We start from the raw sequence: 118,852 nt of genomic DNA, 5'->3' as shown, positions 1-118,852 counted from the left end.
TTGTTCTCTTTTTATAGATTTAAGATTAAAGATAAAGTCATATTTGATAAGCATTTTACCCTTAATACAATAGAAAAAAAATCAATATGTTCATATTGCAAAGTAAAAATGTCTGGTAATCACTTGTCAAATTTAGAAAGACACCTGGAAAGAAATCACAACAATGAATATTTAAATTATTTAAATGAAAAAACCAAATATCAGGAATTGTTATTGGCAAAAAAACCTAAAATTAATATAGAAACCTTTTTTCCAAAAAAGCTTATAAGTATAAATATATCATCTAATGATTTGATGAGTTATATACTAGAACTTGTTACTGTAAATGGCCGGCCTTTATCAATTATTGAAGATTCGGGATTTCAAAGAATTATAAATCCACTCCTATCTGGGCTCAATTTAGTTATAAACAAAGAAAATTTATCCAGAACTATTAATAAAACAGCCCAATCAATTAGAGACAAAATATCGAGAGAGGTAGAAGGAAAATTAATTAAAAGTTGATGCAGTTCAACGACTAGATAGGTCAATTCTTGGTGTAAATATTCAATTTATATCAAAATCCATTATAAATTTGAGGACTCTTGGAATTGTAGAGCTGAAAGAGAGATGTAAAGGAGAATATATAAAAGAGAATATATTAAAAACTTTACTAAAATTTAAAATTAATATTCAACAAATATACACAATTACTACTGATAATGGTTGTAATTTTTTAAGAGCTATAAAGCTCCTGCAACCTGAAACTGATTATGATATAAGGAGTGAATCAGCAGATGAGGAAAATATGGATGTAAATGTATATAAATATGATATTGATGATATACAAAATACTTTTTTATCAACTATTATATCCTATCCGATTTATAGTGTACGGTGTGCAGCTCACACACTTCAGCTGGCACTTCAAGATGCTATAAAATTATCACCTATTGTGGAAACCATTGCAGGAGCCTAAATTTAAAATTAAGACATCCCACTTACCAAAAGTTATTAAAAAATATGAAACTCCCTAAGCCTGTGTTAGATTGCCACAGATGGCATTCAACCCATGATATGTTAGAAAGGCTGATTTTACTAAAACCCAATATCGAAGATTTTTTACAGAGCAATCTGATTATTTATTGACTGAAGATTGGAAAGAGATAATAACGATTGTTGAAATTTTAAAACCGCTAAAAATCGCAACCAAACAATTCCAATCTGAACAGTTAACACTGACAGATTTTTATGCAGCATGGTTAAGATGCTGCATCGAACTGGAAAAAAATCTAAACCATTTTGCTCAATTACTATATTCTTGTCTTAAGAACAGAGAAGAAAGGTTAAAGAACGAAATTCTCTTAGCTGCCATATACCTGGACCCAAGATACAAAGTTAATTAAAAGCTTAGTAAATTAATTATTTTAGATTTATATTAAAATTGTTATTTTATGAAATATTTAAATATAAACAATATAAATCCTTAAATATTACAGGTATTACTTAGTGATGATGATAAGATTTGTGCGAAAAAACATCTTGTCAATTTATGGAGACGAATTAAAAGCTTAACAACGCCGATTTTATCTGATGATATTAGTTCCGATGAAGTTATTGAACAAGAAGATGATTTAGAGAAATTGATACAACTTAAAGAAAGGCAGGAGAAAATACTTAAACAACGATTGCTGAGAAAAGTATTGGAACAATAATTACTGGATTTTAGCGATTATAAAAGATTAGATAAGAAGGAAAATATTTTGCATTTTTGGGAGTCTGCTAAGCTGGAACACCCTGAATTATATATTTTATCTAAAATCTTATTTGCTGTTCCTGCAACCCAAGTTAATTTTTCATATTTTCACATATAAATACATTTAACATAGGTTAGCGTTGAAAGATCTTTTTCACATTTGAAATTCATTCTTTCACCACATAGATCGAGGATGAGTGAACAACTCTTGGAAGATATTATGCTAATACGTCTAAATAAAATTTTTAAAATTGATACATGACTATATGCTTTGTATTTTTAACTATATTTGCCTATAAATAAAATAAAAAATTTATTTTTTATATCAAATTTATGTCTAGTTTTTTATTATGATTTAAATATAGAATTTTTTTTATCATCTCAAAAATTCTTGAACCCGAACCGAACCCGAACCAAACCCGGGTTCAAAAATATTATCCTGAACCGAACCCGAACCCACCTTTTTTTTATACCCCGAACCGAACCCGGGCAAAAATTTTGTCGGGTTCGCATCCCTGGGTAGAACAGTATTAGGCGTGTTTTTCTGCAATTTATTAAAGGGAATGTTAAAAAGTTTAGTTTTTACGAGTCATATATATCAATCCGCAGTAGTTTTGATGAGTCGTCTTCAGAGTCAGCTTGATGAATCGTTTCAGAGTCGGCTCGATGTTACGGCTTTGAGTTGACATCAGAGCCAACTATATGATTCGGCTAGATTAGTTGACTTCAGAGTCGTCTCGATGAGGCGAATTGATGAAATCATAATAGAAACAAAAATTGCCCTCCCCCTTAAAGTCGTAAAATTTTAACGGCCAGGGGCGGGTGCCCCGCTCATTCATCCCGACGGCAAGGGCCTTGAACGAGGCCAAATTATCAACACATTCTTCACGTAGTTGATTTTAGAAAATAACTCGTATATTAGTATTTTAAATACTAAAAAGTGAATAGTGAAAAGTATTTAAAATTTATTAATTTCAGAATTTAAGATTAATACAAACATTTATTTTATTTTTTATATTTAATTGAATTTTAATAATAAATTTATAAATTATTTATATAAATATTAAATTTATGACGTGAGATAGCGTAACAAGAAAAACATTACCTTGTTAACCCCACTTTATTTTTATAAATGAGTATTTACAATAGTGAAATCGAAGATATAAATTTTTGAAGAATATAAGGATATAAATTAGAAGAAGATGTAGATTTCAGTTCAACTATGGTTTTTAATTTAAAATATTTTTTTAATTATATATTTTTGCAGAGAATATGTAATACCAACAATGTCAACATCTCTTACATGCAGGGTCGCCATGTCTCCCCCCATCAGTGGGAGACTCCCGCAATTTTTTAGTTACATTTCTCTCCCGCAAACTACCGCAATTAGAAATCTCCCGCAAAAATCAATTTCTCCCGCAATTTTTTTTAGTATTATGACATTTTTAATATATAAATAATAATTTTGAGAGACATTAATTGATTATTTTTATATTTTTAAAATAATTTTAAATATTTATTCGAAAACATGTCTAGTTTGTAAATTTCTTTTTATCCTGTTTTATTTTTATCCAATAATAAATCAACATTATTTCATTCATATAAGTCAGTACAGGGGAGTATATCAACATCGATTGCAATACAAAAATATTCTCAAATAATAAATAATACAGATGCAACTACATTTGCGGAAATCGTAAACATCTATCATTTAGTTCAACATTCACAGAGCTATATCATCATAATGTGGGTCGAATCTTTTTCTCATGATATTTAACGACTCCAATATAAGTGCACACCATACTTGTGGCAGAACAAAAATGAGCAAGACTATCACAAGTGCATAATACCTAAATCCTAGAGGTCAATTCTAGACGATTTGAAAGATGGGCATCTATATGCAATTCTAACAGAATCAACTAATAAGGGAAATATTAAAACATTTCCCTCGATCCGTCGCTATTTCAACAAGAATAAGAACATTTCAATAAAACTGTTAAATATTTTTCCTCGGATAGTGAAAAATTCAACGATGTAGCTATCCACATATTGCTAAATATAACTGATTCAGGGTTATCAATGATTTGCATGTCAGCTATCTGCGCTGATAATGCCTCTGTAAATTTTGGCAAAAACCAAAGTTACCGAATTGAGGTAGCACAATAATGAATTAATACCAATTGGCTGTATATGCTATATACTATATAATTCTTGCAAGAAGGCAATAAATGTACTATCTGTGGATGTCGAAATAATTGTGATAAAATGTTTTAACGAATTTAGTCATCAACAAAAAAGATTTAATGAATTAAAAGAGTTGGTGAAGTGGTCTGACTTGGAATGGTGTGAGTTGTTGCGATTGCGATATATACCTATTATGTGGTTGTCATTAATACCTGCCATCGATAGAATTTTAAATTTTTACAAATCCTTAAAAAAATACTTCTTAAATAAAGATTTTAAAAGCTGTACTAAAATTTTGAAAAATTTTTTAGAGTATGAAATGGCAGAAGCATATTTGGGATTCGTTTCACATGTAGGAAATCTACTTCATGCAGTTAATATTCAGTTGCAATCAGAATATTCTTTAAAAAAATATTCAGAAAATCATGCTACAGCTCTGTTCATCTCTATAGTTAAAAATTGATAATAAATTTTATGGCGCCATTGTTAAATATATCATATTAAAATGTTCAAATAATACGCTAATTAATACATTTTAAATGAAGCAGATATTTTTATTAAGACAATTTTAGAATATTTACATTCAAAATTTGATTTTAATAACTCTATTTACAAATATATAAATATTATGACCTTGGAACAGAAACCATCAATTGATGGTTTTTACTATTTAATAAATATATTAAAGATACCGAAAGACATTGATTTTTTGTTTGAGGAGATTGTATTTCTCTCTATTTTTTATGATTCGCCAAAATATTTAAAGTTAGATGGTCTAAAAGCAGAGAAGAAATGGGTAGAATTTTTTCGTTATAACGATAAATCCTCATGCTTGGAAAAAATATGCGAGTATGTCTTCTCCTTACCTCATTCTAATGCCTCATCCGAGCGCATGTTTAGCCTGATGAGGACTGCCGGGAAAAAGGAGAGTAATCGGATTGCTTTAACAACATTAGAGGCCGAGGTAATGGTTACACAAATATATAATATGTCATTCCAGGAATTTTATAAATATCTCAATAACGACGGTAAACATTTAGTTCTATTATTTAAATCTCAAATAAAATATAATTAAGTTTTAGAAATGGCGCCATAAAATTTATTGTCAATTTTTAACTGTAAAGATGAACACATCTGTATATAATTTTGTGAATCTTTGTTAAGATTCTTCTGATTGCAACTACACATTAACAGCATGTAGTAGATTTCCTACATGTGAAATCATTCTTAAATATACCTCTGCCATTCATTATTGAAAAAAATTTTCAAAATATTAGGACAGCTTTTATAATCTTTATTTATGATATTTTTTTAAAGGTTTATAAAATTTTAAAATTCTATCGATGGCGGGTATTAGGAACATATCGCAACCAACATTGTGCTGACTCAAATCTGTAAATACACTCTGTTTTTACCAAATTCACTGAGGCATTTTGAGATCAGAAAGCTGACATGCTATTTATTGATAATCTCGAATCTGCTATATTTACTATTATATGGTTAGCTATGTCTTTGGATTTTTCACTCTTTGAGGAGAAAAAATTTAATAGTTTTATTGAAACGACCTTAATTTTGATGAAATAGCTGAGCTTATTAGATGCATCTGTTAGAATTGCATATGTATGCTCATTTTTCAAATCGTCAAGTATTGACCTCCCGATTTAAGATCTAAAACATTGATGATAGCCTTGCTCATTTTTGTTCTACAAGTATAGTTTTCTATTATATTAGAGTCGTTAAATATTATGGGGAAAAGGTTCTACCAACATTGTGATGATAAGTATCTCTGTGAATGTTGTACTACAAAATAAGTGATTATAAATGCCGCAACTGTAGTTTCATCCGTATTATTTCTTATTTTTGGAGTACCTTATTATGTATTTAAACGTGATACGTGATAATTAAGCTCCTATATCTTTAATGTTATACACACACACGGTAGATTTCCAATTGCGGTCGTTTTGCTGGACATTCGCATAAAATATATTTTTAATTGTTAAATTAAAATCGTTTTTTTTTATAAAATTTTATCTTGTTTACATTCTTTTATATTTAAAAAAGATCGTTAAATTAATATATTTTAATAAATCAAGATGTTATTTTATTTTAAAAAATAGTTACCGACTTTGTATTTATATAAAAAAATAACAGGCGGATAATTAAGTCAATTCAAAATCCCAAAATTTTTTTTAATAATTTTTATATTTCTACCGCAATTTTTATATTTCTCCCGCATAATACCAAATTTCTCCCGCAATTTGAAAATTTTGACCTGACAACCCTGCCCCTGAAGCAAAAAAAATTTTTTTTTATTGCTCCTTAATATCCTCTTGAACTAAAAATAATTTTAATTGCCCACTGAACGATTTCTTTTATAATTCTATTTAGTAATATATAGATTTAATTTTATTATTTAAAAATTAATAATACTATCTAAATTTTTATTAAATGAATACTATTTTATTTATTAGATAGGATTAAAACATATAAATTATATTTTCATTGTCAGCTTGCAATCAAATTTTGTGTTAAAAATAGTATATCAATATCACTCAATAAATATTAATTTAGCATTAATAGTTGAAGCTTTATTGACTTTTATTATTTAAATTATCTAATTAAATAAATATTTATTAAAAATTAACAAATTTAATATTAAAATTACGAGTTCAAAATCATTAATCAACTATATTATTGATTTTTAAGTTTAATTACCATGCCTCTTCCTAAATTATTTTCAAGATCTAAATCCAAATAGGGATAAGAGATTTGTTTATAAAAAGTAAGTAGACATATAGTTTATAATCATCTATTATATATAATTGGCTATAAAATATTAGGTAAAATGCCACTTTTACAGACGTATTTGACAGTTATATAATATATTACAGTTAGTAATTTAATAAATTTTACTAATTAATGCTTTTGATAATAAATATAAGTAATAATATGCATTTAAATATTTAACGCCATCTATTTATTGAAATATTATTAATATTTAACATCTTATTATTTATCCCACAATAGATGTAATAAATTTTATAACTTTTCTTCTCTTTTTTACATAAGAAAGAAAGAAAGAAAGAAAGAAAGAAAGAAAGAAAGAAAGAAAGAAAGAAAGAAAGAAAGAAAGAAAGAAAGAAAGAAAGAAAGAAAGAAAGAAAGAAAGAAAGAAAGATTTGAAATTTTAGGTAGAAATTGATCGAAATCGGTTTAAAAAAATCTTAGGAAAGCTATTTTTTGCTTATTTGAAAAACATTGGGTTTAATTTTTAATACGAGTATATTTTAGATATTTTTACAAACTACTCTTATTTTAAGATATAATATACCAACTAGAGGTGGTGCGACAATAATATATAAAATCTTAATTGCTTCATATGCCTCTGGTTCTTATTTTATAGTTACAAAATGTTTTATTTCTAATATGGCATCCCTGCCATGTAAATAACTTAAGGCTTCAGGGCCATTCCATGTCAAATCAATCACGATGGCCGACCCCTTTTAAAATTTTTAAATATTTTTGGAATTATTTAGATATGTAAAAGAGTGAGAAATCCGTTTATTTTCGCTTAGCATACCTGGTTCTCGAGATATAGAGGCTCAAAGGTACAAAAAAGAGCCACTTTGGAATCTGTAAAATTTTTAAAATGCTTATATCTCAAATACTATTTATAGTAAAAAAAATTATAATATATCATTTTGTAGGTAAAGAAATTCTCTAATGGGCTAACAAAGAATAATAAATATTGGGGCCATTATAGGCTTTTAACATCCGGTTTACCTAAATTGCTTTACCTCTATTTTTAAACAAAATAGTGAGTTTGTTTTCGAATTTTTTTAACGACGCTATCGACTCCAAAAATTGATAAAAAATAGATGGCGCTTTATGAAATTACGGATTATGGTTAAAATTTTGCTGCTAACTTATCAATAACCAGATATTTTCACTTTTTATACTAAAAAATTTTGATTTTCTATTAAATATACTAATTAACTGAGGAGCAGAGTGGTCATATGCCCATTAGAAACTTAATAATGTAGCAAATTTCCAATAATAAATATCTTTCATCTACAATTTCATCGAATTTTTCATCATTTGATGAAGATAATGGTATAATTTTAGTCGTTAAAACTTTTTTTTACTCTAGATATTTTTTTCTTCGAATATCTCTTTTCACATAAGTGTTTTCTATTAATGAGAGATTCCCCATTTGATTGTAGGGATATATTAATGTTATCAATAGCCTCTTGATTAATTATATGAAGAGGAGAATCAATATCTACATTGTCATTTGAAGTATAAGGAATGTTTGCAAATTTTTGTCTCCATGAAGAGCATGTTAACATGTCTAAATTGAATGGTAAATTTTTTTGGGTCATCCAGGGTAGAATCTTTCTTATATTCTCGCGATAATAAGCATGTCTCTGTAAATTAAATGGGTTGCAACATTTTAATATTTGGTACGTCCATCTGTGATATAGAATAAAATTTTAATTGATCTACACCTAGAATACATGTTTTTGCTCTCCAAATCCAGATCGTTATTAGTAGACAGACGATAAAATTAATCTGAACGGACAGGTAAAAATTATTTCGCAGAAAGAGAGATCGTTTTAAACAATTTATTTTGTAAAATATAATCGAATATATGTCTAATAAAGTATTTGTTTTTACTGCAGCTGTTATATATTATCAAGCTAATAAGCCATTCGCTCGCTATGGTAGCAAAGTAGAGATCTAAAAAATGTAAAACATTTTAAGGATAGTGGGAGAGGGGGGAAGGCATAACTGGAAAATTTTATCACAATTCTTATAAACGTATCAATATTTTCATTTTCTTTAAAAATAATATTTTTCAACCATTAGCGCCATCTACTTTTTTCTTCAATTTTTGGTAAAAATGTATATTTCGGAAATGTTGATAGCGTCGCCAAGGTTTTGACATCGTATATATATTTATAAAAGGTGTTTAAATAAAAAGCAAAAAAAAAATTCGAAAACACACTCACTACTTTGCTTAAAAATACAGGTAAAGCAATTTAGGTAAACCGGATGTTAAAAGCCTATAATGGCGCCAATATTTAATATTCTTTGTTAGCCCATTAGAGAATTTCTTTACCTACAAAATGATATATTATAATTTTGTTTACTATAAATAGTTTTTGAGATATAAGCATTTTATAAATTTTACAGATTCCAAAGTGGCTCTTTTATGTACTTTTGAGCCCCTATATCTCGAGAACCAGGTGTGCTAGCGATCTAAGATAAACGGCTTTCTCACTATTTTACCTATCTAAATAATACCAGAAATTTTTAAACAATTTTAAAAGGGGTCGGCCGAAAAAGTGTTTTTTTTGATCGATTTGACATGGAATGGCCCTTCAATATATTTGCATAATATCTTCTAAAGATTTTTAGTGTTTTTATTTTATCAATTTATCTAGCATAATAAATTCTGATATGAGTTAACATCGTTGGTGTAATGGCTATGACTGCAAATTAACCAGCATCTATCATTTATGTGGCCATGTAATTTAAGATTATTACTACAGCTGCTGAGAGCATATGATTGCATATTTTATAAGCAATAATGGTCAATTGTGTAGTCGTTTATATATCATTAAAAATGGAAGATAATCTATTATAAATTTAATATCTCCCAATAATTTTCTCGATTACTAATCTAGTTCCATCATGTCATCTAAGAGGAAGCTCTTACCACCATATAGTTTTATGATTTGGATTGACCGTTTATATTCTCTTCTTCAAGAATTGTTGATTTGGTTAGACCTATAAATTTTTCTTTATTAGTCCATTCTATAAAACATTGTTTAGAATGTTAACAGAGAGTTATATTAGTTTGACGACCTTCAATGTAAGTTAATAAGAATTAATATTATGTGGTTTATAAAAACCAATATCAATTGAGGATTATGTATAAATTAATTAACCTTTTTTATCACATGTAATTTCTTAGACGCAAAATTTTTTTATATCAGCAATCGAAAATATTTTGTATTGTATTTTTTTAGAAATGTCTTGTATTGTTTTAATTATTTATATGCTTGTTTATTTTGTATCCATAATATAATAAATGACAAAATATGAAATTCAGAAAAATTGTTCAGAGTTAGCAAATTTAAAAAAGGTATTATATATAAATATATAAAACCCGGCCGGAGACCAGGCAAAAGATGGCCGAAGCCCCGCAAATTTAGGGATATGGGGGGCGTTTTCAAGCCCCATGAGATTGCAAAGGCTAGCATAGCCCCTGATTGTTTCTAAGAATCTAGAGTTAGGAGTAAAGATAAAGATATCTATATGCTAATAATAACAATTATAAAATATAATTCTATTTAACCAGTTTTTGCTCCGGTTATTGTTAATAAACAGCCCTATACGGTTCAATTTAAAAAAAAAGCCCTAAAAATGATTTAATGATATTATGTAAGAATTAGAGATTTGCTCATATATGTCAAAAAGATTTTGAACTCTATTTCTCAAATCTCGAAGCTTACATAATATTATTTTAATTAAAATCCTAATCGGGCTTTTTATAAAATTGACCCGAATCAGGGCTTAACAACATTAACTCCGGTATAGAGAGTTCAGCTTAGTAAATAAAATTAATCAGCTAAATATATATAGATTAAATGATATTTGTTGAAGAAACTTATTATTACGTTGTCCGCTTATTTATATTAATTTAAACACTATAAATTTAACTAGATACTACAAATTTAACTTTATTGATATTTCCAAAAATATTATTTTAAAAAAATATTATAATTTTTAAAGCGAAAAAAAAAATCAACTGTAAAAATTACAATTTAGCTTCCCTTTTATAGGGAAGCAATAATCATCACAAAATAATTAAATACACTAAAAATATCTTCTTTAAATATAAGATAAAAATACATTTTTTAGCAATTATAAATTATCGCATCATAATGACTTTACGATAATCAACTTTTATAAATCTAAAAATAAGATGTTAACGCGATTAAAATAAAATAAAATAAAATCATCAATCATGACTTACTAAAATCAATTTTACAAAAATCTAAAAATATATAATCAAAGCTTTTAAAATAATATTAAATAAAAATCATCAATACTTAACTAAAAACAAACTTTTAAAAATCTAAAAATATAATTCAATATTTTTATTCAATTGCGACACTTATTATATGAAATGTTAGATATACCAACGGTTCATCTTTATTTAAAATATTAATATTTCATTTTGGATTCATTCTTTAAAACATAGCTTATTATTTAAATATATATTATCTACTAGAAAACAAATTCTAACTTTGCAAGATAAACATTTTACATTTATTTTCTTTAACTTAAATACCTTCTATTTTGTTAAAACCTTTTAACAAAAAATTGATTATTAAGTTTTACATATTTTGCCAAATAATTTGATATTTTGTTTTTTTTATTCAAATTGAATATTTTAAAATTTGTTAGGTAAAACTTATAATTACACTGTATTAATTTATCTTCTAATTCATTATTCATATTTATTATTATTTAACAAGCATATATTTTTATGAACCTTATTTATTTTAATAAACTTATATTTTAAATAATTTTGCTTTTGATGCTATAAAAAAATACCAAAAATTATTACCTGCAAGTTACATTTTTAAATAAAAGATAAATATAACAAAATAATAACTACCTTCAGGGGCATCGCTAGCCTTTACTATCTCGTGGGGCTCGCCCCCATACTCCCTAATTTGTGGGCCTACAACCCGCTTTTGCCTGGCCTTCAGTCGGTTTTATATTAATATAAATATTCTTTTTTAAGATTTGATAACTCTGAACAATTATTCTGAATTTCATTTTTCCATTTTTTATATTATGCATACAAAATAAACTAGCATATAGATAATTAAAACAATACAAGACATTTCTAAAAATAATAGTTTTTAATACAAAATCTATTTATTACAGTAAAAAATATTTTCGATTGCTGATATAAAAGAATTTTGCTTCTAAAGAATTACATGTGATAAAAAAGGTTAATTAATTCATACATATACTTTAATTGATAATGGTTTTTAAAAGCCACGTAATATAATATAATTCCTAGCAATTCATTCAACAAAAGGTTATGAAACTAATATAACTCTCTGTTACCATTTTAGAAAATGTTTTATAGAATGGACTAATAAGGAAAAATTTATAGGCCTAACCAAATCAACAATTCTTGATGAAAACGACCAATTCAAATCATAAAACTATATGGTAGTTAGAGCTTCCTCTTAGATGATATGATGGAAACTAGATTAGTAATTGAGAAAATTATTGGGAGATACTAAATTTCTAAAAGATTAACTTCCATTTTCAATAATATATAAACGACTACACAGTTGACCATTATTGTTTATCTAAAATATGCAATCATATGCTCTCAGCAACTGTAGTAATAATCTTATCTTAAATTGTCACACAAATAATTGATGCTGGTTAATTTGCAGTCATAACCATGACACTCACGATGTTAACTCATATGAGATTTTATTATGTTAGATAAATTGATAAGAACGCTAAAAATCTTTAGAAGAAATTATGTAAATAAATTGAAGCCTTAAGTTATTTTCACTGCCACATTTAGAAATGAAACATTTTAACCAGAGTGATATGATCAAACAATTAAGATTTTATATATTATTGTCGCACCACCTCGAGATGGTATATTATATCTTAAAATAATAGTAGTTTGTAATAATATCAAAAATACACTAGTATTAAAAATTTAACTAGTGTTGTTAAACGACTCAGCCGAGTCGGCTTAACTAAGACTCAAGTTGAGTTTTTAGTCAAAAAAATCGACTCAAAACTCAAGTCGAGTTTTGAGTCGATTAGTCGACTCATTTTTACAACTCGAGTTATGAACTTGAGTCGTTAACTTGAGCCAACTCAAGTCGCGACTCGAGTTATGAACTTGAGTCGTGAACTCAATAAATAGTTTATTAAATTTTATGAAACTCAATTGATTATTATTGGTTAATTGTGTAAAACCCAGATCCGTGGCTTAAGTCTAAAAATCGACTATACTAGCAATGAGCACAAACCACAAGCACAACCAATATATTTTAAGTTGTTTTTTTTGACCTTATTAAGGATATAAAATATGATTATTAGAGGCATCAATCGATAGCTAATTAGAACTATTGAATAATTAGCAAACCAAGCGCCACCTCTCTATGGCAATTAGGATTATTATTGGCACAAAATATTGATATGATAGATTGGTATCAAATAAGTCTAGTTCTACCTAAATATGGTGTATATAAGTTTGACTTGGGAGGGAGGTAAAAAATAAATATGGTTACTCGTATAAAATTTTTGACCATCTTATTTCTCTAAATGGGCATGTTTAGATCTTAACATTTTATTTTTAACTTTTTTACAATATTAAGTAGGGTTTAATTCGGGTTCAGGAATTTTAAACTCTATTTAACAGAAATTTTGTTAACATGAACTTAATCGAAATTCCAAAAATTAATATCCTTCGTTTGGAAATAAAGGATTCCTAACATTACCCAGAAACCGTTTGAAAAAAAAGTTATGTATGGAATTTAACTTATTTATTATTGCCTGAACTCTTTACTGATTTAAATATGGAAAATATAATCTTCAAGAATAGTGGTTAGACATAATCGATTATAATGTATATTATTTTAAAAAATAATATTTATGAAGACCAGACTATTTCTCTCCTTAAAAAGTGTCCTGACTTTTTTTAAGAATTTTAGTAATTTATTGATTTCTTCAAAACAAAGTACAGGAGCTAGTTCGAACCTGTCCTTATCTATTTATTAAAAAAAATAGCTCAAATTTTGTAGTGTTCAGAACTCCGCTCTGAAATTTTTCACTTTATTTATTAAAATCTTTATAAATCATGTTCAAGATTTAAAATTTTACAATTATAATACAAAAATATAATAAATAAATATATTATAATATAAAAAAATAATAAATAAATATATTATAATATAAAAAAATATCTTCTTCCCATCCGGAAAGCTATAAAATATAAAATAAAGATATATTAGTATTAAGAAATCATTATTAAATTTTACTAATGATTTTATGGGGGTGGAAGGGGGGGGGGGAAATTATTGTTTAAAGTTTAAAAAAAATATATTATTAGGACTAATTATATGTATGGTCTAAACACAATACAAATTATATATTAATATTTACATTTATTCCAATAGATCTACATCCCAATAACTCAGACTGAGGCATTATAGGGTTTCCAACATCCTATTTCTTTTTTTTGTCATGCAATTAACAGCTTTACTGAAAGTTCTCTCACTTGCAACACTTGTCGTTTGTTGCGCTAAATAATCTATAGCCAATAACGACAAAGTGGGATATATCGAGGCGTTCTTTTCACCAATCTAAAATATTTGTCCAAGTTGGCGCTACGGGTTCCTTAAGATATTCCAAGATCTAATCTCTCATGGGATCTGGGTTATCTATAGCATCTCTGAAAATAAATATAAAAATACAAGGTTAATTATATTCCTAAGTATTTATATTTACTTTCGCATTTTATTATGCATAATAATTGAGTAAGGTTGAGAATCATCATCATTAAATTGATAAGCCGTTGCTTGGTGTATTGGCAAGGCAAGGGCTAAGTGTACTAGTTTTAATTCTTTATAATATTTATCATTTAATATTGCTTTTGGCATATATTTTAATTTGGTCTTATAAATTGTTAGGGTATTAAATAAGCCTTCCTAGTTTTTAAATTTATTTAGCATTAATTTGGCAGCTTTTCTTATATCATCATTAACATGTGTATTAAAATTTTCATCTAAAAAATTCCACCGAAGCTACGAATAAAACCGCCGTCCCAATAATTGTATTTTCCGATGAAACTTCACACGTAATCTTGAAAAGGTTTAAGGAAGGTTTCAATTTACTTTAAATATTTTGCCTCATTAATATAAAATTCATCTTTGGGAAGACATTCTTCCCCTAATCGTTTAATGGCGTCTAAATTCTTTAAAATAAAATATATTATGAAAATAACATTTAAGATTATGGTTAATTTACTTTATTTATTGTAGAAATCATAAGATACTTTGAATTCCACCTAGTGATCACATCAAGCGGTAACCTTGTACTGCCAGAGATGGCCATATATTTTTGCATGAACTTTGGCGACAGGTGAAGTTTTTTCACCAATTTATGTATTTTTTCTAATTTTTTATCAAAAATATTTAGCCCTTCTTTAACTATTATATTGATAACATGCGCTAGGCACCTATGACTATAAAAGGACATATTGTATATTTCTCTATAATGATTGGCCATTATTTCTCCTACACTTATCATATTTATTGCATTATCATGTGTAATTGCTATAACATTTTTTTTAATCTCAAATGTTTCAAGAGATTTTAATAAATAATTAAATATATCCTGTCCATTATGCGGGTGAGGTAGTTCTATTAAATCAAGCAGTTAATATTTTAGTTTCCAATTTTTTGTTATATAATGGACAGTAATCGAACAATATGATAAAGAGTTGATTCCTGTCCAAACATCATCCGTGGAGAGGGAGATTTTGCTTTGTACATTTATTAATGTTTCTATGATATTACATTTAGATGTTTCATAAATCGAATGCAAATATATTTTGGCAGTTTGCCTTGTCCATATATTTTCCCTTTTAAATATAAACGCGAATATATCCCTGAATTAGAGTCAAATAGGTTAAACGGTAAATTATTTTTAACAATATATCTGAGTATTAGTTTATTTAAATGTTTATTTTCTTCAGGTTGTAGTTTTCTTATACCCGATAAATTTTTGGGCAATATTTCTTTAGTTTGGAAAGTAATATCCGGGTGGGGTATTTTAATATGATTTTTAAGGTTGGCTAAAATATATTTAAAATAGATTTTACAAATATATTATACAATGCACACATTTGCGCCTTGATTTATTAGGTGTATTTTTAAACATATTTTTTATATTGAAATTGTTATTATATATTGAAGAAGTAGATGATGTATTGGCTATTGAGGAGGTAAAAGAGCTTTGACTTAAATTATGGTCTTGATCCATAAGATCCGCCTACAATTTATAATTATGTTAGCAATAAATATAAATATTTATAATATTACTTCGTAATCTAACGTTTCATTTTCATCCATCATATAAAAACTTTTATTAAAAAAAAGGATTTATAATTTAAAATTTTATTAAAAAATATGGATTTAAAATTTTAATATATATTTTTTTAATTTCATTCAAATAAAAATAATAATTATTTTATACTAAATCTCTGAAATAATAAATTCTTATTTCTTATAATTTGTTAACGCCTAGCTGGCACCTAATTAAGGGAGTGGGGGGAATAATTTTATTTTTTTGTTATATAAAATTAAAAGTTTTTTCTTATTTAATTATTTTTTTTAAATAACGAACTCTACTATTTAACAACACTAAATTTAAAGTTTTTCAAATAAGAAAAAAGTAGCTTTCCTTATTTTTATATAAATAGATGGCGTTAGAGAATTGAATGCAAATTGTTACTTATATTTATTATCAAAAGCATTTATTAATAGAATTAATAAAATATAAACTATATTGAACAAGAATAAATACTATAGAATAAATTGTGTGTGATTGTATTGCATAATTAAGGATGAATATTGAACAAGAATAAATACTATAGAATAAAATGTGTGTGATTCATACGCGTACGCAGGAATTTGGTCTGGGAGAGGGATAATAAAATTTTTTAAGAAATATTATTGTTTTTTAAAAATATTAAGCATAAATTTATTAGGACTAATAACTATTTCTAATACACAATTTTAAATTAATGTGAATTATAAAAAAAATTATATGTAAAGAATCACTTAAATGACCCAAAATAGAAATTTGAATTTTTTGATCTTTAAAATTTATATGTAAAGTATAAAAAATTTAAATGTTAGAAATATAAATTAATACACAAAAAGCTTAGGGAATAATTGTATTTTGTATGTTATATATTTACAATGTAAAATCCAATCTTCGTTGGGATTGAGCTAATTTTTCAATTATCTCATCCTTGCTTGTTGTCAAATGCCTATGAATATTCAAAAGATCCAAACCTTTCAATCTACTTTCAAAAGTTGTACTGCTTGGTATGTTTTTCAGAGAACTGCAGGCCCGGCCCCCGGGCCGGACCGTATGGCCGGGCCCGAAATTTTCAAAAAAAAGGGCTGAGCCTGAATTTTAAAAAAAACATCTAGACCGGGCCTGAAAATTTTTTTTAAAAAAATATCCGGGCCGAACAGTATATCTTAAAACAGCCTATAATTGAAATCGTTATTATTATCTATAAAAATCAAAAATATATATAATTTATTTTAAAAAAATCCGGGTCGGGTCTGAAAATTTTATTTAAAAAAAGGCCGGGCCGGGCCTGAAAATTGAGCTTAGCCGTAAAAATCTTTAAAAAAATCCTGATCGAGCCCTGCAAATGGTACCTCTGCAGGGCTCTGTTATTCTTCTTAAAAAAGAAAATGTTCAGTCATTAGTTTACAATTGGGAAGAGTTGCTAATATATATAAACCATTTTAATACATTGGGAATATAATCTAAAATGTGTTTGAAATAATGCAGAGCATCCATAGCATTTTTTGGGACTGTATTCATTATAGTTAATCTTATAAACATAGTTATTCAGCTAATAAGGCATCATAAGATACTTTAACATCTTCATGATAAAAATCCAACAAATATTATTTTTCTATCACCATCTGAAAAAGGTTGGGAAGGCTTTTATGGAAATAATATTTGCAGATTGGTAAGTGCTGCATAATGAATTAAAAACCATTCATTTATTTGGTTTATAAATGTATTTGTATCTAAGTTATACTCTTCTACTGATTCTATATTAATGTTTTAACTATGAGCTTGCCTTGTTGCAAGTCGAGTGAGACAAATATTAAACACGTATAGCTCTGCTTTTGACTTATTCTCATTTTCTTAATCAAGTTATCATGTTTTTGAAAAGTAATACATAAAATAGTTGACATTCTAATGAGGAAAAAAATTTGGAATAAGAATTGAATCCAATAATTTTCTTGCTTCTAAGGGAAAATTTCTTTCAGGCTATTGTGATATGTCAGTAATAGCAAATAATCGGCTCTTCTAACTCCATAAAAGCTGTTACTGCTTGATGGCTGAGACTCTATCTCGTAAGACAAGGTTGCAATTTCTTTCTTCCTGTTGGACAATTTCAGAATAATTATTATTTGACTAGAAATTTAAAAATGGTAGATAAATATTACGCCAATAAAAATTTGAAAATAATAAGATAATATTACGCCGGAAAACTTGAAATCGAAAGTAATTGATAAACTTAGTTATGAATGTGATAATAAATGTAATTAAATATATATTTAATATTAAAAAATATAAATTAATATGTACTGTGTAAATTTAATTCAAAACATTTCCATATTTATTAATTTATTTGAAAATAAAATCATTTGACTTGTAAAAAGTTGTTAAAATAACATATTTATATATTCTTATCAATTTTTACAAGTTAAAATTTTTATTTACAAACGAATTAAAAAATATAGAAATGTTTAAATTAAATCTGCACAACACTCTAAACAAAAATATATCCGGCATCTGCATTTTTTGGCTTTGGGGGGGATTTGTCCCTCTGCCCCCCCCATCCCTGCTGCGTATGCCAATGGTGTGATTGTATTGCATAATTAAGGAGGAATGATTTAATAGTCTTTATTGATTATATTTAATAATATGGTCATACAAAATAAAACAAGTGGTCTTTTTATTTAATCATAAGGTTATACAAAAAAACAAGTGGTCTTTTTATTTTATAATATGGTTATACAAAAGAAAACAAGTGGTGTTATAAAATGAAAATATATATCAATATATATATGCTTAATCGCCTTGAGATGTATTAATTTCATTGAATAAAAAGATAATATATGAACATATTTAAATATACAATTACAACAAATTGAATAACAACAAATTAAGCGAACATGCAGCATGCACTACCTCCAAAAAAAATATATAAAAAAATTTAAGTCTTGTAAACACAACATGGTACAAAAAATGGGGAAGGAAAAAACTCGTTTGGCATACGGGAGGTAACTCTTATAATGTTAAATGAGTAATAGGGTTAATATTTAATGTTACAATAATGGTTTCATTATTAAAATAATACCCAATACTTACATTAAGATTGACAAGGAATTATATAAAAAATAATATATATATGGGGATAGTAGGAACTACAATTGGGAAGGGGGAATTATTGTCATTATTTCCTAATATTGGAATATAATAAACAATTACAATTGGAAAGGGGAATTATTGTCATTATTTCCTTATCTTGGAATATAATAAACAATTACATTTGGGAGGGGAATTATTGTCATTATTTCCTTATTTTGGAATATAATAAACAATTACAATTGTGAAGGGGGAATTATTGTCATTATTTCCTTTTTTTGGAATATAATAAACAATTACATTTGGTAGGGGGAATTATTATCATTATTTCTTTATTTTGGAATATAATAAACAATTACAATTGGGAAGGGAAAATTATTGTCATTATTAACAATGTAACTTATTAAATTATAATAACTAGGAAAAATGGAATATGTATGATGCTTTAATATTTGTAAACAATATAAAACTAAAAAAATATAATGCAATATATTCCTATTGATAATTTCTAATGTGATCAATATGAACAAAGAGAAACTTATCATCTACCTGAATTTCCCAAATGACGTTACTAATTCTCCCAACGACAATCCCCACACGCCATCCTTGATTGGAGCCCACTTTAATAAAACACAGAGTTGCCTAATGTTAATTCTCTGAAATTTATTCTTTTTACATTGGGTCTATTATCACAGTCATCGTTTTTTAAAAAACTCCATTTCCATCTTAACTCCCTTCCGAATAATCTAAAAGCAGGTGATGACTTAGTAACCGCATGTTTCGTGTTGCGATAATTTAACAACACATCTTCCAAAATGTCATCCCAGCCTCTAATTTATATATCATATTTTTTGCTGATCGTACAGCTCTTTCAGCCATACCATTTGACGCAGGATGGTATGCAGGAGTATATATATGTAGAATTCCCTTTTCTTTTAAAAAGTTATTAAAATCAACAGACCTAAAAGCTGGTCCATTATCTGATACCAATTCTACTGGATACCCAAATCTGGGAAAAATATTATTTAATACCCTAATGGTGGTAGTCGCATTAATGTTTTTCACCTTAATAATCTCTAACCAGCGAGAGTGCCCATCAATAATTACTAATCCGTAAAAATTTTTAATAGGTCCAAAAAAATCAATATAGACTCGGTACCAGGGTTTGTTAGGTTGTACCCAATAATTTTGTTTAACTTTTGTGAGTTTAGGCGCATTGATCATGCACATATTACATCTCAAAATCTTTTCTTTAATATCTTTATTGACTCCTGGACACCAAAAATACCTTTCCATAGTATCTAACATCCTATAAAATCCAATATGTCCCTCATGTAACACACTAAGAAACTTTTTTCTTAACCTTTGAGGAATAATAACTTGTTCGCCCTTAAAAATACAATCATTCTTAATATTCAACAACTTACCGAATGCCTTGTAACCTTTAATCAGCGTATCATTTTCACCTTTTACCAACACAATTTTATTAACTTGGATTAATTCTGAATCTAAAAAGGTTTCTCCTTTAATCAATTCTAAATTGTTAATTATTCTTACATCCTTCATATCATTATTAACATTAACAAAACAAATGATATCTTCCTTAATTAACCTTGATAATCCATCAGGAATGATTTGATCCTTACCCCTCCTATAATTAATGTCAAAATCAAAACCGGCTAAACAAAAAGTCCATTTCTATAATCTGGGAGACATATTGTAAAGCTTAACAGGATCTACTCCAAACAAATTCACCAGTGGTTTATGGTCCGAAAAAATTTTAAATCTCCTACCCACTACATATTCTTTCCATTTTTTACTGCCAAAACAACAGACAATCCTTCCTTTTCAATAATTGAATATCTTTTTTCAGCTCCTGCCCATGCCTTAGACATAAACTCAATTGGCCTTTCTAAACCATCTTCTTCTACCTGAAATAAGACTGCACCCATGCCTTTATTGGACGCATCCGTTGAAATAAACAATTCCTTATTTCTATCATAATGTGCAAGAATTGGTGCATTACACAATTTTTCTCTAATTTCGTAAAAACTAGTTCTTTCATTGATTCCTCAACAAAATTTATTACCCCTTTTAAGTAAATCATATAAATTAGCTGCTAATTTAGAAAAATCTCTTATAAATCTAGAATAATAATTCATATGACCCAACCATTGGCGTACGCAGTGGGGGAGAACAGGGAGACAAACCCCCCCCCCCCCCAAGCCAAAAAATTCAGATGCCGGATATATTTTTCAAAAATAATATTGTTCATATTAATTTATATTTGTTAATATTTATTCGTATCTCATATTAAATATATATTTAATTACATATTATGACATTTATTTACTAAGTTATTTTATCAATTAATTTCGATTTCAAGTTTTCCGGCGTAATATTTACTTATTATTTTCAAATTTTTAGTGGCGTAATATTTATCTACCATTTTCAAATTTCTAGTCAAATAATTATTATTTCTGAAACTTCTTGTCCAACAGGGAAAAAGAAATTGCAACCTTGCCCAACGAGATAGAGTCTCTGCCATCAAGCAGTAACAGCTTTTAAGGAGTTAGAAGAGCCAATTATTTGCTATTACTAAAATATCACAATGGCCTGAAAGAAATATTTCCTCAGAAGCAAGAAAATTATTGGATTCAATGCTTATTCCAAATTTTATTTTTCATTAGAATGTATTATTTAATTATACAACTATTTTAAGTATTACTTTTCAAAAACATGACATTGACTTGATTAAGAAGATGAGAATAGCTGAGAGCATTTTATCAGAACTCAAGGAAATTAGGGCTAATGTTGATGAAGAATTTCATATTTTATTGTTGAGTCAAAAGGAGAGCTATACGTGTTTAATATTTGTCTCCCTCGACTTGTAGCAAGGCAAGCTCATCGTTAAAACATTAATATAGGATAAGTAGAAGAGGATATCTTAAATACAGATACATTTATAACGCAAATAAATGAATTTTTAATTCGTCATGCAGCACTTACTAATCTGCAAATATTACTTCCACAAAAGCCTTCCCAACCTTTTTCAGATGCTGATAGAAAAAAAAAATATATGTTAGATTTTTATTATGAAGATGTTAAAGTATCTTATGATGCCTTACTAGCTGAATAACTATGTTTATAAGATTAACAATGTTGATATAGTCCCAAAAAATGCTATGGATGCTCTGCATTATTTCAAACACATTTTAGATTAAATCCCAATGCATTAAAAGGGCTTATAAACTCTTCCCATTAGTAAACTAATGAGAGAACATTCTCTTTTTTAAAAAGAATAACAGAGGCCTGCAGAAGTACCATTTGCAGGGCACGGCCCGGATTTTTTTAAAGATTTTTTACGGCCCGGCCTGGGTTTTTTTTTTGAAAAATTTTCAGGCCCGGCCCGGCTTTTTTAAAAAAATTTTTAGGCCCGACTCGGCTTTTTTTAAATAAAATTTTCAGGCCCGGCTTGGGTTTTTTTTTAAAAAATTCGGGCCCGGCCCGGGTATATTTAAAAATATTAAACTACAGTCCAGCCCGGGGGCCGGGCCTGCAGGTCTCTGAAAAACATACCAAGAAGTACAACATCTTAAAGTAGATTGAAAGGTTTGGATCTTTTGAGTATTCATAGGCATTTGACGACATGCAAGGATGAGATAATTGAAAAATTAGCTCAATCACAACGAAGATTGGATTTTACATTGTAAATATATAACATATAAAATGCAATTATTCCTAAGAAACTTTTTGTGTAAAGGCTCAAAATATTCAAATTTCTATTTTGGGTCATGTAAGTGATTCTTTACATATAATTTTTTTATAATTCACATAAATTTAAAATTGTGTATTAGAAATAGTTATTTGTCCTAATAAATTTATGCTTGATATTTTTAAAAAACAATAATATTTCTTAAAAAATTTTATTACCCCCCCCCCCCCCCCAGACCAAATTCCTGCGTACGCGCCTGGACCCAACCAAGAATGTAATTCATCCTTATTCTTAGGTTCGATCATTGTACTTATAGGATCAATTTTTTCTTTGATAGGCGGTATGCCTTTGTCACTTATTAAATAACATAAATATTTTATACTCTCTTTGTAAAACTCACTTTTTTTTATATTTCCAATCAGCCCAAATTCCAACATTCTTTCAAACACTCTTTTCAATTTATAAAAATGGTCTAACTTATCCTTACCAAAAATTAACAAATCATCTAAATAATAAATGACCCCCTTAATATCAGCAAATATTTCGTCCATAGTCTTCTGGAAATAAGCAGTTGATACTGTAAGCCCAAAAGATAGTCTATTAAATTGAAAAAGACCCTTGTGGGTGGAGACGGTCAGAAATCTGGAAGTTTCTTTAGATACAGGAATCTGCAGATACACCGATGAGAAATCTATTTTTGAAAAAAACTTTCCATTACCTACTTTAGCAATTATGTCATTAATCCTTGGAAGCTGGTATTCGAACCTTTCTAATTGTGGGTTTACAGTAACTCTAAAGTCAGCACAAACTCTCAACGTATTATCTTTTTTTTTAACTAACACTAATGGAGTGGCCCATTGTGAAAATCTGACAGGTTTAATTACTCCCTGCTGGCGCCATTGCTCTATAGTGTTTTCTAATTCTTCTTCTAACTCGAAGGGCACTCTCCTGGCCTTCACAAATTTTGGCTTAAAGTCATTTTTTAATAAAATGTCTATTTCCAAATTTTTGACAATTCCAATTCTATCATTAAAAACACAATCAAATTTCTTAATTAGTTTGTTGATGTCACAACTCTCTTCAAAATACCCTTTTTTAATAAATAACGATTGAATGACATATTCTTTTTTATAAAATTTATCAGTATCTTTGAAAGGATTGTTATAAGTTAAAAAATTTACCCTATCTCCTATCTCATTCTTATTAATGATGTTTACATCAACGTTGAATTTGATTATGTCAAATTCTTTAATCCAGTCTTGACCACATAGCGGTGGTCCCTCCCCATCCAATACATAAAATTTAAATATTTAATTGTATTCAAATATTTAACCTTAATATTCAAGACCCCAACGACTGTGATAGGAGAACCCTCATAAGAGAATAATTTTTAAGAACAATTTTCCAACTCAAATTCTTCATAATTCTCCAATTTTTCAAAATCTTTAATGGGCAAGGATGTCACCGGAGAACCCGTATCTATCAAAAAAGAAAAATTTAGATTATTAAGTTGCATATTAATCATAAAATCATTAATAAAATTTATCTTGTTCCTTGGCCTCAAATTATATGGCGTTTGTATCATTTCTTGTTTTTTGAAATTGTTGTTGTTGTTATTGTTGTAGTTGTTGTTGGTGATGACCTTAATATCCTGCTTGTTCTCTTTCCAAGACGAATAGCCTTGCCAATCGGCTCTATCCTCTTTTCTCCAAGAATCTTTCTTTACATATGTTTTATTAATATTAATCTCCAACGATTGAAATTTGACAACAATGTCCTCTATAATATTAAGCTCTGTAGTATTTTCTTCTATCAACCTTGTTTTTAGCTTTTCATTACGACAATTCAACATAAATTGCACCAACAAAAATTCAGGATTGAGCCCCGAACCATACCCTTTCAGTCTATCGAGATACTCTCTGGAAGACTCAAGTCTGTCCTGTTTTGTATTGAATAATTCAAATATGCGCGTAATCTTGTTTTTTCAACCTTTTTTTATATTAAATCTTTCATCTGTTGATACGATAAGTTATCTATGTTGTCCATAATACTAACAGCCATATCTTTGTCAATTGTTTCGAACAGTTTGTATTTCTTAGTTGCCTCATCAACAATATTTTTGGCTAAAAATTTCAGATCCAATGTTTTTAATAGAACTTTGATTTTGATATGCCCCTATCCTCCACCATATTGAACAAGAATAAATTGTGTGTGATTGTATTGCATAATTAAGGAGGAATATTGAACAAGAATAAATACTATAGAATAAATTGTGTGTGATTGTATTGCATAATTAATGAGGAATGATAAGATAGTCTTTATTGATTATATTTAATAATATGGTTATACAAAAGAAAACAAGTGGTCTTTTTATTTAATCATATGGTTATACAAAAGAAAAACAAGTGGTCTTTTTATTTAATAATATGGTTATACAAAAGAAAACAAGTGGTGTTAGAAAATGAAAATATATATCAATATATATATGTTTAATTGCCTTGAGATGTATTTATATACATGTTAATTTCATTGAATAAAAAGATAATATATGAACATATTTAAATATACAATTACAACAAGTTGAATAAGCGAAATATTAAAGAAGTATTTAAATAAACAATGAATTACAACAAATTAAGCGAACATGCAACAAACTATATATTATATAACTGTTAAATACGTCTGTAAAAGTGGCATTTTACCTAATATTTTATAACCTATTATATATAATAGGGTATTATTAACTATATGTCTACTTTTTTACGCGTCACTAGCCTTTACAATCTCAGGGGGGGCTCAACTTAAAATATTATGAGAGGGGAAGAATTTGTCCCATACGCCCTAATTTGAGGACCTTCGGCCGGGTTTTATATTAATATATAATACTTTTTTAAAATTAGCTAACTCTGAATAATTATTCTGAATTTCATATTTTGTCATTTATTATATTATTCATATAAAATAAACTAGCATATAAATAATTAAAACAATAAAAGACATTTCTGAAAATATTTTTTAATACAAAATCTATTTCTTACAGCATAAAATAATTTCGTTTGCTGATATAAAAATTTTGCGCCTAAAGAATTACAAGTTATAAAAAAGATTAATTAATTCATACATATACCTCATGGTTTTTAAAAACATAATATAATATAATTCTTAGCAACTTACATTGACAAAAGGTCATGAAACTAATATAACTCTCTGTTACCATTTTAGCAAGGTTTTATAGAATGGACTAATAAGGAAAAATTTATAGGCCTAACCAAATCAACAATTCTTGATGAAGAGATTATAAACGACCAATCCAAATCATAAAACTATATTGTGGTTAGAGCTTCCTCTTAGATGATATGATGGAAACTAGTTTAGCAATCGAAAAAATTATTGGGAGATACTAAATTTCTAAAATCCATTTTTAATAATATATAAACGACTACACAGTTGACCATTATTGTTTATCTAAAATATGTAATCATATGCTCTCAACAACTGTAGCAATAATCTTATCTTAAATTGCCACACAAATAATAGTTGATGGTTAATTTGCAGTCATAGCCATGAGCATGACACTCACGATGTTAACTCATATCAGATTTTATTATGTAAGATAAATTGATAAAACAAAGACATAAAAATCTTTAGAAGAAATTATGAAAATATATTGAAGCATTAAGTTATTTGCATGGCAAGGATGGTTAGAAATGAAACATTTTAACCAGATTAATATTATGAAAGCAATTAAGATTTTATATTATATTATTGTCGCACCACCTAGAGTTTCTATATTATATCTATAAATAATAGTAGTTTGTAATAATATCAAAAATATACTCGAATTAAAAATTTAACTCGAAACTGTTTTTCAAATAAGAAATAAATAGCTTTCCTAAAAACATGTAAAAAAAAGAGAAGAAATGATATCTAATTTATTATATCCATTGTGGGAAATAAGATGTTTAATTTTTAATAATATTTATAAATAAATAGATGGCGTTAAAAAATTGAATGCAAATAGTTACTTATATTTATTATCAAAATCATTTATTAATAAAATTTATTAAAATATTAACTTTAATATATTATATAACATTCAAATACGTCTGTAAATGTGGCACTTTACCTAATATTTTATAACCAATTATATATAATAGAGGATTATAAACTATATGTTTATTTATACTCTTGTACTTATTTGGACCTTCTTTTAGGAATAGGCATGGTACTTAAATTTAAAAATGAATAATATAGTTAATTAGTGATTTTGGAAATTTGAACTCGGCTAATTTTACAATATTAAATTTGCTAATTTACAATTAATAAATGATTATATTTATTTAACTAGGGTTATAGTGCGCACAAATTGAACATTGCAACGCAGCGTTTCAAAACGCATATATAAAAACGTAAACGCAACCTTGTTTAAATTGATGCGTTAAGTTTAATTTTAATATGATAAATTTAAAACAAAAAAAATTACTTGCATTATATTTCCTTAAAAAAAATAAAGAAAGGAAAAGGAGCAAGACATCTCAAATATATGTTAAAAGAAATCTTTTTTCTGAATATATTAATAATAAAGGCGATTTAACACATTCTCATTTTATAATTATACAAGATGATTTAAAATAAATTTAATTCATTATTAATTATTTATATAATAGGTATTTATGGTGTATAATTTGCACAACTTGCTTATAGCTCAAGGATTTCAAAATCCTGTATAGTTTATATTGTGAAATCAGTGTGCACAGCAATTTGGAATGCTGCTGTACATATTCACATGCATAGGTAGGCCTAATAAAAATGATTAGGAAAGAGTAAATTATAATAAATCAATATTAATATTTACTTATCTTTATTTTTCCCAGGAATTCCTGCTTCCAGGATTCCCAAATTGTTTTGGGGCTATAGATGGAAAACATATATATATCAAGAGCCCTCTTGTGGCTCACAATTTTTTAACTGCAAGCATAGATTTTCAATTAACCTGTTAGCCCTAACAGACATTAACAGGAAATTTATTTATATAGATGTGGGAGCATATGGAAAGCAGAGTGATGGTAGAGTATAGAAATAGCTCTTTATATAGAGGTTACATTGTATTAATTTTATTATATCTTAAAAATATATTAATAGTTGGTGAACCATACACTTGATCTGCCTGCTTTATGTAATCATCCAAATTAGATACAACAATGATAAACCTCACTACAAGACCTTTCTTACCTAGCAGAGAAAATAATTCTACTTCAATTGAATCAAAAATTCTTAGAGACAAATTTATAAATTTCATAAATTATTAAATATTTATTATTGTATAAAATTTATTTTTGAAAATATTTTATTTAATTATGTTTACATATTTAATTTTTATAGACATTATGTTATTAAATGATATAAATAAATTGAATATTAAGAAAAATTTATTTGATATATTCCTTAATTTCTTGCATGTTAATTTGGACAAGATTCTAGATGTAGCCCATTGAGCTATTTTAAAGCTTGGGGAATGAACCTCAAACTTAAAATAATATTAATTGTATTCTCTTTGATACAATTAAAATTTTCATAGAATTTAAGAATAATTTAATTATTTAAAGTGTAAATATCTAAATGAGATTTATCTGTTGCTTCTATAAATAGTTTTTCAATATCAACCATAGTAATTAAATGATACTAAATTAATTGAATATTAAGTAAAATTTATTTGATATATCCCTTAATTTCTATTGCATGTTAATTTGGACACTATTCTAGATGTAGCCCATTGAGCTATTTTAAAGATTGGGGAATGAATCTCAAATTTAAAATTATATTAATTGTATTCTCTTTGATACAATTAAAATTTTCATAGAATTTAAAAATAAAATTATTTTATAGTGTAAAAACTATATCTAAATTTTATCTGTTGCTTCTATAAATAGTTTTTCAATATCAACCATAATTGAAAGTAAAATTTATTTGATATATCCCTTAATTTCTATTGCATGTTAATTTGGACACTATTCAAGATGTAGCCCATTGAGCTATTTTAAAGCTTGGGGAATGAACCTCAAACTTAAAATAATATTAATTCTTTTCTTTTACGATACAATTGAAATTTTCATAGAATTTAAGACATATAATTTAATTATTTTATGGTGTGAAAACTATACCTAAATAAGATCTATCTGTTGCTTCTATAAATAGATTCTCAATAACCATAGTAATTAAATGATATAACTAAATTAATTGAATATTAAGAAAAATTATATTGATATATCTCTTAATTTCTATTAAATGTTAATTTGAACACTAATATATTTTGAATGTCAAGAAAAATTAAATTGAAATATGAAAATAGAGACAAATATATAAAAATTTTATTAAAAGAATCTAATGTCAATATAAAAATTAATATAAAATATATAATATATTTTTATAATAAATAAATAATTTATATAATGCTATTAAATATGTCAATGCAGATTCATTTGTGTGTTGGTAAGGTACCATTTGTCTTCAGATAGTGTATAAATTTTAAAACCTCAGTTTTAAACAGCACTTGGTTGTCTAGACTCTACAAGGCTATTCATAAAAAGTCTAAATAAAATATAAAAATTAGCTTTACTGCATCCCAGATGGCTTTTCTTCCAAAATTTATTAACCTATTATCATTCAGTACTTTAGGTTTTTGTTGTTGTTGAGAGTTCCACATGAAAATTAACATTTCAAGTATTTTAAAATTAACTTTTTGAGAATAAAGAAACAAAATACTTATAATTTTTATGAATAGTAAAATATTTTGTGGGATTTATTCAAATATAGATGGTAAATAAAATCAATATAAATTTTGGATCAGTATTGTATAGGCTTTGTAGTAATATCAGAACAAAATTTGAGGGTTGGCACAGCCCTACTCCTGATTTTCCAAGTAGTTATTATAAACTTACCAATAAAATAAATAATAAGTAGGATTTCCTATTTTCTCCTTATTCAGCTTATCCTTGAAGTTTGTCAATTCCAATGCTAATCTAATTATATTATTATATTTAACATTCTTATATATTTATGCCTGGAAACAATAACTGAATAATAATTTAAATAATAAAGTCAATTAAGCTCCAACTGTTAATGCTAAATTAATATATAGTGAGTGATATTGATTTAACACAAAATTTGGGGTATGACTAAATACTGTCTTGCTAAAAAGGAATTAATCATAATCAATCATAATTTGATGATATAATATCTTTTAAAAAAATTTTTCAAAAACATTTTTTTTATTTTACATAAATCAATTTTTACTTAATTAAAAAATTGATATTAAATATCAAATAATTTAAAATTCTATTTTTACTTAATATTATTGGAAAAAAATATATTTACTAGCTTATTACAACTTAAATTTTATTTTTCAATTACAAAATTTAACAAATTTACATCCATAAGAGGGCGTTAAATACATAAATATGAAAATATATTCTTAGGAAACCAGAATAAATATTGGATAGCGTATTTTTTGTATTTGGGTGTAAATACATGTGAAAAACCTAAAAAAAATTTAAAAAATAGAGGTTTCTTTGAGATTTAATTAATGAGTAGGTTTAGAATAGAAAAATAGTAGAAAGTTTGTAAAGAACATATTGCTGGCGTTATTGATCAAAATCTCTTCATTTTTGGTTTATACGTGAATATTTAGGTGTTAAAAATATTTTGAAAATATTATGATTTGACCGAATGCCGAGCTTAAAACCGACCACTTACTAAATATTCGATCTACCAAATTTGGTAGTAATATTATTTGGAAAATGTTCATTTTTGGTTTAGATATCTATATATACGTGCAAATTATTTTCCCAAAAAATATTTTAAAAATATCGTGATTTGACAGAAACCCGATTTGAAACCGGCCCAATCTAAATACTGTCTTGCTGGCGTTATACATGGAAAATTCTTTATTTTTGGTTTATATGTGAACAATAACGTGGTAAGCATATCCTATTTAATTTTTTAAAATATTAAGATTTGACCGAATGGCGAGCTCAAAACCGAGCACTTACTAAATATTCGATCTACCAAATTTGGTAGTAATATTATTTGGAAAATGTTCATTTTTGGTTAATTTATCTATAAATACGTGCAAATCATTGTCCCAAAAAATATTTTAAAAATATCGTGATTTGACCGATAACCGATTTGAAACCGAAATACTGCCTTGCTGGCGTTATACATGGAAAATTCTTCATTTTTGGTTTATACGTGAACAATAACGTGTTAAGCATTATCCTAATTAATTTTTTGAAAATATAATGATTTAACCGAATGGCGAGCTCAAAACCGACCATTTACTAAATATTCGATCTATCAAATTTGGTGGTAATATTATTTGGTAAATGTTCATTTTTGGTTTAAATAATATACGTGTAAATCATTATCCCAAAAAAATATTTTAAAAATATCGTGATTTGACCGATAACCGATTTGAAACCGAAATACTGACTTGCTGGCGTTATACATGGAAAATTCTTCATTTTTGGTTTATACGTGAACAATAACGTGTTAAGCATTATCCTAATTAATTTTTTGAAAATATTATGATTTAACCGAATGGTGAGCTCAAAACCGACCACTTACTAAATATTCGATCTATCAAATTTGGTAGTAATATTATTTGGAAAATGTTCATTTTTGGTTAATTTATCTGTAAATACGTGCAAATCATTATCCCAAAAAATATTTAAAAAATATCGTGATTTGACCGATAACCGATTTGAAACCGAAATACTGCGTTGCTGGCGCTCTCCATGGAAAATTATTCATTTTTGGTTTAATAGTGAACAATAAGGTGTTAAGCATTATCCTAAATAAAATTTTGAAAATATTAAGATTTGACCGAATGGCGAGCTCAAAACCGAATTTGATTTTATAGGTGTAAATTCATGCGATTCTTTAATAGATTTATTATCATAATTATCATTAATTGGAGAAAATTTTATATTATTTAAATTTAATTTTAAAGGTATAAATTTAAGCGATTCGTTAATAGATATTATATCATAATTATCATTAATTGGGGAAAATTTTATATAATTTAAATTTATAGGAGTAAATTCATGCGATTCGTTAATAGATTTATTATCATAATTACCGCTGATATCATTAATTGGGGAAGAGTTTATATAATGTAAATTTGATTTTATAGGTATAAATTTAGGCGATTCGTTAAAATTTGATTTTATAGTTATAAATTTAGGCGATTCATTAATAGATTTTATCATAATTACCGCTGATATCATTAATTGGGGAAGAGTTTATATAATTTAAATTCGATTTTTTAACATTATCCGTAATAGTTATATAATCATGGAATTCATTAATAGATATAGTATCAAATGAACTATCAATATTATATTTTATCATGTGGGTTTAAATTAAGCTTTTGTAAATAAATAAAATGATTTATAGAAATATTTAAAATATCATCGGGTATACTACAAGATGTCCACATTATGTTAATTTTTATATCAGAACATCTGCTAACATCCCGACCATATATATCAAGGGTATAAGGACTTGGGTTTAATAAATTAAATGATAAAGAGGGACAAAAAGATTTAATAGGCGTATTTAAAGCACCACTTAAAACAAAAATAATAATCATGCCCGACCAATCCCCTATTTTAAGTATGTTATTTAAAGTAATTATAAGAATAAAATAAAATACGTTCTCTCATGGAAACTGGTACAATATAATTAACATTTTGTAAATCATAAAAGTCTCTATTGAGTATGACCTCGATTGGGGCTATAATACGTAAATAAATCTGGTACGTTTCTTCACCGAAAATTGCTAATGACACAGCACGATATGGCAATTTCCATCACCAATCGTTTTCCTTGGTGAAAATCTTAATAATATAGTTTGTTTTTAAAAAAATATTCATTATTTTTTAAACAATTAAAAATGATTCAAATAAAAGTTTAATATAATTCATATTATCTAATCAATATTCATATAAAAGCAGATTTTCCTTTTAAACGGCCTGGCCTAATTTTTTAAAAAAAATACCAACCCGGGTAGAATTTTTATTTAACAAAATTTTTTGGTACGGCCATTGTCTTTTTTATTTAAAAAATTAAAATATGGCCTGCTACATATACCCGGGGGGGGGGGCAAAAAGTCTCTGATTGTTTTTGTAACATATATATATTTATATTTACTTCAATAATATTGTTGGTTGAATTCTCTCTAATATATGCTTAGTAATTACATCAACATACCCGACTAGTCCATTTGAAGAATGATACATCATAGGCACAATATCTTCACTTTTTATCTCTTTAAGAAATTCGAGAGCCACCTCAGGAGATGGCTTCTCTATTAATCTAATATAAAAAAAATTTAATATTTATAATTTTATAAAACTTACTGATTCATATAGGGCAGGAAATCAGGCATTTTATCACAAAAAGAATATTTATAATTATATAATAATAAATTTTAACAGAAAATATTTAAAATTATTTATTTATTTGTTTATTATTTTTTTATGCACATTAATTTTTATTTTTTTTAGGAATATGCCAAATTATTTTTTAAAAAATTATAATTTTGTATAAATTTTTAATTTTTATGAAATAAAAAAATAACAGGAACCCGAGAATTTTTGATGGAGCTGAGAGGAGGGATGATTTTTTATAGAAATTATTTTTTTTGGAGAATACAAATTTATTATAATTAAGATTATCTGAGCTCGGTATTCGGTCATATCTTAATATTTTCAAAAAATAATTTAGGATAATGCTTAACACCTTATTGTTAACTTATAAACCAAAAATGAAGAATTCTACATGGAGAGCGCCAGCAACACAGTATTCCGGTTTCAAATTAACCAAAAATGAACATTTTCCAAATAATATTACTACCAAATTTGGTAGATCGAATATTTAGTAAGTGGTCGGTTTTGAGCTCGCCATTCGGTCAAATCATAATATTTTCTAAAAATTAATTAGGATAATGCTTAACACGTTATTTTTCACGTATAAACCAAAAATAAAGAATTTTCCATGTATAACGCCAGCAAGACAGTATTTAGTCATTGGGCCGGTTTCAAATCGGTTTTCTGTCAAATCACGATATTTTTAAAATATTTTTTGGGATAATGATTTACACGTATATATAGATATTTAAACCAATAATGAACATCTTCCAAATAATATTACTACCAAATTTGGTAGATCGAATATTTAGTAAGTGGTCGGTTTTGAACTCGCCATTCGGTCAAATCCTAATATTTTCAAAAAATTAATTAGGATAATGCTTAACACGTTATTGTTCACGTATAAACCAAAAATGAAGAATTTTCTATGTATAACGCCAGCAAGGCAAATGATTTACACGTATATATAGATATCTAAACCAAAAATGAACATTTTCCAAATAATATTACTACCAAATTTGATAGATCGAATATTTAGTAAGTGGTCGGTTTTGAGCTCACCATTCGGTTAAATCATAATATTTTCAAAAAATTAATGCTTAACACGTTATTGTTCACGTATAAACCAAAAATGAAGAATTTTCCATGTATAACGCCAGCAAGTCAGTATTTCGGTTTCAAATCGGTTATCGGTCAAATCACGATATTTTTAAAATATTTTTTTGGGATAATGATTTACACGTATATTATTTAAACCAAAAATGAACATTTACCAAATAATATTACCACCAAATTTGATAGATCGAATATTTAGTAAATGGTCGGTTTTGAGCTCGCCATTCGGTTAAATCATTATATTTTCAAAAAATTAATTAGGATAATGCTTAACACGTTATTGTTCACGTATAAACCAAAAATGAAGAATTTTCCATGTATAACGCCAGCAAGGCAGTATTTCGGTTTCAAATCGGTTATCGGTCAAATCACGATATTTTTAAAATATTTTTTGGGACAATGATTTGCACGTATTTATAGATAAATTAACCAAAAATGAACATTTTCCAAATAATATTACTACCAAATTTGGTAGATCGAATATTTAGTAAGTGCTCGGTTTTGAGCTCGCCATTCGGTCAAATCTTAATATTTTAAAAAATTAAATAGGATATGCTTACCACGTTATTGTTCACATATAAACCAAAAATAAAGAATTTTCCATGTATAACGCCAGCAAGACAGTATTTAGATTGGGCCGGTTTCAAATCGGGTTTCTGTCAAATCACGATATTTTTAAAATATTTTTTGGGAAAATAATTTGCACGTATATATAGATATCTAAACCAAAAATGAACATTTTCCAAATAATATTACTACCAAATTTGGTAGATCGAATATTTAGTAAGTGGTCGGTTTTAAGCTCGGCATTCGGTCAAATCATAATATTTTCAAAATATTTTTAACACCTAAATATTCACGTATAAACCAAAAATGAAGAGATTTTGATCAATAACGCCAGCAATATGTTCTTTACAAACTTTCTACTATTTTTCTATTCTAAACCTATTCATTAATTAAATCTCAAAGAAACCTCCATTTTTTTAAATTTTTTTTAGGTTTTTCACATGTATTTACACCCAAATACAAAAAAAGCGCTATCCAATATTTATTCTGGTTTCCTAAGAATATATTTTCATATTTAGGTATTTAACGCCCTCTTATGGATATAAATTTGTTAAATTTTGTAATTGAAAAAAAAATTTAAGTTGTAATAAGCTAGTAAATATTTTTTTTTTCCAATAATATTAAGTAAAAATAGAATTTTAAATTATTTGATTTAATATCAATTTTTTAATTAATTAAAAATTGATTTATGTAAAATAAAAAAAATGTTTTTGAAATATCATCAAATTATGATTGATTATGATTAATTGCTTTCTAGCGAGATAGTTTAGCAAGACAGTTTAGCAGGACAGTATTTAGTCATACCGCAAAATTTGATTACAAGCTGACATAGTGAAAATATAATTTATATGTATTAATCTAATCTAATCTAATAATTAAAATAACCTACCGGTCTTAGCTCCGATAATCAAACCAGACCGGATGGTTTGACGTTAGTCCCTTGGAACCAAGGTTTACCTCTCGCTTGGGACTATACCTGCGTTGATCGTTTTGCCAGATCTTTTTCTGCCAACTCCATTTCAAAAGCGGAGAATACAAAAACAAATAAATATTGCCACCTTAATAATATTTTATTCGCTCCGGTAGTCTCAGACACCTGTGGATCATTCGGACCCCAAGCCTTAAAATTATTCAAAACAATAGGGCAAAGGTTACGATTAATTACAGGTGATCCGAAAGAAGGTTTCTACCTCCGCCAAAGGATTTCAATCGAAATCTGCCGTTCAAACTGTATATCCATTCATGGGTCATTAAGCCCCGTGGACCACACTTAATTAGATATCCCTCTTTTTTTTAAATAATTTTTTAATTTTTTTTTCTTAATTTCCCTTCTTTTAATTATATGTTTTTATATTGATTTTTTTGTTTTTAATATATATTTTTAATACAATAGTGTATATAAATGTTCATGTTCATGTTTTAATTTTTTCACGATGAAAATAAATTAATTTTGATGAAGAAAAAAAAAAATTCATTTAAGAAAAATTTAGATACTCTTATTAATTTTTAAATAATAAAATTAAATCTATATATTACGTAATAGAATTATAAAAGAAATCGTTCAGGAGACAATCCAAACGATTTATTTTTAGTTCAAGGTGATATTAAGGAGTTATTAAAATAAAAATTTTGCTTCAGGGGGCTATTCAAAATTTTATGGGGGCTCGAGCCCTTGCGCGTTCCTCCCTAGTGATGCACTGCTATTTTATAAAGAAATCTCCTATACTTATTTGGACCTTGAAAATATTTTTAGGAAGACCATGGTAATTAAATTTAAAAATGAATGATATAGTTGATTAATGATTTTGAACTTGGCTAATTACAATATTAAATTTGTTAATTTTAAATAAATGATTGTATTTATTTAAGGGTTATATAATAATTTAAATGATAAAAGTCAATTAAGCTTCAACTGTTAATTCTAAATTAATATTTAGTGAGTGATATTGATATTTTATTTTTAACACAGAATTTGATTGCAAGCTGACATAGTGAAATAATTTATATGTATTAATCTAATCTAATAATTAAAATAGTATTCATTTAATAAAGATTTAGATAGTCTTATTAATTTTTAAATAATAAAATTAAATCTAAATATTACTTAATAGAATTATAAAAGAAATCGTTCAGGGAGCAATCAAAACAATTTAAAAAATATTTTTGCTTCAGGGGTCTATTTAAATTTTTAAGGGAGCTCGAGCTCCTGCACGCACCTCCCTAGTAACGCCACTGACTACCTTTCTCTACATCATTAACTTAACAGCATTAAAAAAAATGATCCATCATCTTAATAAATTATATAAATATAATATTTTTTTCAATTCTAAATGTAATTTATTTAAGATTTTTTAAATGTTAATATGTCATAATTTTAATTAGGCATTTGAAATAGGAATATAGTTTAATTTATTATGCAATATAATTGATTTTATTATACAATGTTGTTGATATGACCGATTAATACTAATCTTTAAATTGTTTTTTTTTATGTTTATATAAATTGATTTTTTTTATAAATTGTGAAGATTAATTTTTTTATATAAATTATTTATTAATTTGTAAGTTGTTATATAAGGATGATATTTTAGTTTTAAAAGAGATGTAAAAATTTTTAAATAAATTAAATAAAATTAAACTAGTAACTTTGATTTATTCTAAATTAAATAAAATGGAACTCGTAACATTCATCTATTTCTAGAAAACTTTATGGTGGCAGTTCCGCTACATATTCGAGGAAATAGTAAATAAATAAATAAATATGAAACAGATTCCCAATAATAATGTTAATATAAATATTGAATTTCCAATATACTCAGGCAATGGCGATATTTTTTTGAGTAGATTCGAAGACATCTTCAAGGACACTCAGATCTCGGACATCAAAAAAGGAGGTTCCTTTACAAGAAGACTACCAGATGAGGTATATATCAAGCTCAAATAGATATGTTCACCTACCGTTCATCAATCGATATTGATTGAAAAATTCAGGATATTACACCCGAGGAAATCTACAAGTTCCAACTTATTATTATTTAACGCAGCTGTACAAGGTAAAAACGAAAGTTACATCAATTGGGTAAGTAGATTATGCATTTTAAAAAATAAATGTTTGCTAAGTGATAGTAGAGTTATTGAAAAAGTAAAAATTTCATCAATCAGCAAAAATATTAGGCAGAAAATTACGTTAAAAGAAAACATTACATTAGCAGAAGTTCTTATTTTAAGAGATGATTTTGAAGAGTTAGAATTGAAAGAAAATATAATTGCTAAAGTTGAAAATATTTCTTTAAACGAAAAAACAGAAGATGATACAACGTGAAACATGTAGAAAGGCAAAGAGGCAGGAAAACATAAGAAAATAAACAATTGGTGAGATATGGAGACCATGACGAACGACAAAATTTACAATCTAATTACGATAACAGACAACGATGGACAACAAGAGGCCATGACTTTCAAAGAAATAATTATCAAGGAAATAATTATAACACCAGATATTAAGGAAATAATTACAACCCTAGATATCAGAATTATAACGCGAATTATTACAACATCGTCAGAGCAAACTATCCAGGATCGTACAATAATACTTCGAGATTTGATAATAGAGCTAGTTATAATAACAATAACTATAATAATTATAGGTTTAATAATGATTATAATTACAGATATAACAGACATTATAACGATTGAAGATTTATTCAAAGATATAACGTTAATCATAATATTGGAAATCAAGGAAGAAATCAAGTATGCAATTGTAAATATCATAACAACGATAAAATCAATCACGATATACAAATAAAGTAAACACAGTAAATATAGAAGAGATAAAAGAAGATGATAATGACAAACTAGAAAGAAAAGAATATAATTTATACAATTTAGACATAAACAATATGGATACCGATAATAATTACACAGCTAACGATGCAAATAAGGTTACGGTATATTTGAACGACATGCCTATTTTGATGCAGATTGATACCGGCTCAAGGTATAGTATCTTACCAATTCATATCGCGAAAAAGATTGGAGTAAAAATCTTTAATAAATCAGATATTAAATTAACTGGATATGATGGAAACACAATAAATGTATTAGGAACTACCAAAGTCAAGGCAAAATTCGAGGACAAAAGTCAAATCTTAACTGCTTATGTAGTCCAGAGTGATAAGATTGCACTGTTAGGAAGGACCTGGATAACAGTTTTTGGGAATATACTAGATAAATTTGTGAATATGGTCGAGGATGATTATGATAATACTATACAAGAATTAATTAAGCAATTCAATTTTAAACTTAACATAAAACCAATGCTTCGCAGCTATGTCAAATTACGTTTAAAACACGATGCCACACCAAAAATCATACCGCCAAGGCGTATACCATATTCTAGAATTGATTTGATAACAAAAGAGCTTCAAAATTAGATAAACGATAAAATTATTGAACCTGTTGAAGACGTTAGATGGGCTAGTCCTCTCACTCCCGTTTATAAGAGTGATGGCTCACTTCGGCTCTGTGCCGTACTATCAACCCTGCTTTACAAGATTTCAAGTACCCTATACCACGCATTAATGATTTAATCACAAAATTATCTAAAGGTAAGAATATTACCAAGATAGATTTTAACGCGTTTCTCCAAATACCTATACACAAAAAGTCAAGAGATTTTCTTACAATATCGCCACATAATGGCTATTATAGGTTTACGAGACTGCCGTTTGGTTTAAAAACTTCATCGGCAATTTTCCAACAAACTATGGATAACATTTTCGGAGATTTAAAAGATGTTATATTTTACATTGACGACTTGTTAATTACAAACGATGAGATACATTTGGAGAACATTAAAAAAGTATTTGAAAAGATCATCAAGTATGGATTAACCCCCAATTTCGACAAAAGTTTATTCCTGCAAGATAAAATACGCTTTTTGGGACATGATATAGACAAACATGGTATACATTTCAACGATGATAAGATAAAAGCTATTTCCAACATGCCGGAACCGAAGACAAAAGATGAATTGGCAACTTTTTTGGGGATGGCAAGCTATTATAGAAAATTTTTATGTAATTTTGCTGACATAGCTGATCCTTTATACAAAATGGTTAATAAACACAAATGGTTATGGGATAGTGCACATCAAGAAAGCTTCGACGACTTAAAAAAACTGATAAGTACTCCGTCTACGTTAAATTTTTATAATCCGGATCTATCAATAGGTGCAACTGATGCTTCAAAGAAAGGTCTAGGCTCAGTCTTATTTTATATTGAAGGTGATGGCAAAGAGAAACCCATTGCTTTCGCGTCAAGAGCTTTATTAAAATCAGAGTTTAATACACATAGAGAGGGAAGCTTTGTCTGTTATGTACGCGGTAAAAAAGTTTCAAGAATATTTAATTGGTACGAGATTTACAATAATCACAGATCACAAGCCACTCGTTTATATATTTACGAAGGGATTTAAGGATAATTCATCCATATCAATGCGACTTCAAAAATGGAGTTTGGCTATGGGAGCTTATGACTTTACGATAATACTTAGGCCCGGGAAACGAAATGTAGTACCGGATTGTTTGTCAAGATTACCCCAAATGAACACAGAAGAAATGGTACAAGAGATAGATGATGAAATAATTGATGACAAATTTTGGGACTTACCAATAAATTTTAAAAGAATAGTTCAAGAAACTAATTTTGAAATCGAATTAATGGAGGTAATTAATAATATAAAGAATCATGAACAGATAAAGAATAAAATATATAAAAATATGGAAATGGAACTGAGCTTAATTAAAGATTGTCTTTTTAAAGAGAATAGGATCATTATACCGAAAAATATGGGAAAGGAGATATTACAGGAATTACAAAAAGGGCATCATGGTGCTGGGAAAACGAAATTGTTGGCGAGAGATTATTTGTGGTGGCCTGGTCTAAACTCTGAAATAAATCAGGAGGTGAAAAGCTTTGATACGTGTTATGCTGACAATCCTCATAATACAAAATCCATGGGAAACAGCTGTAAAAGTGTTCGAACGCGTGCACATCGACTTTGCACAGTTTGAAGATAGCAATTTCTTGGTATGTGTTGATGCACTTAGCAAGTTTCCTACCATTAGAAGAATGAGAAATATAACTACTGAGTCTACAATTAAAGAATTATTAAAAATAATCAGTTTGTTTGGTATACCCGATATGATAGTCAGTGATAATGGTACGAATTTTACAAGTAGCTTGTTCAAATAGTGATCATGGAATTGATCACATTTTCACCGCGCCTCACCATCAACAGTCCAATGGTCAATGTGAGCGAATATTAAGATCAATTAAAATATGCATGAAAAGGAATATGGAAAGTGATAATAAAATAGATTTAGATATAGCTTTAGAAAAGTTTTTATTTAATTATCGCAACACACCAAACGCGACAACCAACAAGATACCAAGCGAAGTGATGTTCAACAGAACCATAAGAACCAGATGGGATTTAATCAAACCGCAAGAAGATAAAGTGAATGAATTTAATCGCAATTTATCGTCAAATAGAAATATCATGAATGGTAACAAAGTTTGGTATAAAACCTTCAAGGATAATATATGGGACAAAGGCACGGTAAAACGTAAAAATGGGAATTTAATATTTGAAGTTAGAGGAGACAAAATTATTAGAAGACATTTAGACCAAATTAAAAAAGGTCTACGAGTAGCAACCTCTTGATGAAACGACACATTTAAAAACAAATATTGAAAATGCATTACCTTTTATTGTAAGTTTTAGAAGACGATCAAAATTTAGGTATACAAGACTTCTAAGTCAAAGACCAAGCAGGAATATAATTTTGCCCAAAAAATTCGATAATTTTATAATGAAATAAAGACTAAATATATATATATAATATATATAATAAAATATTTTTCTTTTAAATAAACTTTCAATAAAAGTTAATGAAATATACTAATGATGACAATAAAACTATCAAGAAACGTTGACTGTACGATAAGATACACATGCAAGAAAAACCTGAGTGGAGATCATTTTTTAACCCTTTCGGTCGCGGTAGTGCAAATATAAAACCACCTTTTAACCTTTATATCTTCTAAAGGAGTTGATCATATAAAATGAAACCACCACGAATATATATTAAAAGATATTCTTTTTCATATGTTTGTGGAGGAGTTATTTTTTAATTTTTTTTTTCGCGCCTTTATTTCAAAATACGTTTTTTACGGTGATTTTTCTTAAAATTCCAATTTTAATTATAAGTAAGTATATTTATCAAATATTTTTAAATATATATTCCTCACTATTTTATCTATCTTTCTAATATTTATTTTTGCTCAAATAAATAATATTTATATATTATTTTGATCTTTTTAATGTGGTATATTAAACTAACCACTGCCACTTAACAATAATATTTTTAATATTTATTTTTTTAAATAATTGATAAATTTTGCCAACTCATTTCGCAATAATTTTAGCTTGTTATATATATGGATGATTATCTGGACATTCCATCTGAAGGTTCTTCGTTAGACAACTCATCCACTGATTCCGAAGATGATTATGAATCGGATACACGTTACCAAATTGATAGTGATGATTATGAATCGGATACACCTTATCAAATTGAAATTGATGACAATTCTGAACAAGATGCGTATGATCAATCTGCTACAAACCATAATAATCCTATCTGGACCAAGAAATATTCTTCACAACCAGCATTAGAATTTGATAAAATATCAGGTCCAATATCATCTTTAAAAACGGACCCATTGTATCCATCAGATATATATAAGAAATTTATTAATGATTCTCTAATAAATACAATTACATTCAATACCAATTTATATGCCCAACAAAAAAATATTAAATATCAACCAACTAATCCTACAGAAATAAGAAAATTTTTATGTCTTCATATACTCTTTGGAATTAAAACTATGGCAAATTACAAAGATTATTGGAGTTCTAAACCAGAATTCCATGACAATTTTGTTTCATCCATAATGAAAGTAAAACGTTTTATTTGGCTTATGGCCCACATCCATATAAATGACAATATCTTAGAACCATCGAGAAATGATGAAAATTATGATAAATTATACAAAATAAGACCATTCATTGATAATATCCGTTCCTCTTGCTTGAAATATTTTCTTCCCTCGGAATATCAAGCAATTGACGAAGGAATGATTAGGTTCAAAGGCCGTATAGGATTTAGGCAATACATGCCTAAGAAACCCACGAAACGCGGTTTCAAGGTAATGTGTAAATTTTGTCATTATTTATTTCGGCTAAACTATATTTTTAGGTTTGGATGAGATGCGATAATTCAGGATATATGAATGATTTTAATATCTATGTTGGGAAAAATAAAGAGGTTGAAAGTAATCTTGGTTATAATGTTGTAACAAAGTTTTGTGACGGACTTCAAAATCATATATTTTTCGATAATTATTTTACGAGTTATACTCTAATGGCCGATTTAAAAAAGAAAGGTATATATGCTAGCGGAACACTAAACAAAAATAGGAGATACTTGCCCATAAAGAATATGGAAACAAAATTAAAAAGAGGTGAGTTTGACTGGAGAAGTGACAAAAATATATAAGTATAATTAAATGGCGAGATAATCGTGACGTATTTATAATGTCCAATTATATTGATCCGAGATCAGTGGATACTGTGAAGAGAAAAAATAAAAAAGGGGAAGTTTTTGACGTAAAATGTCCAATAATGATAAAGATGTATAATAAATATATGGGGTCTGTTGACCATTTCGACCATTTAAAGTCTTTATATGAAATTTCGCGAAAGTGGCGAAAATGGTGGCTACCAATATTCTTTTGGCTGATAGATGCGGCGATTATCAATTCATTCATAATATACAATATTCTTACAGATAATAAACTCTCATCGAAAGAATTCCGAAGACAAATAATTGCTAGCGAATTGGCATACTGTAAAAATGTTAATAGGGATGATAATATTCATAATGATAATAATTATATATCAATGCAAAGAAAAAATAATAAACCTTATATCCTTCCAGAAATTAGACTAAAAAATTCAGCTCATCAACCTCAAGCAGGAACCTCACGAAGGTGTACCTTCTGTAGTACAAAGTTAAATCCCAGAAGAACATGGTGGTCGTGCAAATCATGCAACGTACCACTCTGTCTAAATAAAAATAGAAATTGTTTTGAAAGTTTCCATAAGGTGTCAATGATATGAATTTAAAACCACCAGGGAGAGCCGCCATTTTGAATTTAAAAAACTTTTTTTGTGTGTTTTATATTATATTATATTAGAATCAATAAAAAAATTAGTAAATATCGTGTTGCATCATATTAATTTTATGAGGGAACCTAAAGGGTTAAAGGGTGGAATGTTGATATGACCTATTAATACTAACCTTTAAATTGTTTTTTTTTATGTTTATATAAATTGATTTTTTTTATATAAATTATTATATTAATATGTAAATTGTTATATAAGTGATGTGTATTAAATTGTTGTTTTTTGTTATTTTTTTGTAAAATGTTTATTTTTATTATTATTATATATTTTGAGATTAATTTGAATAATAAAGGCTGATTTTGATTTTTTACATTACAAAATAAAAGAATAAGAAAAACTCGTTTACTATTAAAATACATTACAATAAGCATGATATTTTAGTTTTAAAAGAGATGTAAAAATTTTAAAATAAATTAAATAAAATTAAACTCGTAACTTAGATTTATTCTAAATTAAATAAAATTGAACTCGTAACATTCATCTATTTTTAGAAAACTTTAAATATAATTCATTTTTTTGTTCAATATAATTATGCGCAAATTTATTATATGATCTGTGATGTTATTGGAGGTATCAGGGTATGAGATAACTTTACTTAAGATTTGTTTAATATAATTATTTTATTTCAAAAAAATTTGCAATCTTCTAAATGAATAGATTATAAAAAATGTTATTATCACAACAAAAAACAAATAGTCGAATTTTCAAATAAATTAAAATAAAGTTATTATAAAAGAAATAACAAAAAATTCAATTCAATTTAATTACCTTAATATAAAAAGAAAAAAAAAATATTAATTCAATTTAAAATATAAATAAATAACAAAAGATAAGTCAATTTTAGGTTAGTGAATACAATAAGAGTGATCAAATCATTGGGAGTGATATAAAGAGTAAAAGTTATTTTAAGGTTAAGCAATATATAACAAAGGAAGTAAAAGTTAACATTATTAACACTCTCTAAAACGGATTTACTATATATTTTTAATTATATTAAAAAAAATTTGAAAGATATTTTTATTTATATTTGACAACGTTTTTTTGAAAATTTGCCCACACTTGATTCTTCATATAATTTCCTATCTTGAAAAGTAACATATTAAAATTAGATAAATTATCCGAATTACGCTAATCGCTTATTAAAAAATAGCATAATATATAAAAGTATATTAAAATAACATGTAAAAATTTTTATTATTCTTCTTTTTATTTGTAAAAATAATCGTCATGATAAAAAATGTACATTTCTTTATCACTGATTTGTTTTTTTATGTTGTAAATTGAATAATAAAATACAAATTATTGTTATAAAACATAGATTTGTATGTTTAATGTGTATTTAAAATCCTGAAAGTTATCATTTTGTTTAAAAATAGAATATAATCTATTTTTAATTACCAAGTCACGATACGGAGAAATATCGTTTATTAAATAGAAATTTAATTTTTTTTATATGCAACATATTTTTACGCTCTTAATAGATATAATAAATATATTAATTCTTTTTAATAAAATTAACCTAAATTAGACCTACAAAAAAATAGAATCGAATAATTGTATTATTCGTATTCGATTCGTTTAAATCGAATAATTCATTATTCGTATTAGTACGAATAATAAAATGATTATTTGATTCGATTCGTCGAATATTCGATTCAATTCGAAAATTTTATTTAACCGTAAATTAAAAAATATGGCATATTAAATTTATTTTGTAAAATTTAACTATGGATAAAAGACAAACAAATTAAGATAATATAGAAGCATACATATATAGTATATTATATATTGTAGAAAAATCAATATAATATTCATATCATGTAGAAGACAAATATACCATCAAATTTTTTAAACACAAAGTTTTTGCAAAAAGTCAAATTTATGATTTCTCCAACATCAAACAAAGGAGAAATATGGTTAATGATGCTTACTACCAAGTAAATGAATGGAAATATTATAAATACCAACTTTTAGATCAAACTATAACATCGGTGGCGGGTATGCCATGTAAACACTAATTGAAGTCCTATGAAGAATATTCAAAGTTATGGAATTATTTTAGCTTTACATTTATCAGAAGATCCTCAAGATAAGATATTTTGTTAATTATGTACTTCCAGCTTATACAATTTATAATTATAACATGAATTTTCTTATCTTATATACATTTGAATCATGGACAGTACATAGATAGTTACATCTAAAGAAAGGTTTTGGTACTTGTGGAACCCTAATTATGGACATATATAGAACTGTAATGATCTTGCATTTGTGAATCCCTTAGTTACACCAGGAAAGGTTTTGGTACTTGTGGAACCCTAATTATGGACAAGTTTTTAGAACTGTAATGATATTGCATCTATAAATCCCTTTTAAGGAAGTAGAATTTATTAACTATAATGTAGATAAATACATCTTTTTTTACACATATACCCTTAAACTGGAATAGTTACATTTGATCTATTTTAACTTTGTTGTGTATATCAGATAGATCTAAAAGACCACACAATTTGGTTATTGAACATTTCATTCCACTCTTGATTGTATAAATCTACATTATTTTGTAATTTATAAGTTTACACAATATTCTTTATAAGGATTAAAAGACATGCAATTTTATATTGAATTTTTTTTATTCCACTCATTAAGTATAAAATAACCATACAATTAGATTTATTATAATATTATACACTTCCTTTTGCAATTATAAGTTTACTTACACATATACCTTCTAAAATGGAATAGTTACATTTGATCTACTTTAAATTGTTGAGTATATCAGATCCAAAGTTAAGTGAAGGGTCACACAATTTGATATATTGAATTCCTTATTCCTGTAAATATAAGAACCAAAAGATCACACAATTATTTAACATTTCATTCCACTCTTGATTGTACATATCTACATCCTTTTGCAATTTATAAGAGCAAAGGATCATCCAATTTTATACTAAATATTTTTATCCCACTCAATTCCCTTTAAAGCTAAAATTATTACATTAAATTGAACATAGACTATGATTACTGTATTGTATGTGTTAAACAGTGACACTCATGTATTTTATCTTAACTTTAAAAAATTGTTTTTTTTACATCCTTAAGCTATTTATGGCGTAACTTAAAATATTTCAAATGTAATAAGAATTGTTTCTTTCTTTTTGTTAAAAACAACTTTTATATTTTAAAAAATCAATTTGCTTATAAACTAATATTAAATTTTATATTTTATATTATATAAATCAATTTACTTAAAAAACGAATGTTCAATTTTAACTTTAAAAAGATCAATTTATTATAAACGACATTTAAATTAAATTGTCAATATATATAGGAAACTATTTTGAGTTATGTGATAATTATATTTTTTAAATTTAAATATCAATAAATTGACATAAAAATTATATTAGGCTATTTCAGGTTTACAAGACTTCCGTTTGGATTAAAAACTTCGTCAGCAATATTTCAACAAACTATGGACAATGTTTTCGTGAACATGAAAGACGTCGTGTTTTATATTGATGACTTATTGATTACTGGGGAGGACGATGAAACTCACGTGAACAACATAAAAATGGTATTTGACAAAATATCAAAGTATGGGCTTACACCAAACTTCACAAAAAGTATATTTTTGATGAAAAAACTACGGTTTCTAGGTCACGATATAGATGACAATGGAATCCATCCGAACGCAGATAAAGAACAAAACGTATAAAAATATGGTATTGGAATTGAGTTTTATCAAAGGTTGCCTTTTTAAAGAGAATAGGATCATAATACTGAAAGGTATGAGAAAAGAGATTTTACAAGAGTTTCATAATGGGCATCTCGGTGCTGGAAAAACAAAATCATTAGCGAGAGAGTATCTGTGGTGGCCTGGTTTAAATGCAGAAATAGATCAGGAGGTAAAGAATTGCGATGCTTGCAATAAATACGCAGACAATCCTCATAATATTCAAAACCCATGGGAATCAGCAACGAAAGTATTCGAGCGCGTACACATAGACTTTGCAGAGTTCAAAGATAATAATTTTATGGTATGTGTTGACGCCTTCAGCAAATTTCCTATTATTAGGAGAATGAGAAACACAACTACGGAATCAACGATTAAAGAATTGATGAAAATAATAAGTTAATTTGGTATACCTAATAGAATAGTCAGTGATAATGGAACTAACTTTACCAGTAAATTATTTAAGAAATTTTGCGAAGATCACGAAATCGAACACTTACTCACCGCACCTCACCACCAACAGTCTAATGGCCAATGTGAGCGTATGATTAGATTAATGAAAATGAATATGAAAAGGAATATGGAAAATAATAATAAAATAGACGTAGACATAGCTCTAGAAAAGTTTCTTTTTAATTATCGTAATACACCCAACGCAACGACCAACAAAATACCAAGCGAAGTAATGTTCTCCAGAATGATTAGGACAAAATAGAGTTGATAAAACCGAGGTATGAAAGAGATCATATACTAAATCGCAGGATATCAATAGATAGGGATATAGAAATAGGAGACAGCATATGGCATAAAACTTTTAAGGATAATAATTGGGAAAAAGGTACAATAATACGCAAAAACGGAAATTTGTTGTATGAGATAGATACTGGGAACAAAATTATAAAAAGACACTTGGACCAAATAAAAAAGAGATCAACTAATGTTGAACCTTCTTCTAATGGTGCAACAGTTTTTAAAGCGAATGTTAATAATAATGCATCACCTTATACATTGAATTTTAGAAGGGGAGGTGATGAACCAAGAAACCAAAATGTACAAGTGAATGATCAGAATCGCAACGTTCAAAGACCAGTTAGAAATAGTGTGTTGCCTAGAAAATTTGAAAATTTTATAATGAATTAAATTTGATAATAAATTTTTTTCTCTTCCTTATATTAAAACAAAATTAGTTTATTTTGTGTGTGGAACTAAATTGATAAAACGTACAACAAAAAAAGATCAACAAAGGGGTTAACGAGCAAGAATGACAAACGACAAAAATTATAGACAGAGGGCAAATAAGAAATAAAAAAAAAGTGTGAAATGTTAAACAGTGACACTCATGTATTTTATCTTAACTTTAAAAAATTGTTTTTTTTTTTACATCCTTAAGCTATTTATGGTGTAACTTAAAATATTTCAAATGTAATAAGAATTGTTTCTTTCTTTTTGTTAAAAACAACTTTTATATTTTAAAAAATCAATTTGCTTATAAACTAATATTAAATTTTATATTTTATATTATATAAATCAATTTACTTAAAAAACGAATGTTCAATTTTAACTTTAAAAAGATCAATTTATTATAAACGACATTTAAATTAAATTGTCAATATATATATAGGAAACTATTTTGAGTTATGTGATAATTATATTTTTTAAATTTAAATATCAATAAATTGACATAAAAATTATATTCTTGAAGTCTGCACCATTAGAAATCTTTAGAAATTTCAGTATGGGTTGAATCATTAATAAAAAAATAACACTATATCTACTGTTCAGGCAAATTTTTTTATTTTAATCATATTTATTTACAGATATATGAACATTAAATCTCAATAGTGATAGTAATCATCAAAACTTACATTAAAGAATTTAAACTTAAAATCAGCCATCATTCACCTTTAAAGTAATTAAATTATACTGTAATTCTAGGGTATAGGCTCTTTTTTTACCCCATTCCTTTTTACTAAGCCTATAGAGGTTTAAGCAACTTTTTCAGAAATGTTGCGCCTACAAGTACGTGCGGCTTGCCCACAAACGTGTGAAGGGCTCCTTATTTTCTTTCCCTAATTAACTATCCAGTTTGATGGATTTTGAGGAAAACCTAGCGTAGCACTGTTGTACCCACAACCAGAGGGCGAAAACGCTTTTATCACATATCACGTAATATTTTAATCAGTTGTGCTAATTGGATCATATTGATTTAATATATATATCTTAGGATAATATGTATTGCAAATAAAAAATTATTTTTCCTTATATTATATTATCCAGTTTATTTTATCAATAAAAAAAATATAGATAAAGAATAATAAAACATTTCTAAGACTTCAGATAAATTTGGCTTAATCTTACCTTTTTATTTTTTGAAGATTTTCTTAATATAATATTATGGGCTTATTATTTAAATGATGAAAATCAATAATTGTTTATTATAATTAATAAATAGAAATAATATTCATGTATCACAAAAAAATTTTATAAATATCATTTATATTTATATATATATAGTTACAATATATATCTAATATCATTTAAATTTAAAAAGATCATATAGATATATTTATTGTTTTTTGGTCAGCTTCTGACGAATGTTGGTATTTTCATTTTTATTTTGTCTATCTGCAAAATGATAAAATCTTATGTTTATGTAACGTTCAACTATTAATCTTATTAATTGTTGATAATGGCTAGATGCTTCTTCTTGATCAAGCATGTGATCTACCAGATTATAAAATATTTGTTTCTATCACTTTCGAATCACAAATGATACTATTCGTTTAAATATACAAGGCCTTTTAATTTGATTATTATGTTCAAATGTACGGAAACCACTTTCAGCATATTGGCATAATCTAGATACATTTCTGGAAGGAATTATTAATCACTGACTGTTTTTAATTTTAATTAAATTACAGCTCCCTTGATCTTTACAATTTTATCAGTCATTGCAGAAATACATATATAACACTTTACCTTTTTTTCAGATAAAAGTTACGTGTTATATATCCTGATATATAGGTTGCATATCAACGAATGGTGATAATTTTGGGATATTTGGAACATCTATAAATGAAAAATCTATAGCATCTATATTGTCATAATCATAATCATTTTTTTTATAATCTCCACAAAAAAGGTTTGTATTATCGAGTGGAATACAATTACCTGTGCTTAATGCTCCCATCTTTGCTATCATAACGCCTCTTATAGCTGATCGTAATTGATAGGCAGAAGGGTTATTATTAGAACCTCATCTGCTTGCTAAAGAAGAGCTCAAGATGATCTTAAGATGTTTTGTAGGATAAAAGATATCTAAAATATGAAAAGCAATAAATATACAAATTATATATAATGCTAAATAAAATACTTGAGTTTGGGGTTAGGTCCTAATAATAATCCCCCCCCCCAATTCCCACTAGCCTTATTTTAATTTGTCGGCTCCAAGTTCTCAATGTAGATTCTGATGGTAGGCAAAATTGATCCCTTAAGTATTTACATGCTTTTGGAGAATAAAAATGAACAGTGGAGGCAAATTGTTTCATTTCTTGGGTAAATTTTATTCTCCGTGGATTTTTTTATGCCTCCACTGTGTAATTGGGTTTTGATAAAAGCTAAAGGGATGTTTTTAAAAATTTTTTCCAATACATCCTCCCCTTCACCACATATTAAAATTTTATTCTTCAATTGTTTCATAATTGACTTTAAATCGATAATCTTCTTATTTCTTATAGTTTCCCTCTTATAAGAGGCCTTCTATTTTTTTCTTAATTTTAAAATATATTTATCTTGATATTTGATCTTTCTTGATAAAAATGATAAATTGGCTGTATATATATGATCATTGTGATAATTGGCTATTGTTTGTGAAGCATATTTTCTCTTAATTAAAATATAGAAAAATAATAAATCACACAAGAATTTTAATAAATAGGGCTTACATGACTAGCTGGCTCCTCCAAATCTACAATATTTAAAGTGTCAATTGTTTTTGGAAAATATTTTCTCTAAAAAAAATATATTTTTTAAATAAAAAGGTTATTATTGTTTTTTGAAGTAATATTAATTAACCTTTCTGGTTAAGGATTAGTTATTAGCAGCATAGTTATGATCAATTTTTTTTATAGAGTTTGAAACTGTAATAGTATTATTCAGATTATTTGTTATCTTTGAAGAATATTTTAAAATAAATATATATATGAATATTTTATCAGCTTTGGCAATTGATATTATGTTTTTCAACATAAAGTGAATTCATTTAAAAAGTATTAAAATTAATGTAAAAAGTGATATTTTTTATTTAAAACTTAAAATACTCAATTATAAGGAGATCCAAGTTTTCGGGGACTTAATCCTATATGTTTTCCCTTCTAATGACTATGTTTCATGGGTTAGGAACATTAAATATTTATATTATAATCATATATCCTTAAAAGGAATGGGTATTTTGAAAATGGTAGAGATCCTTCCTTTTAACTTCGTTGCCCCGTAACAGATGGAATAAAACTATCATTGGTGAAATGATCACCACATCTTTTAAAATATTTGGTGGGGTTGAAGTTTTTTCTATTAATTGCCTTTAACCATTTTGTTGATAATAAGATATGATTCTTTAGAGGGAATCTGGAGATAAATTTAATATTCAAATATTATTTATACATAATAAATTATATGATTAAAATCTACTTATGAAAAGATTTTCTATTATTACTAGATTTTGAATTGCATGATATTGCACAACAATAGCTCATAGTCTACTTACATAAATGGAAAAAAAACCATTATCAAATATCAATCATAATTATTAATATACTTATTAGGTAAATCTGAATGGCAAATATCTTCAAATATTGAAAAATCTTTTTAAAATAACATATTTACAAATAACATCAATCTTGATCATAAAATTAGGATAATATATATTTGTTTTTTTAATTTCAAAAAATTAGAAAATATAAGCAGCTTTTAACATGAGACCCCAGCAATGAATGAATCGTCAGTCTAGGTATATTATATGTCATTGACTAGACCATAGAGTCTTTCCAAAAATCACGATTTTTCAAATATATATTATAAATATATTTGGTAGTGCCTATCCAAATGGAAAATAAACAAAATACAAATTTGATATGTAGTACCTTAAGGTAGTAAGCATCAGTAACCGAGATAAATCTGTTTAGCCCGTCATTCTTGACGGGATTGCTACTAGTTATTTATAATTGTATATGTGTTATAAATTACATATAAATAAATACTTTCTTCGTCCATCATAAAACAATTTTCGGAAGTTAATTTTGTATTATGAATTATTCGAATAAAAACAGCCGTTAACAACATTTAGAAATATAAAATATTTCTTCATTATTCCTAGGAAATTTTATTAAATAGGAATAAATGCAAATAATTCCTACTAATAATATATGATTATTTTTCGATATTTATTAATTTAAATTATTTTTATCGAATAATCTCGAATAATTCGATCGAATAATAGACAAAAAATTATTCGACGATTAATATATTTTCCTTATTCGAATTCGATTCGAATTTTCGAATCAAATAATTGTGTTATTCGTATTCGTAAAATACGAATCGAGTCGAATCAAATCGAATCGAATAACAAATAATTCGTTTTAGGTATAACCTAAATCTTAGTAGAGAGTTGACATGGGTCAAAATTTACCTGTCATGTAGTTTTATTTTATGATAGACTCGGTATAAACCAAATGAGCCTTTCACATGGGTTGAATATAATGAATCTTAATGAGTTCTTGATTACCTTGCCTATTAATGTTTTGGAACATATATATCAAGAACCATCAGCTGTTTTAACTATATATCGGTATTAATATCATGTTACATTGCTTAAATAGTATGTAGTGAACTAAATGCATTATCACAAACATATATTATGAGGTTGTTATTTGTAAATCAACCTATTTCTCATCCAGTTTTCAATTCATGGGTTAAATCAGAATCATTGAAGTAGAATAAATTATTATTTTCTTAATTTTATTTTTAGATTACATCAAGATGCTGTGCAATTATTAACCTCTTTAAATATTCTTATATCACCTATAAACATATCTTTTCCAAGTTGGACACTTAATCATGTATTTAAATCAAGTTTAAGAGATTTTATATTAAAAGGGTAATTGTAATATATTTATATCTTTTAATTTTATATGATAGGGCATTCATTTTACTTCCAAAATGTGATTTGCCACCAGATAAGCATGCAAAAACTGTAGAAGCCTTAGAGAAATATGCAAATGAACGATGGGAGGTTTTTTTTAAAAATTATATTATTAAGTTCTTTAAATGTGATGTTTTTAATTCTTCTTGCAAATACTTTATAATGTATAACATAAAATTTACAAAAAAATATTTTTATAATTATCATTTATTTTTTATATGATTTTATACTCTAATTTATGTGGCTAAAATATCTTTTAAAAATGAAATACCACATAAAATTGCCTGGTATAACTAGATGCAGAAATAGATCTGGGTAGACTTAGTTTAATCTTGAGCCAAACTGAAATTTAATTTAAAAAAATTAAATGATCTCATTGGACTCTGATCCAGAAATTTATATTTTTTTCATACTGGACTAAGCTACACAAAAACGTAGTAGAGAGGACATTTCATGCCAAATCGGTCTAAAAAACATGTTTTTCACTCCAATTAAATTTAATAAACAAACCTAATGTTAGTGACCTATATTTGGGTTAAATCTTAGCCTTCTAACTGTTATAACTTTGGAGATATCCGGAGTAGAAGCTTAAAAATGACCTTTTTTTTACATCATTGTTGCATTGGATTCTTTTATAAATTTATCTATGAATTTTTATAATTTTATTTTTTGCCTGGCTTAACCTATAAAATTTAATCCCAGTGAACTGTTTCCATATGTGGTATTTGAATATTGTTCTAAGCAAAAGTCGCCCAAGAAAATTTTAAAATATTTTTTTTATTTTTAAGTATATTTTCTAAAAATATTATAGGTCTGTGCCTTAATTTAAAATTATTTATACATAGTTCTCAGAATAAAAAGATCACTCAACTGTTTTGTTAATCATCCACATCACTAGAATAAATTATGAGGTGGGAGGTATGGGGAAAATTTAAGAAAACTTTTTCAAACCAAATATCTTGGCTTGGATCTTAAAAATATAAAAAAATATCCCATGATTGCTTTTTGATAACCATTCTTATTCTTCTGATCTATATTATGGGGGAGGGTGTTATGACAACTTTAACATTTTTTAGCGATTTATTAAACAAACTGTTAAAAATCACTTATGGTAGTGCTGTAAATGTTACTTCAAAAAGAAAGACGTTACTCACATTATGTCTAAAAAATGGAACACTACCATTACTTGTTACCTTATGAAAAAAGGAACATACATTACTAGCTATTTAAAAAGTAACACATTACTCGTTACTTGAAAAATTAAATATACTATGCAAAAATTTCCTATATATTTATAATATATTTAGGAATGTAAATTTCCTGGGAAACTTATAATTGAGAAAAATTTATTAGGAACTTTGAGGAAAAACAGGAAAATTTGAAAACAATGGGAATTTTCTTTATAAAATTATTTTGCAGGTATATTGATTTTTTTTCCATGTTATATCAAAAATATATAAATTATTAATATGTTATGTATACAAGTATGATATAATTTCAATTATTTAATTTGTTATCTTCGTTTAAAATGATTTCAAAAAATCGAGCAATTTGTCATTTGTTTTGCAACATCTAAATCTAGATATCCATAATGGTAACATCTAATCCTTTATCAACAATTTCATTGGCTTTGGAATAGGGTAATGTATGTCCCAGCAACAAAAAAATTTCCTGTTTTTTTTATAAATGCTTGATCTCTATAATTTTGCCATAAAAGATTTCCCAGATATGAATAAATGCTTGAGCGTCAGATAAGTTTGATTCGTTTGCTTGATTTCCTATATTTGTGTAGAAATGACTTTATATAAAATTTTATAGATATGCAAGATTATTTAAAAAATTTCATTATCAAGAAGATTGTCTCTTATCTCTATAAAAATATGGAGTATTATTGTTAAGTTGATTCATTTTTTAACAGATTATTAATTATCATAAATATATCCATGAGATATACTCATTGAAATGGATCCTGAGGAAAAAAGGGAGATTAATAAAATTCTGATAGCTCCTCCAACAAATACTTTGGATAGAAATCCTGAAATCCCTATTTCCCAACCTCATAGGATTTTCCATTCTATGCTTATCATTCTTTTCACTGTCCAAAGAGTTAGGTAGGCTAGGCAACTTTAAGGAAACAATCCTACTTTATCTTTAAGTAGTTGTTTTTCCTTAAGTGTATAGAAGAATGTTGAATTATAGATATTTTATTTTATAATAATTTGGGCTTTTGCTACTACACAGGGATTCGAACCAAAGCTAAACCCGGGTTTTTGAAAAATCTAAACCCGATTTATAAAATTTTCAAAACCCCGAACCAAACCTGGGAATTTTATTTGAACCTGGGTTCTACAAGGTTCAATGTATTGTTTAAAATCATATATTAAGGTATTTGTATAATTGTAAATACAAATATTAATAATTTAATTAAAATTTTATAATATTTTCAAATTTCCAATAAAGTAAAGTGTTGATATATTTTAAACAACTTAATTCATTTACACCATTTTTAAATTTTTTAAAATTTATTCTCAAAGATTCCTATTGGTGTGTTAATAAATTTTAAACAATTAAATTCATTTATTTTTAATTTTTAACTTTTCTCAAAAATTATTAATTAAAGGAAAATGGAAGTGAACAAGTCAAAGTAAAAATTATTATATTGGATATTGTTAATTGACAAGATTCTAACTTAAAAATTGTTAAACAAAGATGTAGGGCAATTTTTGTAAACTTTTATATTTTATTTTGCATATAAATAAAATAAAATATTTTTATACCAATTTATGTCAGTTTTTTAATTATGATTTAAATATAGAAATTTTTTTTATCAATTCAAAAATTCTTACTGAGCTAAACAAGGAACCAAACCCAGGTTCAAAAATATTTCCCTGAAATCGAACCCACCTTTTTTTTTTTACCTTAAACCAAACCCAAACTGAACCTGGGCAAAAATTTTGTTGGGTTCACAACCCTGGCTACAATTAAATTGGCAATATTTTATTTGTTAGATCTTTTAAAAGCAAATTAAATGTCTATGAGATGCAGGCACAATGCATTCGATAATTGGATACATTTCTTACAAGTGTCCAGTTCTTAGTTACTATTATTTATTATAATGTTAATTTTTGTGTTTCCTAGTACAATTACTTTAATAAATTCACTAGATATATATACTCATTGGTCTCTGTTTTAATTTATAGAAAATGGGACTTAGGTTTTCTTAATAAAATTTATAATACATTCCACTCAGAGGTGGGCAGGTCTTCCGGAAAAAAAATCTTTAGATACAGATACTAGTATCTTTTTCAAAATATCAAAAAGATACAAGATAAAAGATACCTTTACTTTTGCTAAATTAGAGTATCTTAATTACAAGATACTTTTAAATTATCATTACCAATTAAATTAGAATAGTTTATAAAATGCAGTTTTTATTATTTATTTGTGAAGAACATAGCATACACATATAATAAGAATGAATATTTACAATAATTAAAAAAATATTTATTGATAAATTAATTATAATATCCAGGGATTTTAACATTAGTTTTTGCCCATTAATAGCATAAACAGGGAAAGGAGAGTAGTATTTTATGGAAGTTGAAAATTTGAAAATAAGTAAAAAAAAAATTAAATCAAATGATTATTTTTTAAAATAATTAATTTTTCAAATAATTTATCATGAGCTTTTGCCTTTTTGGCATATTTAACATTCTGCCAAAACTAAATAACATCTCAACAGGAGCTGATGAAGGTATGGCAGTATTATATTTTGATAAAATTTCCTTAAAGGATAAAAATTAAGCATTTCTAGTGTTTTTCGGTGGTATTTAATATAATTTAAAACCTCGAGCTCAATTTTGTTTGTATTGTTGAACTCACAATATTTGTTTCACCAAAAGAAAAATAATCATCATTTTCTTTATTAGATATTAAATCTATTGGTGATACAGCATGAGCTTGACGGTATACTATAGATGCTAGATTTAAGGTTTCATTTAGTAATATATTTTGAAAGTATTTTTTTTCATAATCAGATTCAATCCATAAGTTCTTAAAATATGGATGTGATAATGATGCCAAAAGGGCCTCATTATATTCATCATCATAAGGAAAAATTTTTCCAAATCTTTTGCCCATACCATTTTGGACAGCTTTTTATAGAGGTAGACAATAGTGTAAACTTGAATGTTCAAGTTTACCTAATTCCCTTTTAACCACAAATAGTATGGACATTAATTCCCCATAAAATGTACTACTCTGCCCTTGTAGTTTGTCTAATGCAATTGCTACATGGCCTAAAACTTTACAATATTCCTCCATAAACAATATCCATTTCTTTTAAATTAGGACAATCAATTGTTTCAAATAATAATTTTAAATCGGATTTATATTTAAATCATATAAACTGTTCAATCTCATTATGCATGGAACCTTTAACTGAATACCACCTGTTATCTCTTATCTTTTCAGAAGATTTGGTCCTTCCACATGCATTCCATAATTTTATGCATTTCCCCATTAGTCCAAATTGAGTCTTCCCAAGATTCTTTGAGCTTGATATGAAATAATATATTTAGTTGCAATTAAGGACAGCACATCTGTGCCTGGGTAATATTATTTTGTTTATCATCTAAAGATAAAGATTTTAAAAAATTTTGTAATAACCATCATTGATTTCATTAAATTCTAATAGGTCATCCTCATCCTCAAAATAGTTGTCATGAGCATTTAATTTTACACCATATTCAGTTGACTTTACAAAAATGGATGCATTATATGTGAGAGTAGCATTAGTTTATTATAAATCCCATACTTTCTATAGACTTCTTCCAATAACTCGGCAATTTTATCAAATGTGTGCCAGGCATTCTTCTACATGCCAAGGCTCTTGATTGCCTTTCAAGGGTTTCTCTTGTTATCTTTGAAAATAATTTACAAAAAAATTAAAATAAGATATTAATATTACCCAGTGAGCTGTTATTCCCATAAAACTACGGGTTTTTTTGCCGTGGTGCAGATATATGATTGGGCCTTTAAAATACTTTTTAAAGTATTTACATGATTTTCAAAAATTTCCTCTATTCTTCTCTGCAAAGACCTCCTTGAAAAAATTTTGAATGATCCAATGTTAATGTTACTAAGTATATATATATAGAATATCATATCAATATCATATCAATATTTATCTATATATAAATTATCTAACCTTCCATCATTGTAACAAATTCAGGCTGTTAACTAGGCTCAAAGGGTGTAACCCCTTGACAATAAATGCACATATCAATTTATCAAGTTTATTTTGGGTAATTATCGGTTTTATTATATTAATTGCATTAAATGATTCTGATATACTAGGTTGAATCATTTTTTTCATGGTATTAGAATTTGCAGGTTTTTTCTGTGTTGTTTTAAATATAGCTTATATTCGGAGTATATGGCTAAATAGTAGTGGGCGCGGGCCGTGAAATTACGCGTGACCTATCGTATCACGGTGGATCACGACGTGAGTGAATAAATTTTAAATTCCAAGGCATGACTGGGCGTGACCGGCCTTCCCAAAATTTTCCCCGGGCGTGATCGGGCGTGAACATAAATTTCCCTTGAATCACAGAAATTTTAATTTTTTAAAATTGTTTTTTTTATAAATATAAATTTGCAATTTTATAAATATAAATTTGCAATTTTATAATTATAAATTTGCAATCTTATAATTATATTATATATTTTCTTTTTTAATTTAGTTCTTTTTTAAAAAAGAATAATTTATGAAAACTAAAAATCTTCTGCATTTTATAAACAACATTCGGTATCATTTCGTTAGTTCTATTTTCTTTTTATGTTTAGGTGTTTTATCGCGAGACTTTATGCTAAATTTTGCTTAAACTTTTTACAGAAAAGTCAGTTATAATCTTCAATCTTTAAATGCAACAGAAAGTGAAGAATTTTACAAGCTAGGCAAGAGATAAATGTTGGTGTTACATATGGATAACAAAATAAAAAGGTCGTGAACCGGAAAACTCTCATGAATACTATAGGTCCGAAAATATACCATGAAATAAAATTTAAAATTAAAAGCATGATCAATAATAATTACTTGTCGATAATCACTGATATTTGGACGGATGATTATAAAAATCTAAGTTTTTTAACCATTATAGGACATATTATCATTAAGAATTTTAATTAAAAACATTTGCTTTGGCCACAAAGGCAATGGATGAAAAAAACGTCAAAATTATAAGTGTAGTCAATTCAATTTTAGGAGAATATACAGAAGTAGAAAATTACTTAAATAAATGTATAGTTGTGAGTGATAACGAATCAAATCTTATTAGTGCATTTAAAGATGACGAAATACTAGCATGTATATGCCATATACTAAATAATATTATGCATTATATTTTTAACAATTGTTTAACTGAAATAGCCTTAAATATAAATGGTGTAAAAAAATATTACAATATTTCGAACAATCTACAGCTAATAGCAAACTGCCACACTCTTAAACAAGATGTAATAGCGAGAATAACGAGATGGAACTCTGTATATATAATGATACAGAGTTTCTTAAAATCATATTCTGAAATACAGGTGTACTTGTTTAGCAAACAAGAATTAAATAGATTAGCCACAATTGATATCAGCATCTTACGCGAGTTAGAGATAAATTTTTTTCAATATTTATAAGAATGCTCGGATAATCTGAGAGCAGATTCCCGTCCCACAATAAATGAAATTGTCTATAATCTGAGAGCAGATTCCCGTCCCACAATAAATGAAATTGTCTATGGAAACAAAAATTAATAAAATTTTGTTAATCTTCTGAACGTGATACAATAATAATCAAAACCTTAAAATACAGAATAAGATTTCTTTTAAAAGATTATTATGCAGCCACTACATAAGGTAGGCTTAATTCTAGATCCGAATTTAAAAAGACTTAAGTTTTTAATTAAAGAAGAAAACGATATATATAAAACAATCTTAAAAATGCGAAATGATATAAAATTAGATGATATGCATAAGTCAATGCCAACTATCATTTATAATTTTCCTAACTTATCCTAAACTCATAAAAAACCGTATATTCTAAATGATCAATACCAACTATCACTTTCCTAATTCATCCTACACTCATAAAAGACCGTATATTCTAAATAAAAATTTTAGAGAATTTCTAGATGATTCTGACGAAGCATCAACATCACCATGGAAGCTGTGAGGATGAACTTAAAAGATTCATATAAGATAAATAACTAGACAATATTTTGAAGTTTTGGAAGCAGGAATATTCATTTCCTTTTTAAGAAAATTAGCGAGTAATTTTGTCAACCCCGACAAGTTTAGCCAATCTCTTATTAGAGGAAAGGCATACACAATTGAAATAAAAAAAAGATGGACATTCTTCTTTTTTCTAAATAAATTTCGATTTATAGATTGTATTTATTTTTTGTTATTAATATGGATTATGAAATTAGAGAAATAAAAAGAATGAATTCAAAAAAGTGTAAAATTATAGCAATAGTTTTACCGTGAATTTTCGGGCGTGACGGGCGTGAATCAAAATATTGCTTGTCGTGAGCGGGCGGGTCGGGTCGAAATTTTTTTAGTGATAAGCGTGAATGGGCGTGATATTTTTTTATTGCCATTGTGAGCGGGCGGGCCGTGAATGAAAAATTAGGCCCGCGCCCACCTCTACTAAATAGCATCGCTTATAAAAAAATATACTAGTTTTATTTTATTCATTATCTTTAAACTTGTTAGTGATATTTATGTATTTTTTAAATTAGTTTTATTTTCTAATTATGACTTATTAATTCTGTGTTTGTAATATCATATATACTTATTTTATCATCTTATAAATATCATTTAAATCTCTTTTCAAATTTTTTAAATATATTTCTTGCAAAATCATTAATTATATATAAAAAATATGAAAATAATGTACAACATTAAATTATTTATTCATTAAATACATAACAATTTTCTTTTATGCATTTTAAATTGATTAAATTTTGTCAGAGTTGTTAACGCTCCTTTTTAAAAGTAGCTAGCTCCCACTCCCGCTCCTACCTTCTCAAAAGGAGCTAGCTCCCGCTCCCACTACTAGATTTTTAATAGGATCTAGCTCCTGCTTCAAGTAACGAAGTGCCACTCCATAACCGCTCCTTTGATTTTCATTTTTTTTAGAAGATATACGAAACAACATATTTTTTTTTATCAAAAATTATTTATATTAAATAATTTATCAAAATATTTATAACTTTTTATTAGCTTTTAAAAGTAATAAATTTAAATTAGAATCTAACAAACATCCACGCCTATCCCTTAAGATCTGTTTGCAATACTAAATAGGCACTCCACAGGAGCACTAGAGGGAAGCGGGGTATTGTATTTTATAAAGATATTTAATTCAGGGAATTTATCAAAAATAGTAATTTTGGTATCATTATTTAAACAATATTTGTCCAATATATTATCTTCCTGATGATCAATTTCATGGAATCCAAAAATATCTTCCAAAATCAATTTGTATTTAAAAGAAAGATTTTTTACTTTTAGATGCCTTTTTAGATTGAAGCTGCTTACTTTTGAAAATTAAATAGTTTTATTTAAACACAAAAGACATTTTGCCCTTAAATTTGTTTGATCATTTGGATCAACATCTTTTAGAAGTTTAAAATATTTTTTGTATGATAGAAATGGAAATTCGATTTCTTCATCTATGATCTCTAAATCCATAATTCTAAAACTATTTTTTATTATATATCTATAAAATGAATATTAATATGACTTACAAGATTTTCCAAAAAATTTTCAATATAAAAAGGAAAATTTGATGTTTAATATTTAAAATGATTAGATGAAAAACCCATATAAAACTCGGCTAAACATTCAATAATGGATAAATTTAAATTAAATAAAATTTCATTTTTATTGAATTTTAATTAATAAATATTATTAGTATTTAAAAATAATTTAATTTATACATTAAATTTAAAGGAGCGGTGGATCTCCAGCCCTAAAAGGAGCTAGTTCCCGCTCCCCAATTTTAAAAAGTGTTTTTGGAAAAATGTAGCGGCGAGCGGCGCGCCTGGCCGCTTCTTAACAACTCTGAATTTTTTAAATAAATACTGTAATGTAATTTTACTTATTTCATAAATAAATAAAAGTAACTAATAAAGTTAAATTCTACCTTATTATAATTATTTTATTAAGAGCCTTTTAAATTATTTAATGTTATATATCAATTGTAGCCTAAATATTTCCTCTAATAATAAAACTTGCTAAAATAATTATATATAAAAAATATATATCCAAAATGATTTTAATTTGATAATCAACCATCTTCTATAAAAAATTTTAAAATAACAATTATATAAGAGGGACTTAAGTATAGGTATTATTATGTTAATAATTATAAAATAAAAACCTATAATATACTTTAATATGTTTAACAAAGTTTGTAGAGGAATTTGTTGAACCTTTAATAACTTTTTTACTTGTGCAATTTTGACATTCAGCTTGTACCTTGTCCTTTTTCACATGAATTACCTTATAAAATTTTCCATCTAGAATTTTAAGATTCGGATATGATTTAGGAGGTGTTGTTATTTTTAATCTATCTATCTTTGTGACCCTATAAAATTTCCAACTAATTTTGGTTATCAATATATTTAAAATATAGCGGGAAAAAAATAAAGAAAATAATACAAGATTCCACGAAGAAAATAAAGTTACATTGTGTGATATGTAAATGTTTTATATTAAAAAGAATCTGTATCTATATCTTTTTAAGGAAAATGAAAAAGATACAAGATTCTTTTCAAAATAAAGAATCTTAGATACAGATACTAGTATCTTGTTAAAAATGTTAAAAAGATACTGAGTACAAGATACAAAAGGATCTTGTATCTTGGTACTGCCCAACTCTGATTCCACTCTTATATATGTCCATTCATCATTAATAAGGGTCAAATTTTTATCTTATCTCTCGGTTACTATATTTTTAATCCTTTCATATTCACTGTTATACAAATTTTTACTGACTAAATATTTTTTGAGTATTTTAAATGCTGTTTTTAAATATTCTTCCAAATACATCTTGCATTATGGAAAATGAATAATTTAACAAAATCAATATATTTCATTAAATTCTTTTTCATAAATTTATCATTATTAGTTGAATTAAAATTAAAGAGGAAGTTGGCCTTATCCTATATCTCTTTAATCTTTAATCCTACTCCTTATTCTTACAGTTAATATTAAAATTTTTAAATATATTTCAGATAAAAAAATTTCCTTCTGATCAACATTGCTTGAATTGAGTTATTATTATATATTGAAACTGAATGTACATAGAAAAACAAAACACAATTATGATATATGGACCAAGAGGAAAAATATTTTTCTAAAATTATATTACATCTCTATATATAATATAAATAAAATTAAAAAATAATATACAGTAATAATATGATTTGTAACACATTTTCACAATGTGAAAAAACATTCTTATATAGTTAAATAACTTTCCATAATTATTGTAAAAACATTTTGATAAAATTTTTAAAAGTTTTTAAACTTTAATGAAGATTAACATCAAAGTTATGAATCAACTATTTTTTTCGACACAAGTTTAAGTGGAAAAATGAGAATTCAAAAAAAAATTTTTAATAATAAAGTTCTTAAACTTTAATGAAGACTAACGTCAAAGTAATGAATCGAATATAGTTTTTTATGTTTTGGACATAAGTTTAAGTGGAAAAATGAGAATTTTAAAAGATATTATATAAAAAAAAATTTCTAAGATTTTTACAATACCTTTTTTAAATTTAAAGAATTATTCCAATATTTTAATTTTACTTTTAGCTATCCAAAGAATGGAAATCAGGATAAGAAATTTGAATAATTTCTTAAATAAACATGAGTGAAAACTCGAATTTAGGGTTTCAGATAATTCTTATTTGTTTAGAATTTTTTATGATCAATTCGAAACACCGAAATAAAAAAAACCATTTATTATTTTGTAAATAAAATATTGCACAATATTAATCAATTACAAATTCATTCATTTAAAGGAATGCATCGAATTCCCTCTTCAATAAACTTTATGGTGTGAGAATAAAAATTTGAAAAATTATATGTAAAATAATTGCCTAAAATACTCGTAACAATTGAAATAACTTCATTTCGGTTATTGAGTTTAGAAGAATTTGATCTATTGATTTTTAATTACTCCGAAAATTTTTTTTATCGGATTTAATTGCGGCGAATAGGGTGGCAAAAATATGATATTTGGATAATTCTCACTAATTATCCTTGCTCGATGTATAGGAGCATTATCCATTATAAGTAATGAATTTGATGGTAAAGTGCGAATAATTCATCGTTTTTTTTAATAATTATGGAAAGTTATTTAACTATATAAGAATGTTTTTTCACATTATGAAAATGTGTTACAACAAATCATATTATTACTGTATTATAAGATGAGAACTTTTTATAATAATTTTTTATTCTATATATAATAAATATAATTATACAAAAATTACTTATGAGATATTTTTATAATTTTTATATTTTTAACAACAATTGATTTACAAAATTTTAATCAGATACACAGAGAGCGCTTAACATATCTTTCACCATGCTAAACACCTTCAACTGCCACAGAGGATGGGAGGGTTGTATTATATTTAATAAATACAAATTTTAATTGGGGGAATTTATAAAAAATAATCCTTATTTTGAAAAAAGTTTAATAGATCATCTTCAAAAGAATCTTCATTCAGATCCTCATCAAATTTTTTTTAACCTTTGACAGAAAATAATCTTGTTGTTTTTTAAAGGAATCAAAGTCTTCTTTGTCAAAATATTTTCTTAAACTGGAAATAAATTCAAGCTTTCTACCTTCATTGACCTCTAATTTTATCCAGGGTCAATCCAATTTAAATAGCAGGTGAATTATTGCTGATAGTAATATTCATATATTCGAATCTATTGAAAATAAATATCAAAAATAATAACCAATAGTTCAATTGTACACCTTTTATTTATGTCTTGCAGGATTGCATTTATAAGTGGCTTACAAAAATTATAATAATTATCGTGGGTGTGAGCCAACTGTTTATAAAATCGAAATAGCTCTAGCAACAAGCTTCATAACAGATATAATCATACATATACACAGTGGCATAGCTACGGGGGAGGTTTCGGGTTTGGACCCCCCTCCAGAGCAATTTTTTTAGATTATACGTTCAAAAGACTCAAATGTGACTTTATATCAAATAATTACCATGAATATTTATATTTTTCTGTTTTGATTTGTGGTAGGATATTATATTACTATTGAAATTATTCTGGATAGTATTATTATAAAGTCATTGAGAATAATCTATTAAATTATAATAACATATTATTAATGCATTTAAAAAATATATTTATTATATATTATCACTAATTAAAATGATCAATAATTCTAGGACTTTTATATTATAAGAAAAACATATGTGATTTTTAAGATTAACCCGGCCGAAGGCCGGGCAAAAGGGCCGAAGGCTCGTTAAAGGCCCCCCAGGCTTTAATATGTATGGACCCCCTCTAAGGAAAATTCCTAGCTACGCCACTGCATATACATATCATATTTTTTATTTAAACTAACCATACAATATATCTGTGAACGACTTGACGTTATCTAAAAATCTCTGTAATCCGGAATTCTCCTTAAAAAGACTATTAATTTCACCGAGTTATAAAAAGGGTTCCATCTTGATATAACTGGTTATCAGATATCTCCCATTTTTTCATTAAAAATGAATTCCCAGTTTGGAAACTGCCCTTGTTTATTCCACAATTGAGGAAATATTTGAGTTGGGGCACAATTTTGCACTATATAGACTTTTTATTGCTGTAAAAAATGTTTCATATTGGGGCCAGGGCATGAGATCATCTTCATAAGAAATATGTACAATTAACATAATATTTATAAAATAAATTATAATATTAGAGAATAAGAATATAAATCAGCATACCCTGAATGATTCAATATTAATTGATAATCAATCTTGGCTGAAAATTTAACAACGAAATTTAAAATAAAAATTAAGGAATTTGATGGTTGATCTGGCTTAAAAACTCGGTTTAAATTATTTATATAATTTAAAAAATAAATATAAGTAATAATACAATAAAATCTGTTTTTCCATATTCAAGAAAAAATTTAAAGTAACGAGTAACTTTTTGCTTTATCGTTAACGCTTTACTCATTACATCTAGAAGAAAGTAAAACGAAAAATGTTCCTTTTCCTCAAAAAAGGTAACGAAGTTATTTTAACGTTTTTACAGCATTAACTTTCAAACAGGATGGATTAAGTGACTTCTATATTCCCCTATCAATGGAAACATTACCTCCTTGAAAATTTTACACATTTCCCCTCAAATGTTACTCCCTTAATCTAAAATTTTATTAACCTCTCCAATCAAAATATCAATTCTATTCTCATACCCTACTTCAATTTTATTCAATAACGATAACGTAATAACCACCTACCCAGCAATTAATCACTATTTTACATTATACCCTCCAATTCATGAATGAGGTTGTAATATAAAATCTTGACGCGAAGTATAATTTAAAAATATATAAAAAAATATAAAAAAATGGCCAGTAAAAATAAAATTTTGATTGTATTTAATTTTTTTTTCTTTTATATAAGTGGGACCATATATCTAAAAAATAATAATTGAATATGCGAAAAAGGGAAAATTTTGGAATTAGCTTAATATTATTTAAGAAAATTTTTAAATGATGCCCCACATTTTTTGATAAATATTAAATAAAATGGAATCGGGGATTATTTTCAGAAATATATTACAAAAAAGTTTTCAGATGAGTTTAATATTTAGAAGGTTTAATCTTATCCCAATTTATCTAAATATTACCATATTTATAAAGCAAATGATTCAGTTTTTAAAATAGGCCCTTGTAACTTTTTTGCTTTGAAGGAACCTGAAGAGCCCATGTTTATTTTTATATTAATATACACAAAAATTAGGAGTACAGAAAAATATTTCTTAGTAATCAAGTGACTAGTTCTGAGTGTTTCATATATTTTTCTGAGCGATTCATTTTTTAATTTGAGCAATTGTTAATTTTTCATGGCAACAGTTTTTTTATCTGAGCATTAGGAAATAATTTTGAGGATTCTATTTTTTAAGCATTAAATAATTATTCTATTTTGCAAATAAATGTGAATTAATTGCATATTTTTTTAATTAATTAAATTAACTTTTATTTGTTAATTCATATTTATGTTTGGTTATTGATATTATATAAATATCTTCACCATTTATATATAATAGCAGAGTTATTAAAGTATCCAGAATGCGGTATCTGTATTTAGACACTTTTGGGTCATTCCACGTCAGATCGACCAAAAAACGAGATTTTCGGGCGACCATCTAAAAAATGAACGAAACTTGATATGATACTTGTCTATGCTGTATATTTTAGTAAAATTAAAATTTTAGAGTGCTACACAAATTTGAAATCGCGCAATGCGTGATTTCATTAAATCTTGTTTTTTTTAAAAAAATACTTAAGATAGAGTAACAAATTATATATCATTTTATAGCCTTTAAAATTTTACATTGGGAGTGTTTTCTTATTTCCGGTAAAAATACAAAATTAACATGAGAAGGGATTTTTTTTGGGTGTTGATATTCTCTAAAAATGTTTATTACCTTTATATTAAACTATTTAATAAAATATCTCGATAACCATTTTTGTTTAAAATTTTTATTATTTTTATAAATAAAAGGCGTTATATTTAAAAATATTTAATATATGAATCGTATTTGTATTAAAATAAAAAACTATTTAGTAAATATGATATCCTGGGGCGATATGTAACCTGGCAACCCATACAGATATGTTTATTATTAGGACGCTAAATTGTAAAATATACATATTTTAAAATTTATATACAAATTATTATTAAAAAATTGCTTCATGTTTTTATCGTATACTTTTTTACCCTTCCTGAGCCGATTAAAAAATAAGGTTTTCTGTGGTGTTTAAGATATACAAGATTTTATAAAAAATAAAATATAATTTTGTTTTAACAAAATGAAATGATTACAGGATAATTTAACTTTAACAATAATATGTTTACATCTTTATCGAAAGTACATTTACGATAATCAATTACCATAAATTATATCCTTAAACAAAATACAATTTATTTAAAGTTAATACATTACAGTTCTCTCCACTACAAATTGAATTCATCATGATAATATAGTAGTGGTTTCGAAACTCTTTTTTTAAGATTTGTATTTCCATTATATTTTGCATTGTCCAAATCTTCCATCATTGTTATGGGTATTTCCTTAGCTTGTACATGAGAGCATCCCTTAGTTAGTCGGCCTGCTTATTTTTTACAATACCCTCATATTCAATATCATACAATATCGCACTTTTCATTAACCCACTGTTGCTTCATACCATCCCGCAGTCTTTTCGTTTTCTAGCCAAACCTTTTGCTTTTCTTCAAATTCACGGGGCTCAACGTTCCTATCTTCATTATATTTTGTTTCCATAATGCGTTTTCAGTCCTTTCTCTCATAGATAGTTTTCACTGATCGAACGTCGTCCTGAACGACCTTCCAAATATTATATCGGCAGAGGATTTACCGGTAGTTGCATTTGTAGTATTTCGGTCAGTAATTAAAACATTCGCTAAATTTAACTTGTTTGTAATCCCACTCCTCCTTTCAGCATAGAAACGCGTTTTCATCGTATGTATATAGCGCTTAGCCAAATCATTCGATTTAGGACTATAAGGGGCCGATCTAAAATGATGTATTTTGTTTTTAAAAAGACATTTTGAATTCAGTTCCAGTAAACTGAGTACCGTTATCTGAAACAAATATAGCGAAATAATTACACAGATTATTTATTATACTCACCTAATTAATGTGTTAAAATTGCGATTTCAACCCATTTAGTGGAGGCGTCTACGCAAATTAATTAATACTTTCTATATACTGGGCCTGTCAAATCAATGTGTACGATGACGGTACTTCTCTGGCTCCCGGTCTTCCTTCCTGCAACTCTTGCAGAATTTAGAAATCATTAACATCACGAAGATTTGACCAAAAAACAGTCTAAAAATGATTTCATCCCCACTACCCCAGGATGTCATTGATGAATAACATTCAAAACCACCTTCTTTAGATTATCAGCGATAATAATCCTATCATAAACTAATTATTTCGAACGAAATATATCTTCAAATAAATAAATATTTTTTAAATCTCCGAATAATTATTTATATTATCAATAGAAACATGATTTTTAATTAATTTAATAATCTCTTTCAGATTGATATTGCTCGTTTCACTTACGACTTTACTGCGAGTGAAAGATAAATCTTCTATTAAATTAATTTTTAAATCTCATTTTTCATCTTCGAATTTTTTTTATATCGATGGTTTTTGTTCTCTCCACCCCCAAACGGGACAGAGCGCACCTTTGTTTTTATTACCAGGTCTATGAATTATCTCATAGTCGTAATTTAATAGCTTCGTCGCTAACATATTAAACGGTTATTTTATTTAGGTCTCATTCTAAGATAATTTTAAAGTTTTGTGATCCATAACTAAAATAAAATGTCTCATAAATATATTGATGGAACTTTTCGATAGCGAACATGGTCTCTAAGCCTCCGATTAACGGTGGCGTGATTATTTTCAGCCGCCCAAAGTGTCCTTGATACGTACGCAATCGGTTTCTCTTGCCCAATAAGAAATCGGCGTGCAATAACAGCTCCTAGATCATTTTCGAAAGCTTCACAAGAAATCACAACAGGAATATCGGCTGAATAAGGAATTATTTATATTTTCTTTTGATTTTAACTTCATTAAATATTTCACTTTCTTGACCTGACCAAAACCAACTAACATTTTTACTCGTTAGTCGGTGTAAAGGCGCACAAATAGAATATAAAATTTTAATATACTACTCATGGCAATTCACTATTTCAAGAAACGAACGTAATTCTTTGACACTTGACGGTATTTTACAATTTTTTATGGCAATAATCTTATCTTCTGTCTGTAGGGTGAATTCCGAATTCGTCAATAACATGACCCAAATAAGTAACTGACTTTTCTTCAATTTTAATTTTATAGGTCGTCGTTGTCAGTCCAGCCTTATTAAATCTTCTTACTTCTTCTAGATTAACTATATGATCAAAATTATTCTCGCCCGCAATAATTACACAGAAATGTACACCACTAACTATAGAAATTTTTTTTAATAGGTTGCGCATTCCGGTATAACGGTTCAGTTCACTCCTAGCCCCTAATATTTTTGCGATAAGCACTTCCATAAAATTAAATATGCCAAACCTCGGCAAATTATAATAAGATTAAACCGAACCGATACCTGTGAACTGGTTCGAGCCTCATGATTTTGTGCTTATAAAAATATGTGAAAATTATTAATATATTGATAATTCTAATCTCATTTTTATAACATTAGTATATTTGCAATTTTACAACATTTTTCAATATTTTTAAGTTTAGGACGTGTCCTGGGTCTACTTAATTTCGATACCTAATTTCTTTTTAGTCTGAGAAGATTGTGAACTATAGAATACCCTATTATAATTGTTTTTAATTTTATTCTCGTTTTTTTGTTTTATATTAATTTAAATTTAATATTTTTTGTTTTTCTGGCTGTTTAGTAACAAGTCGTCCTAGGAAACTTTATTTAATATATAAGAATTAAAAGCGATTTTTTAGAAATAATCTCACCTTCAATTTTTATAAAAATTTCAGGTAACAGTAACTAAACTCCTCTTATATTTATAAAAAAAATTCGGTTTGAGACGCGGCCAGCTTCATTCTCAAAACCAATAAAAAGGATTAGGAAAGTATATAAATATTTATCCAAAAGGTGGTGTATTTGTATAAATTTACATATTAATCAGTTTTTAGTTGTTTTTCTTAACTTATTTTTTTTTCGCAAAGGTGTTTTATTTATTTTAAAAATCTTCAATGCACACTTATAAAAATAAAGCAAAACAATGATGAAAATACTATTTAAGAATATTAAAATGATAATTAACGTACTATATCTTAGAGATCTGCAAAGTTGGCCTAATTCTATTTAAAATAATCGGTTCGGGCAGGGCCAGGCCTAATATTTAAAAAAAATTCTGGCCGGGTCGGGTCGGACCTTGGAAATTTTTTTAAATACATCTAAATTTATCAATTTTATATTGAATTTTTTATGTAAAATAAAAATATTTGATTTTATTTATTGAAACTAAACGACATATAACAAATGTCTTTTATTTTGAGTAATTATAAAGATTAATTTCTATATTTAAATAAATACGGGACGGGCTGGGTCGGAAAATTTTTTTAAAAAAAATTTTGGGTTCGGACCGGGCCGGCAAAACATTTCTAAAGAAAATTTCGGGCCGGGCCGGGCTTGAAAAATTAGGCCCGATGCAGATCACTACTATATCTATAATCTATATAAAAATATATAATTAAAAGAAGAAAAATTAATAATTAGGTAAGGTGGGCGGGGCTTAATGACCCATGTATGGATATGCAGTTGGATCGACAGATTTCGATTGATATGCTTTATCGAAGGTAAAGACCTTTTGGATGACTTGTGATTTAACGTAACCTTTGCTCTATTGTTTTGAATAATTTTAGGGCTTGGGGTCCAAATGATCTAGGTGTCTGATACTACCGGAACAAACAAAACATTATTAAGGTGGCTATATTTGTTTTTATGTTTTCCGCTTTCTTGATTGAGTTGGCAGAAAAAGATCTGGCAAAACGATCTACACACGTATAATCCCAAGCGAGAGGTAAACCTTGGTTCCAAGGGACTAGCGTCATACCATCCGGTCTGGTGAATTGATATAATTTAAAGGATTATTAATCTTGCAAGTCAAAATAACAAATTAATAAAAGAAATTGTCAATCGGTAAAAGAAATTCAAATTATTACAATTATTTATAATTTATTAAAAAATTATTTATTCGTTCATATAACATATATTTAATCAATTATATAGTCCTTGAATCAAAATCTGGAGTATCTCATATTCACCTAATTCCGAGATGTAGGGCCTCAAAGATGAGAAAAATTAGGAGCGATGTAAAATTTTTAAATTGCTCATATCTTAAAACCTATTTAAGGTAAAAATAATATAAATATATCATTTTATAGATAAAAAAACCTGTAAAAAAGATCTGTCTATAGAAAAAATAAATGGCGCTAATTTGAGTTAGCTTCCGTTTTACGTTTACACTTGTTTATAAGCAATATTGGGAGTTAGTTTTCGAAAAAAAATTTTTCCCGATATTTGTTTTTTTACTATTGAAATTTCATTTGCATATAGAGATGAGACAATTAAAATATTCTCCTTTTAAATTTATTTGCTTAACTATTAATTATTCATATTTCTTACTATATTTTAAATAATGGAATGAATTTGATTATCTGTATTTCTATATCATTAATAAAATTGAATAATAAAAATATGATATGAAAGAAATTTAATAATTGGAATCTTGATCATTATTAAGATGCCTAAAGGGCATTTGCCCCCCACTGCCTCCGGTTTAATTAGTACATTTAGAAATTCAAAATATTTTAGGATAAAATTGAAATATCCTAATATTGGTAAGTTAACAAAATTTTAACAGCAATTCATAATTTCGTATAGCACTATCTAGGTATAATATGCATATTCCGGAAGAGCCGATAGCGTCACTAGGCTTTTCACATTGTATATATTTATAAAGAGTGTTTAAAGAAAAGGAAAATTTTTTTTTCCAAAAATCAAAAAAATACGCGCCAGAACGTAAACCGGAATTTATATACTCAAAATGACGAATTTTTTTGTCCTTCGATAGACCTTTCGAGATTTTTTTATTTACAAAATGATATTTTTATTTTATTTTTACATAGTTTTTGAGATATAAGCAATTTAAAAAATTTATAGACGAAAAAATAGCCATTTTTCGCACCTTTAAGGCCCCATATCTCGGGATTCAGAGGTACAAGTGAGTAATAAACAGCTTTCTCATTTTTTTACGGATTTAAATAATTCCAGCAATTTTTAATAATTTTAAAAGAGGTCGGCCGAATTACGATTGATTTGTTATAACAATTTCTTTTATTGACTGAAACCCCCCAATGATTGTTATTTTCGTTATAAGATAAATAGTACTTTAAGTTATATCAAATACGCTAAAAAAAAATCATTAAAAACTAAAATATATAATTTTATATAAAGTTTATACACTTTAATTTTTTTTATCGATTGAGAATGACTGACCGCGTCCCAAACCTATTTTTTTTTATTAATATTGAGGAGTTAAGTAATGTCTCCTGAATTTTTTATAAAAATTGAAGGTTGTATTACTATTTTCCAAAAATCATTTTTAATTCTTATATATTAAATAAAATGATTGTAAATTGAAAAAATCAATAGAATTTTTTTTATAATCTTTGACGTAATTTTGATATTAAAGTTTTTAAGATGTTTAATTGAACGGAGACAGATAATGGTAAAATACGTCATTTTTGCCATTTTGAACCCTGATGTCTCCAAAAATATAAATGTTAGGAGGTTAAAATTTTGACAATTTCTGAATTACATTAATCTTTCTTTGCTTACCATATTTTAAAAAAATGGGGTCGGTCGAAAATCATATATTTTGCTCATTTGACTTGGAATACGGCTACCTCTTCGGGACTACCACTCAATCCCTTCATCTATGTTGAATGAAAATTATTATTTTATGAAAGATTTACTTTTATTTAAAATCCAATTTAAATATAATCACTCATAAAAATTAAGATATTAAAAAATTTAGCGAAATTTTAAAAATTATTGTTTTATAAAATCATCAGGGAAGTAACTTATCAACAAAATTACAATTTGCCTATAAAACAAAATAGTTTTAAACTGGGTCAGAAAAATTATATAAAATCGGTTCTCTCCTTTTACTGAGTTACGGTTACAGTTAAGGAAATATTTATAAAGGCGCATTCCGGTATAACGGTTCAGTTCAGTCCGAGTTCCTAATATTTTTGCGATAGCACTTCCATAAAATTAAATTAGCCAAACTTCGGCAAATTATAATAAGATATCTCATAGACCAGACCGATGACCGTTTAAAAAAAGATAAATTTAGACCTATCTTGTTTCAGAACAAAGCTTCACAAAATCTGCAACATAACCAGAGTTCAAATTTTTTTTAGATGAGACATTATGCATTCATCCTAAGGCCATTATAAAACTGATTTGATATTCATTTTTTAATCAAAATATTTGTTGTGGGAAATTTTGTTTTTAAATATTTTTTCATGTCCAAAGTGCGTTCTACATTACATGGTTGGTTCTCATGTTAAAAAGGACAACGTAAGCAAAGATACTAGGGATTTACTTTTATGCTCTGGTTTAATGAAAGCCGCTAGCAAGTATAATCAAAATTTCATTCATTTTTTTAAAAAATTGTAATCCCATTTATTCATATATTGATATCACTTATTACCTTGCCTCAAAGTTTTTTTTGGAAAGGCTCTTTAAAAGTTAATATTTTATTTTGTGTTGGGCTGATAAATCATAATTCATTATATAGATTCTTATGGTGTTTGTTTTTTTTAATAACCACTTAAAAAATATTATAGCGATTCTCTCGAAGTTTCTATATCTAAAGAAGGATTCCAATTTTTGCTCCTCGATACCAACTCTCAAATTTGGTACTTTTTGTTGTACCACTTTGAAATGCTTAAGGTAAATAATGCATTTTATTTTATTCTATTTATTGCCAAAATTTTAGCATATAAATTAATATAACCAATATTGGAAAAATATCCAATTTTTAAAGGTTGATTAGTGCTCCACTCGATATTTAATAAAAAAAAAATACCAGTTTGCTTAGATATTATGATTATCTTATTTAAAGAAATAGAAAAACATTTGATTTAAATCACGATTGATTTTTTTTAAAAAAATAATTGATTTAAATCAAAGTTTGTGGGTTCAATTATATTCTTTTAAATATAAAATTGAATTCATTAATTTTTTAAAACTTACTTCGACAATTTTTTAATGCGCATTGAAATAAGAAAATTATTTATTACGTATTTCATCCTTCGTTTCTTATTTGTTCTTATATTTTATTGTATATATGGTTTGTAGTTTTAATATTTGATTTTAAAACTTTATTAATGAAATATTTGTCTAAACTTAAAATCAAACATAAAAGTAGAATTTCTAATATTTGGTTCACATAAACTTTGATGTTTCTTGAGACATATAAGTATAACAATTACTTGTAATTCATTATTATATCTTTTATGAAACTACTCGATTCTTTCCTCGAATTTAACTTCATTAAAAGAATTCCAAATAAAGTGCTTTTTACGATATGCCATAAGAAATGTATAAAAATCATTTTACGCCTAAATAAAATTTATTACTTAATAATAAATTTATACCAAATTTCGCTTAATTTTTAAAATAAAATTTTTAAAGGTAATAAATCGCTAAAAATAATGTCAAGTAATTAAATTTTTTTTGATTAAAAAATATATATATTTAAAATAACATGTAAACTATTTGTAAAATAAAATTTATATAAAAACTATTTTAAATAAAATAATAATTTAACATTTAATTAGGTATGATCGACGGGGCTTAATGACCCATGTATGGATATGCAGTTAGAACGGCAGATTTCAGTTGATATTCTCTGTCGAAGGTAGAAGCCTTCTTTTGGATCACCTGTGATTAAACATAACCTTTGCCCTATTGTTTATAATTTTAGGGCTTGGGGTCCAAATGATCCACAGGTATCTGAGACTACCGGAACAAACAAAACATGATTAAGGTTGCTATATTTGTTTGTTTTAGTGTTTTCGGCTTTCGTGATAGAGTTGGAAGAAAAAGATCTGGCAAAACAATCCACGCAAGTATAATCCCAGGCAAGAGGTTGACCTTGGTTCTAAGGAACTAGCGTCATACCACCTGGTCTTGTTTGATTGTCGGGACTGAGGCCGGATGGTTCCAGGGTAGACGGAATATTTGAGGATTTCAAGGTTATGTTGATGATTGAATTGATAGCATGGTGTCTGGGTATGCCTTTTGAGAAACGACAGTGAAGGGGGTGGTGTCCAAGACTATCGATGTGGGTTTCACATAGGACGCATGATGTAGGTGTTACTATTTCACATCCTAAGCGAAGGCCTATGGCTATTCTGAGTTCTTCGTTGGTTAATAACAAGCCTAGATTAGAACTAGGTACAGTTTCTAACCATTCATATCCTAGATGGCATATGAGTGAAGTTGGAATTATTGGATCTGGCAGAGGGGTCATATTATTGTCATTATGCATAATTGGGTTAGAGTTTAGGTGGAGAAATAGGGATGGAAATTTTCTTTGAACAGCTTTGAAGCAAGTAATCAACGCAATGCTGTATCAATGGAAAGCTTCAGTCTCTTTTTTTAGTGAATCTGGATATGAGCGATTTGGGACATTTTTGCTCCAGAGGTCTAGTGCTGCCTTACGATGTGGGTCGATATTCAAGTCTCCCAGTGTGTGTCGAAATTTAGCAACTGAGGATAAAAAAGCTGAAATTCTTAGGGATATGGGGAATTGTATACCTATACCACCTAGCTTTGGTGGAAGGCGGCTTGCATCCAGGAGAATGATGAAAATTTGATTTATTATAGATTCGAGAGTATTTTTTAAGTGGACTTCGAGGTCCAATAATACCTCAGGGGATGTGAAAATTGTAGATGAACGAAAGGCATGTAAAATTTTTGGAATGAATAGAAAATTTTTCAGTAAATAGAAAGCCTGATGAGCAGGTAAATTGTTTAAAATATTTTTCATCTATTAAATTTAGCAAGGAATTCATCTATAAAATGAAATATAGCTTTTCCCCCTCCAATGGGTGAACCTAAATGGGTAAAGTTGGCTTTGTCCACTAAAATAAATTTTCGGGTGGGCAGTCCGATTCAGAAGGGGAATAAAATTCACACTTATGAGGGTACATTGACAATCCTGTAATAGGGATAAATGATTTATAATTGATGGAATTTTTATGATTTCGTTATAAGGGCCTGCTAGTGTGCCATCGTACAGGTACCATACATTTAATTTAAGATCACAATTGGAAGAGATTTCTTTTATAATTAATTGAATGCCTTGGCAGAATAATGCCGGACCTAAAGGGTCTCCTTGTTGGATGCCCTGTTTAGAGAGAATAATAGAATCATTAAATTTTAAAAAGGTGGGTTGGTTGTAATATGCGATGTATGTTGTATAATCTGGAAAAGTTTCACAAAAAGAGGGTATAAAATGTCCTCCTAAGTGGAAGGCATTATGTAGGTCGATTTTGAGAATGCATTGATCATGTGTATTATGGAGGATGACACGTGTCGAGTGGGATGCAGCCTCATATCCTCCAGGAACATTAAAACCAAGCTGGTTTGGTTGTAGTAGATTGGATAGGTAAGATTTTATACAGGAGCAAATTATTTTGGAAATGATTCGCTGGAAGAGTGACCCTATTGCAATAGGCCTGATGTCCTCATTGTTTTTTTTAAGGATATTAAGTGGGCTCCAAAAATGATGGGCTGAATAGGATTAAGTATATTATTATGAAAGATATGATTGAGCAATATGATGAAAATTGTGTAAGTATATTTTGATATAAGGGTATAGTTGGTTTAATTATATCTTAGGATAAATGGCTCGAAAGCCATCGATGCCTCCTGAAGAATCTTTTTTGAATGACTTTATTGTTTCCAATATTTCCATCTCGGTTAGTGGAATGGGATTATTAGATGGTGGAAGGATGATTTGTGAAAAATCTTGAGGATGTTTAGCTTGCATGACCTTGAGAGTTATATCATTATTGGGGGCCATAGTATCACTTGAACAGACTATGTTGATAGCTGAATTTACATTGCATAGGTTTATTTTATTTTCAATAAGCTTGGCCTTTTTTTATCTGTCCTAAGCTTATTGAAAGAATGTGGAGGTTGTTTGGGAATATCAAAATAACTATTATCATTTGAATTTAATGCTTTTTTGATGTTTTGTGTTAAGTTTGATTTTGATGTTGGGAGATGTAGATTTAAATATATAAATGATAATAGTTTAATCCAATTATCTAAGCTTTTAATATTTTTATTTAGGTAGGTTAAAATATCTAAAAAAAATTGTGAAATATAATTCTAGCACCTTTTGGAATACGAGCTATTGTGGGGGGGGGGGATTTCTTTCATAAATTTTTCTAACCATTCTTGTGCCTCAGCAATAAACTTTGAATTAATGTTATTATCTGGGCATGAAGATATAATAAAAGGGATTGTTTCTGTGTTGAAGCTTGAAGTTGTAGGTATTGGTTCCTAATACTATTAATAAGAGAAGGATAAGAAGAAGGAGGCATAACAGGTGCATTGTTGTTAAAGAAAGTACCTGATGAAGGGCATCTGTTTGCTCGTTTACCATGACAAATAATTTTATTTCCTTTTATTAGGGATACATTGTTTGTGCACGTGGGACATATCACCGTGGTTCATATTGTTATGTATGATTATGTTTAAAGATTACTTTATATTGAAAGATTCTTGATTTACAAAACAAAACTTATCTCAGATTCAATCAGGGTCAGCTGGTGGATTGATGAAAACTTCTCATAAAAACACTTCTACCTTAATCTAATTTAAATCAAGATTTTAAATTATATAAAATCGACTTTTTGAATTTTTTTGAAAAAATCAACCAAATTTATATAATAATAATAATATATTTTAACAGGTGTACCGATTTTTATTTTAATTAATTTGCAAAAATTCATATATTTTTTTTATTGTTTACTTTACTCTACTTTTCTCTACTTAATTATACAATCATTATTATGTGTCAGGGATATAGATTTAAGAATTTTTAAAAAATTAAACCCAGCCCGGATCTCCTTTTCATAAATTTAGTTCTAAACTTAAATATTTAGTTCCGATTTATTGATCTTTGTCTAAATAGAAACTCTTCCTTAAGAAATACACCTTCGCCATTTATTTTATAGAAAAAATATATATGTAGTATATTATGACATATTATGATATATTAAGATATTATAATATTTTGAAATATTATATTTCGTTAATAAAATTTATATAATAAGGATCGCCCGGATGAATTAGTGGAATCCTTGAAATTTTTGTTGCAACTTAACTTCTCCGTCGTTGGACAAGTATTTTTCTCTTCTAATTAAACTTTTCCCTCTGGAATTTAAGGAAAATCTAAGATTATATCTTAAAATAATTCTTAAATCCTCTTTACTATCTTAATTTAGTTATTAATTAATAATGTATATTTTTTTAAAGACATAAGAAACTAATATATAGGCCTATTTTTATAATATATTTTAAAAAATTGATCTTTATAGTAAATTTATACAAATAAAATTTTTTGTTTAAAGGTTTCCAAAAATATTTTAAAAAAATTATAAATATGCCATTATATATATTTATCAATTAGGATTATCCTTCTAACAACTTAAGTATAACTATAAACAAGTTATTGCAAAATCTGCGTGAATTAGGCATAGTATACCAAAGAAAAGTAAAATAAATTCCTTATTTTATGTTAAAAAATTATTTAGAGGAGTTTTTTTCTTCTGTTTATACATATTTTCTTAAACAAATAAAATTATAATTACTAAGCTTAAAAATAATGGTCTTTAAAAGTATAAATTACTTTAGTGTTGTTGAGACAAGGGATTGCATCATTTTCTAACCCAATTAGACATTTTTTTATTATAAAATCACTCATTTATATTATAATTAAACAAAAATTATATATGATATATTGATTATTCCAAAATAACATCCCCTACCTAATTTTTTTAAAAAAATTTCTACCCATATATTATTTTATACGTTGAACCATTCAGAGATCGGATGGCAGGTTTTATCCAACATCTTTGGCCGTGAGCCTAATTTGCGCGTCTCAGAACAGCAAGGCCTCGAAATATACCTCATCATCAACATTTAACAACCACGACAAAAGGTTGGGTCATATCATCGTTGAAACCAATTTTCGGGTTTATGCCTATAGCGGTAATATAAATTTATGGGCTCATATATCTTTATTTTTCTTTCTATCTTTCTTGAAAAGGAAATAGAAAATAATAAATCTTATTTTTTTTTCTACTAAATATAAAAGAATATAATATACAAACTGGGGGGGGGGCTCATCTTATTGGATATGCAAACTTTTTCTCTGCTTTAAAATTACCCGATTTAGAAAGAATATGTCTTCTTAATTTATTTTTTTAAATATTTTATAAAAGGTCTGATTTATGGATATTCTGGTTCTTCTATGTTTAACTTGATTCATAATGATCAGAGTTTACGCTTTTCTTCCATATATAAACTCAAATGACTTCTACGATTGTTAAAACGTAACGTACCCTCTTACACTTAAGTTATTTTTTGTTTGGGCTGTAAATTTGCAAAAAAATAAACATCAGCTGTCTAGTCTTTTTCCATTTCTTTGTTGGTAGCCATTGATAATATGTGCGAATCATTACAAAAACTATTTAAGTATTCGGAATCTTATAACATAAATAGACCGATTATTATTCCTGAAATCCTCATCTTATTGAGACAATCCATCACATGAATTCAAATATATTACAGTGATTCCATTTTAAACTGTCTAATGTTTTAGCGATCGTTAAAATAAATGATTTGGCATGATATTTATTTATGTAATAAATATTAATAAAATCTATATTTTTGAGAATTAGTTTAACCAAATCCAAAAAGTTATATATGCCTGGTTGAAAATCGCGAAAATTCTAAATTTTCTGGTCAGAAATTATATATCAGTTGGTTTCTTATTTTGTAAAATTAAAAAAATTTTGAAAAAGGAATATTCCTGGGTACTAAACTTCAAGAATGTTTATAACATTTTAATTTTTAACTAAAAAATCGTTAATATATTTTTGTTACTTATTTTTTTAAATAACTTTAAAGATTTTATACCAAAGATTGTCAATTTTTAAATCCAGATACATAGTTATAAATACGTTTTAAAAATTACTGTATAAGATACAGATACCAGGGTTGGCAAGTCGGTCAATTTACCAGTCAAATTCAGTCAATTGACCGGAGGAGTATTTGACAGGTCAAATACTCTAAAAAAATTAAAAATTAAAAATATGTTTAAAAAAAGAAAAAACGATGTAAATACATGTGATCACAATGTTTGCTTATTTTTTGTGTCCACAATATCAAGAGGAGAACTCACTATTAGTGAAATTAATAAAGTATGTGATATAATTCAAGAATTAGCTATTTTACAAGGTAGTGATGACCAAAATATTTTAAGTTATATAATTAATTTCAGAAGAAAAAACAGCATGTTTAATATAGCAATCTATGTGGAAAGTAGTAATTTCCAGAAACAATTAATTCCGACCTCTAGTTAATAGATTAAACTTTGTCCACCCTGCCCATTAAGAGACTAACAATTCCTAATTCTACTTCTTCTTTAGAAAGAAATAGGTCGATTTGGGTTAATATTCTTATGAAAATAGAAATCGATTGAAGATCTAAGACAGCAGGAAAATTTATTATAAAATATTAAAGAAAATGATAATATTGAATATGAATCAGAACAAAACTCTGCTACAGATAGCTACACGTTAGTTATTGAATGACAATGAATTTAAAAAATTAATGTTATAGATTCATTTTACTATTATATTCAAAATAAAGTTAATATTAACTTAAAAAAACATATATTTGAATTTGACCATATTTGACCGTCAAATATCGGTCAATTGACCGAAACGTATTTGACTTGTCAAATGCACAACCCTGACAGATACAATATGCTTTTTCAAAAAGTTGCAAAATAGTGATATTTAAAAAATCAAAAAAAATATATAATATGTTTATACTTATGCAAGCTATCAATATCAAGAAAATTCTCTTGGATAATATGATATTTTTAACTGTTTTATTATTTTTATAAGGTATATTCTAACATCTTTAATGAAAGTGGATGAATTTTCGAGTTTTATGTATTAATATTATTTTTGAAAGTAGCATGTGCTTTATCAAACAAGAAATTTTCAAATACCTTTTTTTTATCGTCATTATTAACCCAACTAATTTTAAAGTAAGGATATGGTAGTTTAAGATCTCATTTTAATTTCAAATTAAAATTAAAAATATTTTCAAATTTTATATTGAGTCAAATTTCGATGGCCCTAAGAAGTAATAAACCAAAACCTTATTTGGTTTTAAGTAAATCATGTATACTTTTTATAATAAATAAAATGGGGACCAATTCCTCATGATTTGCTAGTGTTGTCAGACGGCTCGATTTGACCCGGTTTTTAATAACTCAATATTTTAGTCAGAAAAATGCCCGAAACTCTTGATTTCACTAATTGATATCCATACATTTGTACAATCTATGACCAAAAATCTTCAAACTTGCATAATATTTTTATGTATGAAATATTGAGTTAAACTAAAATCAGCACAAATCGAGTCGTTTAACAACACTAATTTTACATTTAAAACACCTCATTAAATCTTACGATTTTCAATGTTCCGCATTACTAACATATCTTACTTGAGAAGTATCGCTACTTTGCTCGCAATTTATATTGCCCACACATTTTTTTATAAACTATGCGATTCTTAGCCTGTAATTTTCGTCATTCATCTATGTTATTTTAAATGAAATTCATTTTCGCTTTAGATCATTCTATGTCATTTGCGCTAGAAAATCAAGATTTTCTGCCCACCCCTTTTGATTTCGATGATAATTTATTAACTGGTTATATATGTTGACATTAGATCAATTATTTTTTTGTGCATTAGCAACTATATTAACCGAGATAATCGGGGTTAAAGGTCCAAAAATCGTCTTTTTGCTCCTTTTACTGATGTTAAATAACTAGAAGACATGGTAAATAAATTCTTTAAATCCTGGGTTTAAAGCAGATATTGCAACATATTTTACTAATCGACACAAACGCATATGTTTTGTTGAAAGTTTAAAACGATAAGGTCTTTTTAAAAAACATTTAGTCAAATTGAAACAAGGAGGAAATAGCTTGGTATTATTTGAGTATAATAAATAAAATCTGTATTTTTAAATCATATATAATGAAGATAGTGAAAAACGAATTGTAATTTGAAAAATAGGTCTCTTCGTTTCAGATATGTGATTCATTCTTTTAATTATACTTTTTATGGAGGCTGTGCACCCACATAAATTTGCCAATGGCTGCAAGGGACCCACAGCCCTAACGAAGTCGACGCCTAATGGTCGAAACTTGCTACACTTCCTCAATAAAGCACCTATTTTTATATATAATAATTTCATAAAAAATAACAAAATTCCTTCAAATCATCAGTTGATATATAATGAATTAACCAACAACTAATGTTGATCACTACCTAAATAGGCAATGGCCATATGAGAACAGTTAACTCTGCCCAACACACCTCGTCCTTCATCTTCTCCATGATCAGATATTCCACCAGTTGGAAGCTCTTTCGATAATCTTCTAATCTAGCCAAATGTCGATTTCATTTGTGTTTTGTTTATGAGAAATCGCAGCGATTGCTAGATGATTTAAATTTAATGACTTCACACGTCAAACTTCTTTCCCGCTAAATCAATCATATTTTTTTAAACAGAAAATTAAGGGATTTTTTTTATTCTAATATTTTTTTGAGTTATTTTATTTTCGCCCTGCTTTATCCAACTTTTTAAAAAGCGAAATGAAAAAATATTAAGCCGGAATTTAAGAGATATATTTTGAATTAAAAAAAAATAAAATTTATACATATACAATATTTTTTTTATAATTTTTGTACGCTTGTTTTTTTAATAAATGGAATCGATCAATAAATATAAATACATGTATATAATAATAATAATAAAAATATTATCAGTATATCTGCTTGCCTATTATATCACAAAATTTATATCCGCCCCCACCCCCACCGCCGATAAATTGGAAAAAATGCCCGAAACAAGCCTTTTCTTCTTATTCTACCCTTAAAATATTTCAAATTCATCTCGCTTCCGTTGTTGTAAAATTATTTTAATCCTCTCGTCAAATATCCTCCCCGTGTAGACCTCTAATATATAATCAATATACATCTTTTTTAAGAATTCCATCTTGTGCGACTTTCACCATACTATATTTAGATAGCATATTATCATGAGTTATTTTTATTTTATCTAATAAAATATTTTTAATAGAGAGATATATTTACATTTTTTAGAATTAAATTTGTTGTACGGCTAAGTCTAAATTTAAAATGAGATCTACATTATGATTGACAGTCGTATACCTTCACTAGCTCTTGCTAGATTGCCAATGAGTTTCGTATTAATGATGTGTTATTATACTTTTTTTTCAATTAAATTTTAATCATTGATTATGATCAGGGTATATATATAATTTAAATCATCGATTTTTTTATTTAAATCAAACTTTTAGGACGAATTTTATACGATCAAACAATCTAGGGATATTATTTTACAACCAGTGATTTGTGAATAAAAATTTTGCACCATGTAATAAATTTATGCATAATTTAAGGCTTAAAAAATTGGGAATATTATTTCCATTTTGATCTAAACGGTTTGTTTAAAAGGATCGTATAATAATGATACTGTCTTAATTAATTTTTTTATTTTTTAGAATAGAATCACTAAATTTAAAATATATAGGTAACATCAAAAATTAAATTATATGATAAAGATAGTAAAATAGTTTGGAAATAATTTAATGTTATAATTATAAATAAGCTAAAGCATTATGCCTATTTTATTTGTCCTAACATTTGATTTAAATCATAAAAAAAATCAAATAAACGAATTAATTTTTATTTCCACACCCTGGTTCTGATTAATCTATCACATTCACATTTATATATAAATATAATAGTATAAAGGTATTTACTAAAATTATTTGTGAAACACAGATTCCGATTTGCAAATTGAAGTCTTGTCCTTATTTTGTGATATGCAATATAGGTAAATTATAAAAAAATTAATCTAAATATGTTTTTATTAGAAATTTTATATAATTTTTGTAAATCCATCAATTTCATTTGTGTGCTAACAAGTGAGTCACTTGAAGTGATGCAAACTATTTAAATAACGCGGCTAGATAATTTAATATTAGTTTACATTAACTATAAATATATTTTACAAGTTTGAATTGTTACGCATAAAGTTTAAAACGATATTTTACACAATATATACAAAATTTTCAAAATATTTACTATTCAGGAGCAATAAACTGTTACCGTTTAAAGGGTTTTTCGGGTTTTAAAAGAGAATATTTAGAAGATTGAATTTTTCTTAAATAAAAATATAAGAGAAATGGATATAATATTTGATAAGAGTATGATAATGCAAAGGTTATAAATATTTGGGTGTGTATTTCATTATTACTATTATAAACCTGTATTCAATTTGATACGGCTAAATGGATTAATTTATATTTTGTTTATATAATATCAATTTAAGATTTAAATCTTACTTATCTTCTCCAATGCTTAAAAACGAGGATAATCGCCATAATTAGAAATGTAAATAATTAAATAAAATGAAGAATAAGTATATAATGTAAAAAAAAATGACCGTTATAAAAATTATAAAACTCGATAGGGAAAATATTACTTCTCAAATATATGGTCTTAAATTACATTTTATAAAAAATCAGAACCAGTTTAGAATAAATATTTAGGTTCGATTCGCTACTTTTGGTTAATGTCCAGAATACTTTAAAGGTGCATTCAAGTATAATGGTTTGGGTCTAGGTATATTTTTAGATACCTTTATTATCTTACCCTGCCATCATTTTATCCATTTAATGATCAAAAATTTCTGGCACCCCCATTATGATTTTTTTTATTAAGTGTTTTTGTTTTACTTTATAAGAATAAAAGGCTAGAATTCTTTATTAAGTGGTTTAATCTTATATTTATAGGGTTAGTATATTCCTTTTTTGAACATGGACTTCTCTCATATCACATTAATACCCTTAAATGTTTTCCTCGAATGGCGATTACCAAAAGGATATTTCGGCGAAATCTTTACTGCGAATATATAACCGCAAAATTATTATCGTCAATAGATTCCCACTTATATATTGCCGCGAAACATGATCGCGAAAGCATTACAGCAAATTCAGAACTGCAAATTATCGAAAATGCATTCAAAGCTAAAATCTGGTGTGGGCTATGGTTAGATTATTATTAATTAATTAATAAAAACAGTAGTAAGGTAAACACAATTAATTTTGAAGAACTGGAAAATGACAAAAATGACGACATAAATAAAGATTACGACGACATAAATAAATATTACGATCTGCTAAAATAGTTCTGGAAAAAGGTCTTGATAGCAAAGAGAATAATGCATACAAAGTGATATTAAACTGAACGTAGCGACGACGATGCAAGTTACAGGCACAAGATATACAATCATATCGCATCCTGTAGCTAATAAAGTGGGCATCAAAAACATGAAGAAATTTCACATCAAATTAACAGGTTATGATAGGAATATGATAAAGTCCTTGGCATTGCACACATTAACGTAAACTATGAAGGCATAATAAAAAATTTGGAAGCTTATATTGTGGAAAGTACAAAAAGTGCATTCCTTAGTAGGGTATGATGCGTTTAAAGGCATTTTAAAGAAATTAATAGAGAATAATGACAATAACTATAATGATAAACCAGTGCAATTGAAATATGAGAAAATGGGAGCAGAAACTTCGTGTGATAAACGTATACGGAAGTCATAGACAATAAAAGGAGAGGCGATGTTATAAAAAATAGAACTTATATAAAAAGGATTAATAAAAAAATAGAAAATGAACCAAATATAGTCAAAGATTGCCTTTTCAAATCAGACAAAATAGTTATAAAACCTAAAAAAAACTACAAAATGTACATGCTAGACATCTGTGAGCAAAACCAAAGTATTGGCAATAGATCATGCGCGGTGGCCTGGAAACAATCCTGAGACAGATTTGAGTATAAATACTTCCCAAATTTTTTTTAGAATGGGAAAAGGAAGTAACTGAGAGGTTCAAAGATTTTATCATGTCTATTGATGAGACATTAAAAAGATCTCAGTATGTTAAATATTTAGAAAAATATGTAATAAATAAAATATTTCATTAAAAACTTTAATCTATCAAAAAAATTTCGACGTCATCTAAATTCAAATCCTACTTTAAATGTATTGATAAAATATGATTAAATCAAATATTCTTAAAAAGATATTTATAACACGCGCCAAATTAATATTAAATAAACGCTAAGATAAATATTAACGCCATATTATTAAAATGCAATTTGTAAAATTTAATTATTCCAACCCAATTCAATATTATTCCAATACATTATATAAAATGACTATAATATAATAACCACAAATAATAATGATAAACTATGATGATAATAACAACTGAGTGGTGTTGATAATGACAATTTGAAGCATAACTGCTAGGAAACAAAACTGATGATCAGGCTGATGACATAACGTTAACGTTAAACAATATGGACAACAGACAAACCGTTAAGCGGCGATTTGAATAAACTTGCGTACAAGATCAAGAACATTAGAACGGGAAAACCTAGGTGGTGTTTCTTTGGAGGGTAAAATGTTAAATTTTTCAAAGATATTTATTTTATACCTAACGATTTACATTTTTTATTATTTTATTACTTAAGTTAAATTTAATCTTAAACAAAGAACATTTTGTTCGTTTTGCATAACCTAATGATTGATTATTATTTTATTATTTATTTTATCGATTAATATAAAAGATATATATAATAGCAAACATTTTTCTAAAATGAGATGGTATTTTTATTTTGTGACACATTTATGATATGTATTTCTATATACTTTTGTTTACTTCTCATGTGCTTTTGATTTTGATTACTCCTTATGTTCTTATATTTATAGATTACTTCTCATGTGCTATAATTTGCTGATGAATAAAATTACAGAAAATAATCTTGAACACACAATTTTAACACTAACCATAGCCCACACTTAAATGCATCTCGATAATACATTTACAATTCTGGGAAATTATGATGAATACATAAGTGTATTTTACAAATATAATTCTATAAGCTATCTGGAGATATAATATATTAATAAATATTAATGAAACTTACCCTTAAATTTTTTATTTTTCTCTTTGTTAACTTGTTTCTCTGCTTCTTTCAAACACATTACGGAAATAAGAATCTTCTTTATGATTTTTTTCTTATTATTATTTGAAAGTATGAGCTGACCAAAAAACATCCATGTAAAACTTGTTCTATTGTTATGTATGGTCAGGATTTGGCAAATTTTCATATAATTGTATCCGGATAAAGATGCCTTTTTAAAAGATTGAATTTAAGATATTAGATACTTAGCAAATATTTCAATAAGATATTTGTATCTTTTTTTTTATAAAGTATCTAAGATATACATTTTTGAAGTTTAATAGTCAATCGAAATGTATTAAGGTTCAATAATAGATAATGGATGCATTCCTTTAAAAGCAAACAAAGTTAATAGATTATTAAATTTTTCCCAAGATATTGTTTTCTCTTGAAAACTTTCAGTTTTTACAATTTCTTTTTGTTTTTAGTTTGTGTAATACTTAATGATGATTCATGTAATTTTATATGATTCTCGATGTTCTCTCTATCAGTGAAACAAAAATATTTCAGATTATAGGTTTTTTACTATTATTCTTTTATTTTAAATACATTTTATTAATATTTCTTTTTAATTCTAGATAATTTTTTATATATAATTATATTTCATTATCAATCATTAATATGAAGATATTTTTCAAAAAATTTTCTAAATTTAGCATATGAATGATATGATATTGAATATGAAATGAATATCATTATAATTGTGATTTTTAATAAAATATAATATACTTTTTAATGGTTGACGAAATTAGATAATGAATCTGCAAAGCTACATGAATTTGTGACATTCTTTACTATGTAGTAATACATTATTGGGAGTATGTTCATATTGGATGACTTTAAAAAATTTTCTATTTTATATGCTACTTGATTCGTAATTTTTGGGATAATGATGGATATATGGCCATTTTAATGGTAGTTGTTTAGAAAATTGTTATATGACGATTGACGACCTATATCTTTAACTTATCTTAAAATATCTAAATGGGATTAAATTTTTAATTTTAAAATGATATTTTAAATTAACGAATATATATGTTTTTATAGTATCTGTATCTTTTAAATATAAATTTTATTAAGATACAGATATTTTTAAATAATTTATATTTTGGGTACAAGATCCTTTCGAAAGTTTACAAAGATATCCAAACTATATTGCAGATCATAGGTCATATAGGTAACATTGTAAAAAATATAAATGATAGTAATATTAGTAAAAGTTTAATTTATTATAAATATTTTTATACAAGTTTTGGGTTCTATTTAAAAATTAGAGCCTGAAATTGTTGGCGGGATTAATGTCTAAAAATGATCGACGTGGCGCAGAGGTCTAGTTAAATCAATATTAATGTCTTGTTGAATTTTATCGGAGTTAGATAGGGATTGACCTGGCAGTTACTAGGGCTACCTCGTCCGTTATTGTGTGACATGATTTTCTGCTTTTAAAACTTTTTACATACGTTTTTATATAAAGATGATGTTTTAAAATATAAAATTTTCAATATTTTAGGATTTTGTCCCCCAAAAAACAAAAGATCTCAGACTAACGTCTCCAATAAAGATAATCAAAAAGCATTTCCAATAGTTTATTCAAAAAAGGAAGTATGTGTTGAAACCTTAAATATTTGACTTGATCTCGAATTCGGTCAAAAATTAAAATGAGATGACAAAATTACAATCTTCTTCATCATGTCAAATCCAAAACATTGAGATCTTTAAAACGAGTCTTATCCTTCCACATGGCTTAGCTTTGGGCCATATCAAAGTCATTTTTCTTACCATCATCTCCTTGCGGATTTGAGAAGTTAAGGACTTGCCGGTTCACGTTGGTTGACCCCCTCCTTAGCACCTCTCCATATCATCTCAGTTTGCTCTTGATCTTTTCCGTTAAATAGATACGCTAGAGGTCTGCATTATTTTTCAGGCGAAATGAGCAGAACAGACTTCAATTTATTAAATATTTCATAATATTGCAGATTATATATGTTTAATTAAAAATACATGAAAATAAAGAATAAAGAGCCAAACCAGCCTTGAAATAATTTTTAAATATTAGGCGGGCATGTTAAACAAAATTTATAGATAAATCGGCAGACGGGCGGGTAAATTTTTTTTAAAAAAAATTATAAGTGGGCGGGTTAAAAAAATAACTAGTGGGCGGGCTATTCTAATAACCATTGCAGATCTCTAAGCCATCATCTTTCTTAAACTATCATTAGTCATACGATCTAGCTTAGTTTAACCTAGTCTCCATCTGATTATTCCCATTTCGGTTACATCCAACATCTTCTCGGAAGTTCGCAGTGTCCAAGCTTCACATCCATACAGCAGGGTCTGACGATAGTTCGATAGGCTTAAGCCTTAGTGACATCTTCCTGTCACAAAGCATACTAGAAATGCTTCTCCATTTCATCCAACCCCTATATATCCTAATGCTGACCTCGTAGTGACAATCTTCGTTTTGATGTATTGTAGATCAAAGATAGCCAAACTTTTCGACTTTATATGGAGCAAGTTGCAATCTCTTACATCGATTTGCAAAATTTGTTATTATATATTGTTTTAGAAGAGCCTGATGATAGTTTTACTGAACTGGAAAAGGCATAATACCATACCCTGAAATATGGGGGTGTCTGTGCAAAGGAGGAATTCCGGAAGGTTCTGGAAAACTTATTAGAGGTATGTAAGAGAATTCAACTTCAATGGTTAAAACGACGGTCGATGACTCAAGGCCGTTTTTCATAGAAACCATTGTTCAGCTTTAAGCCACTCTCTTCGTGCTCATCTTCGACACTATAACAGAGGACCTGCAGAGATCAACACCATGATCAATATTGTATGCAGAGATATCGTGATTTATGAATAAATGGAAATGATAGCAGCACAGCCGACCGGTGTGTGGGCAGTTAGGTTGTAATAATATAATCTTGCGTTTGCTCTTCTAAGACTTCACATAAGGTCGAAAAGTTTAACTCTCTTTGGTCTACAATACATCAAGGCATAGGTTTCCATTACGATATCCTAGGATTCAGAAGAGGTGGTTAAAATGGAGAATTAAATCGATGCACTTTGTGACAGGAAGATGCCACCATGGCTTATAGCAAAGCCTAGTGTTGTTAAACGGCTCGTTTTGAGCTGATTTTTAAAAACGGCTAACTCAATATTTCATCCAGAAGAATGTTACGCAAGCCTGAAGATTTTGTTCATAGAAGGAACAAAGATTTAAAAATATATTATTGAAATCTCGGAGGCTTAGGCAATATTTTTCTGGCTAAAATATTGAGTCAGCCGTTTTAAAAAATCGGCTCAAAATGAGCCATTTAACAACACTAGCAAAGCCTGTCCAACTATCGTTAGACCGATCTTGCTATATGGATGTGAAACTTAGATATTGCATTCCGATAAGAAGATGCACCGAAATGCGAATCATCAGGTGGAACCTACCCCGCTGCATCGTATGATGACCAATGATAGTTTAAGAAAGAAAATGAAAGTAGCTACTAATTCAATTCTCCCTATATAGTGCATTTGTCATGTATTACATGATTCTTAGGGAACATGCTATTGGATCTATGATTATATTGGAAAAACTCTTAAAGCAGCATTTTAAATCTTGGATTTAACTCATATTACATTTTTAAACAATAATATCTCTTCAAATTTTTAATATGTAATTTTATATTCTTAATTTCCAGAGTTGGGCAGGTCCTCCAGGAAAAGAATCTAGATACAGATACAGATTCTTTATAAAATAATGAATCTTAGATACAGATACTAGTATCTTTTTCAAAATATCAAAAAGATACAAGATTAAAGATACTTGTATCTTTTACTAAATTAGAGTATCTTAAATACAAGATACTTTTAAATTATAAATACCAATTAAATTAGAATAGTTTATAAAATACAGTTTTTATTATTTATTTGTGAAGAACATAGCATACACATATAAGAATGAATATTTGCAATAATTAATAAAATATTTATTAATAAATTAATTATAATAACCAGGGATTTTAATATTAGTTTTTGCCCATTAATAGCTTAAACAGGGAAGGGAGAGTAGTATATTTAATGGGAGTTGAAAATTTGCAAATAAGAAAAAAAATTAAATCAAATGATTTATTAGAATGTGCAGGTTATTTTCTGTGTTGTTTTAAATATAGCTTATCTTTAATAAGTATTTATCATTACTTATTTGTGATTTTTATGTATTATTTAAATTAGTTTATTTTCTAATATGACTTATTAATTCTTGCGTTTGTAATATTATATATATAAATATCATTTAAATCTCTTTTCAAATTTATTTTATATATTTCTTGCAAAATCATTAATTATATATAAAAAATATCATAATAATATACAACTTTATATTATAATTATTATTAAAAAAATATACATAAAAATGGATTTCGATTTTATTTATAAAAATAAATGATTTTATATATAATTTTTTTTTAAATTTTATAACATTTTATTTTTGTTAAAGAAGCCATTTTATATCGGATCAAATTTTATAATATTGGCGGATAACCGATATTTTAAAATGGGTGAAACCGATCCGATCCGATAAAAAAATCGGCACATCCCTAATATATTTTATATATAATTATTTTAGCGAGTTCTTATTAGAGAAAATATTTAAGCTACAATTGATATATAAAAATATTAGATAATTTTAAAAGACTCTTAATAAAATAATTATAATAAGGTAGAATTTAACTTTATTAGTTACTTTTATTTATTTATGATATAAGTAAAATTACATTACAGTATTTATTTACAAAATTTAATCAATTTAAAATGCATTAAAGAAAATTATTATGTTTAATAATTAATTAATAAAATTCTGCCATATTGTTATTTTTTTTTGCGCATTCTGTTTATAAAGGAGTGCGAGATTCTCTTCAGAATCTGTTTTTAGTGAAGCTGGTCATATTGACAGTTATTATCGCTGCAAGCTGACCTCTGATAAATTGGAAATATTGGTATTTCTAAAAAGAAATCTTCGTTAATATTTATTTCAAATTTCATAATATAATTGTTTATTTACTTATTATGTATATAGATTAATGTTATTATTTATTATATAAAAGTGATTTAATATTAAAAATATTTTATATACTTTAAGAATTGCAATTTAATTGAATATAAACTATAACTCATCATTATAATATATTTAAATGACATAAGTTATGGTATAGTTAAATTATAGATGTTATACTAATAAAGTATATTAAAAATTAAAAGTATTGGTGTCTTTAGAGAATACAAAATATCGGATCGGTAATCGGCCGATATCAATTTAATATCGGGAATATCGGATCGGCCTCCAAAAAGTGGTATCGACACACCCCTAAAAAATATATATCCAAAATGATTTTAATTTGTAATCAACCATCTTCTATAAAAATTTTTAATAACAATTATCTAAGAGGGACTTAAGTATAGGTATTATTATGTTGATAATAATAAAATAAAAATATTACTTTAATATGTTTAACAAAGTTTGTAAAGGAGTTTGTTGAACCTTTCATAACTTTTTTACTTGTGCAATTTTGACATTCAGCTTGTACCTTGTTCTTTTTCACATGAATTACTTTATAAAATTTTCCATCTAGAATTTTAAGATTCGGATTTGATTCAGGAGAACCCATCTCCATAATTTCATCTTCACTACTATGATTGATTGTTAAACATTTTACAAATTAAAAAATATTACTTATAAAATATATCCTTCTCTTATTTAGTTTTGGTGTTGTTATTTTAATCTATCTATCTTTGTGACCTATAACATTTCCAACTAATTTTGGTTATCAATATATTTAAAATATAGCGGGAAAAAATAACGAAAATAATACAAGATTTCACGAAGAAAATAAAGTTACATTGTGTGATAAATGTTTTAAACAAGAATATTAAAAAGAATCTGTATCTGTATCTCTTTAAAGAAAATGAAAAAGATACAAGATTCTTTTCAAAATAAAGGATCTTAGATACAGATACTAGTATCTTATTAAAAATGTCTATCTTATTAAAAATGTCAATAAGATACTGATTACAAGATACAAAAGGATCTTGTATCTTGGATCTTAGATACAAGTATTCGCGGTATTGCTTAACTCTGTTAATTTCTCATATGCTGCTTCCGAAAGTATATTCAGTTTAATGAATTCTCCATGGTAAAAGGTGCCCACCTTTGTCAATATAGTTATTGGAAGCTGAATTAATTATCAACCAACCCAAGATCTGAACGGGGGAGATTTTGCTATATATATCAAAAAACAATTACTAAAGCAAAGTCATCCTGGTTTATGTATATATATTATAATGTTAAATTGCTAGCTATTTTAACATTTTTTCGAATAAAATGATAGTATATTCGTTAATTTATTTGTCCCGGAAAATCCCACATTATTTTTTCAAACTATAATTGTCCCACAAAGTCATTTTGAAAAAATGGCAATCCTAATAGTTAATGGTATAATCACTTAGATACCTGGATGACCCGTAAATAATATCAGACCCCTTAGGGCTATGGAGCTGTTATAAGTATCTATTTGATTTTACGGTTTTTTAAACCTGATGTGGACTAGGGCTAAATAATATAGTTTTCTTTTGGAATAATTTATAATGGATTTAGTATTAGGAAACATATCGTTGGTCTTAATGCAAACCCGCCTTTTTAAAACTACAGGAAAAACGTTAATATTGATAAACTCTAAGAAAATAAGCTATTTAAATAAAAACTTTATATTTTATAATATAAATAATCATTCTTAAAATTATAATAATGGTTGTGAAGGAAATACAATTTTTGCCAAAATTTTAAAACAAGGATAAATTGGAAGTGTTAAATATTGATGGTATTTCTATTATATTATGTTACGACCTTTTAAGATATGATGGGAAACATAATATTAAACACCTATGAATGCAAAATAAAACCATTTTAGAAATTTTGCCAGTTGGGTGGTTTTGTAATGAGACTCACACTATATTAGAAATTGGAGTAAATAATATAAATGGTTTACTGAATTAATCAAAATTAGGCACGGGCTATTGCCTGGTGTTTAGCCATCGGTATATAGTTATTATATCATTACTTTATTGTCATAAAAAATTTTAATGGAAAATATTTTCATGTCATTAGATACTTATAACTTTGATTCGTTAATAATGTTCCTGAAAATGCATTCGCATTTATATATTCGTGGTAATATTTTTGCATATAATGCATTCGAAAGCCGATTTAAGAAATCTTGAATTAGATTCTGATTAGTGTGTCGATTTTATTTACATTCGAAATGATCCTAAATAGAAAACTGGGTTAGAAAATTTAAACAATAGCGCCCATTTCAGATTTCGAATGCGAAGCCATTAAGCTGAGTCACCAATTTTAAAATACTCGAAATTTATTAGTTTCTGTTTTATTTAAATCCCAGACTTCTCTTTCATATAATGACAAATTGAAGTTTAATATATATATATATATAGATAGGTAAATATCGGCATTTCATTAGATCACCACAGTTTAAATACTTATAGAAAACAAACGTATTCTTTATTATACCAATTTCAGATAATGTTAATCAGGTGGCATGGTGTTTTTATGGCTCTAATATAAAATTGATCGAAGCGGAGCATCAACGTAAATATCCTTTTTATATGTTTTATTTTTCGTTGCAAGATTTCCAAAGTTCTGTATCGGAATTATAACACGTGATAGTATACGGCAAGCTCTAAAATTCGGTATAACGGCCAATCAAATCATTAACTACCTCAAAGTTCATGCCCATCCTATTACCCTCAAAAATGTTAATTTTATAAATTTGTTTTTTTAAACCGACTTAATATAATTATACTTATATCAATCCCTTTAACATCTACTTTGTAAATAATAGTTTTTGATGGGGAATATACTTATTTTTAATACCGGGTTTACCGGCCTATATTAACTTGATATCAAATTAGCCCTTAAAAAGTTATCGGTAATATTCTAGCTTCTAATTACTTACTTTAGGACAAATTATTTTGACAAAAATTTATGAGGTAATATATGTTATCGTTAGAACAAAAAGTAAGTTAAAACTATTATCAGATATATTTTTTACCCAAAATAACTATTTTATATCTTTCGGATATTAAATAATTAGTAGTTTTTTTTAAAAGTTACTTTTGAAAATGACTAGTTACAAGTTATATCTTCAAAAATTTAACTGTTATTAGTTATATTTTTTAAGAATAGCTTGTAACTCATTGTTATTTAAAAGTAACAAGTTACATTGCAAGGTAACTCATCATTTTCAACATATTTTCTTATTACACAAGATAATTTTGTCAAAGGAATTTTAATGAAAATACAATATAAATAATGAAAATATGCACTGAAAGAAAATTAGAGCAGAACTAGAACCCCCGGGCCAAATTTAAGAACCAGAAGCTTAAACTCTCTTAAAGTTTATAGAAATTGGAACCTATTTTGAAATTTACGGATTTTTACGAAAGTGCAAGTTATATTTATTGTTTAAAAGTTGGGATTCACAGAATTTATTTATTTGTTGCAAAACATTTCCATATATTTCTAACAACTTTCTTATCAAATTGTATAACTTGTCTGTAATTATTGTAAAAATAACATTGATAGTAAGTTAAACAATTTTGTTACAAATATATAGAAATGTTTTATAACAAATCATATTATTACTGTATTCATACCCGGGACCACTCTGAGAAAAATATGCAACAAATTTCCTTTTTTATGGGGAAAAAAAATAATGTTTAAGACTAAGAGGCTTGTTCTTTTTTCTCAAAAAAATACGCCTCCCTAAATAAACATTCTATAGGTTGCTCGATGTAAGCACGACAATATATTTAATCAACAATAATTTTAAATTACGGAAATATATATAAAGATATTTTTAATTCTGATATAAGACAGGGAATTTGAAAAGGTACTATTTATTATAAAATAAGTTTATTGAGATACATATTAATACTTAACATACTTTAAGAGGTAACTTGAAAGGCGTTACACTCCCAAAAACGTAACTAGTTACGTTTCAATATAACTAGTTATGGTTACTTTAACATCACTACGAATAATCAAAAACTCACAATTTGAATATTTTTGATACTCAAAAGATTATTAAATTCAATGATTGAATTAGGGGAAAAATTAAAAATCTAAATGTTAAACTGGTCTTTTTATGTTCGATTTACAATTAGTATTTTTTTTATTTCTTAATTTAAAACATTTTAAGGCTAATATTTATTTTTTAATCACCAAATGATATTACTCTTTTATCAATTATATTTCATTAAAATGTTTTTAAACGATAAAAAAAAAGCTCTTTGTATAAAAATATTAATATCAACCACGTTCGGCTGATCCCCTTCAATTTTTAAAAAATTTGGCAAGCAAAAGTTAATGTTATTAAGAAATTGTCAAAATTTAAGCCTCCTAACATTTATATTTTTGGAGATATCAGAGTTCATAGTGTCAAAAATGACGTTTTTTTTACCATTATCTGCCTTTATTCAACTAACATACCTTAAATACTACACAATTGTAATAACAAATTTAAGATTATACTTTTAGATAAAAAAAAATTTTCTTTGATTCCCAATTTCCGGTCATTTTATTTTATATATAAGAATTAAAATTGATTAGAAAAGTGTGTAAATATTTCCTCAAAAGGGGGCATCTTTGTATATATTCAGTTTTCAATCGTTTTCTTAACCAATTTGATATAATTTAAAGGATGCATCTTATAATTGAAGATAACAATTAACGAGGTTTCAATCAATAAAGAAATTCAATTTAAAATATTTCCCATATAACATAGATTTAACAGGGATCCTAACCGATATCCGTTATTTATAACGGTTCAGTTTGGTTACGGTTCAGTATGTAAAAAATTATAATGGTTACGTTTTGGTTACGGTTCTTAAGAAAAAATTTATAAAGACTCTGTTCGGTATCATCTAATTATAAAGGTTTATAATGGTTCATAACGGTTAGAAATTTTTTTTTATTGAAGCAACATATCGTCTAATTTATTTTTATTAGTATCTATGAATTATATATAAAAAAAATATATAAGATTCAAAATAACTCATCTTTAAATATATTATTTGAATGCATAAGTAATATATTTTCTAATATAAATGGATTCATATTTGTTCGTGTGGCGATAATTCAAATTTTAACATAAAGGTCCTTTCTACAGAAACTTGTGTTGTGGGAACCGCCAGTACTATAAGAGCAATTTTATATAATTCTGAATATTCAAATTTTTTTGATTCCTAAAATATAAATACTAAACCAATTTGAACCGGTTTAAATCTGTTTAACCTTTTTTTTTATAAGGGTTCTTTTTACTTCTTTAAATAATTATTATATCGGTTCGGTTACGGTTCAGATATTTATAATGGTTTAACGGTTCCATTACGGTTCACTCCGGGTTCCTGAATTAATATTAACAAAATATCTACAATCCGGTTTAGAGTTCTTGAAATTATTGATATCTTGTATCGTAACACGTCAATACCGCGAAACTTTTACCGCAAAATGTATTATCGCGAATGCATTATCGCGAATGTCGATTATCGCGAAAAGATATTATAGCGAATGCATTACCGCGAATGCATTACCGCGAATGCATTATAGCGAATGTATCATAGCGAATATATTAGCGCGAATGCATTATAGCGAATGCATTACCTCGAAAATATTATAGCGAATGCATTACAGCGAATGTAATACCGCGAATGCATCATAGCGAATATATTAGCGCGAATGCATTACCGCGAAAACATTATAGCGAATGCATTACAGCAAATGTAATACCGCGAATGCATTATCGCGAATGCATCAGAATGTATTATAGCGAATATATTAGCGCGAATGCATTACCGCGAAAACATTATAGCGAATGCATTACAGCGAATGTATTATCGCGAATGTATCATAGCGAATGTATTAGAGCGAATACATTAAAGCGAATGCATTATCGCGAATGCATCATAGCGAATGCAATATCGCGAATGCATTACAACTAACATTATCACAATGCAATAGTGAAAATAGCAAATGCATTACAGCAAATGTAATACCGCGAATGCATTATCGGGAATGCATCATAGCGAATGTATTATAGCGAATATATTAGCGCGAATGCATTATAGCGAATGCATTACCGCGAAAACATTATAGCGAGTGCATTACAGCGAATGTATTATCGCGAATGTATCATAGCGAATGTATTAGAGCGAATACATTACAGCGAATGCATCATAGCGAATGCAATATCGCGAATGCATTACAACTAACATTATCACAATGCAATAGTGATTTATATTTGACAAAATTATATTTAACCCATTTATTAAGTTCCAAAAAACCAGAGAACCAGCTTAATTGTCTATATTTATTTAAAGTAGCGTTTTAAAATTATTTACCTCTAAAACACGTCACTTGTTATTTATGAAATTCGTATTTTATTAAAAAATATGTATACTCAATTTTTTTAACGATTAGATTAAGTCGTTTTTTACAAAAGACCCTATTAATAAATATTTTAATATTTTATATTTTAAGATTGATTCTAGTAAAAGTTAATTTTTGCCCCAACAAGCCCCAAACCCCAGGCTTGTAGATTATATTGGTTTATTAAGTCTCCTATAGGATAATTGTTATTATCAATAATACACCATTTGTATATAAATAATTCATAAAAAATTTCAAAATGTGATATTTTATTTTAAAAAATGTTTAAGTTTTAATGAATTTTTTAATTTTTTTCTAATTCTTTTGATTATCAACCACCAGAAAACGTGAAAGTTAAAGGGAAAAAAATAGAATTTAAAGCTATAATAGCCAATGAATACTTATTATATCATATTTTTAAGCATAATATAATTAATTCGACCTAATCCTACTAGCCCCTAGTTACTGATATGATTAACCCTTTCCACGCTAAAAAAATATGTTGATAATTTTTAAAATTTTTTAAATAAGATTAGATGAAGGGGAACATTGGATTGAGACCTCTATCTTATTAAATCTTTTGTAATCGTCTAAATTATTAATTTTATAGCTTTAAAACATAAAATCTTATCTTTTTTAAATTTAAACATTGTTAAATTTAAAAATAATAAATGCCAACTCCTGTTTCAAATATAAATCTTAAAATGATAAAAAATATATTTAATTATATATTTTGGTGGTTTCAATAGAGATGATATGTGAATTTAGTTCAAATTTAATATTTTGTAAGTTATTTTCAAATCATATTATTCTGCCTGAAAGGGAATGCCTACAATAAATATTTTTAAACACTATGATTATGAAACTTTCTGAAATGGGAAAAGAAAATTTTTTAATTTCATATTCTGTCTATTTAATTATTTCTAAATCACTGTGCAAATTGGTTTATTATTCATGATACGGTTTAAAACAATTTCAACTTTAAGAGAGACAGAAGGCCACAAATCCATATTTTTATGCCGTTTAATATTATAGTGAAAAATATTTTAATTATGCTTTAATATTATTTACTTATCTTAAATTCTGTATAAAACAATTTATAAAATACAGAGAAAGTATTCAAAATAACGAAATTTGAATATTTAGGGCAGGGCTTTAAATAATCAGAGCTAAAAAATGCAGACCGAAGAACACAGGTATATTAATTTACTACATTTATATTATTTATTTTATTACTAATTATGACATTGAAATATGTTAAATAATTTTGTCTGTACTGTAAAAAATAGCTAAATATTAATAAAAGTATAATTTTTTTTGGCATTGATAAAGCTATCCTTTCAAAAATAACCCAGCGGCTGAAATAATATTTTTCTATTAAAATCTTTAGACATTTTTGGAATTGGATAAAAATAAAGTTATTACCAAACTATAATTTACTTCTGGCACCTTACTTTAAAAAGATGAAAGGTGCAATAATTTTTTTTCAATTTTTTTAAAGATTTATACAAGTTAATTGATGATACTACGAAATAAGATTTATAAATAGATTACATGACTTGTCTATTAACTCATATTTTATTATATTTTATTACTCTAAAATAATAATTTAATTTTTTTTAAATTCTGGAACCCTAACTGAACTTGGGATCAAGACTAGTGCCTGAAATCTAACTCGTTATATTAAAATTTATTAATGTTTATAACCCTTAATATTTTTGATTAGTAATTTTTTTAAATCTCACTTTCGCGTTTCAATTTATATATAGAATTTAATTTTATTTATAAAACTCTTCATATATTATTAAAGATCAATTCACTATATTGGCACAAAAATGAATTTTTCTAACCAAAAATCTAATAATAATAATATGAGAATACAATTACAATCTGCTAGCTATTGTAAAATTAATATTTAAATTAATATTAGATGCTAGGCCCTTCAAGTACGATAAAATATCGCGATTTCTGTAATCCGATACTATTCTTTTTAGTCTTTTTGAGAGATTCCGGTATTTTTTTCTTGGAGAAGCTTCATCATCACCTCCTTGTATTAAAATGATACAAATATTCAATGTGTAATCAATTTTCCTTTTTTAATTTAAAAAAACTAAATTATTCTAGAATTTTTTTCTTAAATTTTTTACCTGGAAATTAAATATACCTGTTATAAATCTCCATATTGTAGGATGATAGGAAGTCATCAATGAATTAAAACTCCTGTGCCATCCCTCCACAGAATTATTTGTATTCGCGTCGCCATTAAGTGTGAAAATATAGCAATTCCATAAGGGAATGGGAAAAATTGGGATTAACCTTTCCCTCCTATAAGATTTCCCTATATATGTGTTTTCAAAATAATCAATAATCGGCTGTAAAATAACATTTTCTTGATAAAACGGAGACATTATTAATGTCTCAAAAGTCATTGTAACATCCGTTTCTGGCACATAGGCCAAACATACCATCATTTTTAAAAATAAACAAAATTGTGTATTGGTTTTATATTGCATTGATATTTCAGGAAACCTTTGTATTTTTCTCTAAAAACTTTGACCAAAATGAAATAAACATCCTCTTTGTTTCGTTAACGGGAAGACCGATTTGAATGCATTGATTGCCGATAACTCAAAATCGGTCATTATAAAATCAGGAGAGATTGTTACATATGATCGAATAATTTCAAAAACTCGCTTGTAATCCTCACTCCTTTTACCGGTCATCAACATGTAAACTAGGGGGAAAACCGTTTTATTTTTTACTTCGTGAAGCGTATAAAGTTGATGAAAAAGAGGAGGTGTACATTTAAAAGTACCATCGGCGAACCACATCGCACATGAGGAGAGAAATTCAAGATTTCCATTTTATCTTAATTATTTATAATATAAAATTGCAGTATTAAAAGTTTAATCTAATAATTTTTAAAATAATTACTTGCAATTTACCAAATTTTGATTTTCAGTTGAAATATATAAAATTTAAACAAATTGTTCAATTTTACCTCATCATCATGAATGATAAAATTCTCGCCTTTCTCGATAATAGTATATTCTTAGGGTAAAATTAATTCGGCCAAAGAAGTTGGGCACGGTGGTGGATGATTGTGAGAGCTTCTTGTACGGTATATTATCCTTTTAATAAGGCTGGAGTTAGGAATCTTCATTGCGATGGATTCATCTAGATTTGCCGATATCTCCGAGATAATCATACTGGGAGTATCGATAGTTGTTTTCGCTTTATGCTTAATTTCGTTAACAATTTTTCGTGACTCAGTTTGAGCAATATCCGGAATATGATTGTGCTCGAATTTATTTGGAATTTTTTCATTATTTCGGCATGTGAGCCTGGCCATACACTTCAAATTTCGTTATTTTGAATATTTTTTCTGTATTTTATAAATTGTTTTATACGGAATTTAATATAAAATTAAAATGTTTTTCACTATAATATTAAACGGCATAAAAATATGGATTTGTGGCCTTCTGTCTCTCTTAAAGTTGAAATTGTTTTAAACCGTATCATGAATAATAAACCAATTTGCACAGTGAGATTTAGAAATAATTAAATAGACAGAATATGAAATTAAAAAATCTTCTTTACCCATTTCAGAAAGTCTCATAATCATTATGTTTAAAAATATTTATTGTAGGCATTCCCTTTCAGGCAGAATAATATGATTTGAAAATAACTTACAAAATATTAAATTTGAACTAAATTCACATATCATCTCTATTGAAACCACCAAAATATATAATTAAATATATTTTTTATCATTTTAAGATTTATATTTGAAACAGGAGTTGGCATTTATTATTTTTAAATTTAACAATGTTTAAATTTAAAAAAGATAAGATTTTATGTTACTCAATCCAATGTTCCCCTTCATCTAATCTTATTTAAATTTTTTTTGCCAGATATAACTTGGGGGAAGGTTGTATTATAACCACTTATTTTTTAAAAAATATTAAAAAAATTTAAAACTATTTACTATAATAAAAAGAAAAAATTATCAACATATTTTTTTAGCGCTGGAAAGGGTAAATCATATCAGTAACTAGGGGCTAGTAGAATTAGGTCGAATTAATTATATTATGCTTAAAAATATGATATAATAAGTATTCATTGGCTACTATTATAGCTTTAAATTCTATTTTTTTCCCTTTAACTTTCACCTTTTCTGGTGGTTGATAATCAAAAGAATTAGAAAAAAATTAAAAAATTCATTAAAACTTAAACATTTTTTAAAATAAAATATCACATTTTGAAATTTTTTATGAATTATTTATATACAAATGGTGTATTATTGAAAAAAACAATTATCCTATAGGAAACTTAATAAACCAATGTAATCTACAAGCCTGGGGTTTGGGGCTTGTTGGGGCAAAAATTAACTTTTACTAGAATCAATCTTAAAATATAAAATATTTATTAATGTATAATTTAAGTTAAGTGTTTGTTGGGCTATCTCATGGTATTTAATAAATTCAATTATAAATTGTCAAGCTTATGATGATATTGACAAAAACGACTACTAGCCCTATTCCTACTATTGGAAGAAAGTTGATAATGAGATCAAAAATTTTGATTATTTACCGGGCGACTAAAAAACGTCGCGTTTTGAAATCTTATTAACTCCGAAACGTGTCATTCGTTTTTTATGAAATCTCCTGTCTTAATATTCTCAAAATATATAATTTTATAAAGTGGTTTTTAGAAAATTAAGATAAAAAAAATGTAGTCGTATATATATATTTTTAAAGATTTCCTTTAATTCATAAACTATAACATAAAAACAAAATATTTTAAATTTTATAAAGTGGCTTTTAGAAAATTAAGATAAAAAAAATGTAGTCGGACATATATATTTTTAAAGATTTCTTCAAATTCATAAACTATAACATAAAATATTTTGGCATTATTAAACAAATCTCATTATTAAATACCACTAACAATATAAACATACGATAATTTTCTAAATTATGTATTTTATCAAATATATGATAATGATAAAATTTTGACATGAGAAGAAAAATTGGAATCAAGTTTAATTCCTGAATTCTCTAGGAAAAAGTGGAATATTAATCCAGTTCACCAAGCTAACCCCATGGTTATCATATAACTCATCAAGCTCCTTTTGTTTTTCAACTAAGATTTTATCAAACAAAACCATAGATTCGTAATACGAATTCCACTAGAATTTATCAGATGCCTACCCAATTTCTTGATGTTACCTGCCATATTGATAGACATTTTTTGTTTATTCCACAAAGTAAGACACTTTTGGAAAGAACTTTGTGATATTATTTTATGTTATCAGCTAAAGCTAAAAAATTTCTGATGCCCATAATTAGGGGAGACGGGTGTTATAATGAACCCAGGGATATAGTGAGAGTGGCTTTATTTTCTAGAGTATTAAACTCTAAGAGATAATTTTTTACCAAAACTATATACTTATATATTGCATATGCGGCTATAATTTTTATTTCTATCGGACCGCTTGAAGAATTTTTATAATGCTTTATATCATTCGTACCTTTAAAAGTAACTTTTTACACTTTTACTATTTTTCAAAAATAAAGATTAATATACAATTTTACCACACAAAAATCATATTATATAAAAGAAAAAATCCTATTTTATAGAATAACAATTTACCCGAACAAAATTGATAATATAAATACTTCAAAATATGCACTTAATCAAAGTGGTGCTACTGTGGCTATTTTTATGAGGTTAGGTCAATCCTTTTTTTTTTGCTATTTTTTAAAAATTTGACATGCAAAAAAAGTCAAGGAGAGACCAACTAAAAGAAAAAAAATCGAAAATGTTATTATATGATAAATAATTGTTTGGTATACAAATAAATTATATCAAGCATAACAATCAAGACTGCTTTCAATGTCAGTTATTAGTTACATGGCTTTGCAATTTTATTGTTTTTTTATTTGCAAAGATTGTGAATGTTTTAAATGATTTTATATAACACTTTTATGTTTTAAATCATTAAATATATCCTAATAAATATAACTTTTATATATGGGAAATTAAGCAGAGTTTATAATAGCCTCGACCAAGGGCTTGTTCGTCCCCGGGTAGGGTTCACTCGGTTACGAAAAAAATTCCAATAAAAATGATATTTTGAAAAAATTATTAGAGATGTATTTTTGAAATTTAAACATATCATAAAACTAATAGAGTTGAACAAAATGAGATATTTTTTATTAAAAATGATAAAGTATTTATAATTTTCTTAAGGTTTGCCTTTAGGGTTCGCCATAACCCCGTTCTCCCCTACAAGTTTTCAATAAATTAAAAAGAAAAAACTTGATGTTTAATATTTAAAATGATTAGATGAAAAAGAGAAATCTATTTTATTACTTAGAATCTTTTTTATATATTTTGAGTCAAAAAAAAGAAAAGCCTTAGCCTTAATTTCAATAAAAAAATGTTTTTTAGAGCCAATCCCCATTTTAACTTAATTTTCAGATTCAACTAAGTCAGTCGAAAAGTCGATAAATATAAAATTGTAACTTTCATGAAACTCCATTCGCGATATGATAATGCATTCGCTATAATGGATTCGCGATAATTCATTCGCTATAATGCATTCGTTATAATGCATTCGCTATAATGCATTCGCTTTAATGGATTCGCTATAATGCATTCGCTATAATGTATTCGCTATAATACATTCGCTAAAATGCATTCGCGGTAATATATTCGCGATAATTCATTCGCTGTAATGTATTCGCTATAATGTATTCGCTATAATACATTCGCTATAATGCATTCGCGGTAATATATTCGCGATAATGCATTCGCGATAATTCATTCGCTGTAATGTATTCGCTATAATACATTCGCGATAACATTTTCGCGGTATTACATTCGCGCTAATACATTCGCTATAATATTTTCGCTTTATTTTATTCGCTATAATGCATTCGCGGTAATGCATTCACTATAATATCTTTTCGCGGTAATCGACATTCGCGATAATGCATTCGCGATAATACATTTCGCGCACTAATTAAGATAAAAATAAAATTAATACATCATTTGGTAGATTGAAAATCGCGAAAGGTCTATCGAAAGTAAAAAGAATTGGCGTAAATTTGAGCTTAAATTCCGGGTTATCTTTACTGTATACTATGTGAAAACCCTGATGACGCGACGCTATCGGCTCTTTTGGTAAATGCATTTTTTACTAAAATTGAAATTTCACCTATATCAAATGGATGGCGCCATACAAAATTATGGAGTACAGATAAAATTTTGTTGCTACCTTATAAATAACAGGATTTCTTTTTTCATACTGTATCAAATTACCGATCAAAAAGGCCCATTTTCCTCTGACTCTGCCGGAATTAATTGAATTGGTAAATAAGAAAGCCGTTTATTTTAGCCTGCGAACACATCTGATTCTCGAGGTACAGAACCTTAAAGGTGCGAAAAATGACAATTTTAGCACTTGTATAATTTTTAAATTATTTATATCTCAAAATTATTCAAGGCATGAATTCTATTAAAATGAGTTTAAATGAAGGATAATATATCGTTCAGGCAAATTTTTCTGAATATTATGCCTTTATTTTTCAATATGAAGTACAAGAGTTTCACTGGAATAAAGCGCAAGTTACCATTCATCCTTTTATAATTTATTGCTAGACAATTAATAATTTAAATCATTTAAGTTGCATAATATTAAGATAAAATTGAAACTGATATATTCATATTCGACAGAATCGCCAATATCTCAATTGAAAAAATAAATGGATATATAACATATATGTATATCTAATAGTAGATGGCCATTGAAATAGTTAGTTTTTGCATCCTCAAGAACCCTTAAATTCTTATACATATCCATCCCCAGAGACCTGCAGGCCCGGGTACCAAAGCCGGGCCGGGCCTGAAATTCTGAAAATTTTTTTAAAAAATTTATATAACATGAATTATTATATTCGACAATTAGATATGGTTATAATGATTATATATAGTTATGATTAATATAATGTTTGGTGAAAATTAACAAGCTAACACTCATAGTATCTATTACATAATAAAATTATAGTTTTCCTGCCATGGAATAAATACGCAAAGGATTAAATACATTATTATATAATATATGTTATATTTTTTATTAATTAAAATATCATTTTTATTTTTTTTATAAATACATAGTATATTCTCAAAATATTATTTAAACAAATTTTTTATAGTATCAATTTGTAATATACTAAATATCTGTTTAGAATAAAAAAAAATAAAATTAGTGTTGTTAATCGGCTCGTTTTGAGCCGATTTTTAAAAACGGCTAACTAGTGTTTTATCCAGAAAAATATTATGCAAGTCTGAAAATTTTGCTCATAGAAGGAGCAAAGGTCTAGACATATAGTATCGAAATTTGGAGGCTTAGTCACTATTTTTCTAGCGAAAATATTGAGTTATCCGTTTTTAAAAATCGGCTCAAAATGAGCCGTTTAACAACATTAGCTAATATACTTGCTTATTAAATGATAATACTCGCCGAAAAATATGATAAAATACGAAATAATTAATTTTTTGTATATACCAGGTCGAATATAATTTTAAAAAATTCCGAGCCGGGCCTAAAAAATTTTTTTTTTAAAATCCGGGCCGGGCCCCCAAAAATTTTTTTTTAATCGGGCCGGGCCAACATTTTTTAAACTCGGGCCGGGCCGTAAAAAATTAATCCGGCCGGGCCGAAAATTTTTTAATCTGCAAATTGTGGATACAGATAGCACAAATTGGATGTGGCCAATTTTTCAACTGCTATTCAAATATATATAAATAATGTAATGAATTTTTTTATTTGTATTTCTATGACATTAATATGAATAATGAAAAATTGTAAGAAAGAGATTTATTTGGAAACTTGATACATTATTAAGATAGGGGCATTTGTCCCCCCTGCCCCTCAGTTTGATTGCTACATTTAATAGAAATTCAAAATATTTTCGTATGAAAAGTGAAATATCCTGTTATTAGTAAGTTAGCAACAATATTTAACTATAATCCGTAATTTCGTATAGCGCCATCTATTTTATATAAATATATTTTGATAATAATGCATATTCCGGAAGAGCCCATAGAGTCGCTAGATCACATAGAATATATATTTACAAGAAGTGTCTAAATAAAGGCAAAAAATTTATTTTTCGAAAACCAACTCCCCTAATTCTTTAAATATACGTGTAAAGACTCAAAACCGGAAGTTAGGAATTCAGATTGGCTCCAAATTTTTTTTTATCTACAAAATGATGAATTTATTTAATCTTTACCTGAATAGTTTTTAAGATATAAGCAATTTAAAAATTTTACAGGCCGAAAAATCGCCATTTTTCGCACTTTTGAGACCCTTTATCGCGGGAATAAGTGTGCTAGTGAGTTAAAATAAATGGCTTTCTTATTTTTTACCGATTTAAATAACAGCAATTTTTAACTATTTTAAAAGAGGCCCACCAAATCATGATCGATTTGGCATGGAATGGCCTAATTTCTTTTATTGATTGAAATTTCCATTGATTGTTATTTTCACTTATAAGATAATCGTTTAAATTATTTCAAATACGCTAAGAAAATCCATTAAAAACTGATTAATATGTAATTTTATACAAAGACGTCCCCTTTTGGGGAAATATTTATACACTCTCCTAATAATTTTTCCCGATTTTAAAAATGAAGCTGGCTGCGTCCCAGATAGATTTTATTTTTTTAATAAATATTAGAGAGGAGTTTATTAATGTGTTGTATTATTTCCAAAAAATTGTTTTTAATTCTAATATATTAATCAAATGACCGAAAATTGAAAAAATTTTAAAAAAAATTTTTATCTAAAAAAGTATAATATTCGTAGGGGAGACCGGGGATAGTGTGTTCCCGGTGTAGGTATTTCCTTCTCGAATAATTTAAAAATTAATAAAGTTTAAGATTTGAAATTTAAGCCAAATGTGTATTTTAATAAGGTGCTTAAGTAGGTCCAAAAATGTTTCGGATAGCTCATGAAAAATTTTAAATGCAAATTTAAATTTTAAAATACCAAAAGTAACTTTTTAAAATTTTACATTTTCACTAATAACTTTTTTTATAAACGTTATTTAGACTTAATATTAATTCTATATGATAAAGAAATATATATTTTATTATATATAGAAATTCTTAAAATTAAATTTTAATTAATTGTGAAGGCCTGAGGCAAGTTTTGGCGGGGTACATATAAGCCATTTTTAAGCAAAGATTATTTTGAATAAAAAATTTAACTAAATTTATAAAAACATTAGAAGTCACTAGTTTATCTAGGACCAACAATATTAAGATGATTGACTTATTTTTTTGTAATTATATGACAGATTTAAGTGACAACAAGTACTTTCGGGTGATATATGATATAGATGAACCCTAATAAATTTAACATATTGACAATTTATTTTTATTTATTTACTTATAATCAACACTTTTATACAAAAATTTTTTAAAAATCTAATAATAAAAAAGCGCTATGACGCGTAACGTGAAAGGATAATAGGTACCCTTAGTGTTTTTCATAAAACTTAAATTTTCATATTTTTAAATTTCGCATTAATTAAAAACTAAATGATTTTTTTCTTAAATATTAAACCATAGAGATATATGTAAAAAATAAAATTACGTAAAAACATTTTAGAAAAATTCCTTTGTCTATTTTTTATAGCACTTCAATTTTGTCCCCGGTTTCCCCTACATATTTTTGATATTAAATTTGTCATTTACAATCATTTAGTTTATAAGATATGCTTAATTGAATGAAGGCAGATAATAATAAGAATTAGTGCTGTAAACATTTCTAAAAAAATCCAACGCGTTTACCTTTAATATTTTTTAAAACAATATATTAGCCATATGTTTAAACTTAATAGTTTTATTTAAGTGAATAAAATATTATTTTTATTTATATTAAAAAAATTCTTATTAATTTTTAATATATAGAAACATTTATATATCATATAAAATTTATTAATTCATTATTAAAAGGCGAAATTTCAAATAATCACAACTAAAAATAAGTAAGTTCTATAAGATATTAACTATTTTATATCTATGTATATAATATTTAATGATTTTTACTTTATTTGTCCATTATAATCATCATCTAATATATATAATCTCCATAATCAAAACGATCGTTTTCGTATCTACCTAATGTATTTAAAATTTAAGGAGACTATATATTGTAATATTATTTTTTTGCTATCTACGAGAGTCGAACCACAAACCTCCCGTTTCAAAGGCGTATGCTTTAGCATGTACCAACTTGAATATAATTAAAATTAAAATATTAATTATATATATATTAATTAATAGCTGATATTTTTAAAATTTTGCCGTTTATTATCATAACAACTTGACGGTGTTGAAGGGTAATTATTTAGTTTGTGTGTATGGAATATATTTTATTAATAAATTTTATAAAAATATTAAAATTTAGGAGAAAAAGAGGTAAAATTGTTGCAATACATTGAGCATTAAAAGCATTAGAAATATCAAAATTTAAATTTGTGATGGAAATCATATTGGATAAAATTTTAAATAGAGATGCTTGAAGATTTTTGAATTTTAAATATGGCTTAGACATTGGCCTGAAAATTTTTTTTTGCAGACACAAGGCTCATGCAACTTTCATATTCTGATTGTATTTATAAATGAATTATGACTTTTACATATTTTATTTCAGTTCTTAACTACAAAAATTATTATGGCCTTTGACGGGCTTGAAAAAATTTTCTCAACATGATTTTGAGCATGAACCTGTTGGGAATTTTTTTATATTAAATATTAGGCATAATATTTATAATTCATAAAAATATTTTCCAAGCCCAGCCCCACCCATAATAATTTTAAAAAATTTTTCTCAAACCTGGCCAACGCGTAATAATTTTGAAATTTTTTTCTCAAGCCTGTGGAGATAGGTAAATCTCTAAAAACCATATTCATTTTTTATTCTTTTAATCCCGCTCAATCCTACTTCAGACTAAGACCAACTCATTAGGACTAATAGTGAATGCTATTTTTCGAGTAAAATTATTTAAATTAGCTTAAGAAATTTTTTTTAAAATTATTATGGGTGGGGCTGGGCTTGGAAAATATTTTTATGAATTAAATTAGACTGGGTTTAGGGAAAATTTTTCAAGATTATCAGCTTGGACGCTTGGGAATTCTATTATCAATTATGGATCAGATATTGACCTAAAACAAATTTTTTTGCGGCCTGGGGACCTGGCCTGAAGGGGGTTATAAAGAATAAAAAGATATTATTTTCAAATAACAGGTAATAACTATCATAAAAGTAGGGAGAAGCACTAACTAATTACCCCTCAACACCGTCATTCTTGACGGATTATTAGCTAGTAATTTAATAATGAAATACAACAATCTAAAATACATTATTAACAGGATACTTCTAGATTATATAAAATAATAAATATTACCATCAAGTATCTTTTTAAATTAGAAATTAAATATTTTGAAACTTATATTATATTTTTTGGACACATTTTACATTTGATAAGAGAATTGGTTTATTGAAGATATGATGTTACTATAAAGTATTTATTATATTTGGACCATGATAATGTAAATAGAATCAAATGATGATAATAAAATAACAACATCCATGCTCACGTTAATCTATAAATAATATTCCGGCTGGTTAAAAAATTAAAATGTGATAAAGAACAGCTGATTAAAAAATAACCCTTTTTTTAAAAAAAAGATTGAATTGATTATTTTTATTTTCAAATGATAAGATTTCTAAAATTGAAAGAACTTTAAAAAACGAAATACGTTAAGGAACGCGTTCCATATTTCGTCAAAAATAAAGGTATTTATCATTTTTTTCAAAAAAAACGAACAAACATTAGTAAAAAGTACGTCATTTTTGCCACTTTGAACCCTGATATCTCCAAAAATATAAGTGTTAGGAGGCTAACATTTTGGCCATTTCTCAGTTACGTAACCTTTCTTTACTTACCAAATTTTAAAAAAATAGAAGGGTGTCGGCTGACAAACTCATTTTTTTTGCTTTTTTGATATGGAATGTATTTTTTAGGCATATTATTTGAATTAATTTGTGTAGATATTCGTTTGCCATGCAAATTATTGAAGGAGACATTAATAATCGGTCAATAAACAATTTAAAAATACATATTGAAGGGCAATGCTCTTTTTAAATTTTTTAATGGAAATAGGATCATAAAGAGGTATATGTCTTGTTTTTCCAAATTTCAGTCATTTATTTTTTACTTTATAGCATTAAATTTTAATTCAGATTAATTTCTTTATTATTTAATAATATAACTAATTATTTGCGAAAGAAGTAAAAAATCACTTATTTTTGTAACGGTAACTCTTATTATATTAGGTAATATAAAATCAAATGAGCTCAAATGTCTAATTTTTATTGAAAAAGGTCGGCCAAAAATACTTTTTTGTAAAAATCTTTATTTTTTTTAAATCGAGGGTAATTAACTAAGGTTGGCATGCTAAAATGCTTATATTAAAATTTTTATTTGTCTTGTTTTAAATACAAACATTTTATTTTATCTCATTGACTATATTATCTGTATATATTTGAATTGCTATATTTGAGTTAATCCTGAAACTATTTTTTTGGTCTTTTTGTAAGATCTTTTTAAATTTAGGAAATATCAAAAATATATATAAACCCTAATAAATAGATATAGATAGGTGCAGTTTATAAATATTTATAAGTTAAAATATTAAATGAATTAGAATATAACTTTGTTTTAAAATTTAATTTTAAAATATGCTCAGAATATGTTAAATTATCTAAATGGGCAAATATTAAATATTTATAATATAATTACTTTACCTCGGGAGTTATTTTCCTTAGGAGTAAATTATTTTATTGTAAGATTTAAATCCAAAAAAATCATGATTTAATCAAATAAATTATGATGTTTTCCACCCCTATAATAAACTACCTGATGTTTTAAAATTTGCCCCAATCTAACATAAAAAGGATTCAAAATTCTCTGAAACTTATATACATCTTATTTATACATTTAAATAAATCTTACATGTAATACCGTTGTCGCGTAAATTTTATGCACGAATGATTTGGCTCCATAATTGAAATCTAAATATAATTCATATTCCAAAATAATGCCTGTTTTTACTTTTGGGATATAATGTAATATTAAACTTTTATTAAGATAGTAAAAAAGATGATGTCAAGAGTTATAACATACATAAACAAAATTATCATCTTGAAAATAACGCCGGTGAATTATGAAAAAGTTTAGAAATGGTTCTTTTAGCTTTAAGTCGAGTTGAAACCTTCTAAACATTGTTAGAATTTAGATAATTTATTTTCCCAAATATTTTTGATTTATCAAAATGGAATACTTCATTTGCCTTGCATACCACATTATTGCGAGTAGTATTGCGTAATCGGCTAATTTTAGCCTACTCCAAAACGGCTTAGCCGAGTTTTTAGGTGAAAAATTGACTATCGGCTAAAGTTAATTAGTCAAAAATTAGGCATCTGCCAAGGAGTTTGGCTATTCGTCCGTCAGCAATATGTAATAAATATAAATAAAATAATTTTATTGAATGATTAAGGCTAGGCTTAGTGTTGCGTAACGGTGAAGGACAATTAATCGAACTCCCCGATGGCTAATTAATTTTAGCCGATTTCTCGGCTGAGCCTACGATTAACCGATTTTTAGGCTAAGCCAAATTAAGTCTGAAGTTTTTAGCCGATTACGCAACATTACTCTAAAGTTCCAATACAAACTTAGACTCGTCGCTAAAAACAACTTTTGACCATTCAGCAAAGGTTCAATTTTTATATTTCTTTACGAAATTGTATCGTTTCTTCTTTTGGTTAAGTGTTAATAGAGGTTTTTTTAAATATCATTTAAACTAAAAAGTACACAGTTACCTATATAAAAATTTAAATTATTTTATAACATTTATTAAATAAAATATGAATCATTCTGTTTTAGGTAGAGATATGTATGTATGCTAGTTTCTCTCAATTTATGAGTCAATGGAACAAGATTTGATCCGTGATTTTCTCCTATAATTCTTTACAAATCACGTCGTTCATTGCATTTTATATTATAGATTATCACATACTTTAAGATATAAATTATTTGAATGAGATTTCAGGATTTATATTTATTAATTTTTCGGCCAACTTTTACAGATGTTATATTGTTATGACATGACATAAATACATTTTAAACATTCTATGATGGCGGAATACCTTTATTAAATATTTTAAGATTTTGGTCAATTCTCAAGTCTGGTTAAAAAGGTAGAGTGGATGGTATGAAATTCTTTAGTTTTATTAAACTTGATTGTTGCTTGTTATCCTATATGACTAAAAAATATATTTTAAGTCATTTTAAAAATTTAAACAATCGTAATTAATTATATCTACAATCTTAAAAATTAGATATAAATAAATTTAATTTTTTTTAAGAAATTTATCTTTATTCAAAAATATTAATTTAAATCTAATTGAACATTTATATATAATATAAAAAGTCTTCTATACATAATTAGCAATTCATAGGATATCGCTGGGATTAGATCATTGCTAGGAGCAATAAATTTTATATTAAAAATGATAAAAAAAATTTTACTGGTTATTAATTTAAATATACTTTACTGGTAAGATGACTAATGAAAGAGTAGGCATACTGATAAATCAATTGAACGATCTGATTTTCCAGCTGTATTTAAGGATGTATAGAATATCTTACCTATGAATTTCCCACTTATCCATGAATGTGTTTTAACTTACATTAAAAATCTATATAAATTACAAGTATTTTTTTGTAATTAATGGGGTAAATACTCAGAAAAATGTTACATATATAACCGACATACTTTTTATTTAGTAATTATATATATTTTTATATAGTTTTAATATTTTAATGTTTTATCATTTTTTTAAATTATACCAATATTAATATTATCGAAATAGAATTTTAAAAATCATGACAAAAAAAAACCAGTGAAATATAATGGCCTTCATTAATAATTATATCAATATTCTTCATAATTCTGTTGATAGGCTAACCCCGTTCCCATGACAGTTAGCGACCAAATAATGCTCTGGGAGATGGAAAAATGTCGTTTAAAATTTACCGAAGGTGTTTTATACAACCAATTCTCTACGAGGTCTGATTTCGACATCATTCAAGCATGTGCTCAGGTTTAAGTCTAGTCTGATTTATAATAATTACTAAATGACATTATAAGCACATTCTTTTCACATCTTACAATATATATTCTTTAAACATTTGCAAATCTTATTCAGGGCAGATACCTTCATGGATCAGGCTTGCCTGTGGCCAATATCCAGCCCATGGGTCTAATATTATTTTTTCTAGTAGGCCTGGGTTTATGAAGATTTTTTTAATGGACTTGGGCTTAAAAATTTTTAATTTAAAATTAGCTTATTTAAAACAGTTGCTAACTTAAAAAGATAATTTCAGTATTACAAACAAAATGATTGCCTAAATACGCTGAAATATGGTTTATTTTATTGAATACAACAAAAATATTTTTTGGGCTTGGGAAAAAATAAAAATCTTTGATTTAAGGTATGCTGGAAATCGGAATTTTAATATTTAGATAGTCTATTTTTTCTTATAAACTAGGCTAATAAGAGATATTATAAAATCTAACTCCTTGTATCACTTTTCGAAAAATTTGTAAATATTATTTATTTTCATATTCTTTTAATCTAACCCTCTATAGTCGGAATATATCAGACATAATGCACTCATTTCTTTTTTTGGAATGGCTAGGAGTTTCTTCAATTAATTCCAAATTTTTAAATCACTTTTATCAACCATTATGAGAATAACATTGAACCAAATTTTTTTTATTAATAGTTCGAAATCATCTTGCAGTTTTCGCATATATAAAAATTTTTCTGCTTTTAATATATTTAAAATTTTTTATCCTTCCATTTATATAAGATAATATATAATCTTGATTAAACAGAATATTAATGTCGTTGAATGGAGCAGCAGGAACAAGAGGGTGTTGATAGTTAGTAAAGATGGGCACGACGAAGTCAAAAAATTTTGGAAATCCCACAAAAGTTCTCCTTAATACTCGTTTATCGTTTTTAGAAAATTATTTGACGGAATTATACAAAATTTTGTTAAAAAATATAAATCTGTTATAAATATTATTATATAATAAATATAGTGTATATAATACACACCACAATAAAGAAGTAATGTCCTTTAATTTCAATTTTTATATGCTTTGTATAAAACATCATATTTTAACGATTGCTATCAAATTTTGTTTAAAAATTGAGTTTGATGCGGCTATGCGGGGAGATAGAAGTATGTATGTTATAAATGTTGTGTGGTCAAATTTCTATGTTTTATCTTGATAAGCATAACATAATACCATGTGCTTGGTATGGACTGTTTGCACATAGTAAGGATTAGAGGTCTGCAAAGTCCTAGATGGGTGACATCTGAAATTTTTTTATTTGGGCCGGGCTGGGCAAAAAAATTATATAATTTATGAATATAGAAATGATATCTATAAAGTATAATGTTTTTAATCCACACCCCAATATTTTAAATGATTGTTTATATTTTGGCTGTATTTAAGAAATAATTTAAAATGGGCCGGGCTGGGAAATCTTAGTTAAAAAAAAACCAGGTTGGGCAAAAACTAAATCTTCAAAGGGTGG

At 26.7% G+C, this 118,852-nt stretch overlaps 1 protein-coding gene and 1 long non-coding RNA gene across 4 annotated transcripts; both read left to right on the top strand.

The window, feature by feature from the left end:
- The first annotated feature begins 27,573 nt into the window (after positions 1-27,573).
- On the top strand, positions 27,574-28,169 carry LOC135922359 (uncharacterized). The gene is made up of 3 exons (XR_010570865.1): positions 27,574-27,712; positions 27,764-27,986; positions 28,032-28,169. It is a non-coding gene; the product is annotated as an uncharacterized LOC135922359 (long non-coding RNA).
- A 25,683-nt stretch (positions 28,170-53,852) lies between these two features.
- LOC135931368 (general transcription factor IIH subunit 4-like) lies at positions 53,853-118,372 on the top strand. Of its 3 annotated transcripts, XM_065468427.1 has the most exons (13): positions 53,853-53,896; positions 53,935-54,039; positions 54,077-54,205; positions 54,247-54,340; positions 75,672-75,775; positions 75,986-76,091; positions 80,495-80,563; positions 80,851-80,934; positions 81,266-81,431; positions 86,340-86,391; positions 97,294-97,420; positions 117,203-117,343; positions 118,141-118,372. In XM_065468427.1, exons 2-13 carry the CDS (start codon positions 53,966-53,968, stop codon positions 118,249-118,251), a joined length of 1,257 nt encoding a protein of 418 aa, XP_065324499.1. In that variant the 5' UTR covers positions 53,853-53,896; positions 53,935-53,965; the 3' UTR covers positions 118,252-118,372. The 3 variants fall into 3 exon arrangements, with proteins under 3 accessions (XP_065324499.1, XP_065324500.1, XP_065324501.1); XM_065468428.1 differs by lacking the exons at positions 53,853-53,896; positions 53,935-54,039; positions 54,077-54,205; positions 54,247-54,340 and adding exons at positions 68,633-68,767; positions 69,139-69,211; XM_065468429.1 differs by lacking the exons at positions 53,853-53,896; positions 53,935-54,039; positions 54,077-54,205; positions 54,247-54,340 and adding exons at positions 68,654-68,757; positions 69,139-69,211.
- Positions 118,373-118,852: the final 480 nt, after the last annotated feature.

Source organism: Gordionus sp. m RMFG-2023, chromosome 1 (assembly GCF_954871325.1).
Source record: "Gordionus sp. m RMFG-2023 chromosome 1, tfGorSpeb1-WG-v2, whole genome shotgun sequence".
NCBI classification, from domain to species: Eukaryota; Metazoa; Nematomorpha; class Gordioida; order Chordodea; family Parachordodidae; genus Gordionus; species Gordionus sp. m RMFG-2023.
This window is presented reverse-complemented; position numbering and strand designations above follow the sequence as displayed.

Excerpts from the sequence above, each read along its gene's own strand:
- LOC135931368 (XM_065468427.1), top strand. The coding sequence starts at position 53,966 with ATGAGGTTGTTATTTGTAAATCAACCTATTTCTCATCCAGTTTTCAAT. Across the intron at positions 54,040-54,076 it reads GTTAAATCAGAATCATTGAA|ATTACATCAAGATGCTGTGC; the intron begins GTAGAATAAATT and ends TTTTATTTTTAG. Across the intron at positions 75,776-75,985 it reads TTAATGAAAGCCGCTAGCAA|CGATTCTCTCGAAGTTTCTA; the intron begins GTATAATCAAAA and ends AAAATATTATAG.